Source organism: Peromyscus leucopus, chromosome X, assembly GCF_004664715.2.
Source record: "Peromyscus leucopus breed LL Stock chromosome X, UCI_PerLeu_2.1, whole genome shotgun sequence".
Classification (NCBI taxonomy): Eukaryota; Metazoa; Chordata; class Mammalia; order Rodentia; family Cricetidae; genus Peromyscus; species Peromyscus leucopus.
In genome coordinates this window covers 55,681,802-55,825,980 of record NC_051083.1, presented here as the reverse complement: position 1 = coordinate 55,825,980, position 144,179 = coordinate 55,681,802, and the positions used below count along the sequence as shown (strand labels likewise).

Sequence of the window (144,179 nt, the reverse complement as noted above, 5' to 3'; positions counted from 1 at the left end):
CCATTTTGTTTGGGGCTACCTTTATTCTAGTCATGGATTTGAGTCCATCATGGTACTGCTACCATCTTGCTCTGCAACTATGATCAACTCTCAATACTTCTCCTGCCCTGCTTTATTTCAAGGATTATTTTTGTCCTGGATGATATTAACTCCAAGGTGAAGGGTTTTATACAGCTCCTCTTATATGGCTTTTTGTCCATTATTACGTTCTTCTATGTCTTTTTTTCTTTCCCTTCCTATTTGCCACCCTCCCCCCACCTTCACCCCCAATTCTACCACTCTGTCACTTCCTCCTCAAGCCCAGAATCTGACCAAAATAGCTTCACATTTAAAACATTTCTGGTGACTTGTGAGTGTTCCTGGTGAACAGAAATGTCCATTTGAGGTCTTTAGGAAGTTTTAGTCCCATATCCCTCTACTACAGCTCACAAAGCCAAAGCTAAGGCAGCTTATAGAAGCCAGGTGTGGTGGCACATAGCACTATGGATGACAAGGCAGGAGGGTTGAGAGTTGAGACCAGACTAGAGATCATAGTAAGTTCCAGGCTAGCCTGGGCTGTGTATTAAGATCCTGTCTTAAAGCAAAGTGAAAAGAAAGGAAATAGCCATATCTTACAAAATGGTCCCATAGCAAGGCCTGCTGACTACTATGCATCAGTTTTTCTTCTAAAAAGAATTCCACCAATTAGAATCTTCTTCCAGATGAGCTTATTAAATGTTCTTTATAATTGTTGTTATTGTTGTTCCTATTGTTAGGGGGTGTGCTGTGGCATTCAGAAGACAACTCTGTGGAGTCCATTATCTCCTACCACCTTTGCCTAGTTTCTGGGGGTTGAAGTCAGGTCCTCAAGTACTCATGCCTGCTGAGCCATCTTACCAGCCCAAGTCAAAGGCTTTAGCACTGCTCCCTAATCCCTACCATTTTGCAGACGTGAAAACTCAATGTGAAGCATGGAAAAACTGGACAGAGAATGTTGGTCCTTCTGACTCCTAATCAGATGCTCTGAAAAATTACCCAAGTAGCTCAGCATGATCAGTTGAACGTCATTGTTTGGATAACTTAGCCAAAGGAACAAGAAGGTTGTCATTGGGTGGGGTGGTAACATAACCAATATGTAGATTGAGAACACTGAAGGACAGGGTTTGAATGAATTTTTTTTGTCCAATGAAAGGCTAACATAGTGTCTGGCCCCAGCTTATTGATTAATAAATGAGAGAGGTAGCTGCTACCAGGTATTTGCCGGATGCCGGTACTTCCTCTGGGGATCTGGGTATTGACGCAGAACACTCCAGAAACTTGGAAAATGAAGGATCGGGAGATTTAGTCTGTTTGTCCTAAACTTGGTCAGGTGTCCCTTATCCATTCCTCACAAGTCATTTTCTTTTTTGTAAAAGAAGAGGTAATGACATCTTCTGCCTCATCTGGCTCCCTGGGGCTTAGGGAAGTAGCAGCAAAAATAAAGATAGGAAAGAGCTTTGACAAAAACAAGCTCTGCAAATGTGATGGCTGGGTGCTATGGTGACATCCTAGCTAGCAATTATGTTCTCCACAGAGGCGACTGTGGGCACAGAGTGAGTCATCCTCTCACTCTCAAAGCCTGAGGCCTTGACAGGGGAGAAATGAGGTGAGGTTTTTGTTAAGAGGTTTTTTTTTTTTCATTTGGAGTGGAGAGCTGAACAGAGGTAGACAGCTTCCCGTACATACACAGTTTACCACAGATGCCAGGCTCTTGGGAACAAAACAAGTAAGGATTGGCCAGCACTTCTGAAATATAATTTCGAGATTTAGGGGTCATTAAGCTATTGGGGGTCTCTCTAAGACTAAAAGTTGGGGACCAATTTGTCATTCAGTACTAATTCTAAAAGCCAGCCACTAATTTACTCAGCAGCTGCTGGTAAACGGCATTCTCTCTCTGAATCCTTTTTACCTGTAGCAAATCGAATGAGCTAGATTCCTAGCATTGTGTTTTCAGAATCCTGGGCTGTTAGCTAGGGGACTTGAATTCAACCCTAGCTTTGCCACAACTGTATTACCTTAGACAAGTTCTTTCCTGGGCCTCAGTTTCCACAACCATGAAAGAAGAAGCATTTTATTGGACTTTGTATATGAGTTCTTAATAGGGCCCAGGAAATACAGGCCTTAACTTTGTTTATACAAAATGTATAATTATCTGAGTTTAGATTGTCTTCCACCCTTCTTTAGGCCTCAGTTTCTTCTAGATTTTTTTTTACCTCAGTGGCTACAGATGAATCCCAAGGCCTTGAGCATGTTAGGCAAGTGCCCCACTACAGAGTTCCATCCAATGTTTATTTTTGTTATGAAGAGATCTAAATACAAATTATCTGACATATACCGTGATTCTGACAGCCTGTAGTTCTCGAATTTTACAAGCACTGAAAAGGAAGTGAAGAGAGGGAGAGGCCACACCCAGAATAATTTCTCATAAACTGGGCTTGGTTGCCCTCTATGGGTCTGAGATGAACATGCAGGCCCAGCCTAACAATGAGGTAAGGCAACTAACTACTTAAAGGGCTGAGACAGGACGGCCAAGAAGACTGCTTCACCAGATAGGGCCAGACACAGGCTGGCATTAGCCCACAGACTTCCCAGACTCTCCTAATAAGAGGGGTCCATTCAGAAAGTGTGTTTTGGAAGACTAGTTTTTTCCATCCACCCACCAGAAACAGAAAGCCTTGGAGAGCAAGGCCAGGAGGTTTTCTGCCATAGGCAAAGTAGTTAGATTTAGGAGGGGTGACATTGTACCATAAGACTGGGTCTGGGATCAAAGTAGCTGATGGCTTAGGTGTTTTCATATGGGAGACAAGGGAGCCTCCTTAATAAGTGGTAGAATCTACTCCAATTAAAGATGTTTCAATATCTTCACTGTATTAACTTTCTGTTGCTATGAAAAACATTCCAATCAATTTCAAAGAAGTAAATATTTAGTCAGGTGTGGTGGTGGATGCCTGTAATACTAACACTTGTGGGACAAACCCAAAAGATTGCCACAATTTCTAGGACAGCCAATTTTTTTTTTTTTTTTTTTTTTTTTTTTTGGTCCATTGTTTCAGAGGTTTCAGTCCAGTCACTAGGTCTGATTGCTTTGGGGCCTTGTGTCAAGGAAATATGTCATGGCAAAAGCATGTGGTAGATGGCAGCTGCTCATATCATGGTTTCCAGGAAACAGAGAGATAGAAATGGCAAAATCCCAATGATTTTTCTCCCAATGGACTATAGATCTGGAAGGCTCCAGCACCTCCCAATGACACCACAGGCTGATGACTAAGCCTTCAGTACTAAGACTTCAATAAGTCTTTGGGGAACAGTTATCTAAACTATAATGCCCATTATGTCCTTGCCATCCCTAGAAGAGGGACAGCTAATGCTTAGGAAGAAGAAACCAGTGACCATAGCATGAGAATTTGAACATAATCATGACAGGAGGGTGAAATATCAGAGTGCTCAGTATTTAGGAAATACCTTGTGGTCTAAGGGTGTATTCATTACTTTCTGGTCACTGTGGTAATCTCCTTGACCAAATCAATTTACAGAAGAAAGTTTATTTTGCCTTACAGTTTTACAGAGGGTTAGGGTCCATAAGGATGGGGGTAGCATGACGGCAGGTGGCAGATAATTTCTTTAAGTACTCCTACTAGTCCCCCCATTAGACCTTCTTCCTCTTTATACCTCCTTTTTCCTAGACTCTCTCTGTTTTCCACGGTGTGTGTGTGTGTGTGTGTGTGTGTGTGTGTGTGTGTGTGTGTGTTATGCATCTGTCAAAAATTTGTGAACCTATAAATGAAAGAAAACATACAGGAAGTGTCTTTTGAATCTGACTTATTTCACTTTAAGATAATGATCTCAGGTCCCATCCATTTTCCTGTAAATGGCTTAATTTTATTTTCTACATGGCACAATAAAACTCCACTGTGTGTCTACTTAACATCTTCTTCATCCATTTATCTGTTGGTGGACGACACTCAGGCTGTCTCCATACCTGGGCTATTGAGAAAAGTGTTGTAGTGAACATGGGTGTGCAGATATCACAATGGCGAGTTGCCTTAGGGTCTCAGCTATATACCTAGAAATGGAATAGCTGAGTCACATGGTAGGTCTATTGTTAGGTTTTATTTTTAGGAGCTCCTATGTGGAGTTAGATAATGGGTGGTCTGATTTACAATCCCTCTGGTACTGTATAAAGTGTCCCCTTTCCTTTATTCACTCAAGCTTCAAGACTTTCTGTATCATTCTAGCCCCACTCATATCCTCTCATATCTCTGACATCACTGCTGCTCCCTGCAAGAGTGTGCTTTGTACAATTTGGTCATAAATTCTACTTACCCACCTCTGATACTGTTGAGTTGACAAAGAACAATAAAGTATTCCTTTTAGATGATCTATCCCCTAGCTCTGTCTCTTCTTTTGGTATTCTTAGGAAACTTCTTCCCTTTTCGAGGCCTCATTTTCTCTATGTGTATCTATGTGTGTGTTCATATATATGTATGTGCAGTTGCACATGGGTGGAGGTTGGATGCTATCCTCTGGCAGTGTTCTAAAAGTGCCATTCACCTTTTTGTTTTGTTTTGTTTTTGATAGTCTTTCTCTTGGTCTTGGATTAAGCAATTAGATTAGGCTGATTGGCCAGCGATCTCCAGGGATTCACCTGCTTTCACATCTCTAGCTTTGAGGTTACAATTGTGCTGTCTCACAGGTCTTTGTTTGTTTTTGGTTTTCAAGATGGAGTTCCACTGTGTAGTCGTAACTGCCCTGGAACTTGCTCTATAGACCAGGCTAACCTTGAATTCAGAGATCCACCTACCTCTGCCTCCTGAGTGCTGGGATTAAAGGAGTGAGCCTCTTTAATGTGGGTTTTGAGTGGGCAACACACTCAGATACTCACGTTTGCACAAGCACTTTACTGAGTGAGCCATCTTAAGGGCAGTAGACAAAAATAGGGTTTTTTTAGATTTATTTTTATATGCATTGGTGTTTTCCCTGTATGTATGTCTTTGAGAGGGTGCCAGATCCTCTGCAGCTGGAATTACAGACAGTTGTGAGCTGCCATGTGAGTGCTGGGAATTGAACCTCTGGAAGAACAGCCAGTGCTCTTAACCACTGAGCCATCTGCCCAGCCTCTAGAATAGTTTTTCAAAGCTACAAATTACTACAACTTCTTTCACTTTTAAGTAGCAAGGAAGTGAATACATCTTTGATGTTTTGTTATGATTCTGATCTTTTAAAAAAATATTAAGAAATTTTGTATTCATTTTACATACCAACCGCAGATTCCCCTCTCTTCCCTCCTCCCGCTCCCCATCCTCCCCCCACAAGCCACCCCAAATTCCTCCTCCAAAAAGGTAAGGCCTCCCATGAGAAGTCAGCAGAGCCTGGCACATTCAGTTGAGGCAGGTCAAAGCCCCTTTCCCTGACTCAAGGCTGTGCAAGGTGCCCCACCATAGAAGTGGGCTCCATGGCCGGGCGGTGGTGGCGCACGCCTTTAATCCCAGCACTCGGGAGGCAGAGGCAGGCGGATCTCTGTGAGTTCGAGGCCAGCCTGGGCTACCAAGTGAGTCCCAGGAAAGGCACAAAGCTACATTGAGAAACCCTGTCTCGAAAAACCAAAAAAAAAAAAAACAAGTGGGCTCCAAAAAGCCAGCTAATGCACCAGGGATGGATCCTGATTCTACTGCCAGGGGCCCCTTAAGCAGATCAAGCTACACAACTGTCTCACTTATGCAAAGGGCCTAGTCCAGTCCCGTGGAGCCTCCACAGGTATTGGTCTAAATTTCATGAGTTCCCACTAGTTTGGTTTGCTTGTCTCTGTAGATTTCCCCATCATAATCATGATGCCCCTTGCTCATAGAATTCCTCTTCTCTCTCTTTGACTGGACTCCTGGAGCTTGGCCTGGCATTTGGTTGTGTATTTCTGCATCTGCTTCCATCAGTTACTGGATGAAGGCTCTATGATGACAGTTAGGGTATTCACCGATCTGATTACTGGGGTAAACCAGTTCAGGCACCCTCTCCACTATTGCTAGTAATCTAAGCTGGGGTAGTCCTTGAATGGGATAGTCGAACTGGAATATGGACAGAGTGGGAGAGCAATGAAGAGATACCATGATAGAGGGAGACATCATGGGGATAGGGAGAAACCCAGTGCTAGGGAAGTTGCCATGATTCTGATCTTTAGGTGCTGTTTAAATGGAAATCTCCCCTCTAACAACCACTCATGTCTGAAGAGAACCCAGGATTTCTACCACCATGTTCTAAGGAAGAAAGTCAGATTTCTCTAGTCCTCAGCCCCTTAGCCCATTCCCTTTCCCAGTCAATTCCCAGCATAAGCAATCTTTGTTCCTCTGTTAAGGTGTCTGATTAGTAAGAGTTTACTGTGAGAAAAAGATACAATGGAGTTAGCAAACTTTTCACCCTATGGAGTGATTTGACTTGCCATTAGTTTATTGCACTAATTGTGCTGAAGACAAGTCTTTCCCAAGAAAATCACAGAAAACCCGGGAATGGAGACTTCACAGGATATTTTACTTTTGCATTGATTTATTTATTTTTGGGTGGGCATGTGTGTGGATGTCAGAGGATAACCTGTGGAAATCCATTTTCTCCTTTCACCATGTGGGCTCTGGGGGGCAATCTCAGGTATTCAGGTTTGGGGGTAAGCTCTTCCACCCACTGAGCCATCTTGCTAGCACCAAAAGAGATTTTATTTAAATATCCTAGAAGCAGATTTATCCTCATAGCCTCAACAGTAAATGCTGAGTTCAACCTCCTAGCTCAGACCAATTGCCTTGGGTACTTCCTCTAACAATCCAGTGGTTTGATTTGAAATCAGACCTGAAGAGATATCCTCTCTCTTCCAGAAGCCAGTTCTAACAGAGGGAAGAACACACATATAGTTATAATGAGTAGAGGAAACATCGCAGGATGGGAACATTCACGGATTGAAGGTAGACTGATCCATTGTGGGTACTGGAAAGTATTTGAAAAAAATCATAAATGAGTAAAACTGAAATACATAGAAAAATTTGAAGAGGAAATTGCTTGTTTGTTTGTTTTTATTCATGTGCATGCATTTTTTCAGGGGGGCAGTTGAGTGTGTGTGTGGGCACAAATGCGCATGCATGCATTAACATACACATATTTTAGACACCAGAGACTTCAGTCTCCAGGAATGCCATCTACTTCCTTTGAGATAGTGAGTCTCACTGGTCTGGAACACATTCATACACTATACTGTCTGGCCAATGAGCCCAAGGACCTTCCTGTCTTTACGCCCCGCCCCCTCCACCAGCACTGGAATAATAAATGGCATTTTATGTGGGTTCTGGGAATTGAACTCAGGTCCTCATGCTTGGGAGGCAAGCCCTTTACAAAATGAAGGGGTTTTTTTTTTTTTGTTTTTTGTTTTGTTTTGTTTTGTTTTGTTTTTTTATCCTGTATTCATGTTAGCAACCCTACTTCTTGTTACTGTTCAGGCAGTATTCAAAAATAACATTTCTTGTCTTCTGGTGAACACATACTGTTCCTATGGCTGGAATATTATGGCTAATTTCTATTAACATTGTGATTACTGATGACTAATTAATACAAAAATATTATGTAAAAATCAGGGATAAGGAAGATGGCTGGGGCTACTGGGCAAAGATATAACAGGATCAGAAGGTCATGGAGCTTGAGTGCTTCAGATTCAAGCATGGTTGACCCATATCAATTTAGTTTCTGAGAATCTTCAAAGTCTTCCTTATAAATGCAAGTAATGAGCTTTTGTTTTAGGAGCAGTGTGGGATACAATGCTGCAAGTTGGTTATACCTGACATTGAAGATATCAAATATCTATAACTAGTTATTATCAGATGCTCATAGGCAGTTACTATTGATACCCACAGCCAATCACCATTCATCCTCATAGACAAGTGATACAGATAGCATGTGGTTATCATCACCCAAAAGTCCTCATTTAAGGGCCGGAGAGATGTCTCAGCAGTTAAGAGCACTTCCTGCTGTTGCAGAGGACCTGACTTCAATTCCCAGCATCCATAATTGAGTGACTCACAATCACCTGTAACTTCAGTTCTAGGAGACATCATCTTCTGGTCAATAAGGGCACCCATACATATGTGGCATACATTCACACAGACACATAGAATAACCCAGAATAAAAATAAATCCTTTAACGAAGTCTCTACTTAGGCTATGGTCTAGTTGAGTTTGGGAGAATCCAGACATAGGAATGGAAAAAAAAAATTGTCTATTGAGGGGGGCAGGGATATAGCAGCTATTTAGAAAAAACTACCATTTACCCTTCTAGATCATTTCAAGATTATGAGAAAGGTCTTCTGTAGAGAAGGAGGACAGTGAAGTTTAGATAACTTTGGTTCTTAATGCTCCACCTCCAGGATGCTCCCATAATGGTAAAGTGGAATCCAACCTAGAGGTAGGTCATAATTAGCTGATCCTGATTAGCAAGAGTTATAGTGACCTAGGGTTACTCTTGAAGGATTTTTTTTTTGCTAAATCAAAAGCCATATTTTTTAGGTATGGTCTCACATAACCCAATTTGGCATTGTACTCACTATGCAACTGAAAATCACTTTGAATCTTCCTTTGTCTACCCCTTGAGTGCTTGAGTTATATACAGCTTTGCACCATTAAATAAAGTTTATGTGATTCTGGGGATCAAATCCAGGGTTTTGTGCATACTAGTCAAGCTTTCCACCAACTGAGTTACATTTCTCAGACCCAGAAATCCCTTTTCCCCCACTAATCTATTTACTATGTGTGCACAGGCTTGTGTGGAGGCTGGAAGACAGCTTTCAAGCATTGGTTATTTCCTTAAAGTGTATAGGTTCTGGGGATCAAACTCAGTTCATAGGTTCACAGCAAGTACATTTACCTACGAAGCTGTTTTACTGACTCAAGAAATTCTTATCTGTCAACAGAAAATGGCAAGAGGAAGGAAGGGATGGACCCCACCCATCTTGACTAGTGATCTCAGAGGGCCTTCATTTCTAAGGAGCCAGGACTACACCATTGCACTGTCATCAGCAGGACAGCAGTGAAAATACCCACAGTAGCTGTGACATCAGAAGTAAACTGTCCCAAAGCAAAAAAAAGAGGGGATTCCTCCATAGATGACGGTAATGAGTTATGTCAGTCCAACAGAGACAGACAAAGGTGTCCCTAGTGTATAACTCATCCTCAATTGAAGTGGGCATGCCTATAATCTCTTCATAAAGGAAGAGTAATCTAAAGAATAAGATTCCCACCAGCCAAAGCAAAAGAAAAATGCATACCTCTTCCAAGGAAGAGTAGGAAATATGAACCAGGAGAGTCTCAGGGCCCAGGACTTTTAAAGACACTTCCAGAAATAAAGACAGAGAACAAATACCTTCAATAATAAGGCTAAGGGGAATTTGCTAAATCTTGTCATGCACTATCACCAGCAGATTGATAACAAGCAGATGAAACTGGCCAGGTTGAGAGGGCCACATAGGAAGCTGACCTTGTCAGGGTATGAAATGGACCAAGCAAAGGGCTCAGTTTCAAAGCAAAAACCAGAGCTCTGTTCCAGGTAGAGTAAGTGTTACCAGGTAGTGGTAAGAAACACTTGGTCTGAAGCACCTGTTGCTGCTCTTGCTGATATCCCCTCTGCTTCGTGCCAGAAGTGAAGTTAGCAGAGAAGTGGTCCAGCTGGACCTCTCTCTCCTGGAAGAAGGTGACCAGGACACATATTGCAGAGTCGAGAGATCTTGGAAAGGAACTGGGAAAAGAGAAGCATATCAGCAATCTCATTTCCTAGCCGTCTCCACACCTTTAAGCACCCTTCCATCCTTCTTTCCTACTTTTGGGTTATGAGTCTCTCAAAGTACCCTGAAGATGTACATATTAAGGCCCTAAAGAGCATGACAAATGTGTGGTCATTGAGTCCATTATGCAGTGCTCTTTGCAGTCAGAGTATCAAATGTGGTATAATATATGTTTAGTGAGTTACCTTAAGCCTGAGGGAAACCCAGCATTGGTCAAAGACCTGGAACCATGATTTCCAAAAATACCAGTTTCTGTTCTTCAGCAGAGTTTAGCGTTAGGCACTGATCCATGTGATCATTCTCACAGGCCATCTAGGGCAAGAAGTCCTGGGTACAGTCACGTAACTCTGGCCCACTTCGCTGCTCTTTCTTTCTCCCCATCTCAGTTCTAGCCCAGAGCACCTGGAGGGGAAAGAGGAAGCTGGAGAAAACAGGAAGTTAGGTAGTCATTCTTCATTTAAGAGGTATCTTAGAAGACCAGTTATTATTTACAACAACTTTATCCCCCAAAGCAGCCCCACTGGAATTCCTCACCCACGACACCCAGGACCTCCAGAGAAGGGCAAGTAAGGACAAGGAGATGGCCCTGAAGAGGTCATATGTGTTCCTGGATGCACCTATCTCTTTTCTGTATACTCATTTTTCTTCCCTTTGATCCAGAGGCTCTTTTTTCAAGGCCTAAGGTAGGTATAAGGGAACAGGACAGAGACCTTCTTGCCTGTGACTTGTGTCAGGACCGGAAGAGACTCCAATTCCTTTGAGACAAGGCTATGTCCCCTTCTCCTGATAGCCTGGACCACCCCTGCTTTCAAGTTCCCACCTCTGGAATTAAAAGAGTCTCCTGTTTTGCTACAGATGAGAATTTGCTAATGGAATACCCAGATGATTCTTATTTCCATATATTCTCCACTTCTGCTCCTTGACCCAGCCACTGTACCTCTTAGAAACTTCATTTTCATACAAATACATAATGTACTTTCATACTGTTTTCTCTACCTCCCACTTCTGGCCTCTCCTTCTCAGCCCTATTAGACTCTTGGGTCTGCAAGACGATTTCACTCCTACTTTCGTGCCATATAACATACATCATTTTATTTAAGATCTAATCACAAATTAGAGACAACATGCAATATTTGTCTTTCTGAAACTGGATTAATTCACCTATTATGATAATTTGCAGATTAACTCATCAGTGTTACAGGGCACTAATTGGATCTCTCCAGGAAATAATATTCTGAAAGTAAAACTGACAGACCCCAAGAGCCCTGGCTGCTGGTGCCAGAAGAAAGTCTTATCTCCCAATTCTGTCAGCCTGGGCCCACAACTAAATCTACATATGCATATTTCCTGGCTTTTATTTTATCTTTTCTACATATTGTAATACTTCTATAGGCAAGGCAGTTCTGGCCAAAGTTATAAATAAATTCGTTTTCCATAAATATATAACAGATTACATATATTATGTACATGCATACATAAACATATATGCACATTTTCTTTTCTTTTCTTTTTTTTTTGTTTTGTTTTGTTTTTTGAGACAGGGTTTCTCTGTGTAGCTTTGTGCCTTTCCTGAAACTCACTCTGTAGACCAGGCTGGCCTTGAACTCACAGAGATCCACCTGGCTCTGCCTCCTGAGTGCTGGGATTAAAGGCGTGGGCCACCACCCACATTTTGCTTTAATACAGGTAAGACAGGCCTATGACCAAGGGCTCCAGTGACAGAAACACAGACTAACTTGGCTTCCAGAGTGGAACAGAAAGAAGCAGTTTTCCCTCTCTCCTTGCTCATCCAAATCCCCTTCTCCCCAGAAAACTTACTCCGTATTTACTCCAGTCCGTTTGCTTCCCGATTCCCTAAGCTTAAGAGTCTCTTTTGTGCTGGAACTTCTGTACACAGTGTCTCTCTATCTTCGGGACACTTCCATCTCCTCCAGATATCTAACTACTTTTTCTACTACAACACATCTACTGTCAATTCTTTGGGGGAATCCTTCCTTGATTCATTTCCCCAAAGACAAGAATCACTGCATTTTCATAATTAATACACTGTTTTTTTCTTAGAACACCTTTTGTACCAGAAAACTTTTGTTATGTATGTACTCAGGGCCCCATTATATTCATTTTATAACTTCTGCTTTTACAAATTGTCGTATATCTAGGGACTTAAAATAAAAACTTACTTTTTCAGCTCAGTATGTCAGAAGTCGTTTGTTTTATTTTATTGAAAATAATTTTTCATGCAATATATTCTCCTCCATCATCTCCTTCTAGAGTTTCCCTACCTCACCATCCATCCAATTCCAAATTTTCTTTCTCTCTCTTTAGAAAACAATTAGGCAAATAAAACAAAGAAATAAACAAGAGTTTGAAAAGAACAAGAAGCACACACACACACACACACACACACACACACACACACACACACACACAAATTGGAAGCCATAATATATAAATGATATACAATCAAAAGACCAGTGTGACAAAAACAAACAAATATGAGACAAAACATCTACAAAATACCATTTTGTGTTGGCCATATAGATAGTTACAGTAGAAGTCTTACTGGGCTAAAGTTAAGGTATTGTCAACATTCTAGTCACTTCTGGAGGTCCTAAGGGCAAATGCAGTTTTCTACCTTTCCCTGTTTCTAAAGGTATTCTGTCCCTGAATTATCTGGTTCACTAAATATTCCTGCATTTTCAAACCTAGCAACATGTGTGTGTGTGGGGGGGGCATTGTCACAAGTGTCCTTTCATGTAGCTTTCTTCCACTTCATTTGTTCATCTAGATTCTAGGCTATCCACTGAACTTCAGCTAGGCTGAGTGCAAGCCTTCAGCTAGGCTGGCTGGCCTGCAAGCTTCAGGAACCCACCCGTTTCTTCTTCTCCCCTCCCCAGGCACCAGGGTTACCGCTGCTCGCCAATGTGCTTTGCTTTTACCCAACTGATGGAAATCTGAGCTCAGGTCCAAATACTTGTGTTGCAGGCACTTTGCCAAGCTAGCCACCTCCCAAGTCCTTCACAGTCTTTTTTATTTTCCAGAATGAATCAATTCAGACTTTATTTTATTTTATTTAACTTACAAACTAACAGCTTTCCTTATGAAATTTTCATACATACTTAGTTTGGGTGGATTCTTCCCTTCTCTTTCTCTTCCCCTTCCTCATCTCCGTGTCACCCCTGCCCATCCCTTATACTTCTGCACATGGCTGGATTCCTAGTATCCTTCCTTCTCTTTCATATCACATGTGTTTTATTACCCTCCCTAACCCTCTCCCATAAAGCTTCTTTCCCCCATATCTCATGGTCCCTGTCTCGTTTCCTACCCTCAACCCACACTTACTCCCACCTAATATACATATTTAATAATTAGACGCTGAACTCACATATGAGAGAAAACATACAGCGTTGTCTTTCAAAGACTGAATTACCCACTGAATGTCATTTTTTACTTCCATCTATTTTCCTACAAATTTAATCATTCTCTAAGGCTGAATAAAATCCCATTGTGCATATATATTGTATTTTCATTATCAATTTATCAGTTGATGGACATCTAGCCATTCCATTTCTTTGGTACCATGAAAAATAGCAACAAACATGGATGTGCAGGTATAACTGTGGTAGGATATAGAGGCCTTTAAGAATGCCCAGGCATAGCCAGATCAAATGGAAGTTCTAGTTTTAGGTTATTTTACATGTGTATGTGTGCATGGACATGCATGCTCCAGTTTACATGTGGAGGTCAGATGACAATTTTGTGGACTTGGCTGTCTCCTTCCACCTTCATGGGAGTTCTGAAAAATTGAACTCAGGATGCCAACACTTCTCTGCCAGTGCCTGTACCCACTGAGCCACCTCGTGGGACCCTGTTTCTAGTGTTTTGAGAACTCTCCACATTCATTTCCACAGTGGTTGCATCAGTCTCCTCGGAAATACCTATCCTGCTTCTTCACTGGAGTGGAATCTTCTCAGCAAGTCCTTTCTTACCATTTGGTCAGAGTACAGTTCTCCTTCCCTCTGCCTCTAGAAATTGGGATTTCTAATCAGTACAGACTTCAACCAGCAGTATTCTCCCCCCCCCCCCACATTTTACCTACCATTTATTATAATAGCCATTCTACTGGAATAAGACGAAACCTCAAAGTAATTTTCATTTTCATTTGATAGCTAAGGCTACTGAACACTTAAAATATTTACTTTAATTTCATGTAATCCTATTTGTAAATTCTGTGCTGTATTCATCTTAACTGTTCTGGGTAGTCATGGGTATGTGTGGAGGAGTGGATTTGCCTCCCTTAAGCTGAAGGATCAGAACTCTGTCTATATCTTGGGAGTCTGCCCATTACACTGTGTACGGAAGTGAGCATGTAAAAAGAGCTTGATAAACCTACAATCTGGTCCCCAATTATTTTGCAAAACCTTCCCTCATTGTATTCCTCTCACCATTTCGTATACTCCCTATTTGACCCTAGAGAATAAACGCATCAATCCCCCACCTTTCCTTAAAGCCATGTCCTTTTCTTCACGGCATCTTTGCCTTTCCCTCCCCTTCCTGCCATTACTTTCTCCAACCCTTTCCTCCTAAGTGCCTGTTTATCCGCCCAAGAACAACTGGAGCGCTTTCTTCTCCATGAGTCCTTCCTTACCAGAGTACGTTCTTCCTTCCCTCTGTCTCTAGCAGTTTGAATTTCTAATCAGTACACACCATAATTCTGGTTTGTTTGCTGGAATTTGTTTACTCATCTTCTTCCTCACTGGCTGCTAAACACCACCGAGGTTTATTCACCTCAGTGTCCTGTCAACCACCACAACCTTGACTCTGTCACACAATGCCTGGCACCAAGTTTATGATCACGTTTACTCAGCAAGTGAATGGATCCATTACCTTTTCCTTGTTACTATTGAAAGTTCGGAAGAAATCCCGATTCATGTGTTGCAAAGCACCCGTGTTTCTTTGATCCTGCCCTCCACACACTCAGCCTTGTATTTATGTCCTGACCCGTGTGCTTCTTTCTCTGCTTAGTTTGCTTATGGCTCAAAGTGCAAAATTGTGTCACTTGGATGAAGATTGTCAATTGGATGTCAATTCACAGGATTATGAAGTTGGAAAATAACTTAGTAACTTTCAGCTGTCTCCTGCTTAACAAAATGAAGAATCAATGTTTATAGGAGGTAAGCATCTACATCATATTATTATCCTGGTCAGAATTAGACCTCAGGAAAGTTTTCAAGATTTTCTTATTTAATCAAAATATAATTGAATTACTATTTCTCCCTCCCTTTCCTCCTTCCTACTCCTCTCATGTTCTCACTTCTTCCCAAATGAATCACCTCCTCTTATTGAACTATTGCTGTTTTACATATATGAATAAACATATAAACATAACATGTTGAGTCCATTCAACATAATCTGCATTCCTAGATAAAGAGCTACAAGCAATCAACAACGGCTGAGGGAGGGAGATTTAGTGTTCCCTAGGATTAACCCCCTTGATAGGTTATGCAGTATACCAAGTGATCAGCCCTAGAAACATACACATGCAAGTTGTAGAGTTTTCAATTTCATTTCCTTTGTACACAGCCACTTTCTAGTAGTTGTGAATGGAAAAGTGGGCCAATGGTGCCACACAGTGGCTGATAGGTTGAGCTTCACCTGTTGGACTTTCCTTTAAAGTGGAACTCCCAGTCCTTGCATGCTTTCTCATCTGAAGGATGAGAAAGGGGACAAGAAAGTCATCTCTAGGAATAACGAATATGTCTACATAGCCTTCGCTTTGGCATTAAAAAACAGTCCCCAAGTATACGGTTTAGGTTCTTCCCTAAAATGGGTGGAGACTTGGGTACAGTACACAGTACAGAAGCTCAGGAGGTTCCTAAAGAGACTTGGAAAGGAGGACTCAGATCTTCTCTGGAACAGCTTGGGAAGATACTTTTTGAGTTTGTGCTGCTGGCCTGGCTGCTTTCCTAAATGTGTTGCTGTCGTTCTATCTGGCTTGCCAAGAGCTGGCCGGTTTTCCAGATTGATACAAGATTTTCTTCCCAGAAGAGCAGATACAAAGTTCCACCCTCAGTCAGATACTTCTAATAGGGGTTTAATTAAATTGATTTGGAAATTTGGAGACTGAGTCTCTCTCTCTCTCTCTCTCTCTCTCTCTCTCTCTCTCTCTCTCTCTCTCTCTCTCTGTTTTTTTTTTGGTGTTTTTTTGTTTGTTTTTTTGATTTTTTTTTTTTTTTTTTTTTTTTTTTTTTTTTTTTTTTTTTTTTTTTTTTTTGCATAGGAAACTTAACTTTGGTTGTTCCTCAAGCCATGCTGGTCCAGTCCCTCACGAGAACCTTCTATGTTGTACATAGGCCAGAGGAGACAGAGCTATAGTATAAGGCAGAAGAAGGGACAGGGAACAAATTTTATCTATCATCTGTCAAGATCTGACAGCATGCCTCATCTGGAGATGGAAATTCTGGGAAGGTTAGGAGAAAATAAAAAGTTTCCTAATGCCAAAGTGAGGCTGGGGGCACCTGCTTGGCACTTGCAGTTAGGTTTGACTCCTATTTGGCCTATGAATGGATTCATAGTAAAGTAATGGAGGAACCTAGTTACGAGGAAAATGAGACCTGGTCCCAGCCCAGCCCAGGGATGAAATTAGGGTCAGAAAACTGGAAATTAGGGTCAGAAAATTGTGTATCAGGCAGATGCTCAATGATAACTCAGACAAGAGTTTTGGAATAAATGTATCACATCTTTGTTGTGAGTTCTAATAATGTGTCTAACTCTTGGTCCCCTGAGAGAGCTGGTTGCTGGCAAACTGGAAAGTGAGAAGTACTTAGAAAACTGGGTGAGGAGGAGAAAGGAAGACTATGAAATGGAAAGTAGGAAGCACTATAATGCAACAGAACCTTAGGAAAAGGCCAAACATAATTTATGTGTTGTGATGGAACATTGTGAAAATGACTATCCTACCAGAAGCAATATTATTCTACCAACCCATGAACATAGGATTTCTGTCCATGTCTGTCCATTTCTGGTGTCTTTCTCAATCTTTCTTCACAGATTTTCAGTTTTCAAAAACTAGAAACCTTCTATACAGCTAAGGAAACAATAAACCAAGTGAAGAAGAAAACCTCAGAGTGGCAAAGAATATTTGCCAACCACATATCTGACAGAGGATTATTATCCAGAATATACAAAGAACTAAACAAAAACAAAACAAACAAAAATGAAAAAACAAAGGTTATGGAAACAAATGTTCCAATTAAAAATGAGCTATTGGCTGGGTGGTAGCAGCACATACCTTTAATGCCAGCACTTGTGAGGCAGAGGCAGGAGGCTCTCTGTGAGTTCAAGGTCAGCATGGTCTACAGAGTGAGTTCCAGGACAGCCACAGCTACAGAGAGAAACTCTGTCTCAAAAAACAAGACAGAAGCTGGGTGGTGGTGGCGGCGGCGGCGGCGGCGGCGGCGGCGGCGGCGGCGGCGGCGGCGGCTGCGGCGGTGGTGGTGGTGCACGCCTTTAATCCCAGCACTCGGGAGGCAGAGCCAGGCGGGTCTCTGTGAGTTCGAGGCCAGCCTGGGCTACCAAGTGAGTTCCAGGAAAGGCGCAAAGCTACACAGAGAAACCCAGTCTCAAAAAAACAAAACAAAACAAAACAAAAAACCCACAAAACAAAATAAGTCAGAAACAACAAAAACCTGTGCTATGTATCTAAACAGAGAGTTCTCACTATAAGAAATAAAAATGGCTATGAGATACCTCAAAAAGTATTCACCACCCTTAGCAATTAGGAAAATACAAAAAATAAAAACTAAAGGAAAAACAAACAAAACTACAACCAAAATGGCCGAGATCAACAAAACAACTGACAAGAAATGCTGCTGAGGTTGTGGATAAAGAGGAACCCTCATTCACTGTTGGAAGGAATAAAAATTGTGCAGGCACTCTGGAAACCAGTATGAGGAATTTTCATAAAAGTAAAAATAAATCTGCCATACGACCTAGCAATCCTACTCCTTGGCGTCCTACTCCACAGATACTTGCTCAGCAACGTTCATTATCAGCTTATTCACAATAGCTAGGACATGGGAACAACCTAAATCAGTGGTTCTCAACCTTCCCAATGCTGTGACTCTTTAATGCAGCTCCTCATATTGTGGTGACCCCAACCATAAAATTAATTGTGCTACTACTTCATAACTGTAATTTTGCTACTGTTATGAATTGTAATGTAAATATCTATGTTTTCTGATGGTCTTAGGTGACCCCTGTGAAAGGGTAGTTTGACCATACAAGGGGTTGCAACCTTTGGGTTGAGAACCTCTGACCTAAATGTCTTTCAATAGATGAATTGATAATAAAAATGTGGTACTATATACACTATGGAATACTATTCAGCTGTTTTTATTAAAGGAATCATGAAATTTTCAGGTAAACTGATGGACTTAGAAAAGATTATATTGAGGTAACAGACCCAGAAAGACAATCATTGCAAGTCCTCTCTCATCCGTGGTTCATAGCTCCAAATCTTCAGATGTGGGAAACCAGGGAAGTATAAAGGGACCATAGGTGGGAAGGGTTGGAAGAGAAATAGAAACATACAGGTGATGTGAGGTAAGAAATTGAAAGACAGTGAGGGGGATTCCAACAGGTTAGTGGGGAGGGAGGTCAATACAGGAGGAGGACAAGGAAGGAGAAATATCACCAAGATTGTTTGATAAAGCCTCAAGGAGTCTTATTATTTTATATTTATGTAAATATTTTATACATATACAGTTCACATATGTATATACATATATCATTGTAATATACATATATGTGTGAGATATATCCAATGTATATATATTATGTTATATATAATTATATATATACACATATTAAGGGAAGTTACTTCCCTTGTGGAACTAGTGCTGACAATGCTCCCCACAAAAACCACAGACTAACAAGAGCCCCAGTATGAGGCACAAGAAATCTTTAGAATAGTTGGTCTAAGCAGTCAGAAATCCACTGTGAAACAGTCTCTCATAGAAATGGCTGCATGAAAAAGATCTGAACATTGTCATATTAACAGATATGCTAACATGGAAGGGGGACTATCTCATGGGATCCCACCCCTGGACAAGGAACTACAAACCACTGGTGAGAAAGTTAGCCTTTCTCAGGGATGAGCTCAGCCTTGAGACCAATATACACATAAAGAGCGAAAGTGGACTCAGTAGATTGTATTTATATATTTGTGTGCATACACACACACACACACACACACACACACACAGTAATAATTGGGGGAAAGGACTATCAATTTGAGAGTTGGTAGAACAAGGAAAGAGTTGGAGGGAGGGGACTTGGGAAGGGATGGAAGGAGGAAAGGGATGAGGGAAAGTAATGTAATTAAAAATAAATGTAAGAGGGCACTGGAGAGATGGCTCAGCGGTTAAGAGCACTGGTTGTTCTTCCAGAGGTCCTGAGTTCAATTCCCAGTAACCACATGGTGGCTCACAACCATCCCTAATGAGATCTTGTGCCCTCTTCTGGCCTGCAAGCATGCATGCAGACAGAACACTGTATACATAATAAATAAATAAATAAATCTTTAAAAAAAAACACCATAAAATGTCTATCTTGTAACAATAAAACGTGACAATTATAAAAAAAATAAATGTAAGAGGAAAAAATAGAGAATTTGCCTGACAAACAGGAAAAATGTGAAACATTTTATAGGCTATTGTTCAAAACAAAACAATGCATAATTTTGTAAGCATAAAAAATTAGATATACTAATGAAAGCTACATAGGTGTAACAGTGATGAGAAGACAAAGTACATTCATAAAAATAGGTACAGAGCAAAATGTATAAATACATATATCTGGGTGGTGGAGAATCATGCCTAGTATTAGAAACCTAGCCAACTTCCATAGGCCAGTGAGGTCATGGATATAAGATAATCCACTACCACCACTTTGCTAGACCAGCATAATTCCTAACTACTTATTGTAGATGAAGTCTTATTAAATAAGAAACACAGAGCCGATTGCAGAGTTAAAAGCCCAAGAGGTCAGAGCAATAGCTAAGAGCTAAAAACCTTACCCTTTACTGCCACTGCTGTACTCCTCAGCAAGAGAGCTACTTCCTGTGTATCTGTCTTTTTAAAGACTTTCTGTTCTGCTTTCTCATTGGTTGTAAACCCAACCACATGACCTCCTCGTCACTGCCCACCTATACAGACCTCCAGGTCTTCTATGGTTGGTATTGAGATTAAAGGTGTGTGTCTCCAATGCTGGCTGTATCCTTGAACACACAGAGATCTGCCTAGCTCTATCTCCCAAGAGCTGGGATTAAAGGCATGCATCACCACCACCCAGCTTCTGCTATGGCTTCCTATTAGCTCTGACCCCCAGACAACTTTATTTATTAACATACAAATAAAATATCATTTCAGTACAAATAAAATATCACCATAACTTATAAATCTTATCCTTATACTCTTGAGTAAGTGTAGTTCCTACTCTCATCAAAGAGTCCTCTTTTTTACAAAAAATGGAGACCATCACTGAAAACCACAACTGGACACAATACAGAGGTCAATGGATCCAGCTCCATTGGTTACAACTTATCATAGCTTCTGCATCTATGGCTCAGGGAACATCACAGAAAGGGTGGTGGTAAAAGGTTGTAAGAGCCAGAATATAAGGAAGTTGTCTGTGAAACAGTTTCTCTTAGAAATGGCTACATAAACAAAACCTAACTAAACAATGACAATACAAAAAGATATATTAATGTGGAAAGGAGAAATGTTCATGTGGTCCAACCTATAGACAGAAACCTATAGGCAACTAATAACTGCCTTTCCCAGGGATGATCCCCTTTAGTGGTTGTGGTAGTTTAAATGCAATTGGGTCCCATAATCTCATAGGGAGTGGCACTATAAGGAGGTGTGGCTTTGTTGGAGTAGGTATGACTTTGTTGGAGGAAGTGTGTCACTGTTGGGAAAGGGCTTTGAGGTTTTCTATACTCAGGATACACACCCAATATCTCAGTCCACTTTCTGTTGCCTGCAAAATACAGGACTCTCTCAGTTACTACTCCAGCACTACATGTGCCTGTACATTACTATGTTCCTTTTCATGATGATAATGGACTGAACCTCTGAAACTGTAAGTGAGCCTCCCTCCCAATTAAATGTTTTCCTTTATAAGAGTTACCGTGGTAATGATGTCTCTTCATGGCAATAGAAATCCTAGCTAAGACAGTGGTTATATAACATGAAGTAGTCAGCCCTGAAACCATATACACACAAACAACAAAAATGGGTGCAGCAGATTGTATTTTTATATTTATGCATTTTATACATACATACATGTGTAACTATATTAATCAAAGAACAAGAGGCTATCTATCAATCTGGGAGTTGAGTGGATATGGGAATGGTTAGAAGGAAGAGTATTTGGGAATGGTTGAAGGGAGTAAAGGGAAGGAGAAAAGTGATATATTTCTATTTTAATTAAAATTTTAATATATATTGAATATCTGAGATCAAAGAGTTTTCATTTTCTAGTGCTGGGGTCAAACCCATATCTTTGCATATTTGAGATGAGTGTGTATCTCTGAGCTGTATTCTCAGGCCAAGAGATGAAGTTAATTAAGAGATCTGACACCATTTTAGTAAAAAAAAAAAAAATCACCTTTTGACGCTCAAGTCCCAATTTTTTCTACCACCAAATACCCATTTTTAGTGACCATGTAGCAATATTTAAGTATCTGTAGCAATTTAGTAATGGCCACAGTCTAAGACAGGCTATGTTCCAAGCCCATGGTATATTAGGTATGGGTTCTGAAGCCGGAAACCAAGATTAATTAGACTGAGGTTATAATACAGCTGGCATTTTTTCTTTGGGGGTGCTTACTATTTGCAGTTAGGAAGTTCATAAATAATTTTAGCTGGTTTGTACCAGGCATCTCTTTATATTATTATCAAATCAAGACTCAAGGGGAAATGAATGAAAACCATTCAATAAAAGAAAGAAATACGCCGGGCGGTGGTGGCGCACGCCTTTAATCCCAGCACTCGGGAAGCAGAGGCAGGCGGATCTCTGTGAATTCGAGGCCAGCCTGGGCTACCAAGTGAGCTCCAGGAAAGGCGCAAAACTACGCAGAGAAACCCTGTCTCGGAAAAAAAAAAAAAAAAGAAAGAAATACACTAAGGGATGAATCCTCAACACAAGTCTTACTCTGTCTAGAAAAGAGTCTGGGCTGGGGTGAGATGGGAGAGGTGAGCAGAGCTACAGTGGGAAGGAAAACATAAATCTAGCTAATTCCCTTGAAACTAAGTGACCCAAAGAACATGCCAGCCATCTTGGAATTGGGTTTTGATATGCTGCTAAGAAGTGATAGTACTGAGCTCTGTAGATGTAACCAACCATCTTATTAAATAAGAAACACAGAACCAATGCAAAGAAGAAAACCAAGAGATCAAAGCTGAGAGCCTTAACCGTCTGCTGCAGCTAGCCTCTTCAGTCAAGAGACCTCTCCGAAAAAGACCTACTTCCTATCTGTTTGTCTTTATATAGACTTTCTGTTCTGCCTTCTCATTGGTTGTAAACCCAACCACATGACTGCCTCGTCACTGCCTGTATGTACAGCCCTCCAGGTCTTCTATGGTATTGAGATTAGAGGCGTGTGTCTCCAATGTTGGCTGTATCCTTGACCACACAGAGATCTACCTAGCTCTGCCTACCAAGTGCTGGGATTAAAGGCATGCGCCATGAACGCCCAGCTCTACTATGGCTTGCTATTAGCTCTGACCCCCAGGCAACTTTATTTATTAACATACAAACAAAATCACATTTCAGTACAATTAAAATATCGCCATAGAGCTCCTATCACAAATTGAAGTACTGGTCTAGTTGGGCAACTCTAAGGTGACTACCCAGGCTAGCAGCTGACATGTTACAGATGAACCCCTCCCTTGTCCATTGTCAGAAGTCTGAAACGAAAAAGAGGAATTCAGTTCTCTTCTAGCCTGAGCAACTATTTTGATGTTATGAACAGGGAGAAGTGTTGTCCGGAACAAGAGAAGATAGCCCTACAAATAATTTTGTCAATGTTATTACTACATAACTAACACTCGCCACATATACAATTATCATTAACAGGAAACTTGGTGACCAGACACATGGTTTTACCTTTATAATATTAAAACTTAGCTGATCACTAGGTCAAGTTGATTCACCTGATTGTTTCAGTAAAAAATAATCAGCCACATTTCTTGACATGAAACTGACTGAATACACAGTTTGTCAAACTTAAGTTACTGTTTTTCCTCTTGATTTCTTACTTCACCGACACTAAGTCTAAGTCAGACTTTGTTTTCTGTATTCTCACTTAACCTGATGATGCTTGGCAGAGAGAATAGAGGCATTTTTGTGCCTATCTTGTGCCCACAGTTTCACAGATGTTCCCTCGGCAACCCTACCAGTATTGAGTCTAACCTGTTCTTCAGTGATTCTCCTTTCATCCCTTCCTCCTTCTTCTCTCTATCCCTGCATACAGCCACCCCAGGGAAATATGCTGCTTAAGCACTTCTGCTTCATTGTGCTGCAGATGGAAACCGATACCTTGAAAATATTAGGCAAGCACTCCACTGGACTGCATCCTCAGGTTCCTTCCATAGAACTATGAAGGATTTGAATTATCAATTCATGGCTAGTCCTCTATACATAGTTGTCCTTCGACTACCAGCCACTCCATCTCTATTGAGAGTCGCTGGTAGCAAAAGTCCATGGGAGTATACAGCAGTGACAACTAGAGTTCAGAAGGCCAACCTGTCAGAACTAAGGGTTCTGTTAGAGGAATCCATCACACAAGGTGTTATGGGATTATTGCCTTTTGAATGAACTGGCTGTCTCTTGTTGTAAACTTCTTGTGCAGTAACAGCTATGAGTCTCCCCACTTACCATGCATCTCCATGTTATGTGTATGTGTACTCTCACGATTGCATCTCAATCTTGGGCACAGCTTTTCCTATACATTTGGGTAATTGGACAACTGCCCCAGCTGTGTTTATTTTTCATTAACATAAATCTGGCCAGGGCCATTCTCCGGACAAAAGTATTTCAGCAAAGATACCTTTTTCCAAGGACAAAACTGCACATAGATAAACATTAGCTCATCTCACTCACAGATAGAGAAATGAACCACTAACAATTAAATCCTCAACCCTTTACCTTCACCCTGGGTTATTTACACAAGACCCTAACTTAAGAGATTTACTGCTCCCATTCCTGGGATGAAGTTTTAGCCATTTGCTAGATACTGAGTTAAAGCAGTTACTTCCCACTGACCCAAGGAGATTGCCTCCAGGCCAGGCAGGCAATAGGTGCCAAGCTTCTTTCTTGTGCAAATTAAGTTTTTATTCCTCCTCAGCCAGGTGCTATTCCTAGATTTTCTCCTCAGCAATAACTCTGAGTGAAAGTGCTTTTACTAAACAAATACTACATGCTCTGACACAGGTTGCTTTGCCACCTAACATATGTCCCCCTCCCTATCAGAAAGCAACTGCAGCTGGGACGAGCATGGGGGGGGGGAAGTGGCGCCAAAGACAGTTTACTTTCTTGTGACTTACTGACCCCTAACATTCTATCTAGCCATTTCTAGATTATAGTTTGAGCACATAAATTCCCTCATTGATCTTAGCCTTTAGTTGACCCTACCAGAGAACTCCCCTTTAGTCACTCCCCTTTCGGGTTGTAATTGGAAGCTGACAATTAATTGCTTTATGAGTGGGTCCTTATCACCTCTCTCTGCGACCCTGAAAACTTCAAGCCTCACATTGTTTACCAAAGAATTACTGTGTGGGTATATATACTGGTTCTCTGAGAGCACTAGAGGAAGAGGATTGATGGAGAAGAACAAAGATGAGGACGGAGATGGAAAGAACTAGGTAGAATGATGAGAGAGCAGCAGAAGGGACTGAGAGCAGGAGGGACCGAGAGGAGCTAAGTAAGAGAACAGAAAAGAAACTGCAGATAGAATCATCATAGAAGAATAAAGTGAATGGACTAAGAATTCAGTGTGCTTAGATTCATTGAATATCCCTCAGATTAGAATCCTCAGCTGGTTGGTAGACTATTCTGAGGACCCTGGGAGCAAACAATACAGGCTGGACTTATTGTCGTTTGCAACACATCTCATCCAGCCTGACCATTTACCACTCATTCAACAGTTTTGGCAAGTACCCCCTGTCTCTAGGGCTACCCAAGAAAGAAGTAGGAATGGAGGAATGGATGATTTCCTCTCTGTGTGTCTCTGCTGTCTCCCTCTCTGCCTCTGCCTCACTCTCAAGGTCACCCAGGCTAATCTCCAACTCACTGCAATCCTCCTACCTTAGCCTCCTTCATGCTGTGACTACAGATACGAGCCATTGTGCCTGGCTTCCTTTCCCTCCCTTGACCTAGGAAAACATTTGGTGGAGGGGTACAATGCCCTTCTTCCCTGCACTGTCCTCCTCCTGGAAGACACCAACTATTGTTTCAAAAGAAAAGGAAAGCAAGGGATATTGTTCTTCCTTTTCTTTTCTTTCTTCCTTCCTTCCTTCCTTTCTTTCTTTTTGTTTTTAGTATTCGTTTAAAGAGTGGATTTATTTGGAGAGAGAGAAAAAAAAAAAAAAAACAAAAAACAAAACAAGAAAAAAAAAAAAAACCTTGACCAAAAGGATGGGATTTGCCGAGCAGTGGTGGCGCATGCCTTTAATTATAGCACTCAGGAGGCAGAGCCAGGCGGATCTCTGTGAGTTCAAGGCCAGCCTGGGCTACAGAGTGAGTTCTATAAAAGGCACAAAGCTACACAGAGAAACCCTGTCTCAAAACCCTCCCCCGCAAAAAAAAAAAAAAAAAAAAAAAAAAAAAAGAATGGGATTTTACTTCTCAAGACATCTCTCAAGTCATTTTCATAGAAAATATTTTTTGTCTAATTTCATAGAAGAAATTTTACATGTATTCAGGAGCTGGATGTAAGTCTACCCCTGTTTTTATTTTAACAGAGGAGCAGAGTAGGAGAAGGGACACAACAGCTTCCTTTTGGCTGCAACTATCTGGGAGGGAAATAGACACAAAGAAGGCAAACTACCTTTTCATTGTCTACAATCAGTTTGTTTTTACTCCATTCAACCGTGGGTCTCTCTCTAAACGCCCACTGCCTAGGTGCCAGCCAATCAAGTCCACTGGATAAGCGGCTTGCTATGCCCCCTGCTGCTGCACACTAAACCAGCATTCCTGCACAGCAGGCCTGGGGCTTGCACATTCAGACCAAGCTCTCATTTGTCTGCAGGTACGCTGACTTCCCACAGCAGGGAAGCTTGCCATCTTTGCAACTGATCCCTACAAAGGTGCACATCAAAGCAGACAGGTCAAGCTACTGTGTTGCAAGAGAAACCAGGACAGTGTTCTATAGTTCTTTGCATTATCCTTTATTCTTGAGGGAAGTTAAGAAGCCAACTCTTCTAAGCAGAAACCCACATACTGTAGGTTACATTAGAAAACCAAGCACTGACATGGGGTTTCAGAGAAGGAAACTTGTAGAAACCTTAACACCGCAATCCAGGCTGAATACCTCCAACTCAACTCTCCCCTTTTATGCATCCCTATTCACCATCCAAGTCCATCAATTGAAGCACTCTGATCTCCAAGGCGAGCGGTGTGGAAGCAGCAGGAGCAGGCAGACAGGGGCAGAAATCAAAGATACCACAGAGCCGGTTTGCTTGAGAAAAACGGTGATTCCTCAGACCTCAGCTTCTTGTTGCCAAGATCAAATACCTGTGAGAGCAGGTGTGTGACTTACTGCTTCTAGGAGGCTAACAGTGTCATCAAGAACATGAAATGACCAGAGTGACAAGGATTTGAAAGAATGTGGATGTTGCTCAAAAATCTAAATGGTCTTATAATAAAAAACCCAGAGTCAGATATTGGGGTAAATGCTGGAAGATCAGAGAGACAAAGGAACAAGCTACAGCTACTTCTCACCTCTCCAACACGACAACGAATCCTCTGACTGAAGTCTTCAGCCAAAAGGGTTCCAGACCAAAAACAAGGTGTGGGGGGAGGGCTTCTAGCCAAAAAGGCTTCTAGCTACTGTATCCTCATGCCTTATATACCTTTCTCTGCTCAGCCATATCACTTGCTAGTGCTGGGGTTAAAGGCGTGTGTGCTTCCCAAATACTGGTAGCAAAGGTATGAAAATCTCAAGTGCTGGGATTAAAAGGTGTATGACTCCCAAGTGCTAGGATTAAAGGTGTGTGCCACCACTGCCTGGCTGTTTCTTTCTTAGACTGAATCAATCTCATGTAGTCCAGGGTGGCTTTGAACTCACAGAGATCCAGACGGATCTCTGTCTCCCGAGTGCTAGGATTTAAAGTGTGTTCCACCACTGCCTGGTAACTATGTTTAATCTAGTGGCTTGTTCTGTTCTCTGATCTTCAGGCAAATTTTATTAGGGTATACAATATATCACCACATGTGGATATACCTCAACCTTTAGGAAGGAAAATGTTTAAAAGAAACAAAATCAGGATACACAAGACTGAAATTTCCCACGACTTCTAAGTGCTTCCTCATTCATGTGTTTATTGGAGGTCACACCACTTCCCTTACTACCTGGTATCCTGTTATTGATTACCTTCCCAAAACTTTTCAAACCATGATTAAGACTGAGTTTCCTATTTATTTTGGTCACCAAGCAGTGCTACTTGTTAGTGGCCTATAGATTCACTTCCAACTACCCCTTTGAGGGGGGATGGGAGTAAAAAATAATACAGTTCCCCCTCTGCTGACCCCAGTTAAGTCAGAATTACAGTAGAAGGTCTGGCAGCCTCCTGGAGACTAAAACAACTTGAGAGACTAAATCTACCTTTCTAAGGATGGGAAATTTATTCAGGTAATGTTTGGGAATTCATGGATGCCATCATAGAATAAAAATTAAAAAGGTAGAAATTTCACTCGTCCTTGTACCTTTCTCTACGTCCTAACTGATTTGGCTGAGTGAATCTCACTGTCTCTGCATTTCTGCTGAATGGAGCCCCAAGCTCTAGTCACACAGGTATCATCAGAACACATCACAACTTCTCCATTCATAAGCAGTAGCCACATGTCTCTGGCTACAATGGTGATTCTCCAGTTACTTTAATATTTTAAAAGGCTGTAGCAGCATCCAAAAGAATTTCATTTCATTAATTTTTTTTAGTTAAGAAAGGTCTTCAGGAGATCGTGAGTTTCATTTTCTCTTGTCTCGATAGAGGTTTGATTTGTTCCTGAATGTTCCAGGGTGGAGAGACTAAGAGAAAGCACAGGATGTAGAGGTCTACTCATCGCAGCCACCTCCCTCATCTTTTTCTTCACCATCCATGGAGAAAGCAGCATGCTTGCTTGCAGAACTGAAATTAGAGGCTGGATTCTTGATTCTTGTCAGATTTCTTTGACTCAGGTGCAGATCTGGAGTCTTGATCTTTTTTTTGCCATCTTCATATCCAACTCCTTCCGGTGGTCTTTGTTCTCTCCATTTCCAGGACCACAGCTGGAGTTCCCACTTTGGCCTCTTGGGACACCTCATCCATTTTATTTTCATTTTTCCTTGATTGTCTTCCCTCAGAGGGCTGAGCTGGAGCTACTTTCTCTCCACCTTTTGTAGGGGACTGCTGCTCTATGCCTAGCTCTGAGATCAAGCAGGACGAACCACACATTCTCATTTGGTGGAGGGACTGGTATTATCTTTAGAGGTGGATCAGGTTTAGAGATTAGAGAGTGACAGTCTTTCCTACTGGGTGTTTCATTTTCTAGAGATGTCTCACTCTCTCCTTCATGTATTTCTGCCAGATGTGGCTGGGGCCCAAGTCTGCGATGACTCACTTCCTGTCCTCAACTGTTCTCTTTCCCAAGTTTCTTCCCTTCGCCAACTTGGGCTTCTCTCCTGGAGCCGGCAGTCTAGTTTTGGCCCACATCCAGCTGGCACTACAACTTCTGCTCCTTCTGTAGTCTGCTACTTCTCGTTCTCTAGCACCTGTGTCAACAGGCTTTGCTCCTCCAAAGACAGAAGCTGCTCGACTGGACTGGGAGGTGCTAGCGGAGGAATCGTCTTCCTTAGGCATACTCCGCAGCTTTAGATTCAGTTTGGGTCTTTGGGTGGGGGTAGGGGGTCTTTGTCATCATGCCTCTAATTGTCCTGAGAGTAATCATCCCTGGAGCTTCATGACCTATTGTCCCATCTGTCATACTGGTCTTCACAGCGGTCACTACCTCCTCTGTAGTCCCCATGGTCCACACTAGCAAATGCTCTCCCGCCACTGCCTATCCTGGAGTCATAGCCTCGGTCATAGTCTCTGCTGCCTTGGTCATCATAGCTATCTGGTCCCCTTAGCGATCAGTTTCTCAGTGTGGGCCATCCCAATATCCTTCCTGATACCCATTCTGATACTAATCTGAAGATCTCAATACATGTCTCCAAAGATACCATCACCTCTTCTAGGTGAGTAGCCATCAAAGTTGTCTGTGGCAGGATGGTCCCTATAGTCTGTGTCTGTTTTGTCTTGATGGAAAAAAATTATTCCTGTCTTTATCCTGTGCTTGGCCAGCAATGTCCACCAAAATTCTCCTGTTACCTAGAGACTCTTCATTGAGTCTTAGAACACTGAGCAGAGACAATCCAGGCCCTCAAATTCTGCAGTTTTAGATCTGTCTGGATTATTGGTTTCATGTGGTAAACATACAGTGTTGATATTTCACCCTCTTAAGAATTCCTTAATGGAGTCTTCTGTCACATCACAGGGCAGGTTCCTTGGAAGAGCACTGTAGGATAGAGATTTGGGAAGAGGGCTCCCATCGATAGTGGGTTCCTGAGCAGCCTGTGGAGCACTGGGAAGGATAGAATGATCAACTTGAGGTGCCCTATACACACTGTCATTGTTACTATGCCAAGTTGTTGACACATCTCCTTCCAGATCATCTGTTTCATCATCCCAGCTGACTGGTTTGGAGACATAGGTGCTTCCTCCACCAGTATCCCCATCCTCAGGTAGAAAGTCTGTTAGGGAGATGGTCTTCCCCTTCTTCACCCCCTCCCACCTTTTTTCTTTTTCTTTTTCTTTTTCTTTTTTTTCTTTTTTCTTTTTTTTTTTTTTTTTTTTTTTTTTTTGCTAAAGCCAACATGTTGGGAGAGGGAGAGAACACAAAGGCAAAAACTAGTTTTTAAAGTTAGCATTCAAAGTACTGGGCTTTATTATGGCCTTTTGATACATATGCCCTAATATGCTTTCCATACATGTTTTGCTGTATTTTGTCCTCGCCTACTGCCATCCCTCCTGCCTACTTCTTTTTGGTACATTCATCTCTTTGTAGCTCCCCCAACTTGTATTTCATCACTCTCACTTTCCTTCTCTTTATCTTCCCTTAAGATCTTCTTTTCTCAACAATGACATCATGAGGTTTGTAGGCAAATGGATGGAACTAGGAAAAATCATCCTGAGTGAGGAAACCCAGACTCAGAAAGACAAACATGGTATATACTCACTTGTAAGTGGATACTAGATGTAAAGAAAAGGATAACCAGACTGCAACTCACAATTCCAGGGAGGCTACCTAGTAAAGAGGACCCTAAGAAAGACACAGGGATTGCCCAATGACAGAGAAATGGATGAGATCTACATGAGCAAACTGGGGGTGGGGGAGGTAATGGAGGGCAAGGGTCAGGGGAAAGAGAGCTTAGGGGAGCAGGAGGTCCCAGCTAGATCAGGAACAGAGTGGGAGAACAAGGAATGAGATACCATGATAAATGAAGACCCCCATGGGAATAGGAAGAAGCAGAAAGCTAAAGAGGTCCCAGTAATCCACAAAGATACCTCCACAATAGACTACTAGCAATGGTTGAGAGAAAGCCTGAGCTGACCTGCTCTGGTGATCGGATGGCCGAACACCCTAACTGTCATGATAGAACTCTCATCCAGTGTCTGATGGAAGAGGATACAGAGATCCAAGTCCAAGCCCCAGGTGGAGCTCCAGAAGTCCAATCAGCGCGAGAGAGGAGGGATTATATGAGCAAGAGATATTGAGACCATGATTGGAAAAAGCACAGGGACAAATAGCCAAACTAGTGGAAACACATGAACTGTGAACCAATAGCTGAGAAACCCCCATGGAACTGGACCAGGCCCTCTGGATAAGTGAGACAGTTGATTAGCTTGAACTGTTTAGGAGGCCCCCAGGCAATGGAACCGAGACCTGTCCTTGGTGCATGGGCTGGCTTTTTGGAACACTTTGTTCAGTCTTGGTGTAGGGAGGACGGGACTGGACCTGCCTCAACTGAATCTACCAGGCTGAGCTGAATCCCCAGGGGAAACCTTGCCCTGGAGGAGGTAGGAATGGGGGATTGACTGGGGAGAAGGCTAGGGGGTGGGAGGAGGGAGGACAAGGGAATCTGTGGCTGATATGTAAAATTATAAAATAAAATTATTTATTAAAAAAGATCTTCTCTTCTCATGATCCTTTTTCTAGTTTCATCTCTCTCTCTCTCTCACACACACACACACATACACACACACACACACCAAAGAATCTGTATGTGAGAGAAAATACTCAGTATTTGACTTTCTGAGTCTAGCTCATTTCACTTCACATGATGGTTTCCAGTTCTGTACATTTCCTGCAAATGTCACCATTTCATTTTATTTTCTGTGGAATAAATTCTGTTGTGCATATATGTCAAAATGCCCTTTATCCATTCATCGCTCAATTAGTATCTAGACTAGTTTCATTTCCTAGGTCTTGTAAATAGTACAGCAATAAACATGGATGTGCAAGTATCTCTATGGTATATCAACTTAGAATCCTCTGGGTATGTATATGGTATAGATGTACCATAGTGTAGTTCTATTTGTTTAGTTTCATGAGAAACTTCCATACTGTTTTCCCTAGTGGCTATGATGGTTAATCATCATTGCCAAATACACTGGATTTAGAATCAGTGCAGAACACAAGTCTTAGTGTCTATGAGGGTATTTCTGTAAAGGTCGAACTGAGCAGGGAAGACTTACCCAGAATGTGGGAGACACTAACTCCATGGGCTGGCTCCTGAACTGAATGAAAAATGAGAAAATAGGAGGATAGGGATTAAACTCAATTGGTAGAGTGCTTGCCTAGTATGCAGTCACATAAAACCAGGCATGGATGCACAATGCTGTAATCCCAGCACTCAGGAGGTAGAGGCTGGAGAGTCAGAAATTCAAGGTCATCCCTGAGTACATATTGATAGGGCAGCCTATCCTGCATGAGATTCCATCCCAAAGATAAAAAGAGAAAAGAAAAGAGAAGAAAGAGGAGAGAGGAGAAAAGAAGCTCAGCAGCAGCATTCACCAATATTTGCTTCTTGATTGTAGAAACAGGGGAAGCAGCTTCCCCAGTTTCCATCTATCCTGCCTTCACTGCTAGGAAAGACTCTACCTCAAACTGCAAGCCAACTCAGTCCCTTTCTGAAGTTGCTCTTGCGAGGCATTTTGTCACAATATGAAAATTAAGTAAAACAGAAAACAGTCCTGAGGAGTGGGGTCATTGCTATGACAAACATATGAAGCATGTAGGCTTTGAGAATTGGTTACAAGATGAATGTAGAAGAGTGAAAACTTAGGACTAGAAAAGATCTAAAATGCGGTCAACAGAGCTTAATGGGCTATTATGGTGGGAATATGGAAGACTAAAATACTGATTGAAATGTAGATTGTAGAGACCTAGCTTATAAGGTTTCAGAGAGAACAAATTCTCTGTAAAAAAGTTGACTAAAGACTATTTGGATGACATTCTGGCAAGGAACCTGGTTATATTCTCTCCATGTCCTGAGAATTTGAGATTGGATGAATTAAAAAGGAGTATACTAATTTAGTTGGCAGAGAAAATTTAAAGAAAGAATACTAGCCAAGCTGTGTCATGATTCTCACTCTTATCCAGGTCAATGGTGAAAAAAAGCAAATAAAGCAAAAAAAGATATGGGGGAAAATGTGAAATGTGACCAGGAAAAGAGCATGAGAAAATTTATAAAGTTGCAGACAAGATGCGTTCCCAGAGAGCAACTGTAATTAGTACCATTAAGTTCAGGCTCCTTTTCTTGTAGCTGTTACTTGTTCTCAAGGCTCCACTGTAGTACAGTATCAAACAACAGTTTTTCTCAAAATGGTGCCCAGCTCCTGCCCTCCAGGTAATATCATGACAAAGTAAGATTCCTTCCTACTGATACACCAAAGTATTCACTGTCTCACCAAATCTTGAGACTGGTTTTGAGGTTTGTAAAAGCTGTGAGTTTGTTCTGAGGGTAGGTCTTCCAGTCTGTTTTCACCAGGGATGCTCAGCTTACCTTTTGGAGGAGGCTTCTGATTCATCACCCCAACTGTGGAGCCATGCTCCTGACTTCTTTTTTGTGTGCTGCCCATCTTTCCCTGATACTTTTGTGGTATCTCATCATTGCTTTGTGAACTTCTGAAGCTCTTCCTCTCCTTTTGGAATAAAGTTACTTTTTTATTATCTTTGTTTATTCTTCACCAAGTCACAGAAAAAGCAATATCTAGTCAATTTTCTTACCTTGAACCTTAAAAAAAAAAGAGAGAAGTCTCACTGTGTAGTATAAGCAGGCCTGGAACTCATATGCATCCCAGATTGGCATTAAGCTTATCCTCTTGCATCAGCCTCCTGGGTGCTGTAATCATGGGCCTTACCTGTCACATCTGACTTCCAACATGGATCTTGTTGTTTACAGGCATGGCAAGTACCATGAGGATGAAGAGGCGGAGACACGGAAGCATTGGAGAAATTAATTGTAATCTTGGGAGCTCACTATCACTATGTACTTATTTTTTTTTTTCAAGAAAGGGTTTCTCTGTGTAGCCCTGGCTGCTGTCCAGGAACTCACTTTGTAGACCAGGCTGGCCTCCAACTCACAGAGATCTGCCTGCTTCTGCCGCCCAAGTGCTGGAATTAAAGGCGTGCGCCACCACCATCTGGCTTAATTTTTAAGTTTTTCTACTTGAGGAAGACATAAGCCCCAGGGCAAGGGAATGCTGTTTTTTTTTCTGAATTGACAAAGTACCAAACAACCTCCTAAAATGTTTATGATTATACCCATAGACATGCTACTATTAGCCTTAATCCAAAAGGCCTTACTTTCCAGTGAGTGATGGTGAATGCAGAGACTCATGGCTGCATAAGGTGCTAACAATAAGAAATGAATGAATGCTCAGCCCTAACAAGACATTTATACCATCTCCTCTAAGGCTCAGGGAACATTGTTCGAGGGGATACAAAAAGAATGTAAGAGCTAGAAAATAGGGAGAAAGATAATGAAATGTCATCTTCTGTGAAAGACACAAACTCACAGCAGCTGCTTGAATTATGTCTGCACAAGAATAGGATCATCAAAAATCAGGCATTGATGGAGGGTGGGCTTAGAGGGCCCTATTCCTCACTACTGGACTATTTGCTACTGATAGATTCATGGGAAGGGGGAGTCATTGGCTTCGAATGTGTCCCTACTGGCTTCAATGGATAGTTTGAATCCAACAGTCACACAGATGGCCCTGGTGAAAATAAATGGGTCACAAAACTAACCTTAAACCCATGAAGTTGAAGAAAGGACTAGTAAGGGTGTGGGTTGTTTGGTAGAAATATGAGAGACATAAGAGGGATGTAGGTTGAGAGTAACCAGATACATTAGATGCATGTATGAATTGTCAAAGAAATAACTTAATGAAAGGGTATTTTACCCACTTAAGCTTCATTATTTGTTTTTTTTTATCTCTGCTCTCTCTCTCTCTCTCTCTCTCTCTCTCTCTCTCTCTCTCTCTCTCTCTCTCCTTCCATGATCTCAATTTGTCACCTGGACTGGACATGGATTTGTGACTCCTTCCTCAGTACAGTAGTGTTAGGTTTACAAAAGATTTGCACCACCACAGATTTTTCTTAATAGGTTTTAGTTTGTGGGGCAGTTTTAAGTTTGTAGAAAAATAGAGCAGAAAATCCAGAGCTCTCTCATATTCCTCTCACATATAAACCAGTATATGTTTTTCCATATTCTTAGCATCTTGAGTTACATTATAATACATGAAACTACATTGATGTATTAACAATCATAAATCTCACAGTGTACATTAAGGTTCAATTTTTTTGTGTTGTACATTAGGCTTTGCCTAATGCATATTGACCATTACAGTAAAATCATGTGGAATAGTTTCACTAATCTAAATATCCTCTATGCTTGCTTTCAATTGTTGTGATAAACACCATAAACAAAAGCAACTTGGGGAGGAAAGGATTTATGTGGCTTATGCTACATGATCATCATTAAGGAAGTGAGGGCAGGACCTCATGGCAAGATCCTGGAGGGAGGAACTGAAGCAGAGGCCATGGAGGAGTGATACTTATGGGCTTGTTCTCCATGGCTTGCTCAGCTTGTGTTCTTACACCACCTAGGACTACAGATGGCACTCCCCGGTAGGCTGAGCCTTCTCACATCAATCATTAATAAAATGAAATGGCCTATGAAATTGCTTACAATCTGATGGAGGCATTTTTCTCAATTGAGGTTCATTTTCCCAGGCGACTCTGGCTTGGGTCAAGTTGACACAACCATGCAATAAAACATCAACAACATCAACTAACCAGTATATATATATAGCCTCTATGGTTCTATGGGTTGTGGTCTGATTGTTCTTTATTTTATATCTAGAATCCACCTATGAGTGAGTACATACCATGACTGTCTTTCTGGGTTTGGGTTACCTCACTCAGGATGATTTTTTCTAGTTCCATCCATTTGCCTGCAAATTTCATGCTTTCATTGTTTTTCTCTGCTGAGTAGTACTCCGTTGTGTATATGTACCACATTTTTTTCATCCATTCTTCCTTTGATGGGCATCTAGGTTGTTTCCAGGTTCTGGCTATTACAAATAGTGCTGCTATGAACATGGCTGAGCATGTATCTTTATGGTATGAATCAGCATTCCTTGGGTATATGCCCAAGAGTGGGATGGCTGGGTCTTGAGGTAGTTCGATTCCTAATTTTCTGAGAAACCGCCATACTGATTTCCACAGTGGTTGTACAAGTTTACATTCCCACCAACAGTGGAGGAGTGTTCCCTTTGCTCCACATCCTCTCCAACATTGGTTGTCATTGGTGTTTTTGATCTTAGCCATTCTAACAGGTGTAAGGTGGTATCTCAGAGTCGTTTTGATTTGCATTTCTCTGATGATTAAGGATGTTGAGCATTTCTTTAAATGTCTTTCAGGACACCAACCTCTTGATACCACCTCCACCTAACCCTTCGGAACTGTGAAAAAGAAATGTCCTTTGTCTTTAAAATACCTGATCCATGTGATATTTTGTTATAGCTGCAGGGGTGGATTAGATCAGCAACATTGATATTCTGAAATGGAACTGTTAGCATTTAAGCATTACCTGGTCGGCCCCTTAGGAACCTTGCCAGTAAGCAGGCAGTACCTTGGCCAGCTCAGGGTCCTGACACCCTACATAGCCCATAGCCAGTTTGTGAATGTGCTAAGCCCCCTTTAAGAGGTGGGCCCCGCTCATTTCTCTATCTCTCTCCCTCTGTCTCTCCCTCTCCTCCTCCCCTCCCCCTCTCTCCCTCTATGTTTCTCTCTCTCTCTCTCTCTCTCTCTCTCTCTCTCTCTCTCTCTCTCTCTCTCTCTCTCTCTCTCTCTCTCTCTCTTCCCACGAGGCCGCTCTGCACCCCCTTTCTCTCTCCCTTCCTTCCCCCAATAAAATCCTCTATGTGAGTGCTGTCTGCACCGCCGTGGGGGCCCCTTGGCTCCAACCCACCAAGGCTGCTGCCAGCTGTTTTTAAAATACAACAGGAACTGGTGTCTTCTTTTATGTTCATTCTGAATTCAATTATGGCAGATATTCTTCCCTAAATTCTAGGTATATAAGAAGCAATGTCCAGGAATACATTCCTAGGAAGAGGGAGAGACCTGAGTGAAATAGTTTTTCACCTATTAATTGTGGGATCCCATCTGGTCCATTTGTTTTCCTAGTACCCAGTAAAAAATCTGGTAAATAGGAGGGGCTTAGAATCTGCTTCTTGAAGAGGCACATACGTGGAGAAATTAGGAAAGTATTTGCTTCTGCATGTAGCTTGGCATTGCATCTTAGCACCTGATTTTATATATGGAACATTAAGTAAGTGAATCCCTCCTAAATTTTGTTTAAAATTTTTCTTTCTTTTTATTTACTTTTTATTGGTAGAAATATTAAGGCAACTCCACGTAGTTAAAAGGGAGGTTTATTTTGTGGGGTAAGTTACAAGTGAAGGGATAGGTAACAGGGTCTGGGACAGGTGAAGCGCAGTCCAGTGGTGTTCTCTGGAGAACTCTGCTCCATCTACCTCCAGTGTCCAGGGTCCAGGAACCAAGAAAGCCCATGCATCCAGATCTCAGGTCTTCAGGGCTCCTGTCTCTGCTCTGCCTTGTAGGCCTGACAGTTACCGAAGCCTCAGTGCGGATAGTACTTCCAAGTCAAAGCTGGAACAGCTACCCACTGCAAATTTTTTTTGAGACAGGGTTTCATGTATTCCAGATCATGAAGTCTATCTGTATGGCAGAGGATAACATTGGCCTTCTGATCCTCTTGGATTTGGGGATTCCAAGAGTGTACCGACATACCTGGTTTTATGTCATGCTGAGGATTAACCCCAGGGATTCTTACATCCTAGGAAAGTGTGATACCCACTAAGCTACAACCATCACTCCACATTTTCTCGTTTCCTAAGAAATCATTTTAAGAGTCACCATTTTGTATAGGCAAGGGTCCTGATAGGCAGACAGATAGGGAAAGGATTTATAAAATGATGGCAAACTTCTTCCTGGGTTCTTTCTGGCCCTCTTGACCCGAGACAAAGTCTTGGCAGGCTTTTCTCATGCCAGCTGCCTCCCGCCCAGTGAGAAGTTTAAGGTCAGACCAGGACACATTTACCTAAATTTTTGGGCCAATCAGCTTCCCTATCTGTTCAAACTGACCAACCCTAAAATTAGGAGAAGTCCCCAAATCCAGACCTACAAATCCCCTTAAAAGCCGACTTTGGCTGCCTGGGTGCCCCTTCCATTTTGCAGGGGGTCTTTGTCTCTGTATCTCTGGCTGTGCATGTGCACTCCTTTTCCTTTAATAAAATAAATTTCCATCAAAACAGCTTACTGTTGGCTGGGATTTTTCCTGCTGCTACGGGTTGTGCTTTAGAGATTTTCTTGTCTTTTAATTATTTAGTTGGCAGAGAAAAAAAATGAATTCAAGCTGCTCCAGATGTCCATAGGGTAATAAGGAACTGAAATTCGGAAGAGGTAGTTTCAGTCTTGAGCATTTCCAAGTGGGGGGTGAGATTGTACTCCTGTTTTTCCAAATTCTAAGTTCATGTTCTTGTCTGGTATCACTGGAAGGCCTTTTAAATCACCGAAGAACTTTTATTTAATCAACTCATACAGTGCTTTATATCTTTTTGTTCCTTTAATTTTTAAAATAATTTTCCTTCTATTTTTGTCTTTCTTCTTTTTTCTTTCCATCTCCCCTTTCTCCTTCCTGCTTCCTATCTGCTCTTCCCCCGTCTCTTGTCTTTTGAAAAAATGTTCCATTTCATAGCCCAGGCTGGCCTTGAACTCACTGTGTATGCTGCTCCTCCCTTAACCTCCTGAGTATTAAAGTATTAAAGACCACCACGCCCTTCTGACTTCTCTTCAACTCCATACACATTTATTTGTTACCACAGAGAATCATGTTAAAGAATTCTGGAATTCTAGTAGTTAATACCTCTGATTTTCCAGGAGTTCCCAGTAGGAAAATGTTTAAAAGTCCATAGACTTGTAAGATACAAAAAAACCATACCCTACTACTTCCAGTATGCAGATTTAAAAGACAGCTTGCATTGGAAATGTGAAAATGAGGATTTATCACATACAGTATGACATTGAGAAAATTACCTAATTTTATTAAATTTGTTTCCTCATCTTGAAAATGGAACAATATGCCGGGCGGTGGTGGCGCACGCCTTTAATCCCAGCACTCGGGAGGCAGAGCCAGGCGGATCTCTGTGAGTTCGAGGCCAGCCTGGGCTACCAAGTGAGTCCCAGGAAAGGCGCAAAGCTACACAGAGAAACCCTGTCTCGAAAAACCAAAAAAAAAAAAAAAAGAAAATGGAACAATAAAACCTACTTTATACACTTGATATGAAACTGTAAAATAATAGGTTCCAAACTCTTGAGAAATCAGTAAAGTTCTATTAAATCATAAAGCTTGATTATTTATACTAAAAAACACATAAATTTGCTTACGTAATGACTTTTCTTTCCTGTCATTCCTTCTTTTGCTTTTTAAAAATTTATTTTGTGTTTCTTTTGAGAGAGTGCTTCATGTAGCCAAGGCTGGCCTCAAACTGGCTATATAGCTATATGGCCTTTAATTTCTGATCCTCCTGTTTCTAACTCTCCAAATGCCAAGATTACATCCTGGTTGACTATTTTTGGTTGAATAATTATGTGGTAAAATTGATATAAAAACTACTAATGAAAATTTCGGGGCTAACAATGTAGTATGGGAACAGAGCATATGGTCCCTATATACAATGCCTGGCTTCAATACTTGGTATCACAGTTTTATAAGGAAATATCAAAGATAAAACAAATGTATCCTTTTTTTTTTTTTTTTTTGGCCACCACCGCCCGGCCAAAACAAATGTATCTTAAGAATTATCAACATGTGACCACACTTGCAGCATCCTTTACTTTCCCCAATACCTAATTTATTTTTCATAACTTTTGGATTATAATTTTTTTGTATTTTATAATTTAATTTAATTTTACATATCAAACACGGATTCCTTGTTCTCCCCCTCCCGCTCCCCCCTCCCCCCCAGCCCACCCCCCATTCCCATCTCCTCCAGAGCAAAAACTCCCCTGAAGATTGAGTTCAACCTGGTAGATTCAGTCCAGGCAGGCCCAGTCCCCTCCTCCCAGGCTGAGCCAAGCTTCCCTGCATAAGCCCCAGGTTTCAAACAGCCAACTCATGCACTGAGTACAGGATCCAGTCCCACTGCCTGGACGCCTCCCAAACAGATCAAGCTAATCAACTGTCTCACTTATTCAGAGGGCCTGAGCCAGTTGGGGGCTCCTCAGCTATTGGTTCATAGTTCATGTGTTTCCATTTATTTGGCTATTTGTCCCTGTGCTTTATCCAACCTTGGTCTCAACAATTCTCGCTCATATAAACCCTCCAAATGCCCAACAGTCCAATTAAGAAATGGGCTATAGAACTAAACAGAGAATTCTCAACAGAGGAAACTCAAATGGCTGAAAGACATTTAAGGAATTGCTCAACATCCCTAATTATCAAGGAAATGCAAACCAAAACAACTCTGAGATACCACCTTACGCCTGTCAGAATGGCTAAGATCAAAAACACTGAAGACACCTTATGCTGGAGAGGATGTGGAGCTAGGGGAACTCTCCACTGCTGGTGGGAATGCAAGCTTGTACAACCACTTTGGAAATCAATATGGCGCTTTCTTAGAAAATTGGGAATCAATCTCCCCCAAGATCCAGCTATACCACTCCTGGCATATACCCAAGGAATGCTCAATCATACCACAAGGGCACTTGCTCAGTTATGTTCATATCAGCATTGTTTGTAATAGCCAGAACCTGGAAACAACCTAGATGCCCTTCAACTGAAGAATGGATAAATAAAATGTGGTACATATACACAATGGAATACTACTCAGCAGAGAAAAACAATATCATGAGGTTTACAGGCAAATGGATGGATCTGGAAAAAATCATTCTGAGTGAGGTAACCCAGACTCAGAAAGACAAATATGGTATGTACTCACTCATAGGAGGATACTAGATGTAGAACAAGGATGACTGTACTACTACTCACATCACCAGTGAGGCTACCTGGAAAACAGGACCCCAAGAAAGACACGGGGATCACCCAATGATGGAGAAATGGCTGAGATCTACATGAACAACCTGGACATGAGTGGGAGCAATGAAGGGCGAGGGTGGAGGGAAAGAGAGTGGGAGATCCCAGCTGGATCAAGAACAGAGAGGGAGAACAAGGAATAGGAGACCATGGTAAATGAAGACCACATGAGAATAGGAAGAAGCAAAGTGCTAGAGAGGCCCACAGAAATCCACAAAGATACCCCCACAATAGACTGCTGGCAATGGTCAAGAAACAGCCTAAACTGACCTACTCTGGTGATGGGATGTCCAAACACCCTAACTGTCGTGCTAGAAACCCCATCCAATGACTGAGGGAACCAGATGCAAAGATCCACAGCCAGGCCCCAGGTGGAACTCCAGGAGTCCAATTGGCAAGAAAGAGGAGGGTTTTATGAGCGAGGATTATAATTTTAATACAATAAATTACATACATCTAAGATATCCAATACATAGCTCAGCAGTAAAACACTTGTCTAGCATGGTTGTGCCCTGATGTTCAATCTCTAGAACTGCAAAAATAAGTCAATAAATAAAGCATATCTCTTCTCTCCAAGCACGTGTCTCTTCCACAGGCCTGCGCACTCTGTCCCTTTAACTCTAATAAACTCTTATACGCGGATTCTGTCGTGTTTCGTGATGTTTCCTTGCAGGGTAAGAATACAACGCAGCTAAATAACTAATATTTTGGTGCCGAAACCGAGCGGGCGCTCCCAGGCGCTTTGCGCCTGGAAGCCCGCGAACCGGGGAATCTGCTCTGTACGCGACAGACCGCTCTCCATTCGCCTGAATCGCATCCAAATTGCATCCAACACCGCTTTCTTGGATTGGTGAGTCCCCCCACTTTCGGCCAGCATAAACGGTTTCCTGAACCTGTGGGAACGACCGTTGATCGTCCGGTGCCTCACACGTGTTCTTGAGAATGGGGGAACCCCCGACCACGGTCTTCATTGGCTACAGTCCACCCCTATTGCAGGCCTAACTTTTCTAGCCATCTCCTACATCTGCAGCCTGAGATATTTTTCGTGTTGGGGCCACCGTCAGGGTGTGCCCCGGAGAGCCACGTGGGGTCGACGGGTTTGTTCCTCCCAACGGGGAGGCAAACGCTGTCTGGATTCTCAGAAATTCCACTCCCTCACCGTGGAGGAGGCCACTGCCTCCCGCTGACGAGCGGTGAAGCAGGTCGTGCCTGGTATCCGCCCTTGACCTTGGGGACGCCTGAGGTCTTGGCTCCTCGGATCACGTTTCTTTTTTATTTTTATTTTTTTATTATTTTTCTGCCTCCGCTGCAGACATGGGAAACAAGGCTTCCAACCCTGTTAGTCCTTCCTCTCCGTTAGGCTGTCTGGTTAAAGCTTTAAAACCTCTCAGTTTAATGCCTTACATGAAGATTTCTAAGCTAACTCGTTTATGTTCAAAAAGTGGCCAAAGTATGCTTTAAAAAATAACAAAGGGCCGCTGAGCGGCTCCTTAGATCCTGATATTTCACGGGAGCTATCCAATCACTGTCGGCGTTCAGGCAAATGGAAAGAGTTGCTTTCTTCTTTCTCAATGCTAAACTGTCTCTTCTCGTTTCCTTCTCTCCTGCTCATATGCTTCTAGCTGTACATAAACCAGAGGATTCTCTGACTCCAGAATCTCTGACTCTAGATCTTGCTAAGGAACCAATAATTAAAATTCATGTTCCATCCTCTCTCTCTAACAGAATTCTCTCAGATACAAAGTAAGCTGGGTTCTTATACGTCTAATTCTGCTTCCTTTATTAAACAGTTTCAATATATAACTTAATCTTATAGTCTCACCTTTCATGACTTCCTGAGGAGCTCAGGCGAGTATGGGAGCCGAGGCGGTTCCTGACCGGGAGCCACACTGGGACTACAACACCCAGAGTGGCTGTCTAGCCAGAGATAAGTTTATTACCTGTCTCCTGACAGGCCTCCATAAGGCTGCCCTAAAACCAGTAAATAATTCAGGATAAGGATGAAAATCCGTCTCTTGTTCCCCAGACCTTCCCGACTAAAACTTAAGTATCTGGAGAGCAAGGCTCCTGACCCCACAGGCAAAAGAGTCATCTCTGGCATTTAAGGTGTGCCAGGGAAAGGATAAAAGCCCGAAAACAAAATTGCCAAGTGCTGGCACTCGCTGACTTCCAAAAGCTGTTGGGTCCCTGTTTTAAGTGAGGAAAAGGCCACGGGCTATCGAATGCCCTGCCAGGCCATCAACAGCCTTGTTAAAAGTGCCGCCTAGAAGGACAGAGTCAGCTGACTGCCCCCAGGCACCAAGATTCATGGGTACATCAAGCTAAGACCTCCAACAGACCTAGGCTTGGCTACAGACATGGCAGGGAACCCAGAACGCAGCAGGGAAGCGATCTGTTTCTTTCCTTCTGGACACCAGAGCCATTGACTCAGTCCTGGGAGTTTTGGGATGCCACCTCCTTTATTGTCGGGGTTGGAGGACAGCCTTATCTACCTCAGCAGACACTGCCATTTAATTGTATTTTCAGAGGCATCCCTCTCACACACACATTCTTAGTGGTGCCAAGTTGCCCTGTACCTTTAATGGGGAGGGATCTCCTAGCTAAGGTAGGAGCATCCATTTCTTTTCACTCCACACATTTGCCTCCTCCCAGACACGCCAGGAGCTCTCCCACTTCTCCTAGCCACTAACTCTACAGACTCCAAATATGCTTTTCATATCCTCCTGTCCCACGCTGCTATTTGGAGGGAGCGTGGCCTTCTCACAGCAAAAGGAGGATCCATGTCTAACTCAGGCCATATAATGACCATGCTGGAAGCTTCCCACCTCCCCAGGGCTACAGCTCGATTTTACCCATATGCCCACCATCAGGAAAAGTTAAATATCTCCTCAGACCAGTTCTAACACCAGGTCTTTTTTCCAAGCCTCCAACTGTTCCAGAAAAATCTCTCTTCATATACAGTGAAACAAACAGGGCCTCTCACTCTCAAGCTCCAGAGGACATCAGGATCCACTGCTTTGTCGCCAATTCCAGAAGGTATCACCCCTTCCTTTTCCAACCAGGGCCACACAGAGCCGGAGGCAAAAGGACCATCAAAAATATCCAGGCGGTAAGGAATAATGTAATACAACAATTTATCATTGTTCAATACTCAGCAACTGATCACCTGTGTTTCCTAAGGAACGCCTAATAAGGAAAACAGGTGCCTTAAATAAACTACCTCTAATGAGGCTTGTCTCAGATAGAAATTAAGCAGAGTACTAAGACCAGATCTACCTCGGGTAAATGTCACATGCCTCTATCTGGACAGGCCAAATCTACCTCAGACAAATGCCAACTCCAAAATGAAATAATAATGATTCTTTCTCTCTGAGCTCTCTCTATGTCAACAGTATCTTGTTAAACAGAAGGTCCCCAGCAGCAGCAGCAGCATGGGAGGTCCCCAACCACAGCACGGATGGACAGCCGCAAAACCAGGAGACGGCAGAACGTCATTCCAGGACCTCCACCATCATCCCTGGACTTCACAAGATACCCCCTCACCCCCCCCCAAGAGCCAACCAATGCCCACTATTCAGCTGGAAGCAGTCTTTGAGAGAAACGTCGCCCCCATACCCAGTCAACCACAATTTTTTCTTTTTTTTAAAAAATAAAAGAGTCGGGAATGAAGGGTTCGCAACACGCTCCCCACGGTCGCATTTACCAGGCGGATACTTCCGCCTAGCCAATTCCAGTCAGGATAGCCATTTCCGGGTCAAAGCGTCTCTCATAGCCAGGATACCCGGCGGACCCGGACATCTCCACCTAGCAAGTTCCGGGCCAAGGGGTCTCGCGTGACCAGGGTCCATGACGTTACATGGCCACGTAAGCGCACAACGTGACCATGTGATCTACGCACACGAGTGGAATAGTGACGTGACCTGGCCACGCCCCCAGCCGGTTTTAAAGTGGAGCGCCATGCTTCCCAGTTTCTCTTCTCTCCACGCACGTGTCTCTCCCACAGGCCTGCGCACTCTGTCCCTTTAACTCTAATAAACTCTTATAAGCGGAAAAATAAATAAATAAATAAATAAATAAATAAATAAATAAATAAATAAATAATAAATAGATAAATAAATAAATAAATAAATAAATAAATAAAGCATAAAATTTGGTAAGCTGTCACCTGTAAAGTCATGCCCACAAACAGCAACAGCAACATGAGAGTTAATGGTAGTCATCCCCAAAGTGAAAACAAGTCCCTTTTAAAGTATAGGTGGAAACACACTAGTTACATGGGAATCGCTTTTGGAGAAACTGAAAAGAGACAACTATAGCTGGCATTGGAAACTCACTGTCTTCCCCTTTCCAGTAGTTTAGCAGAGGGCCGACTGAGCTATCTGTGCAAAGACAAGGTCTTTGGCTGATTGTAGGCAAGGCTTTTCCTAGGCTCCTTTATATGCAGACCTTATCTTGGGCATGCACAAACCCAAGCATTGTTCTTACTTTGGGATAGCATTGATACATTTCTTGTTACTTAGAGAAACTACATAGTACCTAGTTTCATGTCCAAGGGTGGAGTTAAAGCTCTAAAAAAAAAATTAGAATGCCCACAGTGGTACATTGGCTTGCTAAGCAGACAAGCTCCTCTTTGCTGGAACTTTGGATACAGTTCATCTAGAACATCTACAATGAGCCTATGCTGCAGAACAAGGAGAGTTCGAGAGACTGCATGCACTATTGTTTTTCTGCTTACTTGTAAGTCACACTCTCTACCAATAAATCCTATGCTGTACTTGTATTCTGTGCTGTGATCAAAGTGGGCTCCCTAAGTGGAATAGCAACATAGACTGCTGTTAAAGCCGAGGTTATTGGTTAGCAGGTAACAGTGATTATACCTCTTGGACAGGTCTGAATTTGAGAATGTGAAATTTTGTTTTAGGAGGGTCTTAAAGCAGGGATTTGGTTTAGTTAGATCAGGATTATGATAAAAACAGTCCAGGATTGGGAAAACAACAGGATAAAGATTTGGAAGCTAAGAATTTAAAATATCTTAAGGAAATTTTGACTCTCTGTTGTTGCTTTAACTGAAGAGTTGATGAGATATTCCTAGAACAGAGAATGGTGCTGTCATTTGCTCAAGCAAGGGAGTTAACAAAAAACTGAGTCATATTAATGACAGAAACAGAACAGCAGAGTCTTGTTAATGTAGACTGTTTCAGTGGGTGCCCAGCCTGAACTAGCAGATTTTCCTTTTCCAGTGTGGCTGTCTGTGATATAGTGTATGATTACAGAAATGAATGACATTTTTCAAAAAAATGACAATAAATTACAGTTAAATTGTGCTTTTTTTCATGTTCATGTTAAAGATTGAATCCACATCCTCACACATGCTAAGAACCCTGGCAGCTTAAAAGATGAATAGCTGTTAGTAAATATAAATTTGGCACCTTTTGTTTCAACTACACATGAAATGAATTATGGAGTGTATTTTCTATAGTATGTATCCAAAATTTTTTTTGAAGGCCACATCCTTAGCTCTTTAATCCTTTAAAAGATACCACTGGACCCATTCTCTCTCAGCTAGCTTGAACTTCAGGAAACTATATGTAAAGACTGAAACAGAAATCCTGTTCAGGAAGACTAAGGGGTTGAACTGGAATTATGAATTCATAGTGCTGTTTGCCATTCAAGCACAGAGGTGAGAAAGATCATAAAAGAAGAGCATAAAAGAAAAAAATAACAACAATCTATTAAAATGAGCATTGTTAGCTTCAAGAGCTCATCCTGAGAAGGTACAGGTCCCTGATTCAACTAATAGTCTATCTACTCAAGAAGTGGGCTAACCAAAAGATCTCTGGGAGTCCTCCTTATTGGGATGCTATGATGATTCCATAGAGGATCCTGCAACACAAGCAATTAATTTGAGATGTGTTATCTGGCTGTCATATCCTAGTACCTGACTCTGAGGCACCATTGGAACAGACAATGGAGGTGAAAAATCAGGCCCTGGGGGCTGGAGAGATGGCTCAGAGCTTAAGAGCACTGGCTGCTCTTCCGGAGGTCCTGAGTTCATTTGGTAGCAACCACATGGTGGTTCACAACCATCTATAATCTAAAGATCTGGTGCTGTCTTCTGGCCTGCAAGCGTACATGCAGGCAGAACACTGTATACATAATAAATAAATAAATCTTAAAAAGAAAAAGAATTACCAGGACACATACCATTTAGACCTCCAGGTTCACTTGGTCCAAGAGAGTACTTTATTCCTGGTACCAGATTACCACCTCCAACTCATGGTCCTCAGGACTACCCTATGCCACCACCTGCTGCAAGAGACTCACTGCCTTCTGGCCCAAGAGAGGAAGCCCCACCTGCCTCTCCAAGCAGTGCCCAGGACCATTCACAGGCTTCAAAACTCAGCCCCTAACTTTGACCTCTGTCATGAATTAGAGAGAAAGTGGACAGTGCGTTATTCATTACAGCAAAGGATTTCATTGGCCTCAAAACCTGAAAGATTGTTTTACAAAGTTTGTTTTTAGTACTAAGCTGCCTTGGCAGTGTGCATTTTTGAGCCAAACAAAACATACTAGTTTCCCTTCTAGATAAAAATCACCTCTTAAGCTAGAGTGTCCTTCCAACTTTGAAATGTGCAATAAAGAATACCTGTGTTTAGTTCATGTAGCATATGTAATTGCTAAATGATTTAGAATATCATAAAATATGAACATTTCCTGTGGAAATGCTTTAAGAACACGTATTTCCATGGCCTTAGTTTAGTGTGTGCCAGCTGATACAGAGCAAGGTGTTTTCAGCTCCCTCTGTCTCTCAAAGACTGTTACGCTAGAAAACATTTACTCAAGGATCATAAACTCTACTGTTGCTAAAGTTCTTTGTAGTAATAGTTCATAAACTTTGTAGAATTTCAAGAATTTGAAGAAATCTAAAGAAATAAAATATAAAAAAAAAAAGAAAAAGAAAAGAAAAATCAGGCCCTGAAGGGCTTCATTCTCAAAGATGTTATATATTTCTCTGAGTTAACTCATCCCTTTTTAGGAATTTCTATCGGCAGAACTTTTTAAAAGAAATCTCCCACACCCAGCCCCTAATCAGCCTGAAATTTCCAGAGTGAGAGCACTGGTGTAATAAGACAGAAAGGGCACAACAGCCACAAAACATGGGAGGAGTCCCTAACCTTTAGAGACCTCCATTTCCTTAAACCACATTCTTGATTTTACTGCAGAAGAGAACTGGCGAAGACAATAATGAAACAAACTTTAAGTTGTTTTTAAAAAATAATGGTTTAAGTCTGGTGTGGTGATTCATGCCTTTAAACATAGGAAGAGGTAGAAGCACATAGAAAAGGAGGCAGAGAGGCTGAGGGACAGAGAGGCTGAGGGGCACAGAGGCTGGGGGGCAGAGAGGTTGAAGGACAGTGAGGCGGAGGGGCGGAGGGCCACAGAGGCATAGAGGATGAGCGACAGAGAGGCCCATGGGCACAGAGACTGAGTGGCACAGATGCATAGGTGCACAGAGGCAGAGGGACAGACAGGCCAATGGGCACAGAGGCCAATGGGCACAGAGGCTGAGGGACAGAGTCAGAGGGGCATAGAAGCTGAGGTGCTGAGAGGTCAAGAGTCTTAGAGGCTGAGGGACAGATGGGCATAGAGGCCATGAGGCCATGGTGTGTAGGGGCACAGAGACTGAGACACATAGAAGATGAGGTACATAGAGGCTGAGGGACAGAGGGTCAGTGGGGCACAGAGGCTGAGGGACAGAGAGACAGAGGGGCACAGAGGCCTAGAGGCTGAGGGGCCTAGAGGCTGAGGGACACAAGGGCATAGAGGACCAGAAGCTCTTGGAATAGTCAGGGACAAAGGCAGTGGAACATATAAGCTGAGGGGCAGAGTCTGAAAAGCAGAGGCCCAAGAACTGGCAAGGACAGATGGCTGAGGAGGAGGAGGTAGAGAGGTAGAAGGGCAAAAGCAGAGCTTTGGAGGGCAGAAGCAGAAATATTGAGCACGAGAGACAGGCAGGGACACAGGAAGCAGAGACAGAGGCTGAAGCAGAGGATCAGATGACAAGCAGAGCGGGAGAGGCAGAGAGGCAGAGGGGTGCAGGCCGAGACAAGAGAGGCTGAGGCAGGGAGCCACAGGCTGAGGCAGAGAAGCAAAGGTAGAGTGGGAGAAGCACAGAGGCAGAGGCCTAGAGGCAGAGGCAGGGAGGGAGAGAGGCAGAAGCAGAGGCCCAAAGACGGAGTGGCTAAGAAAGGGAGGCAGGAGAGCTGAAGCAGAGTTGGAGAGGCAGCAAGGCGTAAGGGCGGAGCCATAGAGGCTGAGGGAGAGTCAGAGGCGCAGAGACAGAGGGGCCGAGCGGTAGAGGCAAAGTGGCAGAGGCAGAGAGCCTGAGAGGCAGAGGAGAAGCGGAGAGGCAGAGGAGAAGCAGAGAGGCAGAAGAGAAGCAGAGGCAGAGGGGAAGTAGAGAGGCAGAGGGGAAGCAGAGAGGCAGAGGGGAAGCAGAGAGGCAGAGGGGAAGCAGAGAGGCAGAGGGGCAGAAGCAGAAATGTAGAGGTAAAGGGTTGGGAGCCAGGCCAGTTGCAAGACTTTCTCAGGGGCCCAGATGACCGGAAAAGGGAGGGGAACATTTGTTCTTTGTCTTTGTCCAGGGGCAGACTTTGAAAAGCGCAGTGGGACTGGGGCCAGGGCCTCATAAGAGTCAAGGTTACCGTTTCTGGTGACCTGACTCTTCCCTCTAACCCTCTGGCCTGTGGTTATCAGTCCTAAGGCATCTGTGTTTGAGGTATCCTGTGTTCTCTTTGTATCCTTGTCTGATTTAACTTTCTGCTGACCTTGACTATCCGCCCCACAAACAGTATGTAAGCAGCTGTGTGGCTTAATAAATCTTGGCATTAAGACATAGCTCGTGCAAGACCTCCTGATCCCAAACTTAACTGTCTTCTTCATCTTCTGATTCCCTGATAGTTTCCTCCAGACCCTGTCTCTGGGGAAAAAAAAACATTGACCAAGGTCACTTGGCACCTGAACAGGGACCAGAGTAAGGAAAAAGAGTAAGTAAAGTTGTAATATATAGAAAACTAAGAGAAGCCATCCAGCCCGAAGGAAGAGTTGGTAGAAGAGAAAGAAAACACAGGGCAGGAAGATTCTAAGAGCACTTTGTTTTTTCCTACAAATGCTTCATGTACTTCTGCATTGTTGTTCCTGAAATGTGTTGCTAAAGCTCTTAGGAAAGTTCTGTATTTTCATTTAAAAATATTGCCCTTGGTTCCCTGAAGAAGGTTCTGTAAATTTAAAGACACGGGGACGTGTAGGTGAAAGTTTGAAAATCAGTCTTCCCTGAGGGCCGTGTGAGTTTCCTATTGGTGAGTTAGCACTATGGACTTTTCTATGAGATTGTTCAGATTCACAGCATGAGTCTGATCCAGTTGCAGCTCAACACCCCTGTAAAAACTGAACAGACAGTCTGTTTCAAAACAGACTGGGGGGACAGAAGATTGAAAAAAAAAACTCAAACAATGGCAATAAAAGGCCCTGAGGACGAGGGAGTGGCTTCAGTTCTTGAACTACTTTATCTTCATGATGCCTGAGAGGAGGCTTTTTTTTTAAAAAATGATGTAGTTATAAAATCACCCGAAGTGGCTCTTACCAGTTTAACTGAGCCAAAAGCCCCTGGACACGTTATAGCCTCCTAGCTTTCATTTCACAAGCCAGGTGGGCCTGAGCTTCCTGTTGTTTGGCAAGACTTCCTGGAGAGACACAACACACATGTCTATTCATTCCAGATAGGTAGCCCACAACAGCCAAAGTATGGATACCATGAAGTCCAATTTGGTGAACCAACGAGTTTTATTGGGGTTATTCACAGGAGTATGGGTGAGGGGTTATTTACAGGAGAAGAATTGACTCAAAGACAGCTGCATCACCAAAGCCCACCCCAGTAGGGGTGACAGCTCACAAAGCTGGGAGCCCGGAGCACACTGCACAGCCTGCAGGCAGCTCAACGGGTTGGAGTGTCCTTTCCGGGTGCCTCAGTTGTTCCAAACCTCTTCCAGGCAGTTTGGCTGGTTTCTGCTTCTACCAAGTAGCTGGTCTTGTGCTCAGATTCTTTGCAGTTTGGTTTGTCTGGGAGCGACTCTCAGCAGCTTTAATTGTTTACTCTGGCAGGGAGAGGGCCTAGTGAATCTGCTCAGTTTCAGGGACTTCCTATGATCAAATAATGCCAATGCTCAATGATTTTGTTAGAAACTGTCTGGCACTCTGAGGAACTTTCAAAAATTCTTCAGAGTCCAGAGGAGCCCTATCAAAACTTTATTTCTCACTTCTTACAGACAGTGAGTCACATTATTGTTGATGGAGACACAGAAACTTTATTAGTCTGACTGTTTGCTTCACTCCAAACTTTGAGGTTATCCTCTCAACCTCTGAATATTTATGTTGACAGTTTATATGTTATACGGGTTGCCCAACTACCTCCTGCTGCTCTTATAACATGGACTGAGGATAAATAACTGTTTCCTTTGTTTCTACAGATGCAGCAACTGTTCAAAAATCAGGAGGCATCTTATTTTCTCCAACACATTTGAGCACATTCTGGTCTCCCAGGTCCTTTGGGAGAGGTAAATCACATTGTAGGTCTAGCTTCTCACTGTCTTACTCAGATGGTTCCTGAGTTTGTTTGATTTAAGCAAGCTACAGCCTCCCATGCACTACATCATTAACCATCTGCCATGCTCTGATGTCAGTTTCAGCCATGTAGAAAACAAGCACAACAAACTGTTACAGACTGCTCTGCTTGTGTAACTTCTCTGCCTGTTCCTTGGTATGGTGTTAATCCTTGAGACTTACTGCCTAGTGCATTAGAGTTGATGGTTGGATGGATGGAAGCTGTTAAGCATTGCATTACCTATTGCCTGCTAACTTTTTCTGTAGCGGGCCTTCCAAAAATTTTGAAAACAGATAATGCTCCTGTACATACTTCTGTTGTCTTAAATTTTGTACCACCTTGGGAATTGCACATAAAACAGGTATCCCTTACAATCTTCAAACACAAGGGACATGGATCTATTAAAGTTTTGCTTAAAAGATAAAAAGGGCCGGGTGGTGGTGATGCACACCTTTAATTCCAGTACGCAGGAGGCAGAGCCAGGTGGATCTCTATGAGTTTGAGGCCAGCCTTCGTCTTCAGAGTGAGATCCAGAACAGGCATCGAACCTACACAGAGAAATGCTGTCTCAAAAAAAAAAAAAAAAAAACCAAAAAATAAAAATAAAAAGGGATATATGTATGTATATATACATATATACATACATATATACTCTCCTACTAATCTTATTAATTATACTTTATTTTCTTTAAATTTTTTGAAACTGTATCAACAGGTATTGGTAGCTGCAGAACATTTAAGGGGTTAACAGGCTCTGGAAAGATCTTGCTGCAGGGAAATGGGGTGGGCCCGATCCCATGGTAATGTGGGGGAAAGGTTGTGGCTGTGTTTTCCTACAGGAAGCTGATGATCCATCTTGGATTCCCAAGAGTCTCGTCAAACACCCCCAGGTTACACAAGAGATGGCTGCAGCACCACCTCCAGAAGCTGAAGATACAGATGAAGATGAGTTTGAAGGCAGAGCAGAGCCCAGGGTGTCCCTTCCAGTCTACACAGAGGGATCGGCTCCCGACTTGGAGACAGATTAAACATTTTAGTGCTGAAGGAATTCATGTGGTCAAGGACAAAGGGGAGCCTGTTATTCCTGCTCACTTATTTTTAGCAATTCCGGTATTACTCTCTGTCCCGCTAGCAGACAGTGCTGGGGTCTGCTGGGCTAATGTACCTGACCCCACTCTGGCCCACCCAGTCACTTGGGAGGATGCACCAATTAGAGTATTTACTAATGATACAGTGTTTTTTGACAGTCCTGATGTTTCTCATATGGTGCCTCGCACTGCTCTCTTTAATTACTCTGGGGTATCACCCACCATTCCTATTTGTCATTGGTGGGTCTCTATGAATGTGTCTCTCTGACCCAGGTGACCTGTAAAGCTTATGGCTTTGGGGCATAGGAGAGTTTGGGTGTGCAGTTTTTTAAACATCATCAATTCATCCATCACTTGAGTTTCCAGTCTCTAATCACCTACAGGTTACCCCATTGGATGGATGCTTCCCAGTATGCAGGGACAATCCCATGCCCTAGTTTCAGAATCAAATTTCCCCTTGGGTGGCATGCTACACAGTTCTAAAGAACTCTGTGCCTCTGAATGGACAACCTCAGGTGCTGGTCGACTTATCTTGGAGGTGCCCACCTGGTCTGGATGAAGATGACTTCTTAGGACCCCCTCATTGGCCACGTCCTGTTATAATGTCTCCAAAGGGAAAAGTTCAGCCAGTTCTTTGGCTGTTGGCCACAGCTCTGGACAATCTGGTTGTTTATGGGACTTAGGGTAAAAACAAATAACTATGGCATGGACAGCATTTTACGTTTGGATTCACTGCCCGTGTTAACCCTTCACATATGTTACTGACTGGGAGTCCCTCTATTCAGGAGAGTGGGGGACATTTCAAAATTATTGGTATCAATTGTCTCCCCTCTAATTGTGTGAACCCCTCTTCTGCTCCTAAGAGCCTTCTCTTGCTTCAGCAGCCTTCCTTTGTTAAGGTTCCTGTGCACCTTAAATATAGATAGTCTGGTGATTTTGGACAACATGTTCTCCTTGAACAACATCAAGCTTTTATTAGAAAGTGCAGATTTTTAGGTCAGATTTCATCTAGCATTTTGGCATTAATCACTGCTATACAACCTACAGCTGTTTCACAGTGGCCTTTCCCCAACAACTGCAAACTGCTTGTTTTTCAAACCATCTTGCTTACAATACCTCTGTAGAAGAATGTATACATAAAGCACTAGAAGCTAAGTTAAATGCCTTAAAAGTTGTGGTATTGCCATCTTGATTGGCTTTGAAAATTATAAATTTATAAACTCAAGCTCCAGTTGCTTTTGGGATACAAGGACTCCAACGTACAGTTAAGGAAGGGAATGGCTCAGTTGCCTTTAGCCTACTGGCTATGGGTGAGATAGGACATCTGTGGGTCTTTTCTGTGTTGAACACACAGATTGCAAGCCCAGTGCCACTTTGAGATCTTTGGCAGCAGTTAACTCTGCAGCTCACACACGATTGAGTTTGTATGATAATGAGTATTCAGAGACAGGTAATACCTAGGGGGCACTCACCAACCCAAGACAGAGCACCTGTATGGCCTGGGCAGGGGTCTCCATGACAGGTAAGGTGACCTGCTGACATCCCACGCAAACCAAGTCAGAAACTCATTTTTTAATAAAAGGGGGACCTGCAGGGCCCTGGCCCCCGTTTTGGGTAACTGTTGCCTTGCTTGCGGACCTTGACCTTGATATTCTCCCTATGCTAATTCCCTGCCAGGTTCCACCCTCCTGAATGCTAAAGGGAAGTTCCTTGTCTGTGTATCCTGCATAATGGACGTTAACAGCTGAGATGCAAGATTGTAAAACATCAGTAGCAAACTTCTGCCCTCCGGGGTTCTCCCATTGTGCTGTAAGCCTGTATTTAAGACCTCCTCCCTCCTTCAATAAATGACATTTGACATTTAAAATATATATATATATATATATATATATATATATATATCATATATACATACTGCAAATGTAATCTATGAATACCACAAATGTGATTAATATCATGAGTGTAATTAATGAATATCATGAGTGTAATTTAAAAAATAACCCCCCCAAAAAAGTTGTGGTATTGCATCTAGAAGATACTGTACAAGCAATACAACATCACTTTACATCATCATTCTGGCTTTAGATATGCCTGTATTACTTCTTTAAGCTATAATAAATATGAATGGAAATAGGATAGAGTTAAAATCATTTGCAATCATTTGCATAGAATATGGCATCATGAGAATGTTAGTTCAGATTTATTAACCTTCAAGCAATTAGTTACTGACCCTGATCTTGGGCCATATTCACTTTTTTTTTTGAGACAGGGTTTTGTACTGGTCCTGGATCTTGCTCTGTAGACCACGCTGGCCTCAACCACACAGAGATCTGCCTGGCTCTGTCTCCGGAGTGCTGGGGTTAAAGGCGTGCGCCACTGCCACGGGGCTTCCATGTTCATCTTGTATTCTGTTCCCCTTTGCAGTTGGCCAAAGATTTATTATACAAGCTACAAGGATTTAACACTTTTAATATCCTTCAACATTTATTCAGTATTATGCTCAGATTACATGTGTTAGTGATTCTTTTGACAATATTATGAGGCATTTGTTTGTTTAAGGAATATCAGGGTCTCTTCAACATTGAGACATTAATAACTCATCTGGCCTTAAAAAATTAAAAAGGGAGTGGTAACCTGTTGGGATCCAGGACCATCCAAGACTCAGATGTCCTGACCAAAGGACAAAGGGGCAGACTTGGCAGGGTCCTTTCTGGGCCTAGGGCCAAAATCTCAAAGGAGTCAAGGTTGCAGTTTCTGGGGATCTGACTCTTCTCTCCAGGCCTGTGGTTATCAGTCCTAAGGAGCTGTGGCTGAGGTATCCTGTGTTGTCTTTGTCGTGGCTGTCTGATTTAACTTTCCTCTGACCTTGACTACCTCTCCCCCTCTGAAAACAAGTATGTAAGAAGCTGTGTGGCTTAATAAACTTGCTTCGCATAAGACATAGCTCATGCAAGACCTCCTCATCCCAAACGTTCTTATCATCTTCATCTCCTGATCCTTCCCCTGAGAAACCTGTAGCTGAAAGAAGACCTGCTGGTCCATGCCCATAGAAGCAGAGGGACAGAAACAGAGGTCACAGAGGCAGATAGGCAGAGAGGCCAAGGCAGAAATGCAGCAGAAGAAAGGCCATGGGGCAGAGGGACAGAGAGGCAGAGGGCTGATGGCTGAGGCAGAGGGAAAAAGAGCAGAGGAGCAGGATTGGACACAGAGGGGGCAGAATGACAGAAGAGCATAGACGCAGAGAGGTAGAGGCAGCGTAGCAAAGGGGAGGAAGTGGGTGGGGAAGGCGAAGAGGTAGAGGGGCAGAGTCGGACCCACGAAGAGGCGTATGCAGACAGGCAGAGGCAGAGCGGGAGAAGCAGAGAGCTAGAGATAGAGGAGCAAAGGACCACAGATATAGAGGGACAGAGGCAGAAACCAAGAGGCTGAGGGGCAGAGTTCAGAGGGGTGAAGCGGAAAAGGTAGAGAGGCAGAGGGGCAGAGAAACAGATGGGTAGAGCCAGGGAAGCACTGGCCGAGGGGCAGAGAGGGAGGCAGAAATACAGATGCAGAGTCAAAGAGTCCGAGGGGCCGAGGCAGAGGTGGAAAGACAGAGACAGCGGCACACGGGGTGGGGTAGATATGGAGGCAGATGCAGAGAGAGGCAGAGGGAGAAATGCAGAGGTGAGAGGCGGGGAGGCAGTGGAATCAACAGAGGCAGAAATGCATTGGTAGAGGCAGAGGCTGAGTGGCAGAGGCAGGGGCAGCAGCGATCACCAGCATGCACTTGGTACACAGACATACATACAAACAAAACACTCATACACATAAAATAAATCTTAAAAATATTTCAAATGGAGGCTTGGGTTCTTTATACTTATCAAAGAGAGAGCCAGAGAAACACTACAGTAATGCCTTTGCTCAGGAACCAGCCAGTAAATAAATATTAAACATAAGTGGCGGGCATAGAGTGTGTTAAACACTGGGAGCTGTTGCTTTTTATAGCTCTCATGGTCTTAAGCAGTTGTGTAAGCAGGAAGGGCACATCTCTGTATCTGAGAATTGTAAATGGAGCCTAGCCTTAGAGTTACACATACATGACGAAAACACATTTCCCCCATTCTTTAAAACGTTTTAGATTACGTGTATTTGTGTGTGGGTACATCCATATGAATGCAGGGACTAGGTGATGCCATTGGTGTTAGGTCCCTGGAGGAAGAGCCACCTGTACTACAGTCCTCTGCCAGAACAATGCACCCTCTTAATCATGAAGCCACCTCTCAGCCTCACTTACCTCCTTTCTCAACTGTGCAATATGAGACCGTGAGACTGAGCTTCAGCTTTCTCATTTGGAAATTAATGAAAACAGGACCAACCTCAGTAAAACGACAAAATTCACAGGACAATTAGAGAAATTACTTTTATTCAAGCTATTGCCACAGGGAGAATTCTTTTTTTGGGGGCGTGGGGGTTGAGGCAGGGTTTCTTTGTATAGCTTTGCGCCTTTTTCCTGGAACTCACTCTGTAGTCCAGGCTGTCCTTGAACTCACAGAGATCCGCCTGCCTCTGCCTCCTAAGTGCTGGGATTAAAGGTGTGGGCCACCACCGCCTGGCGAGAATTCTTAAAAAACAACAACACAACAGATGGTTTGTAGACGGAGGGAAAAATGAAAGCCATCCATGAGTGGTATGGGAGTCAAAGGAAGTAAGGGAAAGAGCATTGTCTGAGAGGATTTGCACAGGGAATGTGGTCCTTTCCAACTAGTTTGGAACCTTACAAAAAGGAGGGGGGATTTCTCTACTCTACTTGCTTTACTAGAATTTAGAGTTCAGACAAAGTTCAATGTTATCAAGAACTTTACATAAAGCCTGACTTGAGGTGATTCTTTTTAGTCTTTTCCTCCAATAGAAGAATGTACAAAATGTGTGTGGGGATTCAGAGAGGATGTAATAGAGTCACCAGCTAATGAATAGCCAAGGATCACAAGGGTAACAAATTCCAAGACCCTTCCTTTTTTTTCCTCACGACTCCTGTAAGACTCGCGGGTAAACAGGATTTGACAAATCATCCTGAATACCAAAGACGAATAGTGGTTTGACAGAAACAGGGAAGAAAGAATGTTCCAGGTAGTGCTAATCTGCTTCCTTGACAAGAAAAGACATAGAGGCTTAAAAGAACCATGGGCAAAGGACATTTTAGGAGAAGTTGGCTGTGGAAAAGCTCATATAGAGAAAGAACTGCTGCAAAGTACAAAAGAGCCAATCACAGCAATGATATGACAGGCACCTCCTATTTTCTCTGAAGTGCTAAATTGGAAAAAAAAAAAAACACTTCTGTGAGAAAGACGGAGGCCCAAAATATATTTTAGCCAGTCTGTGAACTCTTGGAAGGGCTTCATTATGTTGTTTCCTTCTTCACAGCTCCAAATCCTAAGGAATTCTTTTGTTTGATATTTTTTGGGGGGAGGGGGGCAGTGGCAGAGTCTCACCATTGTCCAGGCTGTCCTGGTGTTCATATGCTGGTTTTGACCTTACTGCAATCCCACCTCAGTTTCTCAGGTGCTGAGATTATCGAAGTAAGCCATCAAGGGATCATAAGGAATTTTGCAAGAACAGTAATTATACCTTTGTGTATACTGAAATCAACAGCAGGGAATGCTCAAGAGCTAAAACTCCTACAATTGTAAGCAATGGTAGATAACTGGAGTCCAGACTAAAATCCTCATCACACAGATAAACAAAATAACAAAATAAAACCTAGCTCAGGAAAGGGCCAGAGACTTGCCCAAGGTCACACTGATCGTGGAATCTATACTCTCGAGATAATTCTAATGCCACTCATTCTTGCCTCAAATCAAATCACCATGCAACAGACACATACCAACTTACTTCTTATTAATGTTTTAATTTAACATATAAAATAACGGGTTTCATATTTTCACACATGCACAATGTTGCCCTTTGCTCATAGTCGCTCCCCCCTCCTAGTATCATCTTTCGCCGGTCCTGAACATTCTTTATTCCTTTAATTTATTTTTTGGTTTTTTCGAGACAGGGTTTCTCTGTGTAGTTTTGGTGCCTGTCTTGGATCTCCCTCTGTAGACCAGGCTGGCCTCGAACTCACAGAGATCTGCCTGGCTCTGCCTCTGGAGTGCTGGGGGTTAAAGGCGTGCGCCACCACCGCCTGGCCCTGAACCTTCTTTATACTGTTCTCTTTCCTTCCTCCAAACTGGCTGGTATCAATTTTCTCTGTATCAGTACTTGTCAAGAAAGCAGATTTGTTCTACTTAATTTTACCTAAATATATTTATTTCTGTATTTGTTATTATTTCTGTAGTTGTTCTTCAGTGTCCACAGTAGTCTATTGGATTAGGAACTGTTTATGGAGATTAAAAAAAAAATCAGAACTTAAAGCATATTACCAGGAAGTACAGTAATCGAGCACAATTCCTCCGTAGACCGCCAAGGGGCGCAAAGTATTTTTCTCCTTGCAACCCAGACACACTGGTTCCGGTTAGGAAGAGAAGATGCGCAACAGCCAGGAGATTAGCAGAACCTAGAAGCTGAACACTTGTGGTTCTGGTAAGGATGCTTTATGAGAAGAACACTTCCGGCGGCGAATGAGGGCGTAATTCTGCACGTGGGCCCCGTGTCCCACGTTCCAATTGGCTAACCTCACGCTGAGAGGCGGGCTTGCGTCGGGGTCGCGCTCTCCGATTGGCTGGTGAGGTGGCCGCCGTTTGAAGCGAGGGCCGCACATTAACGAGAAGGTTGTGGAGGCGGGCGACACACGGCGTTTTTCATTTCTGGTGGGAATCCAGGACTAGACCTGGTCTTGGTCCCCAGGGGATGGACCGCGTGTGGCGTGCGTGGGACGGGCAGTCCTTCAAAGAGGACCAGGCTGAGCCGCCGTGTCCTGAGAGTATCGTGGTCTCCTGGCTCAGCAGGGCTGAGTGGGATCAAGTGACGGTTTATCTGTTCTGTGATGATCAGAAATTGCAGCAGTACGCGCTGAACCGTATTACAGTGTGGAGGAGCAGGTAAGGCGGCGGCCGGGTCAGCCCTCTTGCCTGGGTGCTGGTGCTGCCTCACTCCTTCCTTGGCTGAGTTCCCCAACAGTCATATTTTCGATAGCCTTCCCTGAAATTGCCTTAAGGTTGCCTCTCTCCCAAGTGCCTGGGGGTGAAGTTGCAGCCAAGCTCGTGTACTCATCCGGAGGATGAAAAATAGGATGTATAGCCTAATGTTTTTGTACCTGTGAGGTTTAAGCTTTACTTGCCAAATAGAGGGGACCTGAGCCAGAGCTAAAGGAGTAGGTTTACATGTGGCTTTCTGATTCCAGTTAGAGATTGGACTGTGACTCTTTAGGTTAGACGCGGGATTGAGGTAGCTGCTCAGTTCCTTTTAAGTGGGGGAGTGTATCGAGATTTGGGGTTTCTCTAGGTGAATAATTTGAGGGGGAGAGAATGGACTGTGTCCACACAGCTGTTGATGAATGTAGCAGTTAAGATGTACGGTGTATCCCAGCCAGCTTCTTACTTCTTTTATTTGTGTTGGATCTCAGGGACTTTACCCTGTCTTTCCCACAGTGTTTTGTATCTCCATGCGCTTTTTAATATGTAATGGGAGTGTAGTGTAACAACTAAGATTCTGTGGTAGAGGGTGGAACAATGTAAGGACTTTTATGATGGTGCTGGACTCTGGCCCTGTAGGTTAGGCAACGAACTGCCCCTGGCAGTGGCTTCTACTGCTGACCTGGTACGATGTAAGCTCATGGATGTAACTGGTGGCTTGGGCACTGATGAACTGAGACTGCTCTATGGCATGGCATTGGTCAGGTAAGACCTGAATGGGGTAAGAGTTGGGGGGGTGGCTTTGGGAACTGGAGGTGGGTAAACATGGCTACAAAAAGCTTGGCTTCAGGTGCTACCTGAAACAAGAAGCCGTGGGTGGGTCTTTGTGTGTGAATCAACCTGTAATTGTTTATCTTGGTCATGACTGCTTATCCACACAATCCTTTCCTCCTTTCCAGAAAGCCTTCTCTCTTCTGTGTTTCCCTCCCTTCTGGAATATATGTAGGTCTGTGAATGGACATGAAATTCAGAACATGTGGGGTACTTAGATCCAATCCAGCTTTGACAATCTGATTTTTCCCCTTCCCTATTAACCTCTCTTTTTAAAAATTTTTATTTTTTTTGGTTTTTTGAGACAGGGTTTCTCTGTGTAGTTTTGGTGCCTGTCCTGGATCTCGCTCTGTAGCCCAGGCTGGCCTTGAACTCACAGAGATCCGCCTGGCTCTGCCTCCCGAGTGCTGGGATTAAAAAGTGAGCACCACCACCGCCCGGCCCTATTAACTTCTCTTAACTTCTCCCCAAGAACTTTGTTGTGACAAGGTTTCGTTATGTGGCCCCTATGGGTCTGCAGCTCACTTTGTAATTGAGGTGGGCTTCCTACGCCATGGAGATCCTCTTGCCTTTGCCTCCCTAGTCACCATTGTTCCCAGCTCAGAGAGACATTTCGGAGTGGTTCATTGCTGTAATTTATTGTGAATTGTCCAACCATCTTATCATACCCACTACCACCACCACCACACATACAGATGGGGGTGGAGTGGGCTCCTTGAACTACCTTTTTCCCTTTTCTCTCCCCCTCTGAAAGCTGAGCGGTTGCTGAAATGTGGAAAAGACATAGGCTGGGAGTTTTTGACTTAACTGAATCATAGTGGTTCTGACAATTTCATACACGTTGAGGGAGGGTTACCCCTGAGCTTTTTCATGTTTCAAAGCCTTATACAGTTCTATTCTCTGTCTTGATGTCTTCCCCTTTGCCCTCTGTTTCTGTCATTTATCTGTTCTCGCCATATCATTTGATGTAGTCATTTGTTTTGACATCTATAGCATATTGTGTTCTACCATAATAAGTCATGATTATTCCAGACTAAATTTGTCAAGGCCAGAGCAGTGTCTTATTTATCTGTATTGTTGTAGTACATAGCACATTCCTCAGTAAATGTTGGGTGGGTAGAAATGTCCCTGCTCTGGCTGACACCAATCATAAGAACAGGACAGTCAGTAAAAAGATTGTAGAAATGTAAGATGCTAGTAACTTCACAAGGAATTTTGACTAAAACCGTTTTTTTGTACTCTGCCACTTATTTCTCTCCCAACCCAGGTTTGTGAATCTTATCTCGGAGAGGAAGACCAAATGTTCTAACCTTCCCCTCAAGTACCTGGCTCAGGAGGTATGTGTGATAAAATGGCATTGCACAGTCTCTTTTTCTAGGAGGGCTTCCTAAATGGGTCATGGAGTAACATATGCAAACAGATTCATCTCCTCACTACCAGGTAGACCGAGTAGGAGCTTCAGACCCTTATAGCTTTCAAGTTTTGTGGTGTTGTTAACACACGACAACACTCATGCATGTGTCATTATACTTTATTATTTGTCCCTCTCTGCTCTCCTTTCCTGTTCCCCCTCTTCTCTCAAATAATCCTTCTGTTTGCTTGCATGTCACACGCCATTAGCCTCACATGTTCTTGTCCCCGTCAGTAGATCCTTTCTCCCTTCGCAACAGTCTGCTTTCTGTATTCATGCCCTAAGCACATATACACACATACATCATTTTAAATCTAGATTCTGCATATGAGAAAATTGATGAACTAGTTGACTTTCTGAGTCTGGCTTAGTTTCTTTGTTTCGCATGCTGATCTCCAATTCCATCTATTTTCCTGAAGATATCATACTTTCACTTTTCCTTACAGCCGAATAAAAGTTCATTCTGGCCGGGCGTTGGTGGCACATGCCTCTAATCCCAGCACTCGGGAGGCAGGGGCAGGCGGATCTCTGTGAGTTCGAGGCCAGCCTGGTCTACAGAGCGAGATCCAGGAAAGGCGCAAAGCTACACAGAGAAACCTTGTCTCGAAAAACCAAAAAAAAAAAAAAAAGTTCGTTCTGTATATGTCCCATGTTGTCTTCATGTCTGTGTTGATAGACATATGGGCTCATTATATATTGCAGCTATTGTGAATCAGGATAGCAGTAAACGTGAAAGTGTTAAGTATTTCTGTGGTATGTGCCCAGGAGTGGTATAGGTGATAATTTTTATATGATAATTTTTAATTCATTTTTTTGATATGATAATTTTAATTTTAGTATTTTAGGGACCTCCATATTGATTCTATAGTGGCCAGTTTACACTCCTGCCAGCAGTGAATATGGGTACTCGTTTTTTTCCCACATCCTTACCAGCATTTACTCTTGCCTGTTTTCCTAATGATAGCCATTCTGACTGGGTTGAGATCAAATCTTAAAAAAGTTTAGTTATTTTTCCTTAATAGCTAAGGCTGTTAAACAGTATTTCAAATATTTATTGACCATGCACATTTTTTCCTTTTCTTTTCTTTTTTTTTTTTTTTTGGTTTTTCGAGACAGGGTTTCTCTGCGTAGCTTTGCACCTTTCCTGGAGCTCACTTGGTAGCCCAGGCTGGCCTGGAACTCACAGAGATCCACCTGCCTCTGCCTCCTGAGTGCTGGGAAAATGCCAGGTATTTCTGGCTTGAGTGAGTTGTGTAGGGGCTGTGAGGGTGGGTGTGTTCTCAACCATGACAAAACTTCCGGAGCTCTTGTGGGAGGCAAGGAAGGATAAAGGCACCTAAGAAGAAGGAAAGGGTAAAGGGAGGCTGAGAAGGTAATTACTAATGCCTATTCACAGGAATCTCTTGGAGGAGAATGGGTGGAGGTAGTTAGTTGCCTTTTCTTGTTTTAACACTACTTCCAATGAGCAGTAATATATATATTCCTGCATTTTAATCTTGATTATCAGTAAGACTGGAATCTTCACTGGGGGTGGATCATCAGGGTGATTCATCCCTGAGTTTCTGCAAGCTTTATTATTTTCTAACTAAACTCATCCTCCACCCCTAATCAGGTGAACATTCCAGACTGGGTTGTTGAACTTCGCCACAAGCTGACCCACAAGAAAATGCCCCATATAAATGAGTGCCGCAGAGGTGAGTGTCAGCGAGTGTGATACCTATCATAGTTAAGCTCATGGGCCTGGGCTAGGTGGCATTTGGGGAAAGGGGACAGAAAGGAGGATTATATCTGGTATCAGGACCAGAACTTGGGTGAAATATATTGTAGACTCATTTTGGCTACAGTGTAAGGGGCCTTGACAAGCTTAGTGATCACTGTATGTAGTATTTTCATGTGGGAAAATCCATGTATGAAAGTATGAAAACTGAAACCAGGATTGGTATTACCTTGTCTCAGGTTTCAATATGGCTTGGCAGTGTACTGTTCTGGTCCTTTTTTAAATTTTAGAGTTATTTTATTTATGTACATGAGTGTGTGTTTGCTGTTTGTCTGTGGGTACCTGTGGAGCCAAGGAGAGGTTGCTGGGCCCTTGAAACTAGGGTTGCAGGCAGTTGTGAGCCACCTGCTCTGGCTGGGCACTAGGATCTGAACCTGGGTTCTCTGCAGGTACAGCAATTGCTGTTAACTGATGAGCCATCTCTGTAGCCCCAGTGTTCTGGTCCTTTTTGATATTTTAATTGTAGGGTATTTTTTCCTCTTAAATTTTGCTGTTTAGGTAGTTTTGTAGTCTTAAGGGGTGTAAACCATAGTGTCATGAACTCAGGCATTCTTTTTATATTCATTCCATCTTGATTAAAAATCCCTAATGTCGTTTCTTCCCTTGTAATCAGGAAACTGAGATCTAGAAAAGGAAAGTGACTTGGCTAAGGCCATGTAAGTAGCTGATGTAGCTAGGTTTCAGTTCTCCCATTTACCACCCCTTGCTTTATTTGGCACCCACATCTAAGGCCAGTATTAGTCTCTCCCCCGCCCCCAGGAAAGATACTAGTGAGCAGGAGAATGCAAAGAACAGGCTAAAGCAAGAGAGGCTCTATGTGGATATTTGAGATTGGAGCCCTGGAGTCATGTCTCTAATTCCTTAGACTTTCCCATGTATGCATACAGAATGAGAGTAGAGGCCCAGAGAGCTGGGGACCTGCTAGTTACTTATCCATAGTTGGTCCTATGGCATATCCCCCCCCCCCACCTCTTCTAGGTTGCAACTTTGTCCTGAGTTGGCTCCAGAAGACATACTGGAGCCGTCAACTGGAGGATACCCTGAAAGAGACCTGGGAGTTGGAAGAGGACCAGATAGAGACAGAAGAACAACAAGAAGAGGAAGATGAGATTATTGTTGATGTAGTGGAAGAGCAACCAGAGCCTCAGGATGATGACAGAGATGAGGAGGAGTTGGCTGTCGAGGATGATGCAAACAATGAGGACAACATGGAGTCAGCTTCTCACCCAGAACCATCTCCAAGACATAAGGAGTTGTATGGTAGGTGTTTATGTGGGCAGAGGGGCCCGTGTGCCTAAACACTCGAGCTTGGGATCAGTACTCCTTATTTCCCTGATAGAACATTTTCTGTGGGCTGTAGTGAGTCCCCGCATAGAAAATTACTGTTACAAACTGTCTTACTGGCAGAGTTTCCATGGTGTAATGGTTATTGCATTTGCCCTGTCATTTTTTTGAGTTATGTGAAGTAAGAGGGGAAGGAATTTTAGTTCCCGATTAACAGCTCAAGAAATGAGGTACAAGAGGCTCAGATTCTCAGAGGGAATGGGAGACTGGGCTTCCTTCCCTACTTTCTTCCATTCTGTTTTCAGAAAAAGCACGAGAACTGCTGGTATCATATGAAGAGGAGCAGTTTAAGGTAAGTGGCCTTGATGCAGAATGCTGTCGTCACCTGCCTCAGCCATTTCTTCCCTCTTGCCAGCTACCTGAGAGAGATATCTTGAGAAAGAATTTGAAAGTTGCAAAGCATGAGGGAACTTCTCAGAGAATTTGGAAGAAAAGTGGCAAAGCGTGAAGGTATTTCATGGAGGGGGTGGGAACTAGGAAGGAGACCAGCAGAGTCTAATCAGATGATCCTGTGAGCTGATGGAAGGGAAAAGTTTGATGGACTATCTGTTCTGCTGTTGAGAACTGGAAATGTGCTGCAGTATAGAGCCCGGTGATTCTCAAGATGACCAGCAGGTGGGGCGTACGAGCTTCCCTAGAGCAGAGGAGACTTAGGTGCACTTTTTATAGCAAGGTTCAGAAGCCAATTTATTTATTCTCCCTTTTCCACAGACAGATTGAAAGCTTGGATGAGGGAAGGTACAGAGTCAGGGTTATATCCACAGTTCATAATAGAACTAGGATAAGAACACGAGTCTCAACAATTCTCTTGCTCCCATAATTTGTTTCTTCCTTACCCTTTGGCCCCCAAATCTCTGCTCATCTCAAACCATATCCTCCCACTTGACACCTGTATTAGAGAATCTGATGAGTGGGAACCACAGAGGATTTGGAGGGGTGAGACTGGGAGAAGGAGAAAATGTAGTCATTTGTAGTTGCTGGGCCAATAAAGGAGCTGTGGGTCCATCTTGCATGCTTTGTACTGTTCCTTAAGGGCAGTGCCCAGGTATTATGAGAAGGGATCCTGGAGGAATTTGGGGTGGGTTGCTTGGCAGAGTCACACTTCTGATGGACTTTTTTTGCTGTCAGGTGCTGGAGAAATATAGGCATTTACCTCAGGCTGTTAAGGTGTGGAATAACCTTTCCCCACGTGTACAGTGTATCCTGGAAGAACTCAAGGGCATTTCATGGGAGAACAGGTTTGTAACGTGGTAACTCTGGGTTACCTGCCCTCTGGGTAGAGGATAAAAGCCTCATTAAAATTGGTTTCCAAGCCATACCTGGTGATATAGACCTGTGATTTGAGCTACTTGGGAGGTTGAGGTAGGCAGGTTTGCAAATTCATAGCCTGCGCTACAGAATGAGTTAAGAGCCAGGCTGGGCAACTTAGTGAGATCCTGTCTCAAAATAATAGTTGAGAGGGAAAAAAGTGTCTGGGGATATAGGTCAGTGGTATCATGCTTGCCTAGTATGTACAATGACCTGAATTCAGTTCTTAGTAGCAGAAAGAAAGCAGTTGTCATATTTTAGCTAGCTGATCTCTGTTGTAGGAAGTCCTAGAGGCAATCCTCCTCCCCTGTATCATGACTATCTTCGGTATGGTCTGCTTCCAGCCATGCCATCTACCAGGCTGCCTGCTGTGAGTTACTAGAACAGCCAGCGTTAGGAATGCCTATAGTCATGCCTTCCCTAGCAATCCTTTTCCTCTGTCAAATGGAATGTAGCAGTCTTGGCAAATTGAAAAAGGCTTTGAAGCCTGGTGGTGGTGACGCACGCCTTTAATCCCAGCACTCAGGAGGCAGAGGCAGGTGGATCTCTGTGAGTTTGAGGCCAGCATGGTCTATAGAGTTAGTTCCAGGGCAGGCCCTAAAGCTACACAGAGAAATGTAGTGGGTAGCCATTCCAGCTTCGACCTGGAAGTTCCAACCCCCATTGAGGCTTTGGTAACAGTCACGCCTACAAGGCAGGGCTGAGAGAGGACGCTGAAGACCGAGGTTCCAGATGAGCTGCCTCTCTTAGTTCCTGGACCCTGGATACTGGAGGTAGACCGAGCAGAGTTCTCCAGAGAACACCACTGGACTGTGCCACGCCTTTCCCAGACTCTGTAAACTATCCATTCACTTGTAAGTTACCCCACAAAATAAACCTCCCCCCCCCTTTTTTTTTTTTTTTTTTTTGGTGTTTTGAGACAGGGTTTCTCTGTGTAGCTTTGCGCCTTTCCTGGAACTCGCTTTGTAGACCAGGCTGGCCTCGAACTCAGAGATCTGCCTACCTCTGCCTTCCCGAGTGCTGGGATTAAAGGCGTGCGCCACCACTGCCCGGCTTAAACCTCCCTTTTAACTCGTGGAGTGGCCTTAATAATTTCACCAATAGAGAAACCCTGTCTCAAAAAAACAAAAAGAAGGAAAAAGGAAAAAGGCTTTGAATCTATCACCTCACTACCTAGTCTTGGGATACTGCTAGTCTGTTTTTTCAAACAGCTCTTGGAAGATGTCAGTATCTCTTAGGTAGCCATGCCTAGGCAGACAAAGGAAAGGCCTTCTCAGGATGGCTGCTAGAGGCTAAGTTCCTTCCTCTCTCAGTATGGCTGTGTGTCGCTCTGCCCGCAAACAATGCTCAATTCAACCAGAGTAGGCGAAAATGTTGCTCTCTGGTATTCTGCCTATATTCAGTTTGAAAGAGCTTTGGAGGACTCACTGCCAACAACCTATGGAGGAAAGAAAGCTGCGAGTGTGGTGTGGTTCAGTGGTAGAGCAGTTGCTTAGTATTCACAAACCTCGGGTTTGATTTACAGTGTCAAAACAGAAGAAAGAAAAGACAAAACCCAAAACTATAGAGGTAATGCTGTCCCTCCAGGGAAGGAAAGCTAAAAGCTATCTAAAGTGCAGAGTTGAAAAAAAAAATCTATACTAGATCTGATGTGGGTGAGTTTGGATGGAAGCTTGTAAGCTGGGATTACTTTTGTTATCTTGTCTTTATTCCCAGAAGATTAGTTCCAAAAACGATGGTACTGTTACGGGCTTTTTGGTTGTCTGTTTTGTTTTTTGAGACAGGGTCCCTATATAGCTCTGGCGGGCCTCAAACTCACTGTGTAGACCAGGCTGTCTTGGAACTCGAAGAGAGATTTACTTGCCTGTGCTTTCTGAGTGCTCAGATTAAATGTGTGCATCCCACCATCCTTCCAAAGGCATTTTTATTAGAATTTGCCCATGCTAGACTTCCTGGCTCTACCCTTCAGCAAAAGTCAGAGGAACAGCTTCCCCAACAGCTGGGAAGAGCTACCCCTGTGCCCTACATAGTAATATCTGCCTTTTTGTGCTGAGCAGACAGCTGGTAGGCTGCTTTAAGTTCTAGGCTACTTACCTGAGGAGATGAGGGATGGTTGTTGGAAGGACAATTATTTTCTCAAACTTGGTCTGATGGACAGAAGGAACTGACTATATTGTCAGCCCTCTGGATACTAGGACATCGTGAAAGCTTATTGACTCCTTCTAGACCTAGTCAGCTAGGAGAGGCTCTTAGCAAGCCAGTAGCTGTAGAGAATTCACTGTTGCTGGTTTTAATTTGAGCTAGATGAAGCTGAGAAATCTCTCCTATTGCTGATGTTTTCAGCCCCTCTAACTTTGATCTGGGTTCTCAGTACAAAGTCCTGAGTCATATATGAACTAGCAATTGAGTACCTAACATTTCAACTTCTAGGATCTAAAAGAAGGTAGCTAGTAAGAAAGGAATATGTAGAGGACAAATGGGCAGCAGAAACAAAATATTGTAGGAACTGAGGTCTAACCCAGGCATTAATTTCTTCTGTCAGCCTAAGACTTTTTTTTTCTGTGATTTGAGTTACTCAGTCACCACTGCTCTCATTTATGGGCCTTACATCACCGTGTGCTTGGTACATGACTGTTCAAAGCCCGCTGATTCCAGACTCTGGCTCAGTCCCTCCCCCAGGAGCCGGAAGCCTGATAGCTATTGGCACCTGCTTAGTCTCTCCCCCTGGTACTCTGGCCATTTGAACCAGAGACATTAGCTGTTTGGGAAGTGTTGCAGGAATAGGTGAGTCTTCTGTCGGTTTGCATTCTAGTGTGTGTTTTGTTTGTTTTTTGTCTTGCTTTTTGGTGCTGGGAATCAGGCCCTGGCCCTTAGGCACACCAGGTTAAGTCTTGTGCCATTGGCTATGGCTTTTGTACCGTTAAGTCATTTCAACTTTAAATAACCAGTGAAACAATGCAGCATGTTTGGAAAGGGCACCTTTATTTTCCTTTGAGACTGAGTTTTGCTATGTTACACAGGGTGGTTCTGAACTTAATGATGCTTTTGCTTCTGCCCCCGTGCCTCCTGAATAGCTGGGATTGTAGGCATGTGCAACCATGCCTATCTAAACTACTGTCATTTGCTTTAGGAATGCTGTGCTGGATGCTTTTCTAGATGACGGCTTCCTCGTTCCCACTTTCGAGCAGTTGGCAGCTTTGCAGATAGAGTATGAAGGTAGGATCCTGGGTGTTCACTGCAGTCTTAGGGTTCTGTGTTTCTTGTGTGGGAACTCCAGAAGTAGGCTGGAGTGTGGGGTGGGGTGGGCTGAAACGTCAGCCCTTTTGGCTGAACACAATAGGCAGTCCTGCTGATGTGTAGTAGTGGGACTTTCCTTAGATGGCCTTGAATTGGTTAAGGTGGGTTGGGGTGGGTAGGGTAGGGGTTTCTTAACACTGTTATTGTGCCTTGTTAAATATGATTTAGCCACTAGCTAGAGAGCTAGAACAGCAGCATTGGAAGGGCCTTGAGAGGTCATCTAGTCCAACATCCTCATGTTACAGATGGTCAGACTGAGGTCCAGAAAGGGGAAGTTACTGAACCAAAATCACACAGTGAGTTATTGACAAAGCTGAAGTCAGAAACAGAGCTCTTTTTCTTTTATACTTGGTTTTGTATCAGTTGTTGTTTCCCAGATACTAACTGCCTTCTCTTTCCCTGCTCTTCTGCTTTCCTTCCCTCTTGTTCTGCAATGGCAATTCTTGTTGTTGGGACGTGGGTGTGTCTGCTCTTTCTCTTTGGTGTGCATTTTTTCTTCTCTCCCCCGCCCCCTCTTGCTGGCTTGCTTCGGTGCTCTCTCATTCTCTTGCTCTTGATCCCATTGCCCTTCCCGTCCGTCAACGGGTATCCCTCACAAACCAGAAAACATCGACTTGAATGACGTCTTGGTGCCAAAGCCATTCTCTCAGTTCTGGCAGCCCTTGCTCAGGGGCCTCCACTCCCAGACCTTCACACAGGCCCTGCTGGAGAGGATGTTCGCTGAGTTGTCTACCTTGGGGAACCGTGGGATCCGGCCTACCTACATCCTTAGATGGACCGTTGAGCTGATCGTGGCCAACACCAAGACTGGTGAGGAAAACTAGCCCTAGTCCCAGGGCATCGCAAGCAGTGGTGTAAAGTACCACCATGTGGGCAACTCCCTTGTTAAAGGTTTAAAGTTGTCCAGGAGAGTCCTGTAGGGAGAAGTGGACAACTCACTCTCTTCCTTTGTCTTCTCAGAGCCACGTAAACCGGGCACTCTGGATGCTTTGAGTAGTTGGAAAATGCAGGGTGGAGATTTGGGGGGGATGAGAGATTGAGCCTAATTTTTGTGGTCACAGACTGGGTGGAGGACTCACATGGCTTTTTATCTTAAGCCTCTTTGTTTTCTTTCAGGACGGAATGCTCGGAGGTTTTCTGCAAGCCAGTGGGAAGCAAGAAAGAGCTGGAGGCTGTTCAACTGTTCTAGTGCCCTTGAGTGGCCCCAGGTGGTTGAGTCCTGCTTGAGCTCACCTTGCTGGGCCAGCCCCCAACTCCTTCAGCTGTAAGTCTTAATTCCGTCCGGTAATAGGGGATGGCCCTGGAAGCCTCAGGGCCTCATAGCATTTAGACTGGCTGAATTGGAAGGCTCTATCTTGGTATCCCATTCCCTCCAGTAACAGATGGGAGAACGGAGTCTGGAAAGGGGAGGGGTAGGGCGCTGCTGCCTATGGTCATTCAGTTTAAGACTTGGCCTAACTGAGTCTGTGTAAGAATGCTTAGCATAGTGGCCTGGCCAGAGTAAGTGCACACTAAATGGGAGCTGGTGTTTGTTATTGAACCCGGGTCTCCTGGCTCCAAGCCCAGTGCTATCTCCTCTATTTGCTTACCAAAGTGTACCGTGGATAGTTACTCCACAATCCCCCGGGCCGTCTCAGCAGAAGGAAGGTTTAACCTGACATCCTATTATATTTGTGTTTCTGGACGTGCTTGTCATGGTAATCATAACTCTTTTGAGTCCCCTTAACTCAGTTCTCTCTAGGTTGTGTGGTCAATTGGAGTGTTGTTTTGATTCCTGTAAAGATCCATGGTTGTGTTCCTTTCCCTCTTCCCTGTCAGTCCCTGGCCCTAAGCTACTTCCCTCATTCTCCTGGAAGCCTTTAGGACCTGATTCTCTTCCTGCTTTCTGGAGCAGTATTGTTTCATTTGAGTGGCCCATTTGACCTTGCAGTTTCTCAACTCCAGAGATCTGCACTCTCCACCGTATGTAGCAGCACAGTTCCATTATTCAGAGCTTTGCTCTGAAAGCTAACATCCCAGTATCCTACTTGGTGACCGCCATGTCTTGTCCTTTTGTTTTTCACCCTCCTGTCCCTTGACACTGCTTGTGACCCGTGTCCCAGCCTCCATCCCTTTAGTTCTTTCCTTCCTCTTGCTTCCTCAGTCTTGTCTGTAGTTAGTCATGTCCCTCATCCTTAGCACCTTCTGTTCTAGTGATCCTCCAGCATCGTCTTACTTGCTGACTCTAAAGCTGGGATTGATTTCCCTGCTCTGTTTCTTCCATTCCTCAGCCTGGGTAGCCAGCCGCGTTCTCCCTGAAAAAAGCACATAGCCCTGCTCATTGCTGCCACTGGAGAGTTACAGTTTTTCGTCGCATTCTAGGCTTCAGTTCTGTGTCTGAGCATTTGTTTACTGACCACTTTGCCTCCAGGCCTGGAGACTGTTCTAAACACATACCATTGATCTCAAGTCCCTCCATTTCACCCTAGCTTCCTCCAGTACATGAAGACATGTACCAGAAGTTGAATCCTCTGCAGTCAACGCCACTAATCTTCAGTTTGAGGTGGCCTCGCACTGCATCAAAACCTGTTCTTCTGTCTGTGCTCTGGAGTCAATTCTGCCAGCATTGTTGGGGCCCCAGCCCAGTTTCTCTTTTGTTTAGCTGGTTCTTACCCTTTATGAATGTGTCTGAGGTTTTTTTTTTTTTTCCATCTTAAAAGAGTAATAACATCAGCCACATCTGCTTTGACCATGCATATTTTTGTTTGCTTATTACCAGCTTGGCACTTTTTCTTTTCCTATCTCCAAAAAGTGGTTCTCACTCGTCTTGATTTTATCACTCCTCTTTTCCTCCTTAACCTGCTGCAGTTTTGGTGGTACTCAGTTCCAAAGCCGCCTTGACCTAATTATCCAAACCAGGTCTCCTCGTTAATTTCTATATCTGCTACATTAATGCTGGATGCCACACCCTCCTAGAAATGCCAGGGCTTATTTCTGGACCATATAAACTTCTCAGCCTACATCTCCTTAGTCTAGTCCTTTTCTTTTGCAATTCAGATTCCTCTGCTCAACTAACTGCATGTTCAACATCTGCCTTTGGATGGGCAGGCCAATGGCAGAGGTATCTTCCCTTACTGTTACAGATCTCACTTGGTGCTAGAACAGTCTATCCTTTGTTGACTCCTAAATATTTTCCAAATTTGAGATTTATGTTGCCATGTCTCCCCCCCCCCAATGTCTCCTTCCCTCTCCTAGACTAAGCTTTGCAAGGGCAAGAGCTCTGCATCAGCTATATGTACTCCAGCATATCACACAAATCCAGGCACCAAACAGGCCTTAGTAAATGCCATTGAACTGAATGAAATAGCCTGTACTATCACCTTACCAACAGTGCTTGTGTTGGTAGGTCAAATGTCTGAGGAATGAGTGAAGTAGGAGACTGGATGCCAAGACTGTGTTAGCTTCCTGATTCATCTATTTGATCCAAAAGTGTTTCTTAAACCCTTAGTGGCATCTGGGCTACAGTCCTATTAATAAACTAAAAATGTGGCCTTACAGGCAAATTCAACCAAGGCAGGAACTTCAGGAGATGGGACCAAGCTGTAGAGCCACGTTGTCAGATATGTGAACTCTGGACTATAAGTGACAGGATTAAGAAATGGGGAAGCAGGCCGGATGGTGATGGCACATGCCTTTAATCCCAGCACTCAGGAGGCAGAGGCAGGCAGATCTCTGTGAGTTCGAGGCCAACCTGGTCTACACAGTGAGTTCCAGGACAGGCTCCAAAGCTACACAGAGAAACCCTGTCTCGAAAAACAAAACAAAAAACAAACAAACAAAAAAAGAAATGGGGAAGCAAATTAGCAGTTTCTGAAGGAGTTAGGCTAGAACATCAAAGGAGAAACATTTGCACATTTCAAGAAGAGAAAAATTAAGGAAGTTTAAAAAGTGCAGAAGGAATGTAGGATGTGTATGTACTTGGGGGAGGGAGTGAAAAGAGCAGAATGGAGAGGTTTGATTAGATAGATGGCCTTGAAGGTACTTTCCAATCCTAAGTGCTTGCAGAGTGGAAGCTGCTGGTCTTGGAGAAGTCTGAACCACAGATCTTCTCCCAACCCAAGCATATCAGAGGGATGTGACACATGCCAGCAGTAATAGCAGCTCACTTGGGTACGATTCCTTTCTCAGAATCAGTGAGTTTACATCAAATCACTCATAATACAGAGAGGGAAATAGAGGGGTTGTGCCTAGGTACGCTGCAGTTAGGACCAAAAGTCCCTGTAGTCTGTCCTTAGGTCTGAGGTTTTCTATAATGATCCACATAGATTGAAATATGGCAGAAAACCTGTTACTACTATGTGATTATCGAACTCTTTTTTTTTTTCAAAGAAAATATAAAAGTTACCACTGATAATTAAGTATCAGGCATCATGTTTCTTTTTTCAATAGGCTATTTCCTTTAATTTGACACAACAATCTTGGGAGGTGGAAGTATAATACATTTTGACAGATAAGGTATCTAGGGACTGAAGATTGAAGTACCTTAAAATCACAGTGGTTTGTTGATAATGCATGAGAATCGAGGCCTGAGTTCTATGGGTCTAAACACCAGCCCAAACCCATGACTTCAGTCCCAGGCTGGGACAGGCATACTCGGGGAGGAGGCACATTTTGTGATTCCTATCAGCACAGCACCTAATGGGCAGGCTGGAAGTGGGGACAGCGGACGGGTAATAAGCAGCAGTGACCAGGCATCTTGCCAGCATCCAGTGCCTGGGGATATTTATTATTAATCACACTAATGGACGGCAGGGAGAGGGTAGGGTTGCTTCCTGGTTCTCCTCACATAAAAAGTTGTAAGCATTTCAGGAGCTTCCCCCAGCCAGCCGATCAATTCAATTTGAACCAGTGTCCTCTTGGAATATGAAGTGGGTCCTGCCCACAGGGACTCCCAGTCTAGTCAGTAGATCCCAGTTCTGTCCCCAAAGAGCAGTGGGCAGCCATATGTGACCAGTCTGCATGTGCTGCTTGTGCTCCCTCCGGAAAACATGCACAGTTCGCACTCTACACTTCTAGAAGGATCTGCCCCATCCCTCCATCCTGCTGTGTGTGCCACAGTGCCGGCTACCTCTTAGGGGCCAGGCTCTGTGAGGTGTGCTCACCCTCATCCTCCCTAGCAGCTCTGTATCTGTTAGTGGGTTTGTTGTTAGCGTCGTCTGTTATGTGCAGAGTATCACCTTGGTGAATTCTCCTCTGTTGGACCCTTCCCGTTGGTCACCAAGCCGTGGTCTTTGTGGGTCTATCCTTTACAGCTTCCTCCCTGCCGTGTCTACCAACAGTACCTCAGGTCCTCCCTAACCAACTCTTTGGAATTGTGAAAACAGGTGCCCCCTGGTCTTCCTGCCTCTGGGCTGCCCTGCCCTGGCCATCCTCCATGTGGTTACCATGGTGATCTTCAGGAATGGCGACTTTGACCTGTCCTGAGAGTTGGCAGGTGGCCTGCCCCAAGGATGCACACACTTCCCTTCCCAGCCTTCTCTTCTTCCCACAGCTCCCCAGCACAGGCCTTGCCCTCTAGCCAGGCCACTCTGGCCACAGGCAGTGTGCACCCTCTTGTCCCTGGGCACCTGAGCCTCACCTACGGGAAGCCTTCCCAGTCTCTGCTCCCTCCTTGTGCTTTCTGCTTCCCCTGAGCTCCTGTAGCCAATTCATGGTGCTCCTCAGGCCTCCCTTCCACATTCTCTTTGTCCTGTCAACTGCTGCTGTTTTCTTTCTTTCCCTCCATTCCAGACTGGGCTGTAGCTGTTCCCATAAGGAATCACACATTGTGTTCCATGCAGAAGAAGCCCAGCACACTCTCCCCACCATATATCCTTGACCCTCAGGACAGATTCCTCAGTTACACCCAAAGGAGAGAATGTTCTCCCATTCTGATTTCCAGCCCCGTATGCCCATTTGGGCTAATTTGTACATTTATGGAGTGTTTCAGTGTGGACTAGTAGCTGTCACTCATTGCCTGTCACTGTGCCAGACACTCTGCCAGGCATTCTAAGTGAGCGTTATTTCCTCCTCCCAAGAACCCTAGAAATTACATTCCGTTATTGTCTTCATTTAATGAGAATAGAAGTCAAGCTATAGCAGAGAGCTGCACTAGCATACATGGTCCTGTTTTGCATTCTCTTTGTTGTGCTGCCTTTCAAAGGCAGGTGTGGAAGTTCAGAGAAGAAGTTGAAACCCCAGTGTTGGGCTGTGGAGTGACTTGAGACCTTGACCTTTTTCCTACTCCATCCCTCCATTTGCTTAGAGTCTTCAAAGCCATGGGACAGGTCTTGCCAGATGGGGAGCAGGAGAAGCTGCTGCGTGTCTGTTCCATTTATACTCAGAGTGGAGAGAATGGTGCGGCAAAGACAAGCACAGGTTCCTCTTCCACTGGGAAAAGTCCATACACATTGGATACCTTACATCAGGACCTAAAACCATCTGGTGCCAACTGTGAGTCTGAAGAAAATATTCAGCAGAAGGAGCAAGGCAGCCTTAAGGATGCCAAGCAAGGGGAAGACGAGGAGAAGGAGGAGGAAGAGGAGCAGGAGGAGAATGAGGAGGTGCAGGAGGAGAATGAGGAAGAGGAACGAAAGGTTTTTCAAGATCAGATGGAGGAAGATGTAGAGGAAAGTGATGACTTGGCAGTGGAAGAAGAGGAAGTGGATGACGACGATGATGATGATGATGATGACGACGACGATGATGATGAAGATGATGATGAAGATAGAATGGAGTTGGGGGCTTTCTCTCTCATGAAGGAGTCCTACGTTTTTGAGAATACTAGGACCATTTCCCGGAAAAGAGAAGCTTTGCAGGGGTCAGCATGGCAAGTAAGCTCTGGTAAGTAGCCCTTAAACCCACTTACTTTCTTCTTTCATTGACTCCCTCCATTCTTGGTTGGCCCCTCCTCTGCTTTCAGTCTCCCTCTTCCTCTCCCCCCACCTCTCAAGGTTGAGTGTCACAGTGTCACCTCAGACTTGAGATCCTGTGGCCTTAGCCTTCTGAGTGCGTGCCCCACTATCCCCAGCTTTAACTCTTTTTGAGATGGAGGTCTCACTATGTTGCCTACACTGCTGTTGTTCAAGTGACCCTTATTCAGCCTCCTGAGTAGGTAGAGTTATAGTTTCATACCACTGTGTTCTGCTGGCTGACTGTTGAGGCTTTCTTTCACCCTAGAGAATAGATGAGAAAGGAACAAGATGTAGATAGTATATGACAAGCCATAGGCAACCAGGTACATGAATAGCAAATGGCTTCTCTCTTAGACTGGAGTATATAAGCATCAGGGACCACTGTCAGACTGATCACAGTTTCATATAAGTAGCTATAAGTACCTGTGTGTGATCCCTGGGCAGTAAGAACGAAAGAATATGATAGGCCAGGGCCATATATGCATTAGGGCACATGCTTTCATGTATATTGAGTGCTTTCTGTGTACACATGGAGGCTGACTGGTGGTAACTGGTTTTTGCTGTGTGTATTGGAACTGGAGATAAGATCAAAAGAAAATAGAATGGTTCAGATTTTAGGTGTTCATCCAAGTCTATGAGATTGAAGCCCAGAGGGGACGCAGGGTAAGCTTGATGATGGAGAGTGAGGTGCTTGAATCTGCTACTCTGAGGGTAGTCTTTTGAATGACTTCATTTAGTTTAAGGAGGAGGAGCCTTAAGGAAGGCAGACATGGAACAACTAGAACAGTCAATATGGGGTGGTACATATCTACGTGCACAAGGAAACTAGAGGCAGGGGCATGGTCTGTGTACCAAAGCATGGAGAAGGGAAGGAAAACAGCTGGGCCTAGTAAGGAGTAAGATAGACTCAAGACTGTCATTGAAGGAGCTCTTGGGGGGAGCTGTAGCCTTTGCCCTATCAGGACAGGTGTGAAAGAGTTGTGGTATAAAATCTCTTCAGTGGGAGAACCAGAGGTGAGTGTGTGTGTGTGTGTGTGTGTGTGTGTGTGTGCGCGTGCGTGTTTGTTTGTGTGTGTTTGTGTGTCCACATCTGATAGGTAAATCATGACACAGTAACAGAAAAGTATCTTAGGGCAAGGAAGGTTGAAGTTGGGGGTCTTTGTAAATAGCAAAAGGGAGAGGAACTGGTACAGGAACAGTTACATCTGTGGTGTGGGGTGGGGTGGGGTTAGATGTGGGTGTGAGAGAAAAGTAGGGGCAGTGAAGAGAATCTCAAATAGACTGTAGTGTTGTATATGTTTTCTGAAGAGAAAGCAGAATCAGCTAAGAACCATGAGATCCAGAAGGGAATATGGAGGGAGTTGTGACTAGGCAGTGAGAGCCATTTAGAATTGGCTCTGTGCTGTCACTGAGGGGACATATACAAGGATGTCAGACTAAAGAGATATGGGCAATAATATACATAGGTTTGGGAATGTTGGTGATGGGAATGGTCAACTCAGTGCTAGATAGATCCTGTGGGGGTGACCCTTGTGTGTGAAGATATCTGTATTATTGGCTGATAAAGATCATTAAGACAGATAAAAGTTCTTATAAGGGCCAGGATTACGGAGATGTGCAGATAGAGGGGTAGCTCTTTTCTTTTTATATGTACAATTCTGAGGATCAAACCCAGGAAATACTCAGACTAGGCAAGTGCTCTTCTTTTTTTAAATTGACATGTAATTGTGTATATTTATGAGATACAGTATGATAATTTGATACATAAGGAACAACCCTCCTTGAGTGACTTCTATGGTTTTTGCATAACAAATTGATCCAAAGCTAAAATGTCATACATCCAGAGGCATAGTGACAGGGAGAATTAGGTTTCATCCCAAAGTGAAGCATCTTCATGTATGTATGTTTTGGGGAAGTTGTGGATTATGAATTAGGAAAAGTCATGCTGTTAAGTCCTTCCCTCCCCACCTTGCTCACATCCTCCCTCTCCTCTCCTTTCTTTCCGTGTGTGTGTGTGTGTGTGTGTGTGTGTGTGTGTGTGTGTATGTGCGTTCCTGTCTGTCTGTCTGTCTGTCTGTCTGTGTATGTGTGTGTATGTCTGCCGGTCTGTCTCTGTGTGTATGTGTGTGAAGAAATAGGGACATAGAGATTTCTGGGGTTTGTACCTATTTAGAGTTGTGGGAAGCATCAAGTGGAGTAGGAGACAGTCATTAAGTGGGATGTATATGCTTCTGCACATATCCTTGGGAGGTAGAAAATGTGATCTTTCTGTGCATCGGTGGGAGTGATAACCATGTACAGAGCATGGGGAGCGTGTAACTTCTGAAATAGTATCTACCCTTAAGGGTGTGTATTTTTGGGCAAGGCCACTAAGAAAGGCTATGGCATTCAAACACATCATGGAGGGTATAGCTGTATAAACAATTTTGATCACTCAGATAATCCTCAATATTGGTGGGTATGGAGAGGATATGCTGTGAGAATTCTGGGATTTCCACTAATTAATGCATTGATACAGCCACATCTAAAGATGTCTTTGTTTTTGTAGTGATCTCCCTGAGAAGAATGTGAGAAGGAACAAAAATATCTATAGCTGTGTGTATGTGTATAATGTAAACACATGCGGGTAAGAATTAGAAAGTGCTAAGGTGATGGAGTGCTAAGATGTACAGAGGGGTATTCTTGAGAAGTGGTAATAGTGAGGACAGAACCTAAGGATATGTAGAAAGCCTAAGCTGAATTGGTTAAGAGAGTTGGGTAGGTAGATCGGGGTGGGGGGTGAGGGGAGGTGGGGGGGTGGGGAGGGGGTGGGGTGTGTGTGAGCCTGTGTACCAGTAGGGAAACCAGCTCATCAGCCAACTTTTTTTTCTGGAAATATTTTTAATATTTTTAAATTAATCTTTTAAGTTTTCATGAAAGTGTACATTGTATATTAAATGTATTTGTCATCATACCTCCCTATCCTCATTTTGTATTCCTCTTTCATTAGTTTACCTCATTTCCCTTGACAGCTAACATGTGTACATTAATGTCAGACATATAGTACATGATTTCACGCATCTATATAAGATTTAGAAACCACAATTGAGAGAACGCCTGATATTTGTCTTTCTGAGATTGGCTTACTTAATATGGTTTTCTGCAGTTGCATCCATTTTCTTTCAAACGTGGCTTAGTTCTTTAGATGTGGGAGCCTGTTTTCAAGTTCCTTATGGCTTTACCCAGCAGGTCTGCATAGAAGGGATGATTGGACCACTTTGGGGGCTATGAACACAAACTGGAAAAAAAATCTTTCTTTGAGCTTTATGGGTAGTTAAAAAAAAAAAGCTCTTCTTTGAGCTTATTGGGCAGAAAAAAGTTTCCTATGGAAGCTTTTGGTCTGGGGACAGCTGAAATGCTAAGTCAAGCGGCAGGAGAAAGTGATTTCTCCCTGAGGCAAAAATGTGGGTGTAAGAAGCCAAAAAGTTTAAAGTTCAGAAGTTTTGGGGAAAGTTGGTCTTTCTCTTTCTTGGGGAAAAAAATCTTTCTGTTAAACTAAAAGCTTTTCTTGGAAAATCTCTCTAAAAAGCCTTAATCTTTCTCTCTCAAACTAAAAGCTCCCAATGTCCTTTAATTGAAAACTTAAAGTGCTTGGTTCAAATCTCCCCTTGCAAAAGCAATTGCCCTGAAAGACTTTGTCAGCTCAAAAATATGTTCATAGTAAACTTAAAATACAGCTTTTAAAAGGTAAGAAGGAGGAAAATCATCTAAGAGTTTGTTGAATGTCAGTTCCAATGAAAAATTGAAAGGATACAGGACTCGGAGATCCCCCGTTTTTTTTTTTTTTGTTTGTTTGTTTGTTTTGTGGGTTTTTTTTGTTCTTGTTTTTGTTTTTGTTTTTGTTTTTTTGCGACTTTGTAGAAAATACTTTATTTTCCCTAATAGCTGTGCAAGAATTTTTGCTAGGAGATTTACAGTAGTTCAACAGGAAGCTCATTCTCATCGTGAAGTGGTGAATTTGGGTAAAGGGACAGCCTCTAACTGGAAACTGTTTGTCAACAAGCCACTTTAAAATTCTTAAAACAAGGGAAAGCAGTTTATGCACTGAACGTTGTTTTAGATATGAAGAAATATAGGAAATTAAAAAAAGTTCTTTACCTCTTAAACAACATGCTGAATGATTCCTTTGCAAATCTAATAAGGAGACAAATAGGCATTCAAAAAGAAATGACTACTTTATAGATGGAAACAAACTTCAGAAAATCTGTCTTAAAAAATAGTTGCTTCATACCTGAAAGTTTCTTATAAGAAATCAATGCTAAATGTCACAGCTGCTAACATCAGGGGTTAAAGCTAATGAAGTGAAAATACTAGATCCTGAAAACACTTTTTCTCCGAGTTAAGCTAATGAAGGATATGTTTCATGAAAGAACACCTATGTTCTTAACTTTGAATAGTAGCAGTTTTGGTGAAAAATATTAGGCTAATAAAAATCTATCAGAAACATCAGCATTGTTAAAGAACTTATGGCAAATACAGCTTTAAAAAAATTAAGAAGGGGGAAAATTGTATCAGAGTTTGGTGATGAGTGTAAAAAGCAACTAAATCAATTTTTATGATACTGAGGTACCATCCTGCAGTCTGGGGATAGTAGGAGTATAAAGAAACTTCCAGACTGCTGAGGAGCTTGAGAGAATTGTAACTAAGTTTTGGCATTGTCCTCAGACCTGCTGAAAGCCGCAGGTCTGGAGCCTCACTCCAGTTTAGAGTGGAGAACTATCTTTTCCTGTTGGGAAATTGACTATTATGAAATAACTAGCTAAGCAATTCAGAAACAGAATATTCCTTACAAGGTTTTTCTTTTTTCTTCCTTTTTGGGTTTGCTGTAAACTGACGTACCTCTTAATAGAGTTTTTGTAAAAGATCTGAAATGCATAAAATACTGTTTAGCAACACTCACTAAATCCCAGAGTTGAGAGAGCTATTAAAGAATTACACTCGTTTCAATCTATCAAGAACTTTTAGAATATCAAAGTTGACAATAAGCTCTGAACTTTAGAAATGATGTGTGTAATTCCTGTTTAGTTAAGAGAATCTAATAGAGATAGTGATGATAATTAAGGGTAAAAAGTAGAACATTTTTCTGTCTTGTTAGAAAATGTTAAATCTCTCCTAAGTGTTAAATCTTTAGGTGTTTGCTAAGTTAGATATATGCTAATTGTAGCCCTATATAAGTTTGTAAAATAGATCTATAGAGTTTAAGAATATAAGCTTGCAAGAAGTATCTAAGGTAGTCTTAAGACATGTAGTAATAAGCTTATAAGAAGTAAAGATGCTAGTTGTAAGTGTAAGTTTGAATAAGAATATAGAATGAATATAAGAAGTAAATAAGATATATATTTGCTAAAGTAGTTCTATAGTTTCCTTAAGGAGTATAAATAAGTAGATATTAATATGTTATATGTAAGTTTGTGAAAAAGTGTAAATGTTAAGTGTGAGTCTATGCTTAATGTATATGGTGAAGAAACCTGAGACACAGAAGGTAGTGTCCCAGTAGACTGCACAGCAGGCAGTCTGAATGGTTTCAAAAGCTCCAGAAGCCGCTAAGAATCTAAGAATGGCGGACGCCAGAACCAGCATAACCTGCATCCGCAGCTGAGATCCGTGAAAAATCAACGCAACACAGAAAAACCTGAGCTAACAGCAAAAAACGGTGCAGTTTAAAATATTAGTGTAACTAAAAAGTTCTCTGACTTGAGAATGAAAGTTGCAGAGACGCTTGTTTGAACTAAAGTTGTTAACTGCAGAAAAGTCTTGGTTGTAAAATGTCTTTTCATATTTGGAAGTTGAAGTCTGATACCAGAATTTACTTTTTTTGAACTTAAAGGAGATAAAAATACAAAAAGGTCTTTGTTATAGATTTCTTCATATTTGGAAGGCTGGTACCAGAATTTATTATTTGAATTTGGGGACATAAGAAATGAACAGTAGTGATTTCATTGCAATGGGACAATTTTGAATTTACTTGTGATGACTTAGGAGCTGTTTTCTGGAATTATTTGTGTTAAAAATGGAACTGTTTTATGGAACTGTCTATGTAAAAATGGAATTACTTATGGAACTGGTTTTGTGTTACAAATGAAACTGTTTAAATGGAAAAGTTTAGGTTTTCTAACTAGGCTTGAGATTTTGTTTAAAAAAATTATAAAGAAAAGGGAGAAGTAATATTCCTTAGTCTATTTAATTTAAAAAAATATTTTCTTGTTATTTGAGTGGATTAATGTTATGTTTTGTTAGTAAGAAATGCAAATGTGTACACCAAGAGATTCCTTTAAAGTGTAAAGAGTTTTATTAAGAAACTGCTTTTGGATGTTTTGCTAAAGTTTTCAAAGTATTAATGGTTAGATTGAGAATATTGCTTTTCAATATTGGTTTGTAGGAATTTAAGTTTATGTTTTTCTAACTAGGTTCGAGGTTTTGTTTAAAAAAGTTTATAAAGAAAAGGAAGAATTATGACTGAATTAAGATTGAATATATGTTTGCAGAAATTATGTTAACCAATTGATATTAATGCACTCTGGTTTTGTGAAGTTAAAGGAAATATTTAAGTTTGATGTGAATACATCAGAAGGTTTTCCTATGTTCTGTTAGCAAGAAAATCCAAATAGTTCTGTTAAGACTTAAAATTGTAAGACTGAGAAAATTGTTAACTATATATAGCACCATTTATGTTAATTCAAATGGTTCTGTTAAGAGTTTGCTTTGAGATATAAGATTGAGAAAATTGTAACTATGTATAGCAATATTTATGTTAACCTGTTAATGGTAATGATGAAGCTAAGTGATTCTTTAGGTTTGCAATTGCATTAAGAGTTTTTGGTGTTAGCCAGGCGGTGGTGGTGCACGCCTTTAATCCCAGCACTCGGGAGGCAGAGCCAGGCGGATATCTGTGAGTTTGAGGCCAGCCTGGGCTACCAAGTGACCTCCAGGAAAGGCGCAAAGCTATGCAGAGAAACCCTGTCTTGAAAAACCAAAAAAAAAGAGTTTTTGGTGTAGAATGGGCTTGGTGCCCCTAGAGACTGCTATAGTCACCTTGGACCTAATCCAAAAAAGAAATGCCATCTTTATCATCCTCTACTTCCATAGTGGGAGGTGTAACAGGTATGGAGATTGCTGTGAGCTCTTAATAATGAGCTATTTTTTAATATATTAAGAAAGGGGGACCTGTGGGAGCCCGTTTTCAGGTTCCTTGTGGCTTTACCCAGCAGGTCTGCATAGAGAGGATGATTGGACCACAGACCTGAGTGCAGATATCCGAGATGGTCTGCACTTGGCTGTTCTGGGGGGAGGTCTTTTGCTTCACACTTTGGCATTTCTATAAATACCCTAGGGTAGAGACAGGGCTCATTGGAATAGGTTCCAGGCCCTCTCGAGGCTATCCTTTATTTTCTATCTGATTATCTCCACAATCCAAATCCTTCTATCTGATATTTCCTGCTGCTGGCACTCAAGAAAACTCTGGGAAACTGTGGGGTTGGTGGGTAAACGCCCTGCATTTAGAGCTGAAAAACTTGATTTTATATATCACCTTTTCTATTCACTCCTCTGTTCTTGAACGCCCAGGTTGGTTCCATGGTTTAGCTACTATGAATAATGCTGTAATAAGCACTGATGTGCAGATATCTCTGTGATATGTTGATGTTTGAAGTCCTTTAGGTAAATAAGGTTTCTCTGGGTTTTTATTGTTATTTTGTTTTTGTTTTTGTTTTGAGAAATCCTTATCCTGACTTCCACAGTGGTTGGACTAGTTTAGATTCCTGTCAGCAGTGTATGAGAGTTCCCTTTCCATATCCTTATCAGCATTTATTGTTACTTTTTTTTTTAAAAATGACTGCCATTCTGACTAGGAAAGATGGAATCTGAGTATAGTTTTGACTTTTCACAAGCTCATACTTGCCACCTCTCTTTGTTCTACAGAAGACGTGCGATGGGGTACATTCCCTATAGGCCGAATGCCAGGTCAGACTGATGACCCAACAGAGCTTATGTTGGATAATTACGACACCATGTATCTTTTGGACCAACCTGTTGTGGAGCACCGGTTAGAACCCTCCAAGTCCAGGAGTAGGTGAGTAGCTATGGCAGTGGGATTCTCAGCCGTTTGACTGCCACCTGATGGATGCAGAGGAAACAGAGTAGGGCGGATGAGTCAGTGGCTGCGCCCTTGTTAGTATTCCTTTACCGGAGTACAGGGACCCAGTGAAGTGGGCACACAGATGATTTAGCACCCCTTCCAGGCTGAGTCCAGTTTTGAGGCTAGTCTTTGTGTATGCATCTGTCTGGGGCCATTGGAATTGAGAGTTCATTCCTCTTCTGCTTGCTTCTTCCCCAGGCGATGACTTGGACTCCCCTTCATTCTGGGCATTCTGGGAGAGGTCTCTAGAACCCAAGTGCCCCAGATGCAGATGAATAGAGGAGGTAGCCTGGGAAGCCAATTGCAAGTGGGATTCCATTGTAAGAGGCCCTTCTCCTCCCACTAACCTGGCCCTAGGAAGGCTTGGCCCAGTGAGTGCCAGGGTGTAAAGAGAGAAGTGTGGGCTGGTGGAGCTGTTGACTTGGCCCAGCTTTATAGCCCTCTTCTATTAATAGTTTGTTCATGAAATGCCCACCCTTACTTCTTTGCTCAGCTTTACCCTTGACTTGGCTATGTGACTTTGAGCAGATCCTTTCTTACTCAACTCTGGACCTCACTTTCCTTGTCTGTAAAGTTGTGCATGATTGGAAGGGATGGGGCTAGATTATCATCTCTAAGGTCTTTTTTTTTTTTCAAACTGTAGATCTGCCTGAGTGAAGGCTGATGCTTAGCTCTCAGCTAGATGGCACCTCACCTAGCCAGAAGGACCTTTGATCTACAGGAAGCGGGAACTCGAGTGTTTTTTGAGCTAGGTTAGGGAGACAGAGGGTAGTTGTGTACCTCAAGCAGTCTTAAAATATAGGGTGGAGTTGGATCACATTAATTCTATATCCCAAGCCTCATATTGAGCCCCTTAACTAGCTGTTAGATGTGGGAGGGATCCAGCCCAGCGTCCTTTGGGTCCACACTCAGCTCTAGGACCTTGGAAAGAGGCCCTACTGAGGCTGCCACTCTGTTATCTTCCTGGGGCTAAGGTGGGACCTCTATCCCTTAATCTTAAGCAGTATAGCTCTACATGGATTTAACCTATTTTCCGTACTGCAGTTTTACTTAATGCTTCATTTGAAAAGTTCTACGCTTCCATTTCTTCCTTGTGGGGACCGGCAATGGACAGGGACAAGAGCAGAGCCAACCCTGGTTCTCACCTGAAATCATTTGTCAGAATAGCTACTATTTTTCTTTATAAAGACAAGCAGGAGGTTGGCCCTTCCCACGGGCACACACAAGTCAAGTCCCCTTAGCTCCTCCAGAGTTTAGAGCTGCCCCTTTCCCTGACTGACTGCCCATTTTCTCTGCAGCACTCTTAGCCTCGCTTGTTATGGAGGCAGTAACAACTCTAGCAGCAGCAGCAGCAGCAGCAGCGGCAACTTGGAGGGCCTTGTCTGGAACCAGGGACAACTGCATGGGCTCAAAGCTGGCCTGCAGCTCTTCTGATGGCTGTCCTGATGCAAAGTGTCCTTGCAGCTCTGCTCTAGTCACAGCTCAGTCCAGAGTCCATCCATGGTACAGACTGGACAACCTGGGTGACAGTTCAGATCAGCTACGTCAATTCAGCTTTCCACCACAATGGAAATTTGAATTCCCCCCCCCCCCCCAGATTTTCTGTTTTGTTTTGAAAAATAATAAACAGATGTTTATCTGGTGTTTGTGAGATGAGGGATGTGTCTTCTAAGGTAGACCCGTGTAATTCTCCCTTTACTTTGTGGCAGTTCTATAAATGGTGAGATGGTAACAAGGCTTTTGAGTAGAAGTTGGAGCCTGGGGCCTGTTAAGTACACCAATTGAGATTGCTTTCCTAGCTAGACTGTAGGTACACCTGCTGCATGGCTCCTTAAACTTATTTCTGCATCCCTCCCCTGTAATGCAGGTAAGCCTACATGAAAGCATCAGGGCCCAGAAAAGAGCTGGCTATAGAGCCCAGTGAACAACTGGGGCACGGGGCTTTGTGGGGACAGGAGGTAGCAGGGAGTGGGAGGAGGATCCAGTTTCTCCTTTAGTGAGCAACAAACAGGAATTGAAAGCTGGAAATATGTTCTACTTTGTCATTTCTCTGTTGTTTGGCCTAGAAAAGATACAGTATACTTCTGCAGTGGGCTTGGAACTTTAAGAAACATCTTAGTGATGTCAGCCCCTGTCCTATGATCACCCAATTTTCAGTCATCTTCCCTTAGTGCCCATTCTACATTAGACCCTAGTTGGCAAGAGATATAGGCAGAACATTCACCCTGTGTCAGCCCTTAGCTGAAAAGAGATCAAAGTAGAACCTTTAAAAGCCTGGTGAGGAAGGACAGAGTTACTTATGCCTCTTCCAAGTACCTTTAGGCGTTTCTATAAGTAGCTGTTACAAGAAATGTTGGAAATGCTGTTTCAGAAGCCGGTCAAGGTGTTCTGTGCCCTACCTGCCCCCAAGCCACGCCAAGCTGAGGATGGTAACCGGAGCCTCGGGCATGGTAGGCAAGTATTTTCATCACTGAACTTCAACAAGGCTTCTTATTTGAGTTATGACCTTTAGGGAGTGTTTAGCATCTGAAAGACTACTATATAAATAAGAGTGTGTATGTGTGTGTACTGCATGTGTATTTATGTGTACATATACATTTATGTGTATGTATATGTACACACACACACACATATATATATATATACACATTTGATAACATTGCTTTTCAAGGGAGCTAGTCTCATTTTCTTTGTTAGACTCAAAAGCATTCCATGAGTCCAGCAGTACAACAGACTTTTCCATGTAACCTAAAAGGTATTGACAAAGCAGGTTTGTGCATTGGTTAATGCAATGGTATTTTTTGTCCTCAGTGCTGCTCTCTCTCCTCTCAATGACAAGGGCTAAAGGTTTTCTAGCATATTGGAAAGTCAAAGCCTGAAAGATCATCAAGAACCTTCTAGATTAACATGGAGAAGGGACTTGAAAATGTGTGGATATATATTCCATGGTCTAAGGATACACATTTTATGGTCTGTCCTAGTCTACATCAGAGTAGCTCTTACTTGACTGCATATGTTTTGGGAACTTCCCTGATATTGCTTTTTAAAGATTAGATTTTCTTCTAGAAAAAAGTTTGAAAGTAATAGTTCTTATTTGCCCCCTCCCTCCCCCCACAACATATGTATACACTTTACCTCTTTATTTTCAGACATCGTGAGATTCTTTTTTCTTAAGCCTCTAACCAACCCCCGCCCCCCAGTGCATTGACATACTGAGACAGACAAAAGAGAAGTGATTTACCCATGGGGGGGGGAGAGAGAGAGAGAGAGACAGAACAGTTGCTAGGTTGGTAAAGATCAAGTGTTTTATTGAACATCATCTGGGATCATTATGGATGCAGATTATTAGACCCCTCTCCTGATGTGAATCCAAGGTTGAAGAATAGGCCACACTATGATTTTAACATAGATGGGATTATTTTGATGCAAAATGGACTTTGAGATGCACTGATAGACAGGAAAAAGCTGCCCAGTGACCCAGGTTCTAGGCATGCCTCACTACTTAATTGAAGCAACCTTGGGCAAGTCATGCTATTTTCTTAATCTGCAGGATGTTTACCTCTTATAAAGATCAGACATTAACAGGATAGATTTGCTGTTCAGGATCTGGGCAGATGGCTCAGTAGATAAGAATGCTTGAAGACCTGAGTTCAAATCCCAGCAACTACATTTATGTGTTTTAACACAAGGCATGGCTGTGCATGCCTGTAACCCTAGTATTAAAGGAAATAACAGCTGTGTTCCAAGAGCTTTCTAGGCAGCCAGCTTAGCCAAAATGTTGAGATTCCAGTTCACCAAGATCTCCTGTCTCAAGGCAGTAAGGTGGAGAGAAGTAAAGGAAAACATTGGAGGTTTCCTGGCCTCCACATGTGTGCACACAGGTGTATGTTCTCATACATGTGCATGCACTATAATCACACACATACTGTGTATAACACACATGCACACACACACACACACACACACACACACACGTTTTCTGGACAAAAAAACATTGGTAGCCCACTTAAAATGAAAATTCCACATGAGATGCATCTCCTAAGAATCTAAAACTGCATGATACGTGGTAATGAATTGTTTTTCTAAAGCATATCATGTTTTATATATGTGACACAACAAACCTTTCTCAAAAAAAGAAGAAAGAACAAGAAAATGATTTTCCTAAGCACACCTGGAGTCCCAGTACTTGAAAGGCAAAATCAGAAGAACTGAGAGGTCATGGCCATGTACAAATTGTGTGTGTGTGTATAAAATTCAAGGCCAGTCTGAGGGTATATAACAAGGCTCTCATCACTCTAAGGGCTGAGGATGTAGTTCAGTGGTAGAATGCTTACCTAGCATTTTTAAGACCGAGTTTGATCGTAACCATAAGAAACACCAAAAATTAGATGATTTTGGTAAATTTCAGGTGAACTCTGGGAGGGAGGAATGGGGATCTATATCCTATTGTTTATTTAGCAATGCAAGTTGCAAGGACGTACGTTTAATATTACAGGAACAAATTGTAGTGTGTGTGTGCGTTGACTTATGTTGCTGATGTTCTTAAAGAAAGAGCCATTAGTGATTAGTAGACAAATAGTTTATGCAGTAAATGGGTTTACAGTTCATTGTTGTCAACAACACAGCATTTTCATCACAATTGCAGGTGAAACAAACAAAATCCTCATGAAGAAGTTGTAAGTACATTCATGCTAGTGAGAATATTGTATAAAGCATTGCACATGCATCCTAGGGCCGGACAAAACTGGAGAAGAAGGGCTATATTTTCACTCACCTCAGGTTGGCTCTGTATTTTGTCATTGAGACTTACATTATGTTTGGGTCAAATAAGAAACCCAAAGTGGTTTTATAAAAAAGTTTACAACCATTAAACAATACTGTTTAATCCCACAAATGGATAAAACAAATTACTATAGCTCAATGATACACAAACCAGGACTAGAAAATAGTCAATCTGCCTATGTGTATAGCTAGCTATAATACAGAAGATATCAAATATGCTGAGTCTTCACAGAGGCATTGACTACTTTAGACAAGCAAGTTCTAGAAATACACTGATTTTGTTTCCAATGAAAAACTAACACTAGTGCCATTTTGGTCGGTCGAAGATTATGCACTCCTCAGTTTCATAGGCGAAGAGAAGCAAACTAGGAAGAGGAAGATAAGGGTTAGGAGGAGACCTGAGCAGGGCTCTTTGGACAACTTGGCATTACTTCCGCTGTACAAATCCAAACCTGGTTTACAGAGCAAAACAGACTATTGAAATTGTCAGCCCTCCCAAAGGGCATTTGTACAAAGCTGCACACTTAGAGCACAGACAGAATGTTAACTGAGAGCCTCTTCATAATGAACTATTCCGTGTCAGAAGGAAACTGGAACAAAGATGAAGAGACGTTAATGATTGAATTATTTTGTAGAGGTTATTTCAAAATGGAAAAACTGGATTGCAGAGAAGTGGTCTCGTAGAAACAAGGGATCGAGATCATAAGAGGGGGCGAGAAAAATCATGCTCTACGCTTCATTACTTAGAAGAAAAGTTTTACAGACCATTTCCATACGTCATCCGACATTTTCCCTTCCACACCTGGTACCTTAAGTGAGTTCGGTAGTTCCATGTTACCTTTGAAAAGGCTCCTTTTTCTTTGAGCTGTCTTATAGAAAGGGTGCCCTGGATTGACCATGCCCCTCCAAAGTCACATTTCTCCCTTAGGTGGAAATGAAAACAACAACAATAATAAGGTCACAACAAGAAAACAAAAATCAGAAAATCTACAAAGTCTAAGGCGTGAACAGGCAGAGGTTTGCTATGAGGTCAGAAAATCAGTGAAGGAATTCCAATTACAAAGCACCTCTTACAGAATCCGCTGCTTCTGGAAAACCACACGGAACACTGCCTTAACCCCTGCTGTGTACTTGGAGGTAAGTATCCTGAAGGACACACACTTAGCCCCTTGAAGGGTGCTAACGAGGGCTCAATGCTCTTCTCTAATTGCTATTTTATAATTATAGACAAAATGGAAAAGTCAAGAAGTGTGCAGATCTTGATATAAAAAATGTTTCTCGAATGTAAGAACCACACTGGATTAATGCATTCATAATTATACAGCTCCATTAAAGCTACTTACATATGGTTTATTACTATTGACACTTTATAAAAATCCCCTTTGTAAGGACATACTAAATTTAATAGGCTAAAGAGAATAACAATGTTGCAGATTGGACACACAATAGTTGTGCATCTAACAATAAAGAGGCCTTGAAATCTGTATTTGTCTATAAACTACTACTGCCCTTTGGAAATAAAAGCTCCCTCGTTACCCCTGGGCTACTTTCCTGTGACACACAGTGCCACAAATATGGTGAAAATTAAGTACTAAACATAGTTTAAGATGAGTTTTGTATATTTGTTTCTATACAATCAGGAGAAAAGAGATACAATTTGTATCAACAAAAGGTCATTTCTGGTTATTTGAGGCATTGCTCTTAGCTGCTTTGGTTCATACACATTTTACAAGGAGAGAGGAATGGCAATCCTTTCTTAGAAAGTAAAAAAATACATATGCTATCTTAAAAATTCCGGAGGGCCCCACTGGAAAGAGCTTACAATTCTTTTGCGTTTTCAACATGAACGTATTCCGGATGAATTGTAGCTGATAAGACGAATCCTGTGCTTCCCTGGAAACTGGGAAGCTACTGGGCACTGCAGTGTCACTGATGAACTAATTGGTACAAAGGTATCAGAATAATCTGAGATTGTCAAATCCCCTGATTTCGTCAAGGGGCAGATTTAGAAGATCCCAGAAGTTCAAGGTGAGATAGGAAGCACTGCAGCGACAATTGTCAGCTTGTGTGGCCCTACCTGATAGAAAATATTGTTACACTTTACCAGTGTACTGGGGAATGGAACAGTTAGCGGGTAGGAGGAGATAAATGTAAGGTTGCGGCTAAGTGAATATTGTTTAAGATGTACTGTTCGTCAACTTTCAAAGAGATAGAAAGCTGGAAAGCAGCATGTAAGCCATTATTCAAACCACCAGAAACAACCCTGACTACAGCCTCACATTCAGAGTGTTTCACAGTAAGAAACATTTATAGGCAGTATTACACCTTCTCATGAAGAAACAAAAGGCCAAGGCCAGGCCTTCTCAACTCTCATGAAAAAGGACTGTAGAAGTTAGTAAGTTCCAGCTTCAGAAATTGTGAGCTGGTCATCGTTCAAAATGTTGAAATATACAATGGATTCAGAAAGGAGGGCTCATTTAGTGCATCTTAGAACAAAACAATAAATACCTCTTGTAGAGGCATGAAGCTACAAATGAATTCTACCCAGAGTAAGATTCAAATTGTGCAAATGGTGCTGCCTGACCCAAAAGTCATACCCTCTTTAATAGTGCATTTCAGAATTATCTAACACTCAGTGGGCCCCATTGGAAGCTGCTCTTTTGCCACCTAGAAAATACCCTGGTTTTGTTTCCTAAAGGAATCTGCTCTACCAATGACTGATCTTATTGCTTAAAGGGTGGACAACAGGAGAGAGTGGTATACATGGCTGTCCACTCTCTTTCACTACACTTTGTCCTGTAATGTTGAATTGGTCAGAAGTTCCAACTCTGTAGATATCACTTAATGCCATCCCTCCTGGGATAAGGGAAGTAAATTCTGGTAGGAAGTCCCTTGGTCCTGGTCCAGCTCTTTAGCACTCGTGTGTCATATACATACTAAGTGTTGAATATGTGCTTATAGAGTACCTCCTCTGTAGAAAGCTCCAGCCTGATCCCTAATCTGCTAAGGTGAAGAGACTTGAGAGCTAAGAATGGTTAATAAACGTGGGCAAGTAAAATATGTCAAAGAAATACAGCTGCTTTACTCTGGTGCATAAGAAAGCAAAGCTTTAAATGTTGGGATATGATTTCACTTTTAAATCTAATTGAAACTATAAAATGTGACAAAATCATCAAGTTGTATTTGTGATCTATACAGGTGTAAACTATAGACTGTATAGAGCTTACTGTTTTATTATCACGATAGAAAAGTTGATACTAGAGATACAAACACATCTCAAACCAAATATATAAATTCATACATGCAGTAGAATTGCTAAGAGGAGGGTTCAACTATATCTCTAGAAGCTTCAGTGTGACCCTATACTTGGCTAAAGATATTGAATGATCAGATACCCATGCAATAAAATATGTGTTTACTTTTAGTTTTAAGTATCTATTATAAAACCCTTAAAAGGTCAATTCACAATACAGTCTGATCCTCATATATTTGCTCTCTAAATAGGACAGATGGTCCATACTTTATAATATGGAATGTGTGACTAAGAAAACACTGGTAGCTGGGTGTGGTGGCACACACCTTCAATCCTAGCACTCTGCAGGCAGAGACAGGTGGATCTCTGTGAGTTAAAGGCCAACCTGGTCGACATAGCAAGTTTCAGGAAAGTCTGTGCTACAAGGAGAGACCCTGTCTCAAAAAACTAAAAAAGAAAACAATGGTAATAAAATCCCTTGGGGTTTCTTGCATTTAGACAAAACTTGGGTTTTGTCCTCCATTACCTCCATGCTTCAGTGGAAAAGGGCATGGGATGTTGGGCCAGAGAACTTCAGTTTATGTCTTGACTTGGTCATTTACTAGCAGTGTGACCTTGACAGGTCAGCTAATCCCATCAAGCTTCAGTTTCTTCCTCAATAAAATTAGATGTTACCAAGATCTACGTCAGAGTTGTTATGTACTAAAATGATATAAACACTCTGTAATTTTAAAAGAACAACACAAATTATTACTTATTAGAATTATAGTATCATATATTATTAGTATTCATATTTATGTAAAGGAGTAAGTCCTATGTCATGTCAACGTGCAGCTCTAAGCTTGGCAACAATCAAGGCTGCCAGCTGCTGAGCATCTGCTGTGTGGGGATTCTTCTCCATCACTGCAAGAACAATGTTAGAAGGAAAGATGTTGCAGAGGTTCTTGTACGTCTGATATTGGTGTTCTGGTATCACATGCTCCCTGGCATCATTGCACATTCCAACCCAAGGATTCCTCCAAAGCTGCTCCATTTTTTCAGGCATGCTCCTTACCATGACTGGTTCATAACATGGTTGCATGAGGCTGTTACCTAAGGGATAGGAGTGGTATCCATAGGAGTCAGCTGAACGGGGCAATGGGTCCCAGCTAGCATGCTGTTCCCTGCACAGAGGAGGCCGCCTTTGCCTCATGGGGTTGCTATCATAGAGGCGGGAGTCAGAAATGCTGTCCATTCGCGTCATCACCAGAGCACGGCCTGGCTGAGAGGGCCCCACAGGATGGATATTGGGAGGCATGGTGTAGTCTCCAGGACAGCTAGAGTGTGCACCAGTTGCTGGGTTCTGGGCATGCACAGCTAAGTGAGGGACTGACTGCTTGTGGGGTGCTTGCTTAGAATCTTCTGAACCGTAACTTTGCACTCTCGCTAAGGCTTCATGGTAACCATGGGAAAATGGCTGAAGATGGTTGTGAGATGCTGAGCGGTGAAGCTTCAAAGTGCCTTCAGGATGGGCATCAGCTACAGCCAAATACAAGTTGTTGTAAGAGGAATAGTTGTCACTCCTGGTATGGCTCATGTGACTGTCCGTACACAGGCTGGGATTCCGAACATAAACCCCCTGGTTTGCTTCAGCCATGTAGTATTCATGATTATGCATGCTGTTGATACTCAGTTTGGAGAAGTCGCTTAACACTGAATAGTAGTCATGGTCCCCCATGGTCTCAAACTTTGGGTATTGCTCAGTATAGTTAATAGGGGTGCCATGGCTGTTGGTAACCAGGATAGGGGGGTATTGCATGCTGACCATGTGCTCCAAAGAGGCCTTTTGATGGGCAAAATGGGAGGACCCTGGCACAGGGCTGCTGGCTGAACGGGTGTTGAGTGCACCCACTGCATGGCTTTTCGGGGGAGGGATTGTAGGGACACTTAAAGCGGTCACAAGTGAAGGGACAGAACTGGCCTCAGGTTTACGGGCAATGGACAGCCACTCTTCGGGTTCCGCAGCTGCAGATCGGATGCTGGGATCTGATTGGCGCTTGGAGGCCACACGTTTGACCTCTGAGGTTATCTCACCTTTGGCAGTAGACATCCCTGTGCCACACTTGGCCAGGGTGTCTTCGCTCATTATTTTCACTGTGGACAGTTTGGCACTGATTCGGAGCTCATCAGCCACCGAACGCTGGGGTTGGTTGGCCCGCTCCGGATGATAGTATTTGCACTTGTGGCCGTAGGTACATTTTTTGCCTGAAAAATAATGCCTTGGTGTAAGACTCTCTCTCATAGTGGTATAACCCTCCGTGCCAGAAGTTGTCCTAACATTCTGGTCACTCAGGTTAGGGTTATACTGTTCAGGGTTAAGGCAGAAAATGAACCCTCCACAAAGATGAGAGACAGACAACACCAAGGAGTCAGCACATACTGTGAGGGGAGAGGGAGAGAGTGGCAAGCTTCGGAGGAAATTGCAGTGTAAGAGCTAAGAGCTGAGTGGCTGGCTAGCCTTAGTTTCCTGGTGCTGGACAACTTTCCTTAGGCATAGTCTGTTTGGTGAGGCAGCCTAGAGGGGCAGACAACAGAATGATGCAGTGTGAAGAGCACGAGTTTGGAGGCCACTGAGAAAGAACTATGTTTCAGTTCCAGCTATGTCCTTTACTGGCTGTGTGATGGGGACAATGACTGTTTGCTAAGGCTCATTTTCCTCTTTGGTAAACAAGGTTCATAACCATGTCTATATTACAGGATTATTGTAAAGATGAAATGAGACAACACACATGAAAATACTCTCATTTGAACATGAATCACAGACAAAAAAACAAACAAACAAAAACACACCCTTCAACAAGTGATTATTCAACAAACATCAACATCCTAAATAGCCTCAGACCAAGCAGTTCACGTTGCACTGTTAGGCTCACAAACTGTATCAGGGGGATTTGGGTAAGAGCACAAGAACACTTAAAAACAACCCTGTATTTTAGAAATACAATTGAAAAGGAAATTTGGAGGCAACTGAAGTGCAAATGAGAAGAATAATGGTATAACTGATTGACAGAAGGTATAGTCACCTGCCTGAGAAACATGCTCTTGTTTAGGGTCAGTCCTTTGGAATTGCCCCTTCTGTTCCATAGGCTATATAGTTTCTGCTTGCCCTCACTCCTAAGCAACATCACTCAGGACTTGGCATCTAGAGCACATTTTAACAAGTGACGACTTGGTATGTTAACAAGTGACAACTAATCTCCCATTGTAGTTCTAGTTACCTTTTCCTCATGCAGTTTCAAAGATGTTGCTTTATGGACCTAACTGAGAGTACATAAAAACACAGACTGTCACTCACATAAAGTGGACAAGTCAAGATTTCTCGCTTCAAAGAGAAATCTGGAAAGGAAAAGTATTCAAAGAATCTGTATGTTTCCCTTCATTCAGAACTTAATTCTGCACAGAAGTACTCACCATACGGACATGGTTGCTTTTTATGTTCAGGAACAACAGGTCTCTTTCTTAGGAAATTCTCAAGGCTTGGACCATGGCGTCCTAAAGGATCATCTGGAGGCATAAATCTGGAACAAGCCAACAAGAGGTGACTGTGTTTCCTTCTGTCACTATCACATTTTCTAGGAGTCCAGGCCTTCCTTCTCCCTTGCCTGCACTATAATCATAGCATTCAACTTGTGCTGTCTACCTCCCATCTGTCTTCTGTCAAAATAGGAGTTCTTCCCTTTGTTTCCACTTGATCACACAGAAAGGATTCTTTCCTTGTCCATTTTTCATGGACTGTATACCCAGTCATACTGCCATGAATGTCAGTTTGCCCCAGTGCACCAGCCAGTTTCATACCTTCAGATATATTCATAGTGTACTGTTCACAGGTCATCCCCAGCAGCCCACTTTATTCTGTGAAATTCATTTCACAAGATAAAGCAACTTTTAACATCCTGTCATAATTTTCTCTCTCCCCTATTTCTACCTTTCTTCTCATATACTTTAAGCCCCTTGATGGTGAGTCCTGCTTCCTAGTCAGTCTTTTATTTTTGTAGCAACCAGCATAATCCATGCTCTACAATAAGTGGTCAGTATATGTTTATTGACATGTAATGTATTACTACTAGTAATTTGTATTTAACTGTTTAGAGCTTACTAGAAAGAAACTCACTTATCATTCACAAAAGAATACATCAGCAACCGCTCCTCTATAAACTTCTTCCATTCTGGCTTTTCAACTTGAAGGTCTCGGTAGTTATCATTGGATACAATGATGCCATCAGAATCAAAAGCCAATTTGACTATGAACCGGTCATCATAGCAGACCACCCTTCTGCCTTGGACCCTTCGGGATGGTGTGAAGACGAGAATCTTTTCCTTTTCCAGTTTACGTAGAATATCTTGATCTATCAAAATATGTTTATACCACAAAGTAGAAAATCATCTTTGGAAGTTAACTGTATTATCCCCATATTACCAAAACAAAAGTTAGTACTAGATAAATATTTTATTTGTACTTGGAGAACAAATGTGCTACTTTTCTGGCTGTGACATAAAATAGAATTGTGACCTCAGATAAGTCATCTTCTCTTTCAGACTTTAATTTTTCTTTCAGGAAAATGAAAAACAAAACAAAAAACAAACCTAGATTCAGACACATTTAATTTTTAAAAACTATTACAAAGGATAAAAATTAACACTTGATCTAACTTTTCTTGTCTGAGAAAGAGTGTTACTATGTAGCCCAGGCTAGCTTGAGTCTTTAGATTCTTCTATATCAATGTCCCAAGAGCATCGATACCAGATGTGTACCAACACACTCAGCTAACCCTAGCACTCTTGATATTTGTTTTTCCCTGTGTCTGAAGGACCAGATTTTTTTTCCTGTGGTGCTAGGGTTGAAACCCAGAATCAAGAGCATGGTAGGTAAGTGCTCTACCACTGATCCATATCCTCATCCCTAGCCTAGCTTCTTGACTGTTTAAGTTCAAAAATAGCAAAGCCTGTGTCTGTCAGGAGAGTAAGCCATCACTCATGAAGACTTTCATTTTTTACTTTTCCCTGAAAGAAGGACAAAAAACTAAAGTTATAGCATTTAAGTAGTGACTTTCTTCTTCCTTTCCAAAAAAAAAATCTATCTATCTATCTATCTATCTATCTATCTATCTATCATTTATATATGTGTGTTTGTGTGTTTGTGTGTGTGTGTGTGTGTGCGCGTGTGTGTGTTTACCATGACGTGTGATGGGGTCAAAGGGCAACTTGTGAGAGTTAGTTCTTTTTCCACTCTTTGGTTCCCAGGGATTAAACTCCGGTTGTCAGACTTGGCAGCAAGTGCCTTTACCTGCTGAGCCCTCTTGCTGGCCATTTTGGACCCAATTGTTTAGGAGAGGAAACTTGCTTACTGGTCTTGAACAGTACTGAGATTTACTCTCACACGGGCTTGAGCCTGCTCTACAGATGGAGACAGCTCTCCATAGAACTCAGCCATCCACCCACTGGGCTTTCTGAGTAGTTACTTTGGGAAAGTGACGGTAATCGGGAGACTGGTATCTGGATGTTCTTCAGTGCTATACAGAGCATGTATGTGTACTGGAAATGTGGTGACTGCACTGTCAGCTTGGGGTGCACATCACGATTCTTGTAGAATTCAGGCACCTTTATGTTCATGAGCTCTTTGTTCCATAAAGAAATATTTAAAAGTTCATTTTAGAATTTCACTAATATAAAGACAAACATCATCCAATTAAGTGTCTTATTGCACATTCATTGTAATTTTCTATTTTCTTCTTATGTGAAAAGAACAAAATGAAAAAATTTTCGTGGAGAATTAAAAAATGTGCTCCAGGGGAACCTGCAGGGGACTGAACCCAGCCCCCAGAATGTGGGTGACAGTTGCCTGGCTTGGTCTGCTTGTGGGGCTCCTGGCAACAACTTGATGTGCCAGACTTTGTTGACTCCCCATGGGAGGCTTTACCCTCTCTGAGGAGTGGATAGGGGGTGGGGTGGGGGAGAAGTGGGGGTGAGCGGGAGGAGGGGAGGGAAGGAAAACTGTGGTTGGCATGTAAAATGAAAAAAAGATAATAATAAAGGAACTAGTTGGGAACAAGCCTCAGCTAAGCTTTCATACTTTAAAAATCAAAAAGTGTGATCATCTCTAGGTCCCGAACTTCTTTGCCTCAGGTGTAGAGTGGTTCTTACTGTCTTTGGTTGTTTTCTCCTCTGTTCCCCCTAATTTGTAAACCTCACAATTGTTTCCTTGACACAAAATAAGATTGCCTATATACCATTTAACATTTAGTTTCTTGAAAAATTCAGTCAAATTCATACCCAGATTTACTCCCTATTGTCTGAAATCTATGATGGATTAATAAACAGGCTGCCCTGGTACTCACTATATGACACAGGTTAGCCTCAAACTCATCATCCTCTTGCCTCAGTCTATTGAGTCTTAGGATTTCAGGTGTGTATCATCATTTCCATAAAAATAATGTTTTTTTTCCAGTTATGTGCTTTATGGTTTTCTAAATGGAAGTTTTTATTTAACTATCACATACCACAAAACAAGGATGGTTTTATAATGGATCACTTTATAAAAGTACATTTACTAAAAGATATTTTAAGCATATTTAACTTAGCAAAGCAATTATCTAAATTGAGACCATCTGCCTCTCTCCAAACTATCCTTTTATCTTTGACTCTCGAGGAAAAGTTTTTTTTTTTTTCAATTTGAAATAGTACCTGTAATTGGTGCATCAGGGCGGGATTGCTCCTTTCTCCATGCTGGTACAAATACAGTGATATCTTTATGGCCTTTGTCTAGAAACCAATCCACAGCTAGTTGTATTCCTCTGCAGGAGAATTCTTCTTTATTCCCATGGCTTCAGAAACAATAGAGAACAAGAGACAAAAGGATTAATAATAGTCAGCAAAAAGAAACACCCCACCAGCCCTTTTCTCAGTACTGAGATTAATGACAGACATTTTTCTTTCTTTTCTTGTACATTCTTTTAAAGACAGGGTTATACTATATAGCATAGGTTGGCTTGAAACTGCCTATCTAGAGGCTTGTCTCCAGATTGTAATGATCTTCCTGCCTCATCCTTCCAAGTGCTGAGATTATAGAGTATGAATATCATTCCTGGATAACATTTTCTTTCTTGATGATGTCAAGCACATATTTTTTTTTCAAGTGCAGTGAATCAGACTCAGGACCTCCACAAGCTCGCTACTATTAAGTCATACCTCTATGACAAAAAATACTATGCCAAGAGAAAACTGTATTCTTTTTATTTGACTGTTGTACTATTATAAACTTCACTCAATGCCAAGGGTGGTTAATAACAACTCTCAACGTACAATAGATGTGATAACTATGATTAATGTCTTTCTTTCTTTTTCTTTTCTTTTCTTTCTTTCTTTCTTTCTTTCTTTCTTTCTTTCTTTCTTTCTTTCTTTCTTTCTTTCTTTCTTTCTTTCTTTCTTTTTTTTTGAGACAAGGTTCCTCCATGTAGTTTTGGTGCCTGTCCTGGATCTCGCTCTGTAGACCAGGCTGGCCTGGAACTCACAGAGATCCACCTGGCTCTGCCTCCTGAGTGCTGAGTGCTGGGGTTAAAGGTGTGTGCCACCATCACCCGGCAACTACGATTAATTTCATTTCCCCCTTTCTGTTTCTATTGCTACCTTTGCTCAAAGATTCAGAAATTCACAACATATTGAAAAAGAAAGGTACTTATCACAGGCTTAGATAAAGCTTTTGTGGAAGATAGTTGATGTGAAACTTAAACACACAAGCACACAGAAAGGCACACACACACACGCGCGCACACACACACACACACACACACACACACACACACACACACACACTTTTGGTCATGGTCTTTACCACAGCAATAGAAAGCAAACTAGAACACATGTGAACTTCATAGTCACATTTTTCTTAATTGTTGAATAACATTCCATTGTGTAAATAGATCACATTTTCATTATCCATTCATTGATGGACATCTAAACTTTTTCCATTTCTTTGCTATTATGAATATAGAAGCAGCAATGAACATATATGGGCAGGCATCACTACAGTAAAATAGAGTCACTTCACATGTGGCCGAGAGTGGTATAGCTGGATCATGTGATAGAACTTCTAGCTTTTGGGGGGAAATTCTACACTGACTGCCAGAGAGGCTGCACCAGTGTGTACTCCCACAAACAATGAATACTACCTTTCTCCACATCCATGTTGTTCCTGTAGTGTCTTCTTCCATTTCTTTCTTCACTGTTGTAAAATTTTAATTGCAAAAATCTTTCACCTTCCTGGTTAGGTTTATTTATAAATATTTTGTTTTTGAAGCTATTAGGAGTTGTATTGTATTCTTGATCTTTTTTAAATTAATAATTTATTCTTTGAGAACTTCAAAACATATATATTATGTATATAATGTATTTTGAGCATATCCACTCTCATTCTTCCCCTCCAACTCACTCTGGAACTATAAGGCTATAGTTCCAAATAGACTCTTTTATGACTCTTTTATAAATGTATTTATCACAATAGAATGGTAACTAATGTATAAGTTGATTACATTCCCTAGCTACTGTGATTAAAACATCAATGAGCATGTATTTGAAAGTGGTTCTTGTAGCAGGATATGGAGTCCTTTGGGTACTTGATATTTTTCCCTTGAGAAGTTTTAGAGCAGTAGATCATATGATGATTTGGAGTTTTGTGAAGGGCAGAAGATATGAACTCTCCTCTACATGGTGGTATCTAGTTTTCTAGCACCATTTGTTGTAGATGTCTTACTGTAGATGTCTTTTCTCTAATGTATATTTTTGGCATCTTTGTCAAAAATAAGGTGGGCATAGTTGTATAGCCTTATATCTTGGTCTTTTATTCTATTCCATTTTTTAATTGGTAATCTCAGTGCCTGCATTATTGGTGTCCTACTCAGGAAGTTGACTCCAGTGCCAATGCATTCAAGGATATTCCCCACTTTCTCTTCTATCAGGTTTAGTGTATCTGGATTGGATTTATATTGAGACCTTTGATCCACTTGGACCTGAGTTTTGTGCAGGGTGATAGATATGGATCTCTTTTTGCATTCTTCTATATGCACAGGTCCAGTTAGACTAGCACCATTTGTTGAAAATGCTTTCTTTTTCCATTGTATACTTCTGGCTCCTTAAAACAAAACAAAACAAACAAACAAACAAACAGGTGTCCATAGGCATGTGAATTTATGTCTGGGTCTTCAATTCAATTCCATTTATCTGTCTGTTTTTATACCAGTGCCATTATGTTTTTATTACTGTAGCTCCAGAGTAGCACTTTAAATCAGGGATGGTGATACCTCCAGAAGTTCTTTTATTATATAGGATTGTTTTAGCTATCCTGGGTATTTTGTTTTTTCATATGAAGCTGAGTATTGTTCTTTTAAGGTCTATAAAGAATTGTGTTGGATGGCCGAAAGACATTCAAGAAATTGCTCAACATGCTTAGTCATCAGGGAAATGCAAATCAAAATGACTTTGAGATACCATCTTATAGCTTCCTGAATGGCTAAGATTAAAAACACTGATGACAGTGTACATTGGAGAGGGTGTGGAGCAAGGGGAACACTCCTCCATTGTTGGTGGGAATGCAAACTTTGTACAACCACTGTGGAAATCAGTATGGCAACTTCTCAGAAAATTAGGAATCAATCCACCTCAAGACACAGTGATACCACTCTTGGCATATACCCAAGGAATGCTCAATCATACTACAAGGGCACTTGCTCAATTATGTTCATAGCAGCATTATTGGTAACAGTCACAACCTGGAGACAACCTAGATGCCCCTGAACCAAAGAAAGGATAAAGAAAATGTGGTACACATACACAATGGAGTACTACTCAGCAGTAAAAAACAAGAACATCATGAAATTTGCAGGCAAATGAACGGAAATAGAAAATATTATTCTGAGTGAGGTAACCCAGACTCAGAAAGACAAACATGGCATGTACTCACTCATAAGTGGATACTAGATGTAAAGCAAAGGATAATCAGGCTAAAAACCACAGCTCCAGAGAAGCTAGGTAACAAAGAGGACCCTAAGAGGGACACACAGGCCACCCTGGGAAGGGTATATAGATGAGACCTCCTGAGTAAACTGGGGATAAGGGGGGCAATAGAGGGGAGGGGATGTGGGATGAGAACATAAGGGAATGGGATGGTCAAGCTGGAACAGGGACGAGGAGAGCAATGAAAGAGATATCATGATAGAGGCAGACATCATGGGGATAGAGAGAAACCCGGTGCTAGGGAAGTTCCCAGGAATCCACAAGGACGACCCTAGCTTAGACTACTAACAAAATAGTGGAGAGGGTACCTGAGCTGGTTTACACTGGTAATCAGATTGATGAATACCCTAATTGTCATCATAGAGCCTTCACCCAGACCGAGAAAATGGAAACGGACAAAAAGCCCCTACCTTTAGCAGTAGGGAAAGATGCCACTGTAGTGTCGGAAACTGTTTCTGGGGCAGAGGGGATAAACAGAGACCAAACTGGGAACTGTCAGGGAAAAAGACTGTCTGAAGAAGAAACGGAGAAGGGACAGATTCCTCTCCGGAAGGTGCAAGACCAGGGGAAAGCTGCTAGAGTTTGAGAGAGATTTGGGGGGGGGGGGCGCTATCTCCAGAGGCAGCTAGCAGAGGAACAGAGCCACAGCCTGAGATATCTGAAGCTCTGCATCTGTGGGAGAAGGAACAAGCAAAATGAGATAAAGATCTATTAGTGAAAGACTCTCAGAAGGAGCTGTGGGAAAGTTCTATTGTAAATGCTTTTGTTTTTCACTGACTAAGGCAAACACAAGCCCCTAGGGAAGTTGATAAAAGGAATGCCCGCCTCAATGGATGCTAACGAGGCAGGCGCTGTTCTGATCCAGGCCGGTGTCAGATGAAGGAGCAGCACCCATTAAGGCCAGCTCTGGGAGAACAGAAATCTTCCGATGTCCCCTAATTGAAAACATAAAACGCTTGGTTCAAACCTCCCGGGCAAAAACTTTGAAAGCAAGCCCAGTAAAAGAGAGCAGAAACCTGCCAATCTCCCGTAGTTGAAAACGCAACTTAAAAGCTTAATTCAAACTTCCCGGGCTAAAATTTTGAAAGTAAGCCCGGTAAAAGAGAACCGGAAGTTCACTCCGGGACCCAAAAAGAACTATGGGAAATGGAGTCCATAAGCTAGCTCCTAACAATGAGCTGATGAAGAGAAATGCATTCTGGGAAAGATAGTTTTTCAGCTGAAGATGGCGATACTGCCCCAAATACTGTTTTTTTCAGCTCAGAATGAAGTTTCTTTTCAAAGCAATGCTAGAAAGCTTAATCTTACCTCTTGAGAACTCAGATCAGACAAAAAGCTTGGCCTCTCAGGAGATGATTTAAAATGCTAATACCGTTTGTCAACAAGCCACTTAAAAACCCTTTAAAAAAGCAAGGGAAAACAATCTGTTCACTGAACATTGTTTTAGATATGAAGAAGCTTATGGGAAAATAAAAATTCTTTGCCTTTTGAACAAACAACCTGCAGTGAATGATTCCTTTGCAAATCTAATAAGGAGATAAGGAAATAGACATTCAAAAAGAAATGACTGCTTTATAGATGGGAACAAACTTCAGAAAATCTGTCTTAAAAAATAGTTTTGTGATACCTCAGTAAAACCCCCCAACTCTATCCCCTACAGACAAAGAGAAGCTTAAACCAGGATTCCTAAGTGTAGATAAGAACTTAGACCCCCTTTCCCCAGGTGGCTGTATCTGCTACAGGGACTTTGGAAAACAGGATATTCGACCAAAAGACTAAAAAGGGAGGCGGGTTAAAATAAATTATATGGTCTGTGCCTTTAAGAACTAACCTCACAAAGAAAGGGGAGCGCTCCTTCCAACCTCCCTGCTGTGAGTGAGAGATTTGGAAGAGCCTCCCTGGAGACTTGTAAACTTAGAAAACACCTTACTTTTGCATTCTGTACCTAAAGTCTCCAGTGGCGGCTTTGGGGACTGTGATCTAGGCCAGGCCAGTTTCAAGTCCCCAGAAATGATGGCGCCAGCCCCAGGAACAAAAGAACAGAGTCAGGATGTCTAATGGTAACCAATTAACCATGAGATGCCCCTCTCCAGAGATAACAAGAGCAGACCCCGGAGATGAGTTGTAAAACTCCTGACAGGGCAAACAGATAAGATAAAATAAGATAAAGTCCAGGCCCGGGGGGAAAAAGGATGGGCCTGTACTAACCCCCTCCCCTCTAAGAAATTTTATGGGTTTTGCCTATAAAAACTAACTTCCCCAAGAAAGAGGCACTCCTCCCTGCCTCACTGTATTGGGTGTAGGAATGAGTCCTTGTCTAGACTTGTATCTGCAGAATAAACCTTGCTGTTGCATTCTGGACATCCAAGGTCTACGGTGGTCTCTTTGGGGGGTCACAATCTGGGCATAACAGTTTCTCCATCTGGAAGTTCCTTATAAGAAATCAATGCTAAATATCACAGCTGCTAACAATAATAACATCAGGGTTTAAAACTAATGAAGTGAAAATACTAAATCATGAAAATGCTCTTTCTCAGAGTAAGCTAATGAAACATATGTTTCGTGAAAGAATATCTATGTTCTTGAACCTTGCTAAGAAATATTGGGCTAATAAAAAACTATGAGTGTGAAAAGCAGCTAAATCAGTTTTCCTGATATTGAGGTTCCATCTTGCAGTCTGGGGATAGTAGGAGTGAGTATAAGGAGGCCTCCAGACTGCTGAGGAGTTTAAAATGTTTCAGCAATGTTTTCAGACCTGCTGAAAGCTGCAGGTCTGGAACCCCACTCCAATTTAGACAACTATCTTCTCCTGTTGGGAAATTGACCGTTAGGGAATGACTAGCTAAGCAATTCAGAAACAGAATATTCCTTACAAGGTTTGTCTTTTTTCTTCATTTTTGGGTTTGCTGTAAACTGAGATAGCTCTTAATAGAGTTTTTGTAGAAGATCTGAAATGCATAAAGTACTGATTAGCAACAGAAGTCACTAAATCCCAGAGTTAAGAAAGCCATTAAGGAAATACTCCTTTCAAAAGAACTCTCAGAACTATCAAAGCTGATTATAAGCTTTGAACTTTAGTAATGATTTGCATACTTCCTGTCTAGTTAAGAGAATTTTTCTAATAGTTACAGTGATAATGTTAAATCTTTAGATGTTTGCTAAAGTTAGCTTTAAGAATATCTAAGGTAGTCCTATATAAGCTTGTAGGAAGTATGTAAGTTCAAATAAGAATATAAGAAAGATGCTAGTCGGAAATGTAAGTTTAAATAAGAAATAAGAAGTAAATATATAGGTATATTTGCTAAGGTAGTCTTGTAGAGTTTAAGAATATTAGCTCCTAAGAAGAAGATAAATGTTATATGTGAGTTTGTAAAAAAGTGTAAATGTTTGAATGTGAGTCTAAATGCTTTGCAAGATATGTTGAATGCGAGTTTGTGAAAAAGTGTAAATGTTGATTGTGAGTCTATGCTTAATGTATATGGTAAAGGGACCTGAGACACAGAAGGTAGTGTCCTAACAGACTGCAAAGCGGGCAGTCTGAGCTGTTTTCAAAAGCTCCAGAAGCCACTAAGAATCTAAGAATGGCGGACACCAGAACCAGCACAACCAGGCATCTGCAGCTGAGACCCATTGGAAAATCAGTGCAACACAGAAAAACCTGAGCTAACAGCAAAAACAGTGCAGTTTAAAATATTAGTGTAACTAAAAAGTTCTCTGACTTGAGAATGAAAGTTGCAGAGATGCTTGTTTGAACTAAAATTGTTAACTGCAAAAAATTTTGGTTGTAAAACGTCTCTTCATATTTGGAAGAGAAAGTCTGATACCAGAATTTACTTTTTTTGAACTTTTTGAACTTAAAAAAAAATGAGATAAAACTACAAAAAGGTTCTTGTTATGAATTTCTTCATATTTGGAAGGCTGGTACCAGAATTTATTATTTAAATTTTTGGACTTAAGAAATGAACAATAATGATTTCATTGCAATGGGACAATTTTGAATTTATTTATGGTGATGACCTAGGAACTGTTTTATGGAACTGTGTATGTAAAAATGGAATCACTTATGGAACTGCTTTTTTGTTACAAATGGAACTGTTTAAATGGAAAAGTTTGGGTTTTCTAACTAGGCTTGAGATTTTGTTTAAAAAAATTTATAAAGGGAGAAGAAGTAATATTCCTTAGTCTATTTAATTTAAAAAATATTTTCTTATGAGTGGATTTATGTTATGTTTTGTTAGTAAGAAATGCAAATGGGTATACTAAGAGATTCCTTTAAAGTGTAAAGAGTTTTATTAAGAAACTGCTTTTGGATGTTTTGCTAAAAGTTTTCAAAGTTATAATGCTTAGGTTGAGAATATTGCTTTTAAATATAGATTTGTAGGAATTGTGTAAGTTTGGGTTTCTTCTAACTAGGTTTTTTATTTTGTTTAATTTGTTTTTTTCAAGACAGGGTTTCTCTGTGTAGCTTTGTGCCTTTCCTGGAACTCATTCTGTAGCCCAGTCTGGCACAAACTCAGAGATCTGCCTGCCTCTGCCTCTCGAGTGCTGGGATTAAAGGTGTGCGCCACCACTGTCCGGGTTTGTTTTAAAAAATTCTATAAAGAAAAGGAGGAATTATGACTGAATTAAGGTTGAATATATGTTTGCAGAAATTATGTTAACCTATTGATATTAATGCACCCTGGTTTTGTAAAGTTAAAGGAAATATTTAAGTTTGATGTGAAAACATAAGTTTTTCCTATGTTCTGTTAGCAAGAAAATTCAAATGGTCCTATTAAGAGTTAAAGTTGTAAGACTGGGAGAATTGTAACTATGTATAGCAATATTTATGTTACCATGTTAATGGTAATGATGAAACTAAGGGATTCTTTAAGTTTGCAATTGCATTAAACGTTTTTGGTTTAGAAAGGGCTTGTTGCAGCTAAAGACTGCTGTAATCACCTTGGACCTAATCCAAAAAAGAAATGCCATCTTTATCATCCTCTGCTTCCATACTGGGAGGTGTAACAGGTATGGAGATTGCTGTGAGCTCTTTATAATGGGCTAATTTTTATATATTAAGAAAGGGGGACCTGTGGGAGCCTGTTTTCAGGTTCCTTGTGGCTTTACCCAGCAGGTAAACCTCCATAGAGAGAGGATGATTAGACCACGGGCCTGAGTCAGATGTCTGAGATGGTCTGCACTTGGCTGTGCTGGGGGGAGGTCTTTTGCTCCACCCTTTGGTGTTTCTATAAATACCCTAGAGCAGAGACTGTCAGGGCTCATTGGGATAGGTTCCAGGCCCTCTCGAGGATATCCTGTATTTTCTGTTTATCTCCACATTCTAAATGCTCCTATCTAATATATCCTACTGCTCTCACTCAAGAACACTCTGGGGAAATGGAGTGGTGGTTAGCCCACCTGCCCCCACACTTTCTTTTTTTTTTCTTTTTGGTTGGGAAACAGTTAATTATTATTTCTATTTCACTAGGGGTTAAGAGTTTGTTTAAAATGCTTATCTGATCTTGATTTAACTGTGGTAGGTCATATATATCAAGAAATTTACCCATTTCTTTGGCATTTTCATTTATTGGAGAACAGGTTTTTAAAGTATGTCCTGATGACTTTTGTGGATTTCCTCAGTGTCTGTTGTAATGTCCTCCTTTAATCTCTAATTTTATTTATTTGGATTTTCTCTCTCCTACTTTTAGTTAATTTGGCTAAGGGTTTGTCAATCTTTTTGATTTTCTCAACCAACTGTTTGTCTCATTGATTCTTTGTATTTTTTGTTTGTATTTTATTGATTTTAGCTTGGAGTTTGATTATTTGTTGCCCTTTACCTTTTTGGGCTTTATTTCTTCTTGTTTTTCTAGAGCTTTCAGGTATTGCTAATGTACTAATGAGATCTCTCCAGTTTTTTTTTTAATGTAGTCATTTAATACTATGAATTTGTCTCATTGAATGGCCTTCATTGTGTCCCTTAAGATTGGGTATGTTGTATTTTCATTTTCATTCAATTTTAAGAACTTTTTAATTTCCTTCTTTATTTCTGTCTTCATCAATTCTTTATTTGGTAGTAAGCTGTTCAGTTTCCACATGTTTGTATACTTTCTGCTTTTTTTCTGTTGATATACAGCTTTAATCTATAGTGATCAGATATGATGCAGAGTATTATTTCAATTTTCTTATATCTATTGATACCTTTTTATATTCTAGCATGTGATCAGTTTTGGTGAAAGTTCCATGAGTTACTGAGAAGAAAGTACATTCTTTAGTGTTTGGTGAAATGTTCTGTAGGTAGCTATTATGTCCATTTGTTTCATTATGTTTTTTAACTCGTGAGCATTTCTGTGTTTAGTTTTTGTCTGGATCACCTGTCTATTGGAAAGAGTAGGGTATTGAAGTCACCCTCTATTACTGTGTGAGGGTCAATATGTAATTTTAGCTGTAATAGTGTTTCTTTTTATAAAATTGGTGAGCCTGCATTTGGTGCATAAATGTTTAGAATTGCACTATCCTCTTGTTGAATTTTTTTCCTTCAAAGAGTATGTAGTGTCCTTCCCTACCTCTTAATAGTTTTGGCCTGAAGTCTATTTAGTAAGATATTTAAATGCCATTGTTTGAATATTCTAATTTATCAACCATCTTCTCAAGACTAGATGTGTTAGCATCTGTTTGATATATTATATTGCCTAGGCTTTCTTTTTAAAAAAATTTTGTTTACTTTTTATGGTGATGTTTTATTTGTACTGAAATGTGATTTTATTTGTATGTTAATAAATAAAGTTGCTTGGGGGTCAGACTAATAGCAAGCCATAGCAGAAGCAGGGCAGTGGTTGTGCACACCTTTAATCTCCATCACATGACAGGCAGATTTCTGTGTGTTCAAGGATACAGCCAGCATGGAGACACATGCCTTTAATCTCAATACCAACCATAGAAGACCTGGAGGTCTGTATAGACAGGCAGTGACGAGTAGGTCATGTGGTTGGGTTTACAACCAATGAGAAGGCAGAACAGAAAGTTAATAAAAAGACAGATACACAGGAAGTAGGTGTCTTTCAGAGGGGAAGGACGATAGCTGCAGCGAAGGGTTAAGAAAGGTTTTAGTATCAGCTCTTAGCTACTGCTCTGACCTCTTGGGCTTTTAACTCTGCATTTGGCTCTGTGTTTCTTATTTAATAAGACTGTTACATCTACAACTTTTTTCATTTATTTTACATACCAACCACAGTTTCCCCTACCCCTCTCCTCCTGTTCCCTCCTTCCCTGACTCCTATCTACTCCCTCCCCTACTGAGGTTTTTGTCTTAGTGAGCTGAGCTTTCCATACCAAAATTTAAATTTGAAAATTTTTAATTTTTCAATCACTTTACTGAATTTGCCTTTCACATCTTGTATTCATTAATTTTGTATTACATCTATGTATATGTATGTGTATGTAGGGGGGTATATGATTGTTGAGGTCAGAAGACAACTTGTAGGGAGGTGTTGGTTCTCTCCTATGACCACATGGGGCCCAGAGATGAAACTCTGGTTGTTAGACTTGGCAACAAGGGTCTTTGTCTGTTCAACCATCTTGCTGGCCCATATTCATTTCTTAAAATTAATTTTTAGGGTAGCATATAAATGATTCAGGTTTTTTATGGCATCTCCATACATATGTATCATACTTTGTTCTCAAGAAGTCTCCTCTTCTACTAACATTGCCTGTCCCCTTAGTTGATTCTATTTCTTCTGTTAGTACCTCATTCTATTTGCATTTACATGTAATCTACTACTCTATATTTCCTATCTTTTTAATTCCCTTTCATTATCTCTTTTCTTCTTGTTTTGCAAACCACAAACAGGTATAACACCTATCTATCTATCTATTTTCTACCTAACTACATACGTACCTATCTACCTATCTTTCTATCTGTCTATATCTATATATAACTGTAAACTTAGGTTCTACATTTGAGACAAAACATGGTATTTATCAAAAACGGACTTGCTTTACTTAATAAAATGATTTCCGGTTTCATCCATTTTTCTGCAAATGTCATGATTTTATTTTTCATTATGGTTCCATATAATTCCACTGTGTATATGTAGCACATTTTCTTTACTCATTTATGTGGTATGAATGTTATGGTTCCATTTTTGACTATTGTGAGTGATGCAGGTATAAACTTGGTTGTCAGTTTATCTTTGTGATATATTTACTTAGAGTTCATTATTTCTTTATTTCATCCATAAATAAATGCCTGTGAATATCTGAATTCATTCAGGAGTTATTTATATACTATTTGATTTAATTGAACTTTCTTATGCTTATTTTGAATTCCTTGATATTTCATCTAATTTACCCTATTGGAAATAATTACTGAACAATGAGCAATTTTTGAGAAGTCATATTCACAGGCATCTGGAATTACATTATTTATTGGTTTTCTAAATATTATGTATATATATATATATATATATATATATATATATATATATATTTGTGGAGATATTTTCAGTAATCAAGTGTGGCTGGGCTGTACTAGGCTTGAGATGTTGTCTTTCTACACTTGTTGTATTGCACTGTTCCTGGGGAGACATGAAAACATTCTCTACTAACCTAAGATAGGGAACCAATGACAAACCATAGTACAGATACCACCAAAGTCCAACTTGGTGAGCCAATGAGTTTTATTGGGGTTACTTACAGGAATATAGGTAAAAGCTTATTTACAGGAGCAGAAATGACTCAAAGACAGATGCATCACCAAAGTCTAGCCTAGCTTGGGTAACAACAGCTCAGAAAGGCTGGAAACCTGGAGCATACTGCACAGCTTGCAGGTAGCTCAACAGGATGGAGACTATCCTTTATGTCTTAGGGTTTCTGTTGCTACGATGAAACACCATGACCAAAAAGCAAGATGGGGATGAAAGAGCTTATTTGGCTTATACTTCAGCATTGCTGTTCATCACTGAAGGAAGTCAGGACAGGAACTCAAACAGGACAGGATCCTGGAAACAGGAGCCATAGAGGCCATGGAGGGGAGCTGCTTACTGGCTTGCTTCCCATGGCTTGCTCAGCCCACCTTCTTATAGAACCCTAGACTATGGGCTGGGCCTTCCCTCATTAATAACAATGAGAATCTCACAGCTGAATCTTACAGCTGAATCTCATCAAGGCATTTTCTCAACTGAGGCTCCTTCCTCTCTGGTGATTCTAGCTTGTTGTCAAGTTGACACACAAAACCAGCTAGAATGCCTTTATAGATAAATTTGGCTGTTCTCTACTTCTTCCAAGGAGCCAAATTTGTTTGAAAGTGTCTTTTAGCAGTTCCTACTGCTTATTTATGCTTGAGGAAGGAAAGAACTACTGAATATGATCAGCTTAAGGGACTTTTTGAAGATATTTTAAGTTTACTTTGTGATTTTAGGGAGCTTTCATACATGATGGAATGTTTCGCCTCCCATGTGATTTAATGAGCTTTCTTGCAAGATGGAAGGTGTCTTAGTCAGTGTTCTATTGCTGTGAAGAGACACCATGACCATGACCACTCTTATAAAGGAAAGTATTTAATTAGGGTTGCTTACAGTTTCAGAGGTTTAGACTGTTCTCATCATGGCCAGGAGTATGGCAGTGTACAGGCAGACATGCTGCTGGAGAAGTAACTGAGAGTTCTACATCTAAATTCATATAAGGAAGAGAGAGAGAGAGATAGATTCTGGGTTTGGCATGGGCCTTTCACACCTCAAAGTTGCCCCTACACCTCCATGACACACTCCTCCAGCAAGGCCACACTTCCTAACCCTTTTAAATTTTGCTACTTCTCAGATGACTATGAATTTAAATATATGAGCCAGTCTTATTTACACCACCAGAGAAGGTTTTAATCTGTTGGAGTGTAGCACAATTGATTAAAAAAAAAAAAATCTCAGGGCATGTGCTTAACGCAACTCAAGGCTCAATTTCCTGTGCAGAAGCAAGTAAAACAACTAGACTAAAATACAATAACAGTCAATTAAAAACAATCATTCTTCAACTAAAAATTCTTATGGAGTAGAGGAGCACAGATAGTATGGCGTGTATAAAGATGTTAGTTTTTAAGGTTAGGAAGGAAAGGGAAACAAAGAGGAAAACTAGCAATGGAATCTGTACTTTTTCCTGTTTTCCAGTTGTGGCAGTTTGAATAGGAATGGCTCTCACAGGCACATGTATTTAAATGCTTGGCTGTAGGGAGTAGCACTGTTAGGAGGTGTACTCTTGTTGGAAGAGGTGTGGCTTTGTTGGAGGAAGTGTGTCACTAGGGAGTGGGCTTTGAGGTCTCAGAAGCTCAAACCAGGCCTAGTGGCTCACAGTTCACTTACTGCTGCCTGCTGATCCGGATGTAGAACTCTCAGCTCCTTCTCCAGCACAATGTCTGCCTCATGCCACCATGCTTCCTGCCATGATGGTAATGTACCAAACCTCTGTACTGTAAGCAAGTGCCAATTAAATGTTTTCCTTTATAAGCATTGCCATGGTCATGTTGTCTCTTCACAGCAATAAAAACCCTAAGACACTAATGTTTCCTTTCTTTGTAACAGAAATAGCGTTTTGCTTCCATTATCCACTTCACAGGATGGTTGACTTCCAACTATCCCTCACTTATTATCTGGAGATTGTAGCAACTGATGCATGGCTGCCATGCATTGCATTCTTCCTCCTTTGTTTAATTTTGATGGCTCACATATATTTTTCTAGAAATTCTATTTTTCTTAAAAAATATGAATTTTCAAAGTATTCTATAATGATCCCCTAGTTTTCACAAGTGTCTGTTTTAATCTCCCTCTGTTCTCTTCATATTCAATTTTGCTAATTGGTTTTCTATTTCTTTTGATTAATTTGGCTAAATGTTTAACAATATTGTCTACCCTTTCAAAGAAATATTTTTGTTTCATTTCTTTTTACTCTTTGAAAATTGTGTGCGTGTGTACAATATTGAAATCAATTTAGAGCCTTTTTACTTGATTAGAATATAATTACACTTAATTACACCCTTATATACTTCTCTCTTCTCCCTCTAATCACTCTCATACTCCTTACTCACTTTCAAATTCATAGCCTCTTTTTCTTTATTGATGCACACACATATATGTGGACAAGTATATAAATGCAATTTGATGAGTGTATTTAGTGTTGCTTATATGTATACTTAATAAGGCTACCACTTGAGGTTGGATAACCATTTAGGGAGCTCATCTCTGGGGAAAACTAATTCTCTTTCTCTCAGCAATTTTTAATTGTTTGTAGATCTTCATCTAGGGGTGGAGGCCTATACAATTTCCCCCATCCATGTTGGCATGGAAACTAATGTTGTCAATGTTCAGGTATTGTTTAAACAAGCATACCGTTGACATTTTGTTGGTATAGTTCCCTATCATAATTAGGAGACAACAGTCTTGCAGCAGATTTCCTGTCTCTGGCTCTAACACTCCATCTGATGCCTCTTCCATGATGTTTCCTGATCCTTAAGTCTTGGGGCTTGTGGGAAACCTGCTCCCACTTTTACCCCAGGGTACTTGAGGAGGGAGAAGTGAGAAATATTTAAATAGAAGGATAGAGGGGAGAGAGACAGAAACACAGGATAGCTCAGGAGGGCCTGGATCCTTTATCCACCAGCCCCTTCTGTCTCTTCTAAAGGGCTTTTTAAAGGAATGCAAAGGGGTAGAGCAAGGACCTCCCCTTGCTAGATCAAAGCATACCACACATCCAAATGCAGACTCTTCCAAACACCTGGTAACCAAGCACGTGATCAAGCAATCCTCTAATGGAGCTCTGCTGGGTAAAGCAAGCTCAGATCTCACTAGGAACCTTTGTGGGGCTCCACAGTGGCTGCATTGTAGATTTATCCAGTGGGACTGAGGATCCCACAGTTAGTTGTTCTCTGTATTTTGACTAGTTGTGGCTTTCTATAATGGTATACAACTGTTGTGAAATGAAGCTTCTTTAATGAGAGGGCAGAGCTATAGTTATCTGTGTGTTTAAATATTTCAAATGCAGTTAGAACTTACAGTGGTTTAGGAAAATGGCAATAGTTAGTTCTCCTCTGAGATCTGTGACTTTACTAGCTACCAGTTGTCTAGATTTACAGTACTAGTCATGATTTCTCTCCTATTGAGTGGACCTTAAGTCCAATTAGACAGCTATTGGTTACTACCAAGATATAAGTGTCATTGTTATAACTTTGTTGACCATTGTTCAACAAACAATGTCATAGCTAAGTAAGACTACTGAATGCTTTTTCCCATGGCAGCTTGCATAGCACCTTCTCGTATTATGAAGATGAGTACTCATGGGTGGAGTCTTTTGGGTCATATCCAGCTTAATTCCTCTACGAGTCTTGTATCTGAATGTGTACTGTCCTTAGCAATAGGAACTTACCTTTAACTTTGTGAGGCAACCAAGGATCAGCCCCAATATTACTATTTTTCCTATCTACTATTTTGGGTTTGTCGTTTTCATGGTTTTCTGAGACCTTGATATTTGAGTTTTTTTCTGAAAACTTCATTAAGTACAGATACCTATAAACTTCCAAAATATAAGAGTACTATATCCCAAAGTTTCTGGAAAATTGTTTTTTCATTATTATTTTATTCTAGAATTAAAAAAGTTATCCCTGATTTCTTCAGTGACCCACTAATAACTCAAGAGCACAATGTTCACATTCCATGTGTGTATAATTTCTATAATTTCATTTACTATTGTTTCTTAGTTTTATCCTATTATAAGACACAAAGAAATCATTTTGATTAAGTTTTATGTTTTTAAGACCTACTTTAGTATCTAAAATATGATGTATCTTAGAAAATTTTCAGCAGGCTAGTGAGAGGACAGCATATTCCATAGCTATTAGGTGAAATACTATTTTTGAAATTTCTCTTAATCCAATTAGGTCTATAGTAAAGTTTTAATATGAAGTTTGATTAATTTTTGTCTGGATGAGCTACCTCTTTATGGGAATATGAATGCTGATATCTTCCACCATTATTGTATCATGCCCTATCGCTTCCTTTATGTTCAGTAATGTCTGCTTTATGAAATTGGGTACATCAATGTTTGGTGTATATGTGTTTATAATTGCATGTCTTCTTGATGGATAATTATTACCATTAATATATAGTAACCTTTAGCTTTTTGTATTTACTTTGATTTAATGTCTACTTTGTCAGATATGAGACCAGCTACTCCTTGATTTCAGCTTCTGCTTGTATGGTACATCATTTCCCATTTTTTTTATATTTGATATGTGTGGTTTTCCCATAGTAAAATGTGTTTCTTACAGATATCAGATAAATGGATCTTGTTTTAAATCAATCATTTACTCTGCTCTTAAATTGGGAGAGTTAAAACCATTTAATTGTGTGTGTGTGTGTGTGTGTGTGTGTGTGTGTGTGTGTGTGTGTGTAGGGTGGGCATTCACATGTATGTGGAAAACAGGTCAACTTGCAGCAGCCAGTTATCTTCTTACACCATATAGATCTCGAAGTCCCTCCTGTATTGAATGTCTATATTCTTCCCTAGATTTGGAAGTTTTCTGAAATAATTTATTTTTACTTTTAAAAGTTCTACTTAATATATATATATATATATATATATATATATATATATATATATATAATTTTTTTTTTGTTTTTTTGAGACAGGGTTTCTCTGTGTAGCTTTGCGCCTTTCCTGGAGCTCACTTGGTAGCCCAGGCTGGCCTCGAACTCACAGAGATCTGCCTGGCTCTGCCTCCCGAATGCTGGGATTAAAGGCGTGCACCACCACGCCCGGCGTGTTTATATATTTTATGATCATTTTTTCCTGAGTCATGTGTATGCCTGATACTTGCAGAAGTCAGAGAATGGCATTGAATCCTCTGGAACTGGAGTTATGGATTGTTGTGAGTTGTGTGGGTGCTGGGAACTGAACCCAGGTCTTCTGCAAGAGCAACAAGTATTCTTAAAAGTTGAAACATCTCTCCACCCTTATTTCTTTTTAAGATTTATTTTTCAATTTTTAATTTGTGTGTATGTGTGCATACACTGTGTAAGTGGGTGCCTGGGGGGGGGGTCAGAAGAGATGTCAAATCCCTGGTAGTTGAAGGTATATCCCCTGGTTGCTAGTTGATTGATGTGGGTGCTGGGAACTAGACTCAGGTCATCTAAAAGAGCAGTCAGTACCCTTAACTGCTGAAACGTTTCTCCAACCCCTTCTTCTATATTTCACTGAAGATGCATTTTGAGCATGTGATGTGTATTTCAGATTCTTTTTCTATCCTGAAATCCTTGAAAACTGTAGTTATGTTTGCTTATTTTTCTTTATGGCTGTCTGAATGTAATAATTCCTAATTTGTCTTCAATATCTAATGGTCTTCTGTTTTTATCTAACCTATCAGTAATGCTTTCTGCTGTATTTTAATTTGGTTTATTTAATCTTTTATTTCAAATATTTATACTTTTGATATTTCAATTATTTCATCCATATTTCTGATTTTTTGAAGCAACTTCTGAATTCAGAACTTCCTGTAATTGACTTATTAAATTGGCTTCCTTATTTTATTCATCTGTATGAATTATCCTGGGCTCATTGGTCAGTTTTCGAACTGAACTGTTGACTTCTTTCACAATCTTTGGATTTAACCATTAGGCATTGTGACCTTTCAGAGGAGTTGTGCCTTCTTGCCTTTCCACAGTTCTTGTGTTTTTAAGTTGTGATTTGTGTATTCGTTGAGGTGTCTCTTCTTGATTTATTTTGGGGATATTTTACTGATGAGCATTATTTGGAGGTCTCACCTACCACACTGAAAGAGAAAAAGGAAACACATTGCTGTGTCAGCAGCACCACCAAACTGAATCGTAAGGAAAGGTACAATTGAAATCTAGCCAAGCCCGTCTATGTCAATAACACTAGAAAATAAAGAGGCAATGGTAATGCAGAATAAGCTATGGGGTTATACATTCACTAGGAGGAATGTAATTTTAAAAATAAAATAAGTAATGTGGGCATGGAAAAGGCAAAGGAAAGAACAATGTTAAATAAAAGAAAAAATTAAAAATAATAAAGAAGAATGTGAACTTGGGTCATCCAGAAGAGCACCCAGGGCCCTTGATGGCTGAGCCATCTCCTGAGCTCCTTATGCTATAATTCAGAGTAATTGACTGAATTAAAATGTAATGAGTAAAATTTTTGGTGGAGGAAATTTGAAGAGAGGCCAAAGCATAGTTGCTGCTCACTGTACTTATTCACATCTACAGTAAGATAAAGAAACAAGGAGGGGGGCTGGATAGATGGCTCAGAGGTTAAGAGTACTTCCTGCTCTTGCAGAGGACTGGAGTTCAGTGTCCGGCACCAGGGCTGAGTGGCTTACTACTGCATATAAGTTATGCTCCAGGTGATCCAGTGCCCTCTTCTGGCCTCCATGGGCTCCTGCATTCACATGCATACCCCCCCACACATACATATAAATAAATATACAAATAAACCTTGGAAAAAGGAAAATGGAGATCATAAAGGTATGAAAAATGAAAAGTTTGTTGAGGAAATGAGGATATGTTGAAAGTTGTGGAGAAGGAAGGTAAAGACGAAGCATCTGTAAGCATTAAAGAGAAATCTCCCTTGATGAGCAATGTTGTTTTAGGGCAGGATGTTCCCCACGTAAGCTTCCATGTTGTGACAATGTAAAAACGTTTGTAAGAAGAGAACTTAAACTGAAAATGCAGCTGAAGGGTTTTTCTGCTCAAAAACTGACTGTCTAGGAAAGGGTTTTTCCAGGTTCAGCAACAAAGGCCTACAAAGGCTAATACTGCCAGGATAGAAGGGAGCTAACCTACATCTTGGTATCCCAGCAGAACTGGGAAGCATCATATCCAGGATGATGCTTTTACAGACATACGAAATGAAAGACTTGAAGGTGTTGAGACCAGTCAATATACCTTCAAGGAGGCCCTAAAAGTCCACTGCATGAAACAGGGAAGGTGAAGTGTAAGTTGCAATGGACACTCTAGTATGTTGGAGGTACTGGTACTATAAAGACATCTACTGAGAAAAGCTGAGGATACCAATGGAGTCATCATTAAAGAGAAGCTATATGTGTTAAAGGTAGGGGACCTGCAGAGGTAAGGATTCCCAAGCTCATTGGAGCCCAGATGATGCCATCATAAGTCCCAGCTGTGAGACATCAAGGTGTAGGATTTGCTGTTTCCCATGCTAGGTTTTACTTTTGCTTTGATCTCATCTTTCCTTGTTATTATATGATTTCTCCCTTTTGGAGTGGGCATGTTTATTCTGGAGTCTTGTATGTTGGAAGTATGTGACCTGTTTTCTAATTTTATAGATATTCACTGTTAAGAGATTTTCTTTTCCTTTGTTTTTTTTTCTTTTATTTTGGTTTTTCAAGACAGGATTTCTCTGCATAACAGCCCTGGCTGTCCTGGAACTCACTTTGTGACCAGGCTGGCCTCAAACTCAGGGATCCACCTGCCTCTCCCTCCCAAGTGCTCGGATTAAAGGCATATGGCACCACCACTCAGCTCAAGAGATTTTTCATGAGTCTTAGGAAAGAATTTATGCTTCAGAATAGTGTTGGGATGGACTAAATGCATTTGAAACTGAGACTTAAGAGTTGTAAATCAAAATATTATGGTTTCAAGTTCTGTATTTGGCTATAAAGTTGACAAGTGGTAGAGCTGTGCAGACTAGTCTTGACTGTCAATTTGATTGGAGTGGGAATTTCCTTGAGAATATACCTCTGGCTGTGACCGTGAGGCTGTTTCCAGCAAGGTTTAACTGATGAAGAAATACCCAGTCTGAATGAACTGCAGTCCTTGACTTAACAAAAGGAGAGATGTAGCTGAAGAGCAGCATTCATCTTTTTCTGCTTCCTGACTGTGCATATAATGTGAGCAGCTGCCTCATATGTCTACCACCATACCTTCCCAACCATGCGATGGACTGTCGCATCAAACTGTGAGCCACATTGAGGCCTTCCTTTCTTAAGTTCCTTTTGTTATATAAATGAGAAAAATAACTAATACATTCTCCTCCCTCTTCATGCCTTTCAATGATTTTCTTCCTCCAAATACCCTCCCCATTTGCTGTGATGTGACCACACACACACACACACATACACATACACACACACACACACTCACACTCCATATATACATATATATGTATATGTTTAAGCCTAGGCTCTGCATATAAAAGAAAATAGTGATAATTTTGCTTTCATTTCAGTACATTCTCTTTCCCCCTTTTCCTCAGTTTGGAATAGTTCCTCCTCACTCATACTTCTTTTTCTACTATGTATCATATATAATAGTTATGCATTTATATCTATACTAGACAAAGAAAAAAGTCTGCTTTTTTTCTTTACGAATCTGAGTTATTTTACTTACAATGATCAACTCTGGCTCACTGAATTTTCCTTCAAACAAAACTCTTTTCTAAGCTGGGCATGGTGGCACATACCTTTTTTTTGGTTGTTTATTTATTTTTATTATTTATTTTATTTTATAGTTTTGATTGTGAGCCTAGCCTTTAACGGCTGAGTCATCTCTCCAGCCCTATTTATTTTATTAAGGAATTTTAAATTTCATTTTTCATATCCTTTAATCCCAGCATTCGGGAGGCAGTGGTAGATGGACGTCTGTGAGTTTGAGGCCAGCCTGGTCTACAAAAGTGAGTTCCAGGACATCCAGGGCTGTTACACAGAGAAACACTGTCTTGAAACAAACAAACAAACAACAAAACCAAACAAACAAAACTCTTTTCTGTATACACTACAATTTCCTTATCCATTAATTGGTCTATGGACATTCAGACTGGTTCTGTTTCTTGGCTCTTCTGAATAGTGTATCAATATATAAAAATAAACATTGTTATGAAAGTATCTCTGTTCTTGGATCCTTCAGTTATATATCCGGGACTGGTACACTTGGACCACATGGTAGTTCTAGTTTTAGTTTTTTGAGGAACCAGCGCACTAATTTCCATAGTGATAACACTAGTTCAGTCTCATCAGGAGTCAGTGTATTATTTTCCCATTGTTATAACAAATTGCTACATGTATAGTAATTATTATTTTATAGTTTAAGAGATCAGAAATCTAAAACCGAAGCTGCTTTCTTCTTCTTCTTCTTCTTCTTCTTCTTCTTCTTCTTCTTCTTCTTCTTCTTCTTCTTCTTCTTCTTCTTCTTCTTCTTCTTCTTCTTCTGTCAGAACTGAGGACCGAACCTAGGGTCTTGTGCTTGCTAGGCAAGTGCTCTACCACTGAGCTAAATCCGCAACCCCAAGGCTGCTTTCTTTTGGCTTCAGATGTTTCCCTATACTTTTCAGCTTTTAGAGTCTCCCCTCATTCCTGTGGTCATGGCTTCATTCTTACACTTTTACTTACTGTTTCTGTATCATGTCTTACTACTTATTGTGATCCTGTTGCCTCCCTCTAGCAACAACTCTTGGCCAACATTAATCATACAAGGTAACATTCCCCAGCTCAAACTCAAGTTAAATACATATATATTGTCTACTTTACTATTTAACATATTTACAGGCTTCAGAGAGTATCATATTTTTAGCAGGCAAGTATTTATCCTACCACAGTCACTGAGTTTAGACAAAAAACAAAACACATGGTACATCTTTAAGGGTATGAGATAAGGAGAATGTCACTTCTAGGTTGGGAAATGACATGAATACAGGCAGTAGGTATAGGAACCAGCATAATTTACATGAAGACCGTCAAAGAGTCTAAGGTAAAGGATACAATCGAGTAGGAGGCGAAAAGTCCAGATCACACATTTGCCTTGAAGGCAGAAAGAAAGATCCCAGTGTTGTGTACTAGTGATTGGGAATTACAGAAAGTTCCTAAGTAAGCCTTCAACTGGCAATATACAAGCAGCAGTTTTGAGGATGATTAATCTAGAAAGGACAGGACATTGGCACTACATATTTTGTCTCTGTTGAAACATCACTAATATCTAATGTTTTGTCAAAAATACTTGAAGAAAAATTGGTAGCAATTTCAAAGGAGAATGAAAAGGCAAGAGAAGGATAATTCTAGACTCTGTCCACCTTTGGAATGCAACACACAAAGAACAACTAAGAACTTCTTATAGTGTTTTGCAATGGAAGACAATTTCCATTTGAAAAGGAGAGGAAAAAAATACACCAGGCTTACCTCATTGCCACATTACTTCCATCAATAACAACTGGTCTTAAATTATCAGTATTGTCTATTTCATCTTCAAGAGACAATTCAGGGCTTGCAATCTCTCTGGAGCTAGCCCCTCGGGGCAATAACAGACTCAAGTTGACTTGCCCTTCTGAGTCACCTTTGTTTCCAAGTCTGACAAGCTCTGCCAATACATCATTAATAAGTGATTCTGGGCCTAGTTTATTAAGCACTGATTGAATTTGTTCTTCTGCATAGCCCAGCTTTAGAGCAAAGTCCATCTTGGCTTGGTATTCCTTCTCTACGTCTAGTTTCCCATCCTGTAAAATGCTGCTCTGGGAGAAGGAGAAGCTTGGCCGGTCCAGGCAGGGTGACCGACAGAGCTGGCGATGTGGCTTGGAGGGCATCTCTTTCTTCTTCAACTGAGTATCTGCAGATTGGTAGCTGTTGTGGCCACTCTTAAAGCTCGTCTGTTCAGGGTCACTCTCAGAGCTCATCCATTCTTCAGCATCGGCATTGCCTCGGTCTGTCCTGTCCTCCTGCTTTGGCTGCTGCTTCTCTTCCTTGGAAGCACTCTTCTCCATTTTTGGTGTTTCCACAGCAGCGGTGGCTGTCATCCCGTTCACTGGGTACTCAGAGATCTAATCAGCTATTTTTCTTTTTAACCTGCTTGTAATCCATATACAGTGGCATTCCTCTAGAGTAAAATGTTGGGGGTAGCAATGGTGCAAGAGTTTATCTGTTTGGTTTTGTATGTTCAGATGGTAGGCAGTCTCTACAAATAAACACATATGGCATAATCATATATAATAAACTACTGGGGAAAAACAGAATACACAGTTTTTCCCTCAAAAATTACAGATTCTCTGGCATTTGACTTTCCTGTTTACAGTGGTATAGAGAGTCATTAGTTCTCATTAATATAGACAAAATTTCAGTAGAGGCAATAAAGATATAACCCCTGAAAGCACAGCTAGAGTTGTTATTGCAAATTTGAGAGAAATTTCATTCTAACGTTGTGTGTGTGTGTGTGTGTGTGTGTGTGTGTGTGTGTGAGAGAGAGAGAGAGAGAGAGAGAGAGAGAGAGAGAGAGAGAGAGAGAGAGAGAGAGAGAGAGAGGTTGTAGACAGGACTCTTTTTCCTTTTTGCCGGTAAAGTATTTCTAGATACTCCACCAGATCCTTCTTGTAGGTGCAATCTATTCCTGAGAAGCATATATTCATCATTACTTTTTACACAATGTCAGGAATTTCATCTTTCAGCAAAACTAAATAAAGACTAAAATTGCTTTTAGATAACTAAAGTATCATGCAAGGGAAACATTACAAAGGCATGTTCTAGATGTGGGAAAGTGTGTGTGTGTGTGTGTGTGTGTGTGTGTGTGTGTGTGTGTGTGTGTGTGTATGCACGCACACATGCCTGAATATATGTACCACCTCTTTTACTTATTGTAACTAGTAAACAAAAGGAGCAAACCAGCTGTGCGTAGCGATGCATACCTCAAGTCCCATTATTTCAGGAGGCCAAGACAGGAGATTCCCTTGAGCCTTGGGAGAGATATCCCTCCCCATAGGCAGCAGAGGGAGACCCTGTAAATCAGAAAGAAAGAAAAAAATCAACTTAACTTGTTTGATAAACAATTAAAATATTACGTACAGCAGAGGATTAGACACAATTTTATTTCTAACTTTTCTAGCACACACTTCACCTGTCCTGACAGTTTTCAGTTCTATTTTTTTTCCCTTATTGGAATTGGAGTGTTTCTTATGTGCAAAGTGAAGCTATTTATTGGGATCTAACAGAATAATTGTAAGGATTACATAAGAAGAGTGATGCATATGCCTAGACCAGTGAATAGAATGCAGTCAATTCTCAACACAAATTCTCAGAGGAAGCAGCAGATTCCACAGCTCACAAGGTTTGTCTTTTGGACAGGGTCTGTCACTGTAGCCCAGGCTGGCCTTGAAGTCATAGGAATCCTCCTGGCTTAGCCTCCTGAGTAGTGGAATTATAAATGTAATTTACTACATCTGGTTCAGAGCTGTTTTTACATTTTAATTTTATTTTTGAGAAGGGTCTCACAATGAAGCTTGGCTAGCCTTGAACTTGCTATGTAGACCATTATGGTCTTGAACTCACTGGAGTCCAGGAGCCTCTGTCTGTCCAGTCATGGAATGAAATGCATGTACAACTATACTCACCTATTTGTTTATTTTAATATTTTTAGTTTTGAGATTGAATTACATGATTTTTTTTCCATTAGTTTTCTCCTTCCAACTCTCTCATGTACTCAAGATTGCTCTCTTTCAAATTGAAAGCCTCTTTTTCTTTAGCTAGTCTTACATATTGTTGATTTGTAAGGAAAGTGGAGCAAGGACATAAGAGCTGTGTGAATGGGAAACCTTCTCAAGCATCAGCTGTTCTCACTAATCTAAAACAAGGCTATCTATGTAACCAATTTACCAGAGACTTCCAGATCATGTCAATTGTGTTTATACAAACAAGAAGAAAAGCTACAGATAGTTCTAACAGTGTTATGGCTGTTCCTTTACTTTGGGATTCATATCTGGAAACATTAATATGGAAATGAAATTTCTGAACTGGTATTAAGGAAGTATGTAATGACTTCTCTTGTGATTACACTACTACTTTAGGCTTTACAGTTTTCTTTTAGCTGTGTATGTGGCTCATGCTTGTAATTCCAGGCCTTGGAGTCTGATACAAGAATAGTTCCATGAGTTCAAGTCAAGCCTGATCTACACTGTGTGATTATGTCTCAATTGCCTTTAGTGAATTATCGAACACAAAGATACCAATTTTAATTTTGCTTTCCCATTCATCTGAGTTGTTCAAACTTTCAAGTTCATTTCCTTTGGTATTTTTACATTTGTTGATTTATATTTTGTTCTCTTCAGAATAATATCTAGTATACAAAAGGTACTGATGTTTTTGTCTGGCACTTATTCAAAGCTCCAAAATCACTTAAAAACAACGATTTATAGGACTTCATGTTAATTTTGGGTATATATTATTAAGTACTTATAAAGGACTATTTTGTTGCTCTTAGATAGTATAGTATATTGTTACTTTCCAATATATAGTATATTATATATTGTTTTTCCTTCTTTCAGGTATTTACCCCTATTTACATTGACATCCATGAAAATTTCCACCATGTTCAAGAAGACACATAACATGATTAAACTCACAGAAAATGCTACATAGACCAGAACCTCATTGAAACCATAGTCATTGCAAATACCACTTAAAGAGAAAAAAATAGCTCAATAGAAATAAACTTGGATCAACCTTTAAAAACCACTATGCAAATTGAAGAAAATTATTTGTACTACATCTTGTATTGGCACATGCCACGTATTTTTACTTGTTTCAGAATGGAACTGGGAACAAATTTCTATACCTATATTCATTTTTTCATTACATTTTAGCTAACATATAATTTACTATTTTATGATACTTTCTTATATATAATTTTACCTTGTATATATATGTACAAACTTCATATATTGATATGTAATTTTAACACACACAAACTGTGTGTACTTTGCTCATATTTTCACCCCTCCTTTATCCTGTCTTGTCCTCTATCTACTTACCTCTGGTTCCATTCCTCTCTCAATATTCCTCCTGATTTCCTGATATTTATATATACTGTTTTTTTTTTGAGAGATAGACAGGCTGGTCTAGAACTTGATATACAATTGAAGGTGACCTTGAGCTTCGGATTCCCCCTCCCTCCACCTCTGAGGTGATGGGATCATAGTTATGTGCTACCACATTGGGCTATACACATATTTAAATCTAAATTTCCTATGTAAGAGAGAATGGACAATATTTGTCTCAGTATTTGTCTCTTTTTTGTTTCTATTACCCTCTCTTGTTACCTCCTCCCCCATTATTAGACCCTTCCTCATCCAATAGCATACTCATTCTACTGTTAAGTATACATACATATGTTTAAATCTAGATTCTGCATATGAGTGGTAACAGGATATTTGACTTTCTGAGTCATTTGTCTTTTTAAAGTTGATTTCTTTCACTTAACATGTTGATCTTCAGTTACTTCCATTCCCATACATATAGCACAAATACATTCATTTTACTGCGAAATCAAACTGCTGTGAGTGTGCATAGGTTTGTTTGCTGATGGTCATCTAGGCTTTCTCTATAGCTTAGCTAGTTTGATTAATGTTTAATGCTGTAATAACCACTGATCTGTAAGTCACCTCTGAAGGGTGAAGTTTCAGTATCTCCCAGTGCTCTTTCTAGTCACTTTTAAAATCTATTTTTTTTTAGTTCTTTGGCTAAAAAGCCATGTTTTCTTGGTCTTTCTAACCCTGGAGCTTAACACATTGTCTAACACTGTTCTTATGAATGAGGAGATGGTACACTTCTGCTGTCTTGTCTCAAGAACTTTGCAAACTCACATCCAGGTTTTTCTGGGACATCTCTCAGTTTGTGACTGTTGTTCTAGTATAATTACTGAATATAATGAATGAAATTTCTTCATTCTCTAGAGTCCCAGCTTGAGTAAAATTGACGGGGGGTGGTAATAAGAAAGTAACGGGCAGACAAGGAATATGATCAATACACATTATTTGTATGGAAACATCATAATGATGGCCACTACTTTGCACACTTACTATAAAATCTTAAAAATACAGGCTGGAGAGATTGCTCAGGAGTTAAGAGCACTTGTGCTTCCAGAGGATCCAGGTTTGATTACCAGTATCCACCTGGAGGCTCACAGCCATCTGTAATTCCAGTTCTAGTGAATATGATGTCTTCCAGCCTCTACAAGCACAAGGCATTCATGCAGTGCACGTATAAACATGAAGGCAAATACTCATGTACATAAAAAATAAATATTTGAGAAAAATAATATGAATGCCTTGGTCAGTGTTCTATCTCTGTGAAGAGACACCATGAACAAGGCAATTCTTACAAACCGAGGGGCGGGAGGTGGGAGGACAGGGGAATCTGGTTGGTGTGTAGGGTGAATAGAAAATCTCTTTTTATTTTATAATTTAATTTAATTTACATATCAGCCACAGATTCCCCTGTCCTCCCTGCTTCTGCCCCCAACACCTGCCCTCCCCCCAACCCACCCCCCATTCCCATCTCCTCCAGGGCAAGGACTCCCCTGGGGATTCAGCTCAGCCTGGTAGATTCAGTCAAGGCATATCCAGTCCCCTCCTCCCTTCACCCAGGCTGAGCAAAGCATCCTTGCATAGGCCCCAGGCTCAAAACAGCCAGCTCATGCACTATGGACAGGGATGGTCCCGGTCCCACTGCCTGGGGCCTCCCAAACAGATCAAGCTGACTGTCTCACTTATTCAGAGGGCCTGATCCAGTTGGAAGCTCCTCAGCTATTGGTTCATAGTTCATGTGTTTCTACTAGTTTGGCTATTTGTCCCTGTGCTTTTTTCAATCATGGTCTGAACAACTCTCCCTCATACAATCCCTCCTCTTTCTCGTTGATTGGACTCTCGGAGCTCCACCTGGGGCCTGCCCATTGATCTCTGCATCCGAGACCATGATAAATGAAGACCCCATGGGAATAGGAAGAAGCAAAGTGCTGGAGAGGTCCCCAGAAATCCACAGATACCTCCACAATAGACTACTGGCAATGGTTGAGAAAGTACCTGAGCTGACCTGCTCTGGTGATTGGATGGCCAAACACCCTAACTCATCCACTGACTGATGGAAGCAGATGCAGAGAAAATGAAGGGCATACCTGTGAGAGATCTTCCCACTTCAAATTAAGCAGAAATCTCTCACAGAGGTATGCCCTCCATTTTTGGGTTTTAGTTAATTCCAGAAGTAGTCGTTGACAACCAAGAATAGCCATCAACCAGAGAGCTTGCATGGAACTGACCTAGGCCCTCTGCACATGTGTTGCATTGTGTGGCTTGGTCTTCTTGTTGGACTCCTAACTGTGGGAACAGGGGCTGTCTCTGACTCTGTTACCTGCTTTTGGGTCTCTTTCCTACTGGGTTGCCTCAGCCAGCCTTAATAAAGAGGAAGTATGCAGTCTTACAGCAACTTGATATTCCATGGCTGGCTGATGTACACGGGAGGCCTGCCCTTTTCTGAAGAGGAAGGAGGAGGAGTGGATGTAGGGGGAGGAAGGGGAGGTGTGAGAAGGCACTGGGAAGAGAGAAGGGAGGGGAAAATGTGATTGGGCTGGGGAAAAAATTAATAAAAGATGTGTGTCATAGTAGTTTTGGTGTCACTGAAAATTGGGCACTGACATTTGTATGCATAGGGTATGGAGGGAGGGTTGGGCTTCTGGACTCCTCTTTCCTATCACTGATGCTGGGATAGAGGATATTTTGAACAAGTGTCCAAAAGCTGACAGAGCTGACATTGATTTCGTAGCTCCCATCTGTGCACATCAGGATTCTCTGCTGTACGTACTTAACATTGAAGTTTATGGGCTGTGCAGGTTCTCCCTTTCTCTGGAGGCTTCTCAGATTGTATCCCCTGAGGTGGCTGTGGTTCTAACCAGGGTTGGGGGTTGGGTTGTAAGAAGTAATTGCAGCACTAAGATCTGTACAGGCAAATTACCTCTTCTTGTATTTTCAAAACCTGGGGAGTATTAATTAACCTGCTACAGGGATGAAGCTATGGATTTCAAGGAGTGTGCTGTAGCTTCTCAATTTTCCGACTCTACATTAGTTAATAGATCAACCTATGGAGGAACCTATATACTATCTGCTGTACTGGGATATTAAAGCCCAGAGTTATGGGGTCTGTTCCTAGGCACAAAGAGAAAGCTACTTTTTCCTATGCACTTAACTGCCTAGGCTGTTGTTTTTAACACTTGCTCTTATATTTGTCTGTCCATCCAGCTTACTCTCCACAACTGTCTCTCAGGTATGTCCTGAGGCAACAGCCAGCTAAATAATTTTAAACAAATTCCTTATCATTATAGTGCCCAGACACTGCCTCCATCCCAAGTCTATAGAGTGACATAGTGGGTTTTACTTCACTGATGACCCATCTGCTGGCAGAATCACTGTCTCATCAGAACTTGTCATTGAATTTGAGGGTTTCCATAGTTGTGTGTTGTCTTTTGGCTAGTAGTGCAAGTGTTTTCACTAGGACTCCATCTTAATTTCTTTTCCTTTTGCTGTGATAAAATACTCTGAGAAAGGCAACTTAAGGGAGAAGGGGTTGTCTGTTTTTCACTCTTTTTTGGGGGGCCTGCTACCCAGCTCCCAAATAAATCACACATAGAAACTTATCTTAATTATAAATGCCTGGCCTTAGCTTGTCTTGTTTCTTGCCAGCTTTACTTAACTTTAAATTATCCCACTTAGCTTTTCTTAACTTAACTTATCCTATCTACCTTTTGCCTTGGGGCTTTCTCCATTCTCTTACTTCTGTAAATCTTACTCTTACTCTGTGGCTTGCTGTGTAGCTGGGTGGCTTGCCCCTAGAGTCCTCCTCACTCTCTGGCTACTTTTCCTCTTTCCTTCCAGATTTCTCCTTTTATATATTCTCTCTGCCTGCCAGCCCCGCCTATCCTTTCTCTTGCCTTGCTATTGGCTGTTCAGTTCTTTATTAGACCATCAGGTGTTTTAGAGAGGCAAAGTATCACAGCTTCACAGAGTTAAACAAATGCAACATAAACAAAGTAAAACACCTTAAAATAATATTCTACAACAGAGAAGGATTGGCTTTAGCTCACAGTTCAGGATACAGTCCATTAAGGTAGGGAAGTCACAATGGCAGGAGCTTTGAAGCAGCTGGTTGCATTATATCCACAGTCAGAAGGGAAGAATGCTTGCATGTAAATACTTAGCTCACTTTCCCCACTATTATATAGTCCAGGATCTCCTGCAGAGGGAATAGTGCCCTCCCGTAGTGGGTAGCTCTTCCCACATCAATTAATATAAGCAAGACAATCTTGCATAGGTACTTCCAGAGAATAATCTCCTAGGTAATTCTAGTTTTGTCAAGCTGACAATTAACATTAACATATCCCCTAGCCTATCTTCTAAATGAAGCTTCTGCTTCTTCTCTTCATTCTGGAGACCAACAGGGCTGGAGCTGTGGCTGGCTTTTCTTACTTTTTTTCCCATTGCATCTTTCCTTTTCTTCTCACCTTTTGGGCATCTTCTTACCTTTCTGAATTTTTAAACTTTCCTTTATATCTCTCTTTGGAATTGAGTCTAATTTTCTTCTTATTGTGACTCTTCTCCTTAACTGGATCACACAAAGAAGTTTTTAATATGCCACCAAACCTAAATTTGTCTCTATTTTTTTTATGAGGACACTTACCATATTTAATTTGTGGTCCTATGTTAATGCATCTAATTTCATCTGAAATCACATAATTTCTATATAAGTCAACATTTTGAAGTACTGCAGATTAGCACTTTCATAATTGAAATTTTAGGAAGAGTATGCACAATTTATCCTCTAACAAATGGCTACCATGAAATTTTTTTCTGTTAAATATAGTATCTGGTTCTTTGTAAGGAAATCTTTATTTCCTTCCCTTTTCCTATACATGTCATAATTTCTCATTCCTTTAAATGCTCCATAATTTTTAAAATAATTTTTATCTTCCTCTTTCATCTCAAGTACCATTGGACCTACTGGATTATCATAACCATTTGGAAAAACAGCTTCCAGAGAAGCCCTATGCTATTACAGTCTTCTCTTTTTCCCATAACCACTAAAATTTAGCAGATATTTGAGTAACATGGTAAATGAGGCAGAGTAACACAATCAAATCAACAATGTGGTGTTTCTCAAATACAAAGAGGAGATTAAACCTTCTACCTCTTTCTTGGTTATAGGAGGGAATCAGTACAACATATTCTTCACATGAGAAAAGATTATCTGATCATGTCCCAAGTCACTGGCCCTTCTAGAAATTTCATAGGTAGAAAGTCCCTGAGTACTAATGAGATTTATTTTTCATACTCTGGCTGGAAAATGTCTTGTTAATAAGTCTACTATAGCTGTTTCTTCTTGCTTATCAGATTAAATCAACATAATACCATCAATATAATGGATCAGTGTAAAGAAAAATTGATCAAGATGGTGGCAAACTATATTAAGATAAAGAGCTGATGCATCGTTTTTTTTGCTTGATGTGGGACAGTGATAGTATAGTGCTGAAAGCAAACTTTTTCTGGTGATGAATGCTATTGACAGATATATAGAAAGAGATTCACTATACCAACAGCCATATGTCAGGAAGAGGGAGATGTATTACCTTTTTCAAACCATAAAACTACATGTCAAATTGCCTTCTAAATAATTATGCTTATGCTCACAGAGCAGGGCTGCCCTCAGCCTTTATATAGAAGCTTCTTTTTGCCATTAATGACAGTTAATGTAGAGACGCAAGACTCCTCAGAAGGCTGGAAATAAGTGACTGTTGAGTGCCCAGTTCTCAACGAAACATCTGTATAAGCCCTTCCAAGACTTAGAGAACATTGTAGAAGTGGGGCAGAAAAATGTAAGATCCAAATGATACGGAGGGGAGGTGTGAAATACTGTCTTTTAGGTGTGACATGCCATAGGGCTCATGAATTCATAGCTGTGGTTATCTCCATGGAGTCTACACAAGACTAGACCTGTCAACATTAAGTCATAGATGTGGAAGGACACTGTGGGACCCAGTGAGAGTTGTTCATGGTTGATGACTGTGGTAGCCATTGGTTACCTACTTCCCAGCGGAGAGGTCCACACAATGCCCATGTGGGCAGCCTTGGTTAAACTCAGTGGGTCACAAAACAAAAACAAAACAGAAAGTAATGATTGTGGGAGAGGACTTGATGGGAGGTGGGGATTGAGTAGTGAGAATGTATTATATACATGTATGAAATTGTCAAAGAATGCATTAACTTTAAAATCTACATTTAATATGGCAGATGAGATTAAATCATTACCCGCTAAATCTTAGAACAATCTGTTGCCATTTTCTAGAATCTTCATATTCTTTCTCTTTTTTCTTATCTGTAGTATTACTGTATAGCTAAGGCTACTGTTCAACTAGTGATCTTCCTGCCTCTGCCTCATAGTTGTTGGTGTTAGAGGTGTGCACCACCATGTCATATGTGATGATTTGAATGAGAAATGTCCAGCATTGGCTCATGTATTTGAACATTTGGTATCCAGTTTGTGGCAGACTACTGGGGGGGGGTTACGGAACTTTTGAGACATGGAGCCTTGTTAGAGGAAGTACTTCATTGACAAAGGGCTTAGAGTATATATCCTCTCCTACTTCCTATCTGTTTGCTGTTGTGACAACAAAATGTGATCGTCCTCTCTCTTCTCTCTATCACCTACTAAATGCCATTCCTGCCTTTATGGACTCTAATCCTATAGAACCATAAGCCAAAATAAACTTTTTGCCATAAGTTGTTTCTGGTCATGAAATTTTATTACAGCAACAGAAAAATAGCTAGTACTGAAGATGATACCAGGAGACATGGTATTGTTGCTATGAAGAACCTGACTATGTTATTTTTTGGCGGCATGTGGAAAACTTTGAACATTGAACCAAATAAAAAGTTAAATACTATAAGAAGAGTGTAAAGTGCTGTTCTTCTAAGAGCATGGAAGGCAGGAGTGCTGAGAGTAAAATGGGAAATAGAAGCCGGGCTCATGAGTTTTCAGTGGGGAAGAAGGTTTCTGTTATCAATTGGGCAATATCCCATTAATGTGATATTTTGTCAAAGAATATGGCTATTTTCTGCCCACGTCTTAGGAACTGACACGAGGCTGAATTAAAGAGTAATGATCTAATTTATTTCATGGAGGAGACTTCAAGACTGCTTACCATTGAGTCTGTGGCATAGTTATTATGGATAACTGTTATACTGGTCTATAACGAAAAATAGCAAATGGGGAAGAAAGAAATACAAAATGTACAGTTAAGTGAGGAAAAGAGCTTTATGTTCCAGCCAAGGTATGTGCTGTGTCTTGAGAACTCGAGTAAGGCTGAACATAGGAATAATGGACTAATTTGTTTGGTGTAAGAAATGTCAAGATACAGTAGTATAGCTTGGTTTCTTTGTGGGTTTCCTAGCAGTGGGATCAGGACCTGTCCCTGGCACTTAAGCTGGCCTTTTGGAACCTATTCCCCATGCTGGGTTGCCTTGGCCAGCCTTGATGCAAGGGGAGGAGCTTGGTCCTGCCTTACCTTGATGTGCCATGCTTTGTAGACTCCCATGGGAGGCCTGTCCCTTTCTGAATGGAGACAGAGGAGGGGGGATAGAAGGGAGTGGAGGGAGGGAACAGGGGGACAGGAGGGAGGGGAAACTCAGGTCGGTATGTAAAATAAATGAAAAAAATAATAAAATTAATAAAAAATTACACACACACAAAAACAAACAAAAAGAAATGTCAAGATAAGCTGGCATTCAGGTTGTGGCATGGTTCCTGCCCAGTGTTCTTATTTAGGTCTACAATGAGAGAAAGAGAGAAAGAGAAAGAGAAGAATATGAAAAATGTGCACATTGGTAAAGAAAGGAATGGGAGTGAATTTACAGTTGAAGATGAGAATGCAGACAATGCAGTTATATTTGTTAAAAAGATTAGCACCATTAAAAAGAAATCTATACTGCCGGGCGGTGGTGGCGCACGCCTTTAATCCCAGCACTCGGGAGGCAGAGGCAGGCGGATCTCTGTGAGTTCGAGGCCAGCCTGGGCTACCAAGTGAGTTCCAGGAAAAGGTGCAAAGCTACACACAGAAACCCTGTCTCGAAAAACCAAAAAAAAAAAAAAAAGAAATCTATAGTTCTGCTTGGAAACAATGGGAATAGCATCTTATAGACAATACCACTTCCCCTTTCATTATAGGCTGTAACTTGTGACAAATGTAAATTCATTTGAAAAGAGAGAGCTTAATCTGACAATGCCACCATAAGGATCCCATGGTTTTCTCTCTCTCTTTTTTAATATCTAAAAAATATATAAATGCTTCTGGGTGGTCATCTTCAAAGGCACACTAGAGGCCACTACAACCATGGTCCAAGAAGCCAGACTGCATCTCAAGTGGGCAGTAGTATATGGTAGCCCAATGTCCATATGACACTGTTTTTACAGATATGAAAGAGTTAAGAATGAGGAGGTCATGTAGGCTTACACTAAGTTTCCAGAAAAATCACTAAAGCCAGGAAATGTGTTGGAAGGGTTGGATTTCCTGTAAGGAGGCCCCAAAAGGCCACTGTGTAGAGATAGGAAGGTGAAGAGTAAGTTGCAATAGTGATTCCAAGTATGTTAAAGATGTCAGGACTGTGAGCCATCCTCAAAGGAAAGCTGTAGGCATGGAATGGAGCCAACCCAAAGAGAGGGTCTGACACCTATAGATGGCAAACCTGGAGGGCTTGGACTTTTTAAGGCTGTTGTAACCCATATGATGCCATCGTGAGCTACAGATGTCACATATGGAGCTATGATTTTTTCCTTGCTGCATTTCAGTCTTGCTTTGGTCTTATCTTTTCTTGTTATTTTCATGTTCCTCACTTTGGGATGGGAGATGTTTTGTCTGTGCCATTGCTTATTTAATATATGTTTTTGATTTCACAGAAGCTCACAGGTAACTGATTCCCTTGACTCCAGAGGATACTGGTTTTTTTGTTGCTGATGTTTTGTTTTTAAACAGTGTTAAGACTGTTAAATACCAGGGAACTTTTTGGAAATAGACTATATGCATATTTCATTTTTTAATTTTATTTTTGAGATTGTAATTTAATTACATTTCTCTCTTCTCTATCCTCCCTCCAAACTCTCCCATATAGTCCTTCCTACTCTCCTTCAAATTCATGACCTCTTTTTTTATTATTACTGAAGACACACAAGTATTTGTATGTACATATATAGTCCTAAATATAACCTGATACGTCTAGATAACATTTCTTGTATGTATGTTTTCAGGTCTGACCATTTAGCACTGGACAAACAATTGGTATGCTCTTCCCTGTGGAGGAGGACCACCTCTCCTGCTCCCAGTTTTACTCAGTTGCCTGTAGTTCTTTGTGAGGCACCATGGGCTTTTCCCTGTCAAGTCTGGCATGTTCTTGGTGTCATCCTTGTTCAGCTCATGCTTGAGTGGTACTGTTGGTGGGATTTTACGAGTATAGCTTCTGATGTGACTAGCAGGCACAGTCTCACAACAATTTCCCTGATCTTCTAGCTCTTACATTCTTTCTTCCCCCTCTTTCACAGAGTTTCCTGAGGCTTATGTGCCGGAGTGTTTGAAGATGAACCCATTGGTACTGGGCTCCACAACTCTGCATTTTGATGGGTTGTGGTTTATTGTAGCAGTCCCCATCTGTTGCAATGAAAAATGTCCTTGATGAGGGGAAAGACTAAACTTATCTCTGAGTGTAAGGACAAATATTTATAGATTGTCATTAGGGATTATGCTGGTTTAGTAAATTAGTGGTTGTAGATTATCCTCCAATAACCATAATTTCACTAGCACTGAGTAGTTATCTCGGTTTCCAGTGCGAGGCTATTTCTTAGCAACACATAGGTCTCGGTCTTGCTAAGAACAATAAATATAAAATAAGCGAACAACTGGTACAGTGACCATCACATGATAATTATCCACTTAATGTTAATTTTATTACATTTTCTTCATTTTTTTACTATGGAAACTTACTATCTACAAAGTACTTTCACATTTGTTACTTCAGTTTAGTCTCAGAAAAACTATATCAGGTAAGGACTATACTTTTATTACTGATGAAAGAATATTTTCAGAGAAAGTAAATTGCCTAGATTTACAGTCTGTAATAAGAAGCAGAACTGCAATTTCAACTTACATTTTCTGACTTCATATGAAGGATTTTTGACATTATATCACAATTGCCTATGATTTGGGTATACTTAATGAATACTAACAATTTAAAGATGTTGTTAAAATTAACATATGCCATGAGGAAAATTTTCTAAATCTTAAGGTTGCACATAACAAAAATGACTTATATGGTAAATTTTCTTTGAAAAATATCTAAATTCTTCTAAATTACATTATCAAAGAGGCTTCAATTCTTTGAGCAGTTGTCTAAAATTGTAAAATTCTAGAATCAGAATGAACTTTGCATTGCTGCTTTTAGCTAAATAAATAAGATATTTAAATAAGATATTTAAAAATGGAAAGCTTCGTTACTATAGTTACAAAAGATACACCTACTCTGAAAAATATGATTTCTACTTTTGTAATATATGAAAAATGTAAAAGGAAAATGGAAAAAGAGTCATAATCAACAGCTGCCTTTCTTCCTTCCTTTCTCCCCTCCCCTTTACTTCCTTTATTTCATTACTTCTTCATTTATTATGCTCTGGGGATCAAACCCAGTGTCTCAAGGATGCTAGAAGAGTACTCTACTACTGCAATATGCCCCATCTGGAAGACAATTTCTATATTGTTGAAAATGGCTATTACTTTGTCTAATGCTGTTTCCTCCACATTTATAATTAGGACTGATAAAGTCTATCATGTGAAAAAGGTTGTTTTTTTTTTTTAAAAATGAAAATGGAGTAGAAACTCTATTCATAAGAAAATCATGAAAATATATAGTCATAATTTTATCTTGGATATTTAATTCCTTTTAATCACCATGATAGAAGCCAGAAAATAAGCCCACACAGGTACAGCCCACCTGAATTTTGAAGATTTCCAAAACATACTTTGAAGAAAAGAAAGCCTCTTCAACAAGTGGCTCTTCAGAAAACCAAACATGTAGAAGTTTAAAGGTATTTCCATATCTTTAATCCTGTATAAAAATTCAGTTCTGAATGATCAAGGACCTTAATGTAAGGTCTGAAACTGCTAAAAGTGAACTCAGAGAAAATACTTCAAGATATAAGCCTAGGAAATGACTTTCATAAAGAAATCTAATAGCTCAATAAATAAATCCAAAAAATGACAAATGAGATTTCATGAGATTAAAAATCTTCTGTACAACAAAGGAATTGATTGATTAATCAAGTGAAGAGACAGCCTACATAATGTGTGAAAATATTTGCTAACTATGGATACCTAAGAAGTAATTATAATATGAAAAGAGCTCAAAAATGAAATAACCTCATCACCAAACAACTTAATCAATAGTTGGGCTAATGAAGCAGACAGGCAGTTCTTAAAATATGGATAAATAGCCAATAAACATAAAAATGTTCATTATCCTTAGCTATCAGTGAAATTAAAATTAAAATAAAAAAGAAGATTCCATTTTACCTCAGTCAAAATGGCTATGATTAAGACAAATAAGTACTATTGAGAATGTAGGCAAGAGAGAATTTTTATATAGTGCTAATGGATATGCAAATTAGTATGGCTACTATGTAAATCATTATTGAGGTTCTTGGAAAATCTAGAAGTAATACTACCACATGATCTCCCAGTATCGCTCATGTGTATAAACCTATTGGGCTATAATTCAAAATATCACATAGATACTTGCACATCCATGTTTATTTTAACACTATTCACAATAGCCATGTTATATAATTTGTCTAGGTGTGTAAAAACAGATGAACAAATAAAAGTAATGTTGTATTATACAAACTTTATTCAGTCATGAAGAACAACATTCCTTATGTCATTTGCAGTAAATATGGATATAACTAGAGTTCATTTTAAGCAAAATAGGCCTTCAACTTACTTCCTCTCCTACATTTAGCATATGTTTTCATTTTGTCTCAAGGTTCTAATTTATGTTTAGATTTCTTGCTTCATTAGTTTCTCAAAAGCCACACTGTGAACATTCCAAGTTTCTTCTGTTATTCATTGTCTTAGTTAGGGTTTTTATTGCTGTGAAGACACCAGGACCATGGCAACTCTTATAAAAGAACACATTTAATTGGGGCTCACTTACAGTTCAGAGGTTTAGTCCATTATCATCACGATGGGAAGTATGGTGGCATGCAGGCAGACATGTTGCTGGAGAGGTAGCTGAGAGTTCTACATCTGGATCTGCAGGCAGCAGGATCAGACAGTGAGTCACTAGGCTTGGCTTGAGCTTCTGAAACCTCAAAGCCCACCCACAGTGATACACTTCCTCCGATAAAGCCACACCTACTTCAACAAGGCCACACCTACTTCAACAAGGCCACACCTACTTCAACAAGGCCACACCTCCTAATAGTGCCACCCCCTATAGGCCTATGTGGCCCATTTTTGTTCAAACCACCACACTCATTTACAGTTTTTTTTTAATTTATTAAGAGATTTTCTATTCATTTTACATATCAACCACAGATTCCCCTGTCCTCCCTCCTCCCACCCCCAGCCTTACCCCTCACCCCCCCATCCCCACCTCCTCCAAGGTAAGATCTCCCTTGGGGAGTCAGCCCAGCCTGGTACATTCAGTTGAGGGAGGTCAAGCCCCTCCTCCCTGCACCAAGGCTGAGCAAAGTGTCTCAGCATAGGCCCTAGGTTCCAAAAAGCCAGCTCATGCACTAAGGACAGGTCCCAGTCTCACTGCCTGGGGGCCCCCTAAACAGTTCAAGCTAAACAACTGTCTCACTTATCCAGAGGGCCTAGTCCAGTACCATGGGGGCTCCTCAGCTATTGGTTCACAGTTCATGTGTTTCCACTAGTTTGGCTAGTTGTCTCTGTACTTTTTCCAATCACGGTCTCCATATCTCTTGCTCATCTAATCCTTCTTCCCTCTCATCGATTGGACTCCTGGAGCTCCGCCTGGGGCTTGTCCATGGATCTCTGCATCTGCTTCCATCAGTCACTGGATGAGGGTTCTGTCATGACAGTTAGGGTGTTCGGTCATCCGATCACCAGAGCAGGTCAGCTCAGGCACCCTCTCAACCATTGCCAGTAGTCTATAGTGGAGTCATTGTTGTGGATTCCTTTGTGGATTTACAGTTTTTTTTGTTTTTTTTTTTTTTTTTTTTTGGTTTTTCGAGACAGGGTTTCTCTGTGTAGCTTTGCGCCTTTCCTGGAACTCACTTGGTAGCCCAGGCTGGCCTCGAACTCACAGAGATCCGCCTGGCTCTGCCTCCCGAGTGCTGGGATTAAAGGCGTGCGCCACCACCGCCCGGCGGATTTACAGTTTTTTAATGGAGCCAGAAAAGAAATCTGATATGCTTTTAGTATTCTTAAAGTTTTTAAGCCTTGTTTTGTATCTTACATATGATGGATTTTGGAAAAATTTCCATGTATATTTAATGAGAAAATAGACTTATGTACAATGTTCTTTATGCTTGATGCATTTGATCTATAACACTGCCTGAGTCCAATGTTGTGCTATGATTCTTCTATATGGATAATCTATCTAATTGAAAATGGGAAACAAAAATATACAAATATTATTCTGTTTCTGTGGTACCTTATAATTCTGTTAATATTCACTTGATGTGTTTTGGTGCTGAAATGGTAGGTACATACAGATTTATAGTAGTTACATCTCTGTGTTAAACTGACATGTTACATTATATAATGGTACTTTGTTGTCATTTGCTTCCTTGTATGACTCAAAGTCTATTTTACCTGATATAGCCATCTTTAATTACTTTGGGTAATAATTTTAAAGAAACATATTTCTACTTTTTCATGCTTATTTTATCCTTATATTTTAAAGAAATTATCTTTTAAGGAGCTAGTTGTTGAATTTTGTTCTTAATTCATGAAGTAATTGAACATTTTTTGATTTGGGGTCTTAATCCACTTGCATCTAAATTATTGATAAATACTTTTCTATCTTTCTAACAGTCTATTAGTTCTCATTTTCCTGTGGTTGCTCATATTCATTTTTGACTGATATTTTTGTTTGTATTTTTATAGATATTTTTGTGGTTACCATAAGGCTCATATAAAACAAGCACTTTAGTTCCGTATGATAATTATAATTTTATTTATTCACATGTAAACAATTTTGTCATGATTCATATTTTTCACATTGTATATCCATATACAGCTTTCATAAAGTTACTTTAAGTAACTTTCATCTTTATACCTTTATATTCAAATCCAAATTGACTGACAAAACACTATAGTAGTATTCCTTATTAGTCTATTTACTTTTCTATATTTGTATATATATATGTATATATATATTGCTGTTTTGCATCCTTTTAATTCAAAATATTGCCCTTGGTGTTTCTTGAAAGGCAAGGCGATGATGTCCTTCAACTTTTGATTGCAAGGGACAGTCTTTATCTGTCATTTTTGAAGTATAGTTCTGGTAGGCATAATATTCTTGTTCAGTAGTTTTTTTAAATTTCTATATTTTAAGTATATCATCCTACTCCCTTATGTTTTTAAGATTTGTTCTAAGAAAGTGATAGTTTTATGAGTTCCTTTTTATGTGAAAAGTCACTTTTACTGCTTTCAAAATTCTTTCTTTGCTCTTGAATCTTAATCATTTAGCTGAAACATGACTGTGTTAGCAATAATAAAGAAAAAGAAGCCATGAATTGGAAAAGAAACAGGGTAGCTTACATTAGAGGGACTGGAAGGAGGAAAGGAAAGGAAAATGATGTAATATTATTTTAATTTAAAAAGTAAATTTCCTTTAATTCATCTCATTTTTGAGGTAGCTGGGCTAAAAGCCAATGAGAGGGCAGAACAGCAAGGCAATAAAAGCCTGGGTAGACAGGAAGTCGTGGCATTTTGGAAGCTGCAGAGCTGGTGAAGTAAGGTTGGTTAGTGGCTCTCACTATTTCCCTGATCTCTAAGGCCACTTCTTAAATATAACACTGGTAGCATAGACACTGAGATCAAAAATCAATAAATGAGACCTTCTGAAACTGAGAAGCTTCTGTAAGGCAAAGGACACAGTAAATAAGACAAAACAACAGCTTACAGAATGGGAAAAGATCTTCACCAACCGCCACAACTGACAGAAGGCTGACCTCCAAAATATACAAAGAACTCAAGAAACTAGACTTCAAAACACTAAACCATCCAGTTTAAAAAAATGGGCTGCAAATCTAAACAGAGAATTCTCAACAGAAGAATCTCAATGGCTAAAAGACATTTAAGGAACTGATCAACATCCTTAGTCATCAGAGAAATGCAAGTCAAAATGACTCTGAGATACCATCTTACCCCTGTCAGAATGGCTAAGATCAAAAACACTGAAGACACTTTATGCTGGAGAGGATGTGGAGCAAGAGGAACACTCCTCCACTGTTGGTGGGAGTACAAACTTGTACAGCCACTTTGGAAATCAGGGATCTGTGGTTGGTATGTGGAATGAATAAAATTCTTAATTGAAAAAATAAAAATCTTTTAAATTCTTTTTTCTACTCTAACAAAATTTCCAAGATTTTTGTGTACTTAATCGATAGGTTTTACTTCAGCTACATTATTTGTGGCAATGACCGTAGACACCCCATGTTATCCATATCATTGATTATTTAGTATGTCAGCAATTTTCAGAGTGCTTAAAACAGTTCAGCTGAGGTGAAAAAAACTAATTCCTGCAAGTACTAGCAATAATACTTTTTGATACATGTATGACTGTAGTGTTTTCTTCTTGTATATGTAAGTTTCTTACTTGTGTTATTCTAGAAATGTGATTAAGGGAAGTATTTTCTAATAGTGTTGATGGGATAACCTCCCTAGCATCTACAAATCATGAATGCATTTGAATTCTATATTTTTTCAATACTAGTAAACATTACTTGTTAGTTAGGCTCTTTAAAAAAATTTACTTTTTTATTTTTAATCACATGCCTGTGTGTGTGTGTGTGTGTGTGTGTGTGTGTGTGTGTGTGCGCGCGCGTGCGTGCGTGCGTGCGTGTGTGTGTTATGTGCACATGAGGACAGATGCCTACAGAGGTTAGGAAAGAGCATTTGATTTTCTGGCATTGGGGTTACAGGCAGTTGTGAGCCGCTGGACGTGGGTGCTGGGAACAGAACTCTGAAAGAACATTGTGTGCTTTTTTGTGCTGAGTGACTTTTCCATTCCCAGGGTTAACTTTCATGAGCATCACCTCCTGCAGTGAAAACTTCTCTTTCACTTAATAGTGTTTGACAAGATATTATTAATGGGCCATTGAACTTCCACTGGTTTGTTAGGACCATGAACAACAACTAAAACTTTTTTTCCCAAAGGTTAGAAAACCTGCAGTCTTGAGCATTTTGCCAGAATCCTTTAAATTGATCTTCATTGTCGAGCATAATTGAGCATGTCAGTAGTGAATTGATCAGTTATGTTACAAGTGAATTAACTATGTTCTTTACCATTACCTTTAAGGTTTAATCTTTGCATTTCATTTGGCTTAGAAAATAAGATATAAAATCACTGAAAATATCTTATAGAATAACAGTCTATGGGAAATGTATACTACTTACTTGTTTTTAAATTGTGCTTCACTGAATTTAGAATCATGCCTCCCTCTAATAACACTAATTTCAACAGTGTGTATTTATAAGTGATTTTATTTTTCATATCTGTTGTGATAAAAGATACATAAAACTCAATACACAAAATGCTAGCCATTTTGCAGGTAAAAACTGATTTTTATTCCAACTCACATTCACCAGTCATCTCCCTAAGTTTCCTGACTAACATGTCTAAGCTATTCAAAAATAGTTGTGGAAGGGTCACTTTCATCACTCCATTCATACTTAGTAGAAAAATAATGTAAACTTGAATATTGAGAGATGACATTTGAGTTCAAAGAAGTCAGAGTATATAGTATAGCATAGTTTTTCAGTCATTCACTTTAAATACTATTTCTTATTGCCCTATGAAAAGTCTGAAATAAGAGTGGGATAAATTGCTTACTGCTTGCTACAGGAATCTAATTGAATGACCAACCACCTAGTAATTTTATAAGAACTCCACTGTCATTCTAGGTGCCGCATTTAACACTTGTTTCACAATGGTGGCAGGATCACAATGGTCATGTCACATTTTCCACCAACTTCTTTTAAATCCCTTTCTTTTCATTCAGGGCTTGCCATAATGACATCAGTAATAGCTTTGGGCATGCAGATTTACTGAAGTAGACCTAGGCTGGCTTTTAACAGGCTTCATAGGCATATTTTCTGCAGTTTCTAGTAGATTTAACAGTGTAGTGCTCCAGAGCGCCACTTCTCAGGCATGGCTTAGCTGAGTGTACATGGGCTGAGGAAGGGTCGACAGGCATAGGTTCTAGCTGGCACAGAACAATGGTATAATCCTGCTACCTTCATGGCCCTTAGGGAAAGCAGCACTGGTGCCGGGGGTATGTTTGGTACTTATGTTTTCACTTTCCTCATTCAAATTCTCCACTCACGTCTTTTGATCTTTTATATCACTTTTATTATGGTTACTTTGAATATACATTTTTGAGACATTGTCTTGTCTCAGACTGGCTTTAAATGAACAATTTTTCTGAATTGGCCTCCTAAGTGCTGGGGATAACTGACACATATCACCATGCCCAACCCCATATATTTTCTTGTCATTAATATCTCCTTCTGAATATTTATCTTGTGCCTTTGTTTGAAAAACTTTTCCTATTTATTAATTTCCCTGAAGTCTTTGTGCTAATCTATACAAAACATTCATTTTGCCTGCCTTTACAGACTTACTCTCAATAATTTGCCTGTTCAAATAGCATGCTGTTCCCACGCATTATTTTTTTGTAATGATATTATTGCTTCTTGAGTATTCCAGGTCTCAAAAGTGATATGGGACAGATGAATCAGGGGATAGTGTCTTGGGAAAACTCCCAACACAATCAAAGTGGATAATCTTTGATTCATTTCTTTCTTAGCTGTGACAGGAGAACAAGGCATGCACAAAAGGTATCAAGATAAATATGAAAGAATTCAGTCATCAGAAAGACTGGACACATCTCCCCAATAGAGCTACATGCAAATAAAATACATCATGGATGAGAAAAATCCCCAAACATCTCACAGAAAAGACAATGTTATGTAACCGATCCATAAAGGGTCCTGATGCTTAAGGGATATGTGTAGGGATTTTGAATTTCAAACCTCTCCTGGCTGGCTCTCTAGCCTACTTCCATTCTTTAGAATGCCTCTCTCTTGTTTAATAAATGGTTTATTTTTTATAACTGTTCTGTGTCCCTAGTCCATTCATTTGTTTCAGAACACATGAAGCTGGAAATCTCAGTGGGTACTTGTCTAGACTCAGAAGCACACCTTTAACTGTTGATGTCAAAATCCAGGAGGTAAAGTATACTCATTTCTCCTCCCCCCCTTTCAGTTTCCCTGGAGCACTTGGAAATGGTGGGAAAGCTCCTGGGAAAGGCATGAGTATACCCTGGGGGAACTTGAATAT

General features: G+C 41.2%; 2 protein-coding genes and 1 pseudogene across 4 annotated transcripts; 1 reads left to right on the top strand and 2 right to left on the bottom strand.

The window, feature by feature from the left end:
- Positions 1 to 28,158: 28,158 nt before the first annotated feature.
- LOC114706480 lies at positions 28,159 to 59,296 on the bottom strand (annotated as a pseudogene).
- Positions 59,255 to 86,335, top strand: Las1l (LAS1 like ribosome biogenesis factor). Of its 2 annotated transcripts, XM_028888875.2 has the most exons (14): positions 59,255 to 59,576; positions 60,249 to 60,374; positions 61,708 to 61,777; positions 63,464 to 63,545; positions 64,607 to 64,888; positions 65,218 to 65,264; positions 66,101 to 66,210; positions 69,411 to 69,496; positions 69,823 to 69,873; positions 70,181 to 70,387; positions 70,694 to 70,841; positions 75,861 to 76,438; positions 84,466 to 84,616; positions 85,981 to 86,335. In XM_028888875.2, the coding sequence occupies exons 1-14, from the start codon at positions 59,386 to 59,388 to the stop codon at positions 86,114 to 86,116; spliced, it is 2,265 nt and encodes a 754-aa protein (XP_028744708.1). In that variant the 5' UTR covers positions 59,255 to 59,385; the 3' UTR covers positions 86,117 to 86,335. The 2 variants fall into 2 exon arrangements, with proteins under 2 accessions (XP_028744708.1, XP_028744709.1); XM_028888876.2 differs by lacking the exon at positions 69,823 to 69,873.
- Positions 86,336 to 93,107: 6,772 nt separating this feature from the next.
- On the bottom strand, positions 93,108 to 137,834 carry Zc3h12b (zinc finger CCCH-type containing 12B). 2 transcript variants are annotated; one of them, XM_028888861.1, is made up of 7 exons: positions 137,796 to 137,834; positions 123,417 to 123,506; positions 121,924 to 122,692; positions 99,438 to 99,577; positions 96,868 to 97,102; positions 96,168 to 96,274; positions 93,108 to 94,961 (listed from the first exon to the last, which is right to left on the bottom strand). In XM_028888861.1, exons 3-7 carry the CDS (start codon positions 122,532 to 122,534, stop codon positions 93,541 to 93,543), a joined length of 2,514 nt encoding a protein of 837 aa, XP_028744694.1. In that variant the 5' UTR covers positions 122,535 to 122,692; positions 123,417 to 123,506; positions 137,796 to 137,834; the 3' UTR covers positions 93,108 to 93,540. The 2 variants fall into 2 exon arrangements, with proteins under 2 accessions (XP_028744694.1, XP_028744695.1); XM_028888862.1 differs by lacking the exon at positions 137,796 to 137,834 and adding an exon at positions 133,109 to 133,148.
- Between the last annotated feature and the right edge of the window lie 6,345 nt (positions 137,835 to 144,179).

Excerpts from the sequence above, each read along its gene's own strand:
- Las1l (XM_028888875.2), top strand. The coding sequence starts at position 59,386 with ATGGACCGCGTGTGGCGTGCGTGGGACGGGCAGTCCTTCAAAGAGGAC. Across the intron at positions 61,778-63,463 it reads TCAAGTACCTGGCTCAGGAG|GTGAACATTCCAGACTGGGT; the intron begins GTATGTGTGATA and ends ACCCCTAATCAG. Across the intron at positions 64,889-65,217 it reads AAGACATAAGGAGTTGTATG|AAAAAGCACGAGAACTGCTG; the intron begins GTAGGTGTTTAT and ends TTCTGTTTTCAG.
- Zc3h12b (XM_028888861.1), bottom strand. The coding sequence starts at position 122,534 with ATGACAGCCACCGCTGCTGTGGAAACACCAAAAATGGAGAAGAGTGCT. Across the intron at positions 96,275-96,867 it reads TATTCTTTTGTGAATGATAA|ATTTATGCCTCCAGATGATC; the intron begins GTGAGTTTCTTT and ends GGCTTGTTCCAG. Across the intron at positions 94,962-96,167 it reads AAAGCAACCATGTCCGTATG|GCAAAAAATGTACCTACGGC; the intron begins GTGAGTACTTCT and ends ATTATTTTTCAG.